Source organism: Pipistrellus kuhlii, unplaced genomic scaffold (assembly GCF_014108245.1).
Source record: "Pipistrellus kuhlii isolate mPipKuh1 unplaced genomic scaffold, mPipKuh1.p scaffold_m20_p_7, whole genome shotgun sequence".
Taxonomy (NCBI): domain Eukaryota; kingdom Metazoa; phylum Chordata; class Mammalia; order Chiroptera; family Vespertilionidae; genus Pipistrellus; species Pipistrellus kuhlii.
The window spans coordinates 6532724-6676902 of NW_023425573.1; the positions used below are offsets into that span (position 1 = coordinate 6532724).

Consider the following 144179-nt stretch of genomic DNA (forward strand, 5'->3'; position numbering starts at 1 on the left):
GGGTGTCATCCAGTGCACTGGGAGGTTGCTGATTCGATTCCCGGTCAAGGGCACACGCCCAGGTTGTTGGCTTGATCCCTGATGGGGGGCATACAGGAGGCAGCCGATCAATGTTGCGCTCTCACATTGATTCTCTCTCAAAATCAATCAACTAGTCTTTAAAAAGGGGGAGAGGGCATATACTAAACCTGACAAGCTCAGGGGAGGGGAAAATGGTGGGCCTTACCAACTTAGAGACCGAAGGTAACCATAAAATGGTCTGAGCACAAAAATTCCTAACTAAAAGCAATTCATGGCGGTGGCCTGTAGCTTCCTAGACAAAGGTCAAACATTTTCCCCCTGCAAAGGGCAATCTTTACCGTAAGTGAGCCTGTCTACTGTCTTTCTGCGTCTAAGATATACACCTTGGAAATGTCCGTGTTTCTCCTTTCCCACACCCCTGCAGGCAGGCTCGCTGCACCAGAGCAGAACACAGACCCCCTCACTGCGATATTATTTCCTCCACACTGTCTCGCTGTGCTACAAATGTCCATTATTAACCATCCCATACCCACCGATGTAAGAGAAATGTCTCTCCATCTTACTCTTTAAAAGATATGTAGACATTTTTTATTGATTTCAGAGAGGAAGGGAGCGGGAGAGAGAGAGTCATTGATCGACTGCCTCCAGCAAGCTCCTTCCTAAGGATCGAGCCTGCAACCTGGCCTGTGCCCAGCCTGGGAATCGAATCGTGACCTCCTGGTCCATAGGTTGATGCTCAACCATTGAGCAACACTGACCTGGCTTTCCATTTTGTTCTTCTTTTTTTTTTTTAATCAATCTTTATTGTTCATATTATTACAAAAGTTCCTCATTTCTTCCCCCCTCCACCAGGTTCCCACCCCACCCTCCGCCCCCTTCCTCTCCCCCATTGTCTTCATCCATAGGTGCACAGTTTATGTTCAGTCTCTTCCTCCCTCCCTTTCCCTGATAGTAAATCCCTTTTCAGATAGTAAATCAGTTACTTAGCATTTTCTCATATCAATAATACCTCCACATGCCCAATGATACACTTCACACAAAAGACATTTCCAAATAGGCCAACCAACCTCATCCAGGCCTTGCACAAGGCACTCACAGATCAACACCCCAGCGCTATACTAACTCAACACATCCAGATCTAAGCCTTCATCACTTGATTCAGTAGACCCTCAAGTTCCCGCAAAAGTTTCCAGCCATGTCTGAGAGGCAGCCGTGGGGCAGGGGCAGGCGAGGAGCGAGCTGTCCTGGGCTTGGCTGCTACGGGCCTGGCCTCTGTTGCTTTGGTCCGTTCCACAACCAGCTGCTCTGTGTCTGGCCACTGCCGCTCCCAACCTGGCCGCTCCCAGCCTGGCAGCCGCTGCTCGGGGCCTGGCCTCACCCGACCCGGATGCTTTGGGCCTGGCTGCTCCGGGCCCAGCCGCTCCGGGCCCGGCCGCTCCCAGCCTGGCAGTTGCTGCTCCGGGCCTGGCTGCTCCCAGCCTGGCAGCTGCTGCTCCGGGCCTGGGTGTTTTGTTTTTTTTTAATATATTTTATTTATTTTTTATAGAGAGGAAGGGAGAGGGATAGAGAGCTAGAAACATCGATGAGAGAGAAACATTGACCAGCTGCCTCTTGCACACCCCCTACCGGGGATGTGCCCGCAACCAATGTACATGCCCTTGACCGGGATCGAACCTGGGACCCTTCAGTCCGCAGACCAGTGCTCTATCCACTGAGCCAAACCGGTTTCGGCTCCATTTTGTTCTTGATCCAGTCCTACCGATTCTCTGTTTTGCTTTCTTCTGCCTCCATTGTGGGCATTTAGACTCACTTTCCCCAGATATTTCAACATTTCAAGAAAAGCCAGGTATCTTGATTTTTATCTGACATCTTTCTACTTTTTAAAAGTTGACAATAAGCCCTGACTGGTTTGGCTCAGTGGATAGAGCATTGACCTGCAGACTGAAGAGTCCCAGGTTGATTCCGGTCAAGGAATGTACCTTGGTTGTGGGCACATCCCCAGCAGGGGTTGTGCAGGAGGCAGCTGATCGATGTTTCTCTCTCATTGATGTTTCTAACTCTCTATCCCTCTCCCTTCCCTTCTTTAAAAAAATTAATTAAAATATTTATAAAAAATAAATCAAAATAAAAGTTGACACTAAAACTAAACAAACAAAACGCAATTAGGGCCAAGTTGATGTGGAACTAACAAAATATATCCCTAGGTCAAAGCTGTCTGCCTGGCCCCTCAGTGCTGCATCCTCCTGGTCTCACCAGCATACCGTGTTTCCCCGAAAATAAGACCTACTTACAGGTTTCCTTCTGAGTGAAATAGAAGGAATCCCCCCGAAAATAAGGCCCCCCTAGGCTCTGTCTCAGAATGAAAATTAATTTACCATAAACTGGTCGCTAGGGCCGCCCCGGCTGGCCTCTAGCAACCAGTGACGTTACACTGAGTCCTGACGTCACTTCTGTGTGGAGACGGAGCAGACAGTTGCATTGCAAATGCACTGCGAGCAGGCTACCTTGACAAGAAGCACTCATTTAAAGACAGTGCTATTGCTAAACATGAGAGATTTGGTCCACTGATTCTGAAAGAAATGGAGTCACAAGAAATTCACCAGGAAATTCAGGAATTGGATCGTTATGATGATGTTCCAGAAGATGATGACATGATTGTCATTGAATAAATGAGTAAATTCTTGATACTGCAGGATTCACAGTTTGTCTGCTTTGTATTGACAACTACCGTACTACTGTATCGTATACAGGTAATAAATTTCCTTTATTTTCATTTAACAATAAATGTGTACCGTATTCTTCTTCATGGAAAAATAAGACATCCCCTGAAAATAAGACCTAGCACATCTTTGGGAGCAAATATTAATATAAGACTGTCTTATTTTCAGGGAAACAGGGTAGGCATCCACCCCCGTCATCTCATCGGAAAAGCCGACCTCCAAATGCCCTGTGTCATGTGAGGAGGGCCCTGCTGTACATACATGAGTTGTTTTAGAATTAAAAGCGTGTATTTTTAATGGATAATTTACTGCTCTCTTTACTTAACATGGAACACACTTTTCTAGTTACACACAAATTAACATGCAAAGTATGAAAAGGCAAATGGCTCTGAGGCAATGAAATGCTTGGACTCTGATTTTGTTGGAAGCCTGCTTGGCTCCCATGGCCTTAAGGCTCATGGCTTCCACTCAGTCTCAAGTACAGACAGGCTAAACATTAGAGGAATTCTGCTTGTAGCTCGAGGAGATGAAGGAAGTATGAACTGGTTAGCAAGGTTTACAGGAACTTGTTCTGACTCACATCGATTAGGACAATCTTCCTCAGACCCCGGGGCCTCCCAGATGTCAGCCATGGTCAGTCACCGCTTACCACCCCCACTTCTCTTCCCCACGGCATAGAAGAAGCCTGCAGTCTGTACTTTCTGGAGATGAATGTGAGGTACCGCGAGGGCTCCCATCTTCTTGGTTGGCGCCTTGAGAATCAATAACCCTTTTCCCTACTTTGACATTTGGGGTTTTGGCCTTTTGCAGCACCAGGCACATGGACTTTGAACAGGGTACAACTCCATCCCTTTTCTTGGCAGCATCAAAATTTGAGCAGTCAGTAGCTTCTTGCACAAATGGATAGCACACCTGTGGATTTTGCTGACACCCCCCGCCCAGCTTACTGAAACATGTACAAAAAAATGCAAGTGGCCACTGATTCTTCAGCATCGTTGACTCGAAGGCATCTAACACGTGGAATTTGAACTAAAAAATTCTTACAGTGCGGTGGGCAGTAGTTTGGTGTGATGGTACTGAATCTCACATTTGGGGAGGAGGAACAAACTCTCCTCTACCCTCAAGGCTCTTCTGGCTGGTCCGATAATTTATATGAGAGGAGAGAGACTAGCAAGAGAAAATAACCCAGTTTATCACATACATATGTATGGGAAACGCACATACGTGAGAGTCAGAGACCCCACATGCAGCGACAAAAAAGGAACATGGGCATATAAGACATCCTGAGCTAGGAGGCTCCAAAGGGTCATTGTAGAAAGAAAAGCAGAGGCTGGCTGACTAAGCAGAGCTTTGTCCTGCCCTACAGCGAGGCCAAAACAAGTTATCTCTGCTCATCTCTCTTTTCTTTTTTTTAATACGATATATATATATATATATTTATATATATATTTATATATATATATTTTTAAATATATATTTTATTGATTTTTTACAGGGAGGAAGGGAGAGAGATAGAGAGCTAGAAACGTTGATGAGAGAGAAACATCGACCAGCTGCCTCTTGCATACCCCCTACCGGAGATGTGCCCGCAACCAATGTACATGCCCCTGACTGGAATCGAACCTGGGACCTTTCAGTCTGCAGACCGACACTCTACCACTGAACCAAACCGGTTTCTGCTCTGCTCAGCTCTTATTGTGGGCAAAGCACCAAAGTTCTTCTAGGTGGTCAGAGAAAGGGAGGGAGCAGACAATTATCTAACGTTTGAAGCTAAAATTGCCCTTAGCTCGGAGTAATGTGTATACCACTGAGGCACATCTTGGGGTGCCTGCTTCTGAACCCCCACACATTCATCAACAACTGTTTATTCAGCATTTCTCTGAAGAGCACAGCTGTGATTGCAAACCCAAGCCTGGAAGCTCCTGCCCACGCTGCTGCTTCTGCGGTGCTGCTGAGCGAGGGCCTGGGCAGCAGCTGCCATGCAGCTGCTGGAGCCTGGTGGCGCTGGCCGGACAGGGAGTCCCAACGCTGCTGTTCCTGCCGCACAGTCCCTCAGAGCCGATCCGGGCAGCTCTGTCCTGTCCTCCAGGCAGGGCGGTCTGGCAGAGCTTTGACATTGAGAAGCTAGAGGAGAACTTAGGAAAATGGTGGGGAATGGTTATGCCAGGAGGCAATATATGGTTACCTTTCTGTGGCACCAACTGGGCCTTATTGCTTAAGCTTCTTCAATATCCGGAGGGCAGTCACTCTTTGGCTGCACATTAGTGTCAGCAAGGGCAGCCAGCCTCACCTCCGGGATTCCCTAGGTTTCCTGGCCTCGCACAGAAGACTTGGTAGTGATAATGCAGAAATGGCTACTTCAAACGTTCCCGTCCTGGATGTGATTTCCCCGGGCTCACACTGCTCTCCGGATGGGTTCTCTCTTCTGCCTGCAGGTATTTGCATTCTCTGTTCCCTTGTTTGGACTGCCTAACCCTCTCCGCCCTACCCTAACCCTTTTAATCTTTTAAATGTCTAATCTTTCCAATGCCTCTCCCTGAGAGCCCTCTCCTTCCACTGTATTCAGAGGACCTGCCCTTAGAAAGGAAAAATAAATGAGGACAACATTTTAATGAAAATATCTTTAAAACAAACAAACAACAACAACAAACACTATGGCTTTGCTTTATAACCATTTTAAAGTGGAAACCAGAGTAGGATAGTGGTTGTTGGAAGCATGGGACACTGAATCATATAGCACATGAGTTTAAATCTTGCAAAGATCTCAGTGGCTTACTTCAGTGATGGGGTATTTCTTGTTCATGTCACAGTCCAGTGACTCGGGCTGAATTATGTCCCCTGACACAGTACGTTGAAGTCCTAACACCTGGTACCTGTGAATGCGACCTCACTTGGAAATCGGGTCTTTGTGGATGTGATGAAGTAGAGAAGAGGTCATACTGGATTGGGAGGGACCCTGAATCCAATGACTGGCGTCCCAGTAAAGAGCGGGAGGTTGGAGACGCAGACACGCAGGGAGAAGGCTGCCATGTGAGGATGGAGGCCGAGCTGGGTTACGTTGCCGCAAGCCAAGTGCCAAGGACAGCCAGAGCTGGAAGAGGCAAGGACGGGTTCTTCCCTCGAATCTTTGCAGGCAGGCTGGCCCTGCCTACGCCCTGGCTGTCACCCCAAGATGTGCCTCAGTGGTATACACATTACTCCGAGCTAAGGGCAATTTTAGCTTCAAACGTTAGATAATTGTCTGCCCCCTCCCTTTCTCTGACCACCTAGATATTATATCTATCAATATATTATATTATATCTAGGCGTCCAGGTTTTTCCACAACTGTGAGCGGGCGTGTTTTATAGGCCACTCGGTTTGTGGCTCTTTCTACGGCAGCCCTAGGCCACACATGCGCTGACCTCATAGGCTGAGCAGCGATGAAAGTCCTTCACAGCATCCTGTGGCCTGAGGCAGGCCCCAGGGCAAGCGGCCTGGGCTGCGGAGGAGTCGAGGAGAAGGCTGAGGAGGGGGACAATCGAGACCCTTCCAGGGGACGGGGAGATGAGTACCAAGGCCGGTCCCTTGAAGACACTTTGGTCACCAAAGCTACCTGAGCAGTGAGCCAACAGATTGAAAAATATGGTCCTAAGCCCTGGCCGGGTGGTTCCATTTGTGGAGCGGCGTCCCATGCACAAAAAAAAGGTGGCAGGTTCGATTCCCAGTCAGGGCATATACTTAGGTTGAGAGTTTGATTCCCCGGGTTGGGGCACGCTTGGAAGGCAATTGACTCCTCTCTCTCCCTCTGTCTCTCTGTCTCTCTGTCTCTCTCTCTCCATCTCCCCCCCCCCCCTTTCTCTAAAAATCAATAAAAACATCTTTGGGTGAGAATTAAGAGAAATTATTTTTAAAAAGAAAAATATAGGCACTGAAACGTAGGGAGGTTACAAGTCTTGCTGACAAGGAAAAGCTAGAGCAGCAGACAACAATGAGGAATGAAGCAACAGCAATGATTTAGTAAGTGCTTCTTGGTCTAAGCCTGAGCTTGTCTCAACCTCTCTCCTCCTGACATTGAGCCGGGCAGGGTCATGTGTGGATAAAGGGGCCACGTACCAAACCTGACAGGCGCAGGGGAGGTCTGCATGGCAGCCTTATTAACTCAGAGGGCGAAGGTAACCACAGGTGATGGTCTGAACATAGGAATTCCTAACCAAGCACGAGGCAGGACGGGAAGTCACGTCCGAGGCCCATCGCTTTCTTGACGAAGGTCAGTCTCTACCTTCAGTGAGCCGGTCTGGTGCCTTTTTGCATCTAAGATAACATCACCACTGAAATGTCGGAGGAATCTGCTCTTCCAGACCCCTCAGAGCACACGTCACCGGACTGGAGCACCGGAGTCTGGGTCACACAGACCCCTCATTGTTCTCTGGTTCGCCGCATACCACCTGCCTGTGCCGTGAATGAACTATCCTGTACCCGCCATTTCACTCTTTACCCAGTTCCAGAGAGTCCCGGTTCTCCTTCCTCTCTGAATCTGCCACCGATAGATTCCATGCAACCCTTCTCCTTTTGTTCTGCCGTTTTTGGGAGTGCTTTCTCAGTCCGTTGAGATTTTGCTTCCTGGCTATCAATAAATTCATAAAGTTCGTTTGGCTCCAATAAATTCATAAAAATCCTCTGCAGGTTTGAACACTTCTTACGGTGACAGCGGTAAGACCCCTGTTTTGCAGAGGACGACAGTGAGGCGCGGAAATAAGCACAGAACCCACTAGTCCTGGTCACTTAGGCAGGAAGGAAGTAGACGGGGTGGAATCAGTGCTCTGACTCCCATTTACGGATGAGGAAACAGATACGGTGAAGGAGTGGCAGTGACTTGCCCAGGGTTTCCTGATTAGGGCCTAGCAGAAGTGTGGGGCTGGGGGTCAAGTTGTGTAATCTCAAATTCCTCTCTTTCCCTGCAGCCCTGTGGCTGCTCAGCAGAGCCCTGGGCTTGTGTGGAAGTGATAGTTTTTTTTGTTTTTTAAATTCTCACCAGAAGACATACTTATTGTGTTTAGAGGGGCAGGGAGAGAGAGAGAGAGAGAGAGAGAGAGAGAGAGAGAGAGAGAGAGAAACATTGATGAGAGAAACCTTAATCAATTGCCTTCCTATAGATGCTTTGATGGGATTGAACCTACAATTTAGGTTTGTTCCTGACTGGGAGTCAATCGGAAAACACAGATATTTACATTATGATTCATTAACAGTAGCAAAATTACAGTTATGAAGTAGCAACGAAAATAATGTTATGGTTGGGGGTCACCACAACATGAGGAACTGTATTAAAGGGTCTCGGCATTAGAAAGGTTGAGAACCACTGACTTAGAAGAACTTAAATTAGGAGCCGTGACGAATCTATACGGCACGAAAACGTCTATTCACTAAGCATCTGTTCTTGTCATCCTGCAATGATCCTTGAGGTCCTTAAAGCACCCAACCTCATCTCTAACTCGAGATGTCTTCTACACCTCAGTCCCCCTTGCTGTCTCTGAACCTCTTTTGCATGTGGGGTCTCTGACTCATGTATGTAAGGTTCCCGTACATATGCATGTATTAAGCTTGGTGAATTTCTCTTGCTGATCTGTCTCATGTGGCTGTGATTATTAGACCAACCAGGAGAACCTTGAGGGTGAAAAGGCTGTTCCTCTCCCACAAACCCAAAGGCAGTAAGCAGGCACCACTCTTAAAACCCTGCATTTCGAGATAACAGGGACTCTTGTTCTTTGGCAAAAAGAAGTCACCGGAGGAACAGGTGGGGGACAGCCTCTTCAGGACTGGAGAGGGGACAGAACTCCCAGGCTGGGTGTGTGGAGGTGCTGGGGGGACGAGCAGGGGCTGCTTCCTCCTTCTAGAACGGACAGGAAAGGTGTAGCCAGAGATCATGCTTCCATTTCACCAGCTGGAGTTATCTGCTGTGTTAACGCAAGTTATCTGCTGACAGTGAGTATGAAGAGGAGACGTTCGTCTTTCAAACACAGGCCCATCTCTCAGGATCAAAGCTGCCGTTTGGCAAATACGCTAGAAATTCGCCATCACCAAATTATATACACGGGCCTTACGGAACATTTGTATGTGTCTACATTACGTCCTAAAGACAAACAACAGAAGTCATACTGGCCGTTAGAATTCTGGCTGCCTAAACCAGGCACTCAAACCAGCTTAAGCAGGAAAGGGAAACGTAGGATCAGGTTACCTAGGTGACCCATGGGTGCTGGGAGCCCAGGTGCAGCCACAAAAGACTTGGGCCAGGAGAGCCACCTGGAGCCTGGCCCCCTGCCTCCGGCGGCTCGGTCCCATGCTCACTCAGTCCATGGAAGAACTCACACACAGCGACTTCCCACCCCCTTTGTCCAGGGACCGGCCCAGACGGAAGGAATCAGAATGGTCTTCTGCAGGAGACACTGAGAGCAGCTCAGGCCGGCGTAAGCTAATGAGGGGATTTAACGGTTCAGATAACGGAACATCCTCAGCCAGCTGGGCCCAGGTGTCCACAAGGCCCCAGGAGGCCGCGGCTCCCTCCGCTGGCACCTGTGCCCGCTCCGCCCGCTGCCGGCTCAGCCCTCCTGGGACAAGATGACCTGCAGAAACTCTGGCTTCTGTCCGTGCCGGACGCTCCGGTTCTCTGAGAGTCCCAGCGAGTCTCTGGATGGGTGGTGGGTAAGACAGCTTTGGTCACACTGCCGGCTTCTGAGCCAGCCAGCCCAGGTCAGAGACAAGGAAATGGTCGTTGGCCAGGCTTGCGACATGGACCTGGACGGGAGCCAGGGCTGAGGGCAGCCCCACCCAAACACCCAACAGGAAGAGCTGGCGCTGCCTGGCGTTCCCTGTTGGCTGGGCACCGTCCTAAGCACTTTAGACAAATTAGCTCCTGTTGACCTCGGGTTACTATCTGTTTACTAATTTAGTCAGCACGTACCCCCTTCTTATTTAGTCATTTAAATATATATTTTATTGGTTTCAGAGAGGAAGGGAGAGGGAGAGAAACATCAGTGATGAGAATCATTGATCGGCTGCCTCCTGCACGCCCCCTACTGGGGATCGAGCCCATGCATGTGTCCTTGTCAGGAATTGAACCTGGGACTCTTGAGTCCACAAGCTGACACTATCCACGGAGCAAACCAGCTAAGGCACATTATCTCCATCTCATAGATGGGGAAATGGAGCACAGGTGTGAGCATGTGGTACCCACCAGGCCTCACAGCTAGGGAGCTGCAGAGCTGGGATTTGAGTGGCACAGACCCTTGGGCCCCAGATACTGAGCTTTTGACCTTTAAGGAATTACAGAGTAGCCCTCGCCGGTTTGGCTCAGTGGATGGAGCATCGGTCTGTGGAGTGAAGGACCTGGGGTTTGATTCCAATTAAGGGCAAATGCCTGGGCTGCGGGCGGGATCCCCAGTAGGGGGATTGCAGGAGGCAGCCAATCCATGATTCTCATCATTGATGTTTCTCTCTCTCTCTCCCTCTCCCGTCCTCTCTGAAATCAATAAAAATATATTAAAACAAAAAAAACAAAAACAGCAATGAAATGTCACTATAGCCCTAGGAAGGTGGCCCAAATCTGAAACACTGACACCACCAAACGCTGGTGAGGCTGAGGAGGGGCGGGGACTCTCATTCATTGCCGGCGGGAATGCCACGTGGCCTGAGCACGTGGGGAAACAGTTTGGCAGTCTCTTAGAAAACTGGAAATACTCTGCGATCCAGCAGTCATGCTCCCTCGTGGCTCCCCGAGGGAGTAACCAAACTTGGGTGCACACCAAAGCCTGTGCACGGGTGCTCACAGCAGCCTTATTCGCCATCGCCGGAACCTGGAGGCAGCCAGCACGCCCTTTATTTGGTAAGGGGACAAACCGCGGTGCAGCCACACAATGAGATGCTACTCAGCACCAAAAAGCAATGAGCCGCCAAGCAATGAAAAAGACTTAGAGCACATGTGTCAAACACAAGGCCCGCGGGCCAAATCTTTGATAGCATGTGAGTTGGTTAATAGCACTGTTAAGGAAAAGATTGTTCCACTCATTTTAAATTCACATTTCTGGTTAACATTGTCAGTTTATGACTGTTCAGTAAACCATTCGGTCCGCGATTTAGGCTGGATTTTAGATTTTGGCCCCTTCTCTGATTGAGTTCGACACCCCTAACTTAGAGGAACCTTGAAGGCACACTGCTGCGTTCACGAAGCCGATTGGAAAAGGCTGTGTGCTCCGTGATTACAACTGTATGGCATCCTGGGAAAGGCAAAACTGCGGAAAGAGCGAGGAGATCAGTGGTCGCCAGGAGTAGCGGAGGCGGGAGAGCTGGACAGGCAGAGCCCAGAGGGTGTTTAGGGCAGCGAGACCACGGTGCGCGGTAACATAATGGTGGGTAGACCTCATCACACAGTTGTCCAAGCCCATAAGATGTACACCACCAAGCATGAACCCTAAGGCAAACTGGTTTTTGCGTGTTCATGTGTCTTTTAGGTCCATGGATTGTAACACACGTACCTCTCTGGTGGGCATGTTGGTCACGGGAGGCTGTGCACGTGTGGGGGCGGGGCGGGGAGGTAAGGGAAATCTCTGCACCGTCTCTCCAGCTTTTAATTATTTATTTATTTTTTAAAGAAATTTTAAATACATTTTTATTGATTTTACACAGAGAGGAATTGAGAGGGACAGAGAGTTAGAAATGTCGATGAGAGAGAAACATCGACCAGCTACCCCTTGCACACCCCCTACCGGAGATGTGCCCGCAACCAAGGTACATGCCCTTGACTGGAATCGAACCCGGGACCTTCCAGTCCGCAGGCCAACGCTCTATCCACTGAGCCAAACCAGTCCCGGACCGTCTCTCCAGTTTTACTGTGAACTTAAAGCAGCTCTCAAAAAATATCCTTAAAATATTAAAAATAAATAAAAATAAACCCAGCAAATAATTAATAATAATAATAATAATAATAATAATAATAATAATAATAATATTAACCTTCACTGCAGACCTTCAAAGTTCAATTGCGCCCCCAGGCCCAGCCTCCTGCTGGACCGTTAGGGAAACGGGGAGAGGCCTGGCGCGCCCCCTGCGGGATGGGAGCGGGGGTGCGCCAGGGAATCCCCGGGAAAGCTCTCCATACTCCGCGCCGGTCCCAGCGCACCCGCACCCGCACCCTCGGGCGGCCCTCCGGAGCCGGTGCCGGGGCGAAAGCACTCGCGTGCACTCACGCACCGTGCAGCCCGGGGGAGGCTCCTGAGGGCGGGGCGGGTGGGCTGACGGAGCCGGGGTCAGGGTCCGAGCAGAAAAGGAAAGCTGGCATCTCTCCCCTCTCCCGGGTGCTCACACCCTGGGGTGCTCGCTGCAGCCTCCGCCGGGCCAGGTGGGGCCGGGTCCCCGCGGCGCCCCGCTCTACAGCCCGGGCCGGGCGCCCGGGGTCGGCTGGCGTCTGCGCTCTGACCGCACCGGGTGCCGCGGGCTCGAGCGGGTGACCCCGACCCTGCGGAGCGAACTTCCCCCGCCCCTGCCAGCGGCCAGGGCTCCGGGGAGGCCGCAGCACCGAGACACGAGAGCGCGGAAGCCGCGCGCGGCGCAGCCAGGGCCACGCTGGCGCTCCCTCCCCGGCGCCCGCGCGCCCCCAGCCCCGGTCACCGCGCTCTCCCAGCGCTGCCCCGGCGGAGACTGACTGCGCGGCCCAATACCCTGGCCCCGGGGTGCGGCCGACCGCCCCAGGGCGGCGTCCCAGGTCCCCGCTTCCCGGCCCGCGCGCCGGCCCCGCCCCCGGCGACCGCCGGCACCGTCCCAGCCGCCCGGAGCCCAGGACGCGTGCGGCCGGGCCCCGCCCCCGCCCGGCGGCCCCGCCCCCGCCCGGCGGCCCCGCCCCCGCCCGGCGGCCCCGCCCCCGCCCGGCGGCCCCGCCCCCGCCCGGCGGCCCCGCCCCGCCCGGCGGCCCCGCCCCCGCCCGGCGGCCCCGCCCCGCCCGGCGGCCCCGCCCCCGCCCGGCGGCCCCGCCCCCGCCCGGCGGCCCCGCCCCCGCCCGGCGGCCCCGCCCCCGCCCGGCGGCCCCGCCCCCGCCCGGCGGCCCCGCCCCCGCCCGGCGGCCCCGCCCCCGCCCGGCGGCCCCGCCCCCGCCCGGCGGCCCCGCCCTCCAGCGCCTCCGCAGCCACAGGGGGCGGGGCGCAGCGCGCACCACGTGGCCTCTGGGAGGTGAGTAGCGGCCGGGCCGCGCCTCGGCACCCGGTGTGTCCGGTTCCGCTCCGGGCGGCCCCGCGCCCCTGGGCCCTTCCCCAGGCAGCTCCTGGCGCCCCGGGTGGGTGGGCGCCCCGCTTGGCCTGGGGTCCCCAAGGGCCGTGGACCGCTCCGCCGCCTCTCATCTCCCCCTCCCATCTCCACCCGGATCCCGGGAGCTGCGGGCCCGGGGGAGCGAAGTGGCGCCTGCGGGCGCCGTGGAGGGGCGGGCGGGCAGGTTTGGGGGACCCGGGAGGCCTCCTCGCCGCGGAGGACCCGGTCTGTGCAGGACCCTCACGGCCAGGCTCCGTCCTCCAGAAGGAGGTCCATCAGCCGGCCTGGGTCTCCGCGCCGGCGCGGCCCGTGGCTGCACGGTGAGCGCCACCGGGGAGGGCGGAGGCCGGACGGAAACCGAAGGCGGGAACACCGTCCCCGCGGCCTGGGCGGGGCGGAGAGCGCCACCTTCTGCCGGGTCCTGGGCCGGCACCGCCGCCCGCTCACGCTCCAGCCCCAGTCCTGACAGCGCAGTGTGCAGGGCGTCCTGCAGGAGCTGTGCCGGTCTGGGTGCTTTTGCCCAAAGACCCCCTTTGGGATGAATTCAGAGCCACATCTCACTTCCCACGAGACTGGGAGAACCATGTAGGAGGAATTGGACAAAAGCTTTCCACATCTGTGCATTCCTTTGAATCCACAAAAGGACCTTAAAGAAAGCACTGGGACCGCCGGAGAGAGAAGGCGCTCTGGCCGGAGCACGCAGGATCCTTTGCCCAGCAGGTTGGAGGAGGCGGAGAGCGGGCAGTGCACATGGCCCTGGTGCCCTACGAGGAGTCGGCGGAAATGGGGCTGCAGAAATTCCACAAGCCTCTAGCCACCTTCTCCTTCGCAAACCACACCGTCCAGATCCGCCAGGACTGGAGGCAGCTGGGAGTCGCAGCCGTGGTCTGGGACGCGGTAAGCAAATCACTGATTTTTTAAAGTAAAATCACCATGCTCAATTTTTAAATATTTTCACAACCCCATCCCCTCCAAAAATACTCTACCCGCTTTCCTGATCGTCTTCCCCAAAAGAGACTGCATTGTAAAGGTGGGTAAAGGAAAGTTGAGGGAAGTTAAAATAAAGCACAAAGGATATTGCAAAATGATAAAGCCCAAAGTGAAGGTCATGTGTTTTCTTTTTTTAAAATATTTTTTTTATTGATTTCAGAGAGGAAGGGAGAGGGAGAGAGAGAGAGAGAAAAACATCAATGATGAGAATCACTGATCAGCTGCCTCCTGCACACCCCCTGCTGGGGATCGAGCCCGCAACCCAGGCATGTACCCCTGACTGGAATTGAACCAGGGACCCTTCAGTCCACAGGCCAATGCTCTCTCCTTTAAGCTTGCAGGCCTGGTCCCCCCAACTGCTCTCCCCTGCAGGCCTGGGTCCTCCCCCACACCCCCAGCTGCCCTTCTTTGCAGGCCTGGTCCCCCCAACTGCTCTCCTCTGCAGGCCTGGGTCCCCCCTTCCCTGCAGGAAGTATTAAGGAAGTTAGAGGCACATTTAGGAATAAAAATCAGTATGTGTAACTGAGTAATACTTCCAGGAACCTAGTCTAAGGTAACTACATGGGAAGTATTCCTAGGCCAAGCAGTAAGGACAGACAGTAGCGAGGAGTGGGTGGGCCTCCTCAGTGCTCACCGAGAAGAGCGAGTGCTCAGGAGACCAGCAGTGAGTGGCCAGGAGAACAGACGTTTAAAACCGTGCCAGCAGTGCCCAGTGCGCCTGTGGGATTGTATGCGGGCGCTCGCTCACAGGCCAAGTGTCCAGAAGGCGGCTAACACTCCCCTTTGATGCCCAGTGATGCGGCCTAGGGCTCCTGCCGGGTGGTGACAGAGGGAGGCACGCGGCCCGGGGGCCTCGGCTGCTGCTCCGCTTGTCTGAGAAACTGGCTTAGACACTGGACATTCCCTGAAGCAGAATCACAGAGCCCGTCGGTGCCAGGGAGTCTGGGGAGCCCGCGTGTGAGCAGTGACACATAAGAAACGAGTCTTCCCGGATTCAGCGGGACCCCGTGTCCTGTGGGCAGCGTCGTGGACCACTGCCGTCCCCGTGGGGCCTGTGGGACGCTGGGCCGCGCTTGCTCTGTGCGGTCACCTTGGTCTCCTCCCGCAGCACCTGCGTCCGTGCGTGCTGATCGCCTGGGTGTGGACCCTGGCAGCGGGAGAGGGGTGCCAGGATGTCTCCTGCCGGCGCCCCTGACGATGACGTCAACCCCAGCACTGGTTGACGTCATCACCCCCCCCCCCCCCCTGTGTTTGGACGCAGGCCGTCGTCCTCGCCACGTACCTGGAGATGGGAGCCGTGGAGCTCCGGGGCCGCTCCGCCGTGGAGCTGGGTGCCGGCACGGGGCTGGTGGGCATCGTGGCTGCCCTGCTGGGTGAGTGTGGCGCGCGGGCCATCCTGGGGGGATATTTTGTTTTTAAAGCCTGTTATTGTCTATTTCCTCACTTGCGTGCAGGCTCTGGGAGGTGGGCGTTTTTGTCCAGTGGCCACTCGAATGTTTGTGGAGCTGACAGATGTTCTGGGGGAATGAATGGTCAGCCGTCGTCAGGATCCTATTTCAGAAGCAGAGGAGGCCCACGTCGGAGAACTATTGAAATGGCGGGCACAGTGCTCTCTGACTGTTAAAAATCCAGAGCCCTAACCGGTTTGGCTCAGTGGATAAGAGCGTCGGCCTGAGGACTGAAAGGTCTCAGAGGTTCGATTCCGGTCAAGGGCATGTACCTTGGTTGTGGGCACATCCCCAGTGGGAGGTGTGCAGGAGGCAGCTGATCGATGTTTCTCTCTCATTGATGTTTCTAGCTCTCTCTCCCTCTCCCTTCCTCTCTGTAAAAAATCAAAAGAAATATGTATTTCCAGAGATAGCACTAGCCAGCTTGGCTCAGAGGATAGAGCATCAGCCTGCGGACTGAAGGGTTGTGGTCAAGGGCATATGCCTGGGTTGCAGGCTCGATCCCCAGTAGGGGGCATGCAAGAGGCAGCTGGTCAATGATTGTCTCATTATTGATGTTTCTCTCTCCCTCTATCTTCCTTTTGAAATCAATCAACATATATACTGCATCTAAGAAATCAGAGGTAAAATTCTGAGTCGAGCTGGGAAAGGCTGTCTGATTTCGGGAGAGATGAAGGATCACCGCCTCCCCTCCCAGGCAGCACACTGCCTAGCAATGGACAGACAAAGCGGGAGGTCCGGGCTTGTCACATCTGACAACTGGAACATGCTCACAGCCCCACACTCAGGACGGTAAATGTCCGAGTGAATTATTGAATACATGCCGTCCTCACCTAGTGTTGTAGCTCAAGATAAGAAACCTTGGGTACAGCTGCCTCTGATACAGCAGCTCCGGAAGCCGGGGGAGTGGAGGCGAAGATAACGGACTGAAGAAGGGGCCAATGGGAACTTTAGGGAGAGAATGAAACAGAATTTCAAATTCCAGAGCTGATAGGGCCAAAATTCAACAGGATCGATTACACATGCCATGTTATTCTAATGTAGACGAACAGGGTCGGTTCAGGGCTGAATTTACGTGGAGCTTTATTTTAAGGATTCAGCCTCTCTCACATATCTTAGTTCAAAGAATTGGTGGGTCTTTTGTTCACAGTCAAAACCCACAAGGAAGAGATTAGTAAAATACCGCCTCACTAATTTTATACACTGCACGTGGAAACCTAGCACTTAGAGGACATGCTCCCACGGTTTAACCCACAGCACTTTAGTACAGCCTAGTAATTTCTTCTCAGATTACGAGAGAATGATCATTGAGAAAGTCACAGAGGTAGCGGGAGTGAGCCAGCTGGGCTGCCTGGGCTCAGGAGACAAGTTGTAGAGGCAGGAGAAGGGCCCTTGGATCTTAGGAGAGAGAGAGGCAAAAGTAGAAGGCCTGGAGGCCCGGGGGGTGCGGGCAGGGAGAGGAGGAAGGGGAAGGCAGGGGCATGCTTCTGAGAGCCAGAGAGTACACCACCACCTAGCAACTTCTAAGTTTACCATTTTTCAATAACCGCTCGCGCGCACGCTCTCTCTCTCTGTCTCTCTCTCGTAACATAAATACATATAAATTGGCTGCTTTCTAACAACATAAGGAGAAGTAGACTAGGATTTCCTTTTTTTTTTTTAATATATTTTATTGATTTTGTTCAGAGAGGAAGGGAGATAGAGTTAGAAACATCGACGAGAGAGAGTCATCCATCAGCTGCCTTTTGCACACCCCCTACTGGGGATATGCCTGCAACCAAGATACTTGCCCTTGACCTGAATCGAACCCGGGACCCTTCAGTCCCCAAGCCGACGCTCTATCCATTGAGCCAAACCGGTTTCGGCGGACTAGGGTTTCTTAGTAGCCAGTTAATCTCCTCCTTGGTTCATTTTAAAGCTTTAATCCCAGAAAGTAGCCCTCCCCTTGTTTCTGCTATCTTGACATCTTCATAATCATTTGCTCCCAGATTTTTCATTGTGGGATTCCGTTTTACCCAGAAGCCTCCTGACTCACAAGATTGCAACCTAATGAATGACATGTAGAGGTAGACACCTCTGGAGGGAGGCCCAGCTCTGCCTGCAGAACGGAGAAGCCCCCGCTTGCTGTCACTGGGGACCCTGCACTTTCTAAGGTTCGCGTTTACAGTAGGCTGTGCAGGAGGAGCCACCCTGAGAGGCATGACCTGCACATCAGGGGGAATGTCAGGCGCCCACACTGCCCTTTAACTTGACCCGAGACCTGTTAGTTGTACTGATGGGACATTACTCTCTCTCTGTCCCACGTTCTAGGTGCTCAGGTGACTATCACGGATCGAAAAGTAGCACTAGAATTTCTTAAGTCAAATGTTGAAGCCAACTTACCTCTGCATGTCCAGCCCAGAGCCGTGGTGAAGGAGCTGACCTGGGGGCAGGATCTGGGGAGCTTTTCACCCGGAGAGTTTGACTTGATACTGGGAGCTGATATCATCTACTTAGAAGAAACGTTCGCAGACCTTCTTCAGACTCTGGTGCATCTCTGCGGCAGCCAGTCCGTGATTCTCTTAGCCTGCCGGATCCGCTACGAACGGGACAGCAACTTCCTAGCGATGCTGGAGACGCAGTTTACCGTGAGTAAGGTGCACTATGATCCTGAGAAAGACGTCCATGTTTACAAAGCACAGAAGAGGAGCCAGAGGGAGGGCTTGTAGTTGGCTGCAATTTATAGGAATGTTGTCATTAAGTGTTGTCAACGAAGGTCTTAGCTGGGGGAATCTAACCATGAAATGGCTTACTGAACAGAGTCTAATGAAAGGTTCTTGAGGAACAAACTGCTGTGAGTTTGTAGTCACTCTCCCCCTCACTCTGAAACCCAGTTAACATTCCGAAGGGTGAGCTCTGGTCCCTGTTGTTCCTGTATCCCATGTGCTCCCTCCTGGTAAGCGGTTTTCACTGGTACCGTGAAGGGCTGGCCTAACAGCATCTTCAAAGCAGTGAGCCCGTTTTCTTTAGTGAGATCCTACATCGTGCAAATCACTTCGAACACATTCTGAGATACATGTTGAGCTCATTTTCCTAATTTTCTGAATATAAGACAAGGTTTAACGTACATTCCCTGAGCTGTTAGTGCTGTTGAAACATTTTGTCTGCCCGTTTCGGTCTTACTTTCAGTTGTTTGAAGATTGGGACACAAGTTCCCTACAGTCTCATAGCATGCTTTTTGGATTAATTTCAGCTGTAGGTATATGAACAAAGGGAATCAGGAAAAATAACGTGTCAGCTACTTTTGAAAGCATGTGAAACCTTGGACCTCCATGGGCTCTGACTAGGTTATCATCTTCAGATCAAAAGCCGCTTTTCCCTTCACCTCTCCCCTTCCTCAGATGTTTTTGTAGTTCTTTCCTGGGCTTTCCCTGCCTCCTCGGAGTGCACAGGATGGCATTGAACAAGTTTTAAATCTCACCCCTCCGTGAGGTTCCTCTCCAAGAAGTTGTTCCTCCCGGAGGGCACTTATCACTGCTGGTTTGGGTCCCTCAGGTCACTGAGCTCCTGAGCACCACCAATGCTCTGCCTTTATTTTGCCTCCCCAGTGTTTGGTAGTAAATTTGTTGAGTGAAAAAGATGCATTCCATTTAGACAAATTTATCTTTGGGTTAAATGATTGCTACATTGTTTCATGATTATCTTTGTGATAGACCTGATGAATGAACCAACATTCCCCCATCCTTTTTTTTTATGATGTAAAAGCTTAACATTTGTAGACCACAAAATCATCGTCTCCGTATGGTATTTGATGTTATAGATTTTCTTTGTAAAACATCAGAAACAAGGCCCCCTTTTAACCTTTGAAAGAGTATTTGGATATGAAAATACCTGCTACGTTATTTTCTGCATATTGTAAATAGAGGATTTAATAAAGGTGAATTAAAGCCTTAGCCGGTTTGGCTTAATGGATAGAGCGTTGGCCTGCAGGACTGAAGGGGCCCAGGTTCGATTGCTGGTCAGGGCACATGCCCAAATTATGGGCTTGATAACCAAGTGGGGGGCATGCAGGAGGCAGCCGATCAATGATTCTCATATTTGATGTTTCTGTCTCTCCCTTCCTCTCTAAAGTCAATAAAAATATATTTAAAAATAAAGGTGAATTAAAAGTTTTGAGTATTCTGTGATGTTATCAGTTCAACACAATTCTGATGCCCAAGAAATAAAAATACCCAGTTTACCAAATCCATAAAATGCCAGTATTGTGCATGAATGTGGTCTTTTAAAACAAGTAACAAGAGCCCTGCAATATCAGCACTAACAAAAGGCCAATCACATTCAGGCATGCTATTAGAAATCATTGTATTCACCTCCTTTGCTTTAAAATCCCTAAACTTTGGCCTGGCCGGCATGGCTCAGGTTGAGCATCGACCTAGGAACCAGAAGGTGACGGTTCAATTCCTAGTCAAGGTATATGCCCACAGGCAGCTGATCAATGATTAATGATTCTCATCACTGATGTTTCTCCCCCTTTCTGAAGTTAATAAAATAATATATACATATCCACACACACACACACACTTTGAATGAAATATGTAAAATGATTTGGGGTGGAGAGCTCTACCAAGAAAGCACTGATAGGGTTGTTTTACATTTTCATAAAGCATTATAAGCCCTGGCCAGGTAGCTCAGTTCATTCATGTCTGTTGTCCCTATTAAAATCCCCCCTTCACTCTCAAAAATGTCTGTATAATAAATTATGTGGTGCCCACTCTTCACAAATAAAAAAAATAAAGTCAGAAAATTCCTTTAATACAATGGCAGGTGTAACAGGCTTCATAAACACATCGTGTACTTAAGAATAAGTGCAACTGCTGTTTTCAGAAACTGAGTCAATAGTATGAATCTTTTATTCATATGCTTTAAGCAAGGAGCAGATTAACACATTCCCTCCTTTTATAGGATCACAGAACTTCAGAATCATAAGGGGACCTGAGAAGTTAGCAATTATTGTTCTTCCAATGCAAACATGCGTTTTATGACATCAGAGAGAGTTGGTCACATGTCTCCCATGGGTGGTCTCAATAGAGCAGTAACATCTCCGAATCTTCAAATAGGCACTGATCAATCTTACTGCACAAAGAAATCTTGTGCTAAAAATTAGGAAGACAGGAAAATTAACTGAAGATATGTTCTTGTTGCTTGAATTAGTTTCCTGTTGCTCTGCAACACAAGCTTGTGATATATTCTAACATAACGTTTGCTCATTTAACAAAAGTAATAAATGTAAGTCCAAGAAAATATAGCTTAACACGACTGGCAAAAAACTAGAGACCCCATCCCCAAAAAAGAGACTTTGAGTTTTTAAAAGCATGTTTTATGTGACTGCACATAAATGTGTGTAAAAGGGCAATGACAGTTTTTACCACAAAGATTACAGTAAGAAAAAGCACTTTATGACAATATTTCACAAATTCACAAGGATCACTTTAATATACAAAGCAATGCTACCATTCTGAACACAAACCAGCTATGTACATAGTGTTAATAAAATGCTTTATAATTCAGTACATTTTATTTCTTTACACAGATAAAGCACAAAAAGATTTAAGTAAAAAAATTAAAACAGGGATGTTTCTAGAATGTAGGAAATTGTATTAGAAATGTATTTTCCTCATTATAGTTCTTTATTTAGTATTCAACTCCAATAGCAACATCAGAGTTGAAAATCAATACCCTGTTTTGTGCTGATAATTTTTGGGGGAGGTATTTGTTACCCCAGTCCTCAAAGGAAAACCAAAAAAAGCAAACACCTTTCTCTCTAGAAACTTCCCTGATTATTGTTTCTAAAAATTTTCAAGTGATACATCCAGGTTAGGATAATTCCTTTTTGGGGTGGGGATGATAACCAACATGTGGACAAATCGGTTAGGAACAACTTTACATTGGAAAACTGCTAACTAGCACTCTTGTTTGCCACCCCTAATAAATCTATACTCACAGAAAAATGCTGACAAATTATTTCCCACTTTTAATATAAATAATTTTATTACACACACAAATTGGAGTGGCACCTGGATAAAAATACATCTATAAAGCATTTACCGATTCAGTTTTAAAAACATAAGAAAATAAAACCTCCCAAACACAATGCTAGATCATTTCACTTGGCCAACTAAGCTAAGTTGCAGGGATTTTCTCCCATCCTTACCAATTTTTCAACTATCTCTGATTTACTTTCACATCTCTGAAATGCTTCTCAGACAGAAGCTTGGAAATACTATACTTCTGTAGGCAAATATTAAATAATGCCTGTATAAAGTAGGTAACATTTGAATTCCCTACTGCTTGACCCTTTCAAAGACATTTTCTGAAGACTGTTCCTTTTCCTTGCTGGTGAGAATTAAAAATGTATCGTTATACCAAGCTAGGACCTGCACCCACAGTACCAGAATGCAGACAGGTCAATATTTTCTCTGTGCTAAACAACTCTGCCTGTTTTATATTATCAATTTTGCTTCACAGGCTTTGTTCTATCCCCCCTCCCCCCATTTTTATTTTTAAAAATAAATTTCAAGCTAAAACACCTGAAATATAATCCCTCCATTTAAACGTTATCTGGTCCCTCTTGAAGTCTGCCCCTGAGGACACATACAAAGGCTTAAGCTACATTCACTAATCAGTAAGAACTTACCATGAGCATGAGACAGATGGAACTGCAGCACCCTGTTTGATTTATTTGAAATTCTTCCATACTGACTCAGCTTCAGGGTATGTTCAACCCCGCAGGGATTAGTGCCTCTCTTAGCCAATGATTCTAGAAAGTCAAGGAAACCAGTTCCTAGTACATACAGTGACTGTGCAGTCAACTTAAAAAAGTCAACACATCAACATTAAAAGTATTCAAGATGTATGAAGTCACTTCAAGTAAGCCACTCACAAGTCTGGTTGTGCTTTGTACAACGGAGTGAGCAAATTTTATCCCACCTCTCTCCACCCAGAGGCTTACTAAGCACGCTTCTTTCTCCCTCCGCATCTGAAATCAGTCAAATTTAGGCAGCATCTCTTTGACGTTAACCAGGCCAATTTTAAGTGAAGTAAATTTAGTCAAATGATTACATGTGGCCTCCACTATGACAATAATTGCCTTGAAAATTCTTTTACCATTCTGGACAAATCCATGGATATCTTGGCATTCTATAGACAGTGTTAATGAGGATAAGACACTCATTTAAAATCGGAAATATTTATTCACTTGAGTTGCTTTTCTTCCCATCTTTATCCAAGATGAAAAAGAAAAGGGCCTCATTTCTAGTTAATGGGGCTAGACAAATCTAATTTACTGGTATTTTTCTTTTACAACTATAAGGCTAGACTGTAGGTGCTAAAGTATTTTAACCAATGAAAAGTTTTCATTTTTAAAAAGTCCCATTATTTGAAGGAGAAAGACATAAAAAGTCAGTTGACAATTAATTGATGAGGGAATTTCTCAAGTTGATACCCAAACCGGGTAATTTTTAAAAGTGCAAGTTATACCAAACATTTACAAAGAATATAATGTCAATATAATCCAAACAAATATACAACTTTTGTATTAAGTCAATGGGAAACAATATACCAACAGTCTTCAGGGCTACAAAGGCAATAAAATAAAGCCTCTTGAAAATAACCAAAAATGTATATAGTCACTGTTTCTAAAACACACTTTAATGAAAAATAAATCTTAACTTTAAGATATAAGCTTTATTTAATCCTGCAAAATGAAGCAGCTTTTTTTTTTAATCTTCAAAATAAAGAGACAAATTTATGCTGACTGTATCTGATCACAGAATTTAAAACATATTAAAAATGAAAAGAAGGAATCTAGATTGAAGTCACTTCAAGTAAGTAAAAGCATCCTGGTTTAAACAAACTTATTTCTTCCTAAGCCTTTGTATGATTCCACATGTCACCCGAATGGTCCGAATGATACTAGGGATTAGGCCTGAGAGACAGAGATAAACTTCTGCCAGGTGACTTCTGATTGGACAGCCTGCTGGCTGGCACTGTGCTTTCAGATACTAGCACTGCTGCTGACCTTCCACAAAACACATTTTCTGACAAAATCCCTGCTCAAACGAAAAGACCAAAATTCCTGCCCCAGGATGATTTCTGAAATGAGTGGTACCTTCTAGAAGCTATCTTTAAATGTTCTTACCACGGTTATAGCTGCCAGAGACAAAGCATAAAAACCAAATACTCTGGGGTGGAGGGAGTTTTCAAGTGACTAGTAACATGTTTAAAAACATCAAACCAAAGAAAACAAACAATAATGATAATTTAAAAAAAACACTTGGAAGAAAATTAGAAGACAAAAATCAATCATGAGTGCTGGAGTAACGCAGTCCAAGAAACTATCAAAAGGTATGCAATAGAAAACGCAAAAATGTAAAATTTCACCTAACCTCAATATACTATAATACTCGGCATTCCTGACTTAAGAGCTCTCAGAGCTTCAGATTATATACTATACTGTATGTATATATATATATGTATATATGTACACATTTATCATACAAATGCCATTCCCCCCCGAGAATATCTAAAGAACAGAGCACCTATGACAGTATTATGGTTGCCAATATGGTACTTCAGTTTAAGAGAATGAACTTAAAATTACATCTGATATCAATTTTTTAATGTGAACACATTGGATCTAGCCCTTTCTAAACCACTTTTCAGTTACACACTATCAAAGCTTGAAAACTAATAAGAGTAATATCAAAAATAAACCCCTCCCACTTCATTTTTATTAGTTATTCTGTCCTATAGATAAAAGTGCCACATGGCCCTATGTTTGCAAAGTGATACCAAACTATTTTCTAGGCAAATCAGTAGCATATGTACAAATTCCTATGATAACATTTCCATTCCCTTTTGGCCAACATAAGAGAAAAAAAAACAATTATTACTAGTAAGATTGCCATTTATGTTCTTGGCTACAATATTTTTTTCATTATGTCATTTTCTTAATAAAAATTCTCAAAGTTGCATGCATAAAAACTAACTTTTCCCCCCAATTCTTGTTTAAAAAAAAAAAAATCTGCACAAAAGATGCTTAATTTCTATAAACTGAAATCTTCAAGTCTCTCCAAAGGTCTAAAGCAGATTTAGCAACAGAATACATTTGTTATCTCACCATTTAAGTAACTGACTTCAAACCAGTGCAATCATCCTCAGGTATAAAGGACTGGTCTTTCTACAATAACTTACAAATCCAACCATATAATATGGAAGTGATTGCCTTGATTCATCAGGGATTAAGAGGACCACCAAATTTCTAATTAAATAGAGAGCCTAACTTTTAAAAAAGAAATATCTTCCATTTACAACTTGCTAAATACTAGACAGTTTTCATTTATAAAGCTTATGACATTCAAAATGTTCACTCTGACTAATTACAAAAGAATTCTAGTTGGTGAACAAATTTGTGATTTTGATTCGTTTCTGTTAACCAATTTTGGAAAATGACATCTCTATACTGGTATACAAGTAATTTTTACATTCCCCATTAGCTCAGCAGGATAAACATCAATCTTTACAACTGTTTGAAAGCCTTCTTGAGAATATGGTATATTGTCAAAATACACTACATCACTCAATTCTTAGAATGATGCTTCTTCATAAACTCTGTTCATCCTTGAAAAAAGACAGTGGTTTGTTAAAAACAAAAATATACCTTTTACAACTATTAATTAAAAATTTCACTTTTAAAAATGGACCTAATAATTAATTCCGATCTGCATACTTTAACACATTAACAAAGTAAACTTTAAAAAATAATCCATAACTAAACATAAAATATTAATTTTCTTGACTCTCTTCTAAAAGAAACCTTCTCAAATGAGAAATGATATCTAACATTATGTCAGTCTCCAATTTTTTAAATTTACCTTAGTTTTATTTTTCTTTTATTAGTCTTATTTTTCTATTAAAGAATAATTTTTAGATTTACCAGGCTTAGTGATCAAATGAATAATTAACAAAAAGTAGTATTGGAAACAATGTATGATACATACAAGCACAGACTGTTCTAGTCAGGAGTTAAAAAAGATATCTCCTTTATAGAATGACAAAGACCATACTAGTATAGCTACTGGAAACTGAAAGCATAATTATCTTTTTTAGGATACTTTGCAAGAATAATAATCTAAATGTTGTAGAATACAGCAGTCATTCAAACATGTCTAAAGAAAATTACTTCCCTTGTCACATCTAATAGTGTACTTTTCAGAGCTATATTCTTACAACTTTGTTAAAAAAATTCAGTAGAGATATTCTGTTAAAGAATGTTAATACGGAAAAGATTTAAAATAAGTATTTTCCTACACATTTTATAAACAAACATATCACTTTGCTTTACTTAACATTTTGAAGGCTTTCCTATTGGTGGTATAATGTAAGTGCAAATGGGAACAGTTTAATTAGAAATTGTTTTTAAGTAAATGAGTGACAATATAAATATTTTTGAAGGCGATGACAAAAACATTTATTTAAAAACCTTGCTATATAACTCGGAGGGCTGGTTTTGAGTAAAGCATCTTTTTTCCTAAGAATTTTGAACTAAAACAAAATTTGTACTTACATTTATTTCAATTTAATTTAAAATTAAAATACCATGCCTTTTCATTCAGTTGGTTACTTCTCTTAATGTATTCAAAAATGTTGAACACATATACAACTAAATTAAGAAGCAACAACTGCCCTACAGAAGAGCTGTAGTTAATACAGAATGTTTTTAAGAATCAAGGATGTTTTCAGTATTGAAGAGATTGTACATAGAAAGCACTCCAAATTCATTCTTACTTTCTTCAACACCATTCTTTAGAGGGTATTTCTTTTAATGAGTTTACATAATTCACAATGAAACTGTAGAAGCATCAATTTGGCAATCACTTCTTCATTGCACCTTACTTACTTTATGCATGTGGCCCACACATTACTTCAGCGTTAAGAGGCTGGGGTAATTCTGTCCCTAAGGCAATCAAGGCGCTCAGCACAAATCTTGAAATTAAAAAATGTTTTCTTTTCCTCATTTCCCCCATCAATTTACAAAGTCAATCAATTATTACTTCTTGAGGAGGATGGGGGATGAACTGCAGAAGTCTCTTCATGATTCCTGGTGCTGAAAACTTCTTGAAGGAAAAAGTGGAGGCAGGTGTAGGAACATTCACAGTTTAATGCAAAAGCACAAACGAATGAAATTCTGTAGTTGCTTTCAGGCAGTTTTGCGCATAGAAAAAAAGAAATGTTTAGAAAATAAAACGTTTATTTTGTCTTTCTGGTTGTGGCCAAGCCAGTTCTTTGTCCAATGTAACAGGTGAGATTTAAATCCCAAATTAATCTGATTTGTGGCAGTAAAGGTCCTTAAGTGCTTTTAGCTCCTCAATCAGTGTCTTGTTTTGGTTTTCAAGCACTGCCACTCTGTTTTCTAAACACTTCACATATTCTTTCTTCTTTCTACGGCACTCCCGTGCTGCTTCCCTATAAGCAACAAAAAGGAAATATTTTGTAACATTTCTAAATCATTTATTGTGAGTTGGAATAGATTTCTTTTTTTAGAAAGTTAGCTCATGTTATTTTAATATATTATAAATTTAGCATTTGAAAGAAATACAGAATGAATTGGAAGTTGCCTTATATAAAACATTTAATTTTAATATACCACAGAAATTTGATTCAAAACACCCCAAATGTGAAAACTCCACAACCAAAAGGGCTGGACAGTCACTTAAAAATCGTATTTTTAAATGTTTATTAAAATGTTCTGCATCATAAGTATAAAACTTGAAATTCTATCAATATCAGTAATTAATAAGTGATGAAGGCAAATTTTAGTGTGAAAAATCATCCTTTAAATCAGGGGTGGGGAACCTTTTTCTGCCAAGGGCTATTTAGATAATTTGTAACATCATTTGCAGGCCACACAAATTATCAACTTGAAAATTAGCCTGCTATATTTGGTCAAATAATTAATTAACTCACCCTTAATGCATTGGCAGGGCCAGACCAAATGATTTCATGGGCCTTATATGGCCCGCAGGCTGGACATTCCCCATCCCTGCTTTGAATAGAAAGATCTCACAAACTCATTATTTCAAAGCATTTTAAAAAATCTAACACAAGTCTCTTCAACAAATGATGTTGAGAAAATATACAAAAGAAGACAGTTGAACCCTTATCTTATACCCTATACTAAATTTAAATAAAAATGGATTAAAGACCTAAAGCTGTAAAACATCTAGAAGAAAACAGTGGAAAAGCTTTAAAACAACTCAGTTAGGCAGCGATTTCTTGGCTATGTCACCAAAAGGACAGGCAACAAAGTAAAAGTAAACATGAAAGCAAATATGAAAATGTGACTACATCAAACTTAAAAACCTCTGCACATCAAAGAATACAATGAACAGCGTAAAAGAGCTACCTATAAAATAGGAGAATATTTGCAAATCATACGGAGTTAATATTCACAATATACAAAGGACACCTACAACTCAACAACAAAATAACTGGATTAAAAAACGGGCAAAGGATTTGAATAAACATTTATCCAAAGATATACAGATGGCCAAAGATATACAGATGGCCAACAAGCATATAAAAAGAATGCTCAATATCAATCTAATCATTAGAGAAATGCAGATCAAACTACAATGAGGAATACCCTCACAGCCATTAGGACTACTATAAAACAACAACGACGACAAACAAAAGCAAATAACAAGTGTTGATGGGGAAGTGAAGAAATTTAAAAACTTGTACGTTGTTGGTAAGAAGGTAAGATAGTGCAGCCAGTATAGAAAACACTATAGCAAGTCCTCAAAAAATTAAAAAGAGAATTTCATGTGGCTCAGCAATCCCACTTTGGGGGATATATCCAAAAGAATTGAGAAGGATACTGCAGAGACATTTGCACACCCATGTTTCTAATAGCATTGTTCACCATAGTCAAGAGACAGAAGGAAAGCAACCCAAGTATTGATTCATAGATGAACACATTTTAAAAATGTGGTGTATATATAAACAATGGAATATTATTCAGCCTTAAAAATGAAGGAAATCCTGTCACACGCTACAACATGGATGTATTCTGAGGACATTATGCTAAGTAAAATAAGCAGTCACAGACAAATACTTTATGACTGCACTTCTATGAAGTATCTAAAGTAGTCAAATTCATAAAAACAGAAAGGAGAATGGTGACTGCCAAGGACTAGAGAAGGAGGGGGAAATAAGGGAAGTTGTTTATTATGAAGTATAAGTTTTGCCAGATGAAACAGTTCTGTAAGTCTGTCGCACAATAATGTGAATATACTTAACACTATTGAGCCTGTATACTTAAAAATGGCTAAGATGGCAAACTTCATGTTTTCTTACCAAGATTAAAAATAAGTTTTTAAAAAATCTAAGATATTAAAAGTAATAAATATTTTTTAGCAAGCTATTAAGTCACTAGCCGGTGAATATGTTACTGACATGGTAAAGGAGGAGTATGGCTGCAAGCAGAATTAAGGTTGTTAATCAGCTGATCTTAAAATAAGAAAATTATCCTGGATTATTATCTGAGTGGGGCCAATGTATCAGAAGGGTCTCTAAAAGTGGCAGAGAGCCAGAAGATCCTATGTAATAGAAGAATAATATGCAAATTGACTGCCCCCATGTGGACACAAGATGGCTGCCACAAGATGGCCAGCAGGGGAGGGCAGTAGGGAGGGACCAGGCCTGCAAGGGAGGGCAATTACGGGCTATCAAGCCTGCAGAGGAGGGCAGTTAGGGTGATCAGGCCTGAAGAGGAGGGAAGTTGGGGCAATTGGGCCTGCAGGGAAGGGCAGTTGGGGAGGACCCAGGCATACAGGGGAGACCAGCCCTGCAGGGGAGGGCAGTTATGGGTGATCAGGCCTGCAAGGGAGGGCAGTTAGGGGCAATCAGGCTGGCAGGGGAGTGGTTAGGGGGTGATCAGGCTGGCAGACAGAAGCGGTTAGAGGCAATCAGGAAGGCAGGCAGGCGAGCAGTTGGGAGTCAGCAGTCTTGGATTGTGAGAGCGATGTTCCAGAGTGGAGAAGGTGCAGGCTGGGCTGAGGGACACCCTCCCTCCCACCAATGCACAAATTCTGTGCACTGGGCCTCTAGTATGACTATAAAAGGAAGACACAGCAAGATGTTACACTGATGACTTTGAAGATGGAGAAGGAGCCATGAGCCAAGGAATGTTAGGTAGCCACTAGACGTTGGAAGGGCAAGGAGACACTCTCTCCTGGAATCTCCAGAAAGGAGCGAAGTCCTGTATGCTGGAAAATGGAGTACATATTGTGTTCACAGAATGAAAGCATCAGTATTGTTAAGATGCTCCTCAATTTGGCCTATAAACTCAACACAATCCTAATAAAAATCTCAGCAAACTTTCTCATAGACATCAACAAACTGATTCTAAAATTTATCTGAAAATGCAAAGGAACCAGAATGGCTAAAACAATTCTAGAAAAGAACAAAGTTGGAGGACTCACATTATCCAATTAAAAACTTACTAATAGTAAACTAGACAGAATGATATTGACAAAAGGGAGACAGACCACAAAGCAGATAACACCTTGTGCATTGTTGGTAAGAAGGTAAGATAGTGCAGCCAGTATAGAAAACACTATAGCAAATCCTCAAAAAATTAAAAAGAGGATTTTAATCACTTTCCCATCAACACTTGTCCAGAAACAGACCCACACAAATAGAGTTGGTTAATTTTCTATTGTACAAAAGTGCAATGGCAATAGAGAAAGGACAGTCTTTGTAACAAATAATGCAGGAAAATGAGTGTCCATATACAGAAAATGAAACTTGACACACCTCACACTTTATACAAAAGTTAACTCCAGAGGGATCATAGGCCTAAATGTAAAACAATTTCACATTTGATATAGAACAATTGGATCTCATATGTTGTTGGTGGGAGGGCAAATAGTACAACCATTCTGAAAAAACAGTTTGGCTGTTTTCTTATAAAGTTAAATATATACTAGTATTCCTCTCAGTAACTTTATTCATAATCCTCCAAAGCTGGAAAGAACTAATATGAACTTCAGGGTAAACCAGAGTACATATATACAATGAAACATCAGAGATAAAACCAATTATTGATTCATGCAACACTACTTAGTGAATCTTGAATGCATTTTGCTATGAAAAAAGCCAGATCCAAAAGACTATATACTGTATGATTCCATTTATGTTAGATTCTGGAATATGCAACCCTGGATGGGCTGTGGGTTCCTGTTTTATGAGAGAAAACTGAGGTTTAAAAGGTTAATATGTTCTTCTAAAATCACAGTAAAAGGGGTAAATACAGGACTTGAATTCAGATCTTTGATGTTCAATCTCTGTTTCTTTCGATTTATTCATAGTGTTTGAAGACTCTTGGGGTTAATAGCAGAGGCATATTTTCACCAATTTATAACTTGTTATATCTTTATATACCTCATTTTCATTTTATTAATATTAAAATCCTAAGGTAAATATAAGCAAATAAAAATATTGTTTTTAAATGTCAAAATTATTTATAGCTATGAACTTACTTTATGATATGTAGCATTTTTATTGTTGATGACTAATTCTATTTTAAAATTTTGTCAATTACAAGGTATTCTTAGACAATCTATTTTCAAAGAATATTTAAGTATTAAACTATTACAATTTTGAGTAAAGGTAATAGTCATTAAGCCATGGATTAGCTATCATACATTTACTATTTTACAAAAAAATTTAACATTTAATTTTAATAATATACATGAAACTATTGATCTTGAAACATACTGCTCATGAAAAGAAACAAATTTAAAAATACGTATATATATTTCCAGCCCTAGCCGGTTTGGCTCAGCGAATAGAGCGTCTGCCTGTAAACTGAAAGATCCCAGGTTCGATTCTGGTCAAGGGCACATGCCTGGGTTGTGGGCTCAATCCCCAGTGGGGGACTTGCAGGGGCAGCTGATCCATGATTCTCTCTCATCATGGATGTTTCTATCTCTCCTTCTCCCTCCCTTCCTTTCTAAAATCAATAGGGACTTAGGGACACACACACACACACACACACACACACACACACACATATACACATACATACATATATAATACACACACACACACACACACACATATATATATATATATTTTTTTTTAATTGATTTCAGAGAGGAAGGAAAAGGATGAGACAGAAACATCCATGATGAGAGAGAATCATGGATCAGTGGCCTTTTGCACACCCCCTGTTGGGGATCAAGCTATAACCCAAGCATGTGCCCTTGACCAGAATTGAACCCTGGACCCTTCAGTCCCCAGGCTGATGCTCTATCCACTGAGCCAAACCATCTAAGGCAAAAACAAACAATTTTTTTTTTTTTTAAACAAACTAGCCAGTTGGTTAAAGCATAATGAATATATAGCAAATTGTGCACTAAACCTTTCATGGGGAAATTGCAGAAAAAGAATACTACTTTATGATCAAAGATTAATCTATAATACTGTTAGCCATTTCCTAAGTGTAGTTTATTAAATAAAGAAGTTTTAGCAAGATCCATCAATTCTACCAGAAAAAATTCAGCACCAATATCCTATTGTCAGCAGATGTAAAAGACACACATCTGGAAGAATGTGAAGACGTAGCCGACTTACAACCATCTCAGTAAACAATGTAAGTACCTGTTCTTCATTAGCCGAACCTCTCTCTTCCGTGCGGCTTCTTCAGCAGGCTGTGTGGGGAGCGCGGGAGAGGAAGCCATAACAACGCCAGGGGCGATGGTGCTAGTGGGCGCTGTGCGAATCTGGTATGTCTGCACATCTCCAGAGGCCGCTGGAAAGAAAACGGTGAATGTGCTGTAAGACATGGAAGCACTGTGCCCTGTGAAACTAGGTATGCAATCATCAATCTAAACATACATTTTGGATTAAAGGAGGGTTCGGGGGGAGAGAAACATGATTCTGACTAAAATGGTGAAAGAATCAGCATTACTGAGAAGTAATTACTGAGAAATAATTCCCAACTTAATGTATTTATTAGTATAGAGCCTGGGGGGAGAGGTCTTAACCTACATCTGGTGGATTTTTAATTTATATTTCATTGGAATGCAGTTCTATTCTGCTGTTAACATGCTTACCAACCTTAAGTCTAAAAGGTAAGCAGGGCACAGCTTGGTTCATCTTCCTAGATATAGTCCTCAATGTCTTCCTTTGATATTGGTAAATTCATATTAAAAAATTTCAAGTAGACTCTTGCCACGACATAAAAACGACCATGATTTTTTCATCAAATAGCAAAATAGAAGAAAAAATAAAGCATTATGGTCAACTATTATAAATTTCTAATTGACACAAAACCAAGTATGAAAAAATATACCAAATGATGACAATTATATCATCTGTAAACATTGTTTAATGTATTAGTTATTCTTCTAACTAAATGATCTATTATTTGTGAAAAGAAATATAATCACTACTGGTCAAACTGCTTCTAAAAACAGCTTAGTAATATGCCCTCGTAAGAATTAGGAACCTAACTTTATCTGAGAGAATTTGAAGGACTTTATAAAATTATCCATATTTGTTAATATCAATTAAAATGTGTAGTTTGAGTGGAAAAGATTTATATACTAAACATGTTACCATCTTCAAACTGACGTTCAGAATTCAAATTCACTGACATCCTGCTTTACAATTTTTGAGTACCTGCATGTAAAGTGAAAAGGTGTTTTACTCCCATTAACAAGCAAAGTATTATCTTCTTCAACTATTATTTTTTAGTAACAGAATATATTCTGTAAATACATTTGGGCCCTTTAAGTAAATTATGACTCTCTCTAATTGATGTTTTAGAATTATTTAAAAATTATCTTCCATGATGAGGGGATGGGGCACAACTGTCATTATCTAACAGAGGCAAAACATATTAATAAAAACATTTTCAGAAACATTTTTTATTTCCTCAATATGCAAATTTCCAATCTGATATAAACCATGTATTAAAATATTAAAATAGTTTAAAAGAAAAATGATCAACTCTTATCCATAAAAGATAATCCTGAAACAAATCGGAAAAACAAAACTAAATTAAATTAAATAGAAAAAAAAGCTATTACTATAATTCATCAAGGACTTAACTACTACTTTTCTACATAGACCAGCAGAGTTACATACCGGTATAAGCTTTTTCAGAATACAATGCTTTCATTAGAAACAAAAAGCGATAATCTTAGATGATGATGATATAAATTTCTTTTGAGTAAAACAGCAGAGAAACAGAAATTTGAATCTCCAGTTTCTTATCAGTACAACTCTCTCATTTGACACATGAAAAAAAATGAGTCCAGGGAAGCTGAGTCTTATTCCAGGTCACATAGCAAATCTATGCAGAATATAAGCTAGAATCTAGCTTCCCTAACTCCTGGTTTTATTGTCTTTCCATTTAACCTACCCCATTTCTCCTATCCCCAAATTCTAGAGGTGTTAAAAATAGAAGTTATATTTTTAAAACTGAAAATAGTTGTTTTTATGCCATGACATTTTGGTCTAACTAGAATAATGGAAGATTTAGTGGAAAATTTATTTATAATGAAGAAAAATTTACATTTCAACAGTGTCTTACAGTATTATACTTACTTTTTCTGAGCTTACAAACTTTCAGCCTCTCAAAGAATGGACCATACCTGTGAAACCTGAATTCACTTACCTTGAACAACAACTTGGTTGCTGGGCACTAAGATCTGCTGTCCGTCAGTGGTCTGCGCGTACTGCAGAATGGTGGTGCCCGGCTGTGTGGCGGCTGCGTTGGTCATGGTTAATGTTTGCAGGCCCTGCACCCCATCGGTACCATTGTTAGCCAGTTGTATTGCTCCTCCCTGGGTAATGGCAACTAAAACCCAATGAATTTTATTGTTACAAGTTTAATTAATACCATATAGGACTTTTCCAACACACTAAATTCAAAGTAATTTGTGAGACATAAACTCGGAGAAACTATAACAGCAAATAACACCGGTAAGAAGGATTTGGTACTCGGAAGTACCTTTCTGCTCAGGAAACCCACAATCAATTTCTGTAATATAAATGCACTCTATGTACCACATTATAATTTATAATAATGTCTGTTAATTTTTTAAAAAGTAGTTAAATGAGAAAACATAAGAATTCCTTTGGAAGTTTTTTTGGTTTAGAGGAGGTACCATACTTGCTTTATTCTAGCACTACCTACCTAATATTCTGCTTAGTATTGGCTATCTCACTCAATTTCCTGAGGATAGGAAATGTGGTTTTTCTTCTCTACTTACATATTCTTATTGCAATAATGGGCATGTAATAGGCACCCAGTAAATAGTTGTCTTAATACATAATTAATAAAGTAGCTCAGTAGTACCTTCTTTTCTCTAACCTGCTAGCAATACACAACCATAACAAAAGTCCACTCAATGAAACAACTGAAATGTCCCATGGAACTTAATTATCAGTCTCTCATGGATTTTAAAATCAGAGCTTAAGATCATCATCTAGAGAAAAATAACATGATTGCTATTTCTAAGTTACTTATCCACACATTATCATATAGGATTTTTAAAAATATTATTTAGCCGAAACCGGTTTGGCTCAATGGATAGAGCGTCGGCTTGGGGACTGAAGGGACCCGGGTTCGATTCCGGTCAAGAGCATGTACCTTGGTTGCGGGCATATCCCCAGTAGGGGGTGTGCAAGAGGCAGCTGATCGATGACTCTCTCTCATCGATGTTTCTAACTCTCTATCTCTCTCCCTTCCTCTCTGTACAAAATCAATAAAATATATTTAAAATAAATAAAAAAATAAAAAATAAAAATATTATTTACTAACTAACCACAAATCATTCATCTGTTACAAAGTAATCAACTTTAGCTCATGCTATTAGATATTTCACTTTATAAAGAAAACTAGAGGTTCGAGGCACAAAATTCGTGCTAGGGGAAAGGCTCCCTCCCTCTCCCCGCCTCTGTGGTGGCCACCAGCCTCTGTCTTAGCGGCTTCATCTGGTCTAATTAACATATTATGCTTTTATTATTATAGAATTATTATAGATGAATTCACCTTTATGGTAGAGTGCATAAAGTTAATGAAAAGAAATAGATCATTATTTTATTTGGAAGGAGTAATCCTTTGGATGCAAGCATTGAGATAGTTGGATCCTTTTCTAGACTCTCTTCCTGTTTGAGTTCAAGTTTTCCAAAGAGACTAAAAATTACAATATTACATATAAAATTGCGTAACAGATTTTTAACTAAACAAGTCAACATGTCTGATTTAAGCATGCTACTTTTTGTGTGTTAGAAAGGAATTAATTTTTTAAAAATATATTTTATTCATTTTCCCCCCCTCCCTAAGGAATTAATTTGGGATTAACTCTCAGCTAGCTCTAGTAACTAATATCCTGAGTCATCCGAATATGGAAAATTGATTATCTATTGTTCAGTCAAGAAATAATAAAAGTTAATGGCTTTCATCTGGTTTACAAATAATAGCTGTGGAAATTAAGATACTGGCAAATACAGCCCCTTCACTTTAGCTAATCTTGTAAGTTTTACTAATTTCTGACAATGATAAAAAAAATCTGAGATTAATATTGCAAGATAGCTTGAAAGAATCAGAAGGTTAAGAGAACCAAGCCACAATTTTTCATGTATAGAGTTTATTAATAAGCAAATTCAATTGTATTTAACACATACAGCTTTCTTGGCTACCTACCCATGAACTCAAGGTGGGAGAAAGAAGTAGAAAACTAGATATCAGGAGATCTGGGGTCTAGTCCAACTTCCATCACTAAACTGTTATTTGAATCTGTTATCTCTTCTGTAAAAATAAAAATATCTGGTTCTAGCCACTAAAGTAAAATCAAATGAGATAATGTATATGAAAGTACTCTGAAAACTGAAGTCTGATTCTACCAAACATGGTTTTTCTCAATATTTATTATACAATAATTATTTCTTAATTATTCCAAAAGGATTTCAGATAGCTTTCAATAAAACTAAATTCATTAAAACAAGAAGAAAAAGATAAAAGTTAAGTGACTGATGTGTCTCTAGGTGTAAATAATAACCCTACCAGAAAATCTAGATGGAAAGAATGTAATTAAACATACACTTAGCTGAGATTCTCAGTAGCCAAAATAAAGAGGAAAACAATCTGTTATAGTTTTGTTCAGTGAAACAAAAAATTCAAGTTCAAAATGATAAACACGTTTTCTAACTAAAAATGGAATCTTTCAAGACTTTATTACCAGAGACAGTGAACCAAGTATGAAATTAGTAACAGTATTAATAAAAACCATAACCAATTTATGGAAGGAACGAAAATTGGCGCAGCCACTGGGAAAGGCAACTGGGAAGGATTCAACAATTCTACTCCTTGGATGCTACTTCACCAAGACATTACAACATATATAAGAATGTTCATATAGCATTATTTTAAACACTAGAGATGTTCTGTATGTTCATCAGTATGTATGTGTGGGAGACTGTTTAAATAAATACTATATTTATACAATAAAACACAATATAGCTGTTAAAGACACAATACACATAACTAGTGTATATAATGTCTATATAAACAATGCAGTTCTCACTTGTATAAAAATACATGATAACATGTGTCTGTATAAATAGAAAGAAAAAGAATGAAATAATATATACCAAATTTTTACTACCGGGAAGGGGTGAAAAAGAATTTTACTTCTTATTAATACTCTGAACCTATACCACTTGATTTTCACAACCATGTGTTCGTTTTATAAGTTAAGAAATACAAATAAATATTGTGTATGTAAGTAGGCATTATATTGGTTCTTAATTACAATCAAGAACATAACATATCAGTTCCATCAAGGCCATGTGTGCATATATACATATATACTCAGAATAAGAAAGTTAATGATTAAGATTTAAAAACCTCAAAGCATTAACCTTTAAAAACTAGTAATCTCAGTTGCTGGAGGAGAGCAGTTTGTCCAATTAAACATAAACATTGACTTTTCTGAACTTTGCTTTCCTATTTGAGATTCTGATGTCCCTTCTTCCTAAAGAGCATGCTTCCCAGTTCAAGTCGGACTTGCTTCACTAAGCAAATCACCATTACTAAGAGGGGCATGCTATCTCCCCCAGGCATGCTCAAGCAGGAAAAAAATAAAGGTCATGGCCGAGACCGGTTTGGCTCAAGGGATAGAGCATCGGTCTGCAGATTGAAAGGTCCCAGGTTCGATTCCGGTCAAGGGCATGTACAATACATTGGTTGCGGGCACAACCCCAGTGGAGAGTGTGCAGGAGGCAGCTGGTCGATGTTTCTCTCTCATCGACGTTTCTAGCTCTCTATCCCTCCCCCTTCCTCTCTGTGGAAAATCAATAAAAGTATACTTAAAAAAAAAAAAAATTTTTTTTAAATAAAGGTCATGTTTCTATGTCTTAGAACACATATCTTAAATAACACAAATTATCTGGTTATAAGGTTAAGAAATACACACATACATGTACATAGATAGTACCTGTTTATCTCTGCCAACAAAGAACTTAGAAAGAAAAAAGATAACTGAACTCTCATTAAATTTACAGAGTGGATAATAAACTTAGTAAAAAATGCCTTCCTTCTACTTACTATGAAAAGTTTCAGCTTTGAGAGAGCTAAAAAGTCTGCTACTTGCAAATTTGTTGTTAATCCAGCTGAAATGCAAACCAAGTTTGAGTTATAACTGGAAAACTATTAACTTGGAGTCAAACTTTTATACATATTCCTGACATAGGTTTCCCCAGGGCATTAGGAAACTAATGCAGGAAAGGAATTTCAAGGTGTACATTAAATTTATAATTAAGGAAGGTATTGGAAAAAAAACAACAGGCAGTACTGAAGTTAATGAACAAATCAAAAGGAAAATATTGTATAATCAATATGAGGCACATTAGGAGACAAAAAGATACGAGGGGGAAAAAAAGAACAAAAAAGTACCACCCACACAAATGCCTTTGATCAAACAAAAGCAGAACTCAAAAAATTACTTTATACTATCATACTATTTAGGTAAAAGATAAGTATTATAACAGAAATGGAAACTTTGAATTTTGCAAAAGAAACTTTTGCTTTTTATAAGCCAAAAGGATGTAATTCAGCAACCCTTATGCTTCCATTATCATACTTCACTACACTTCCTTTCACATTAAAAGAAATAATATCCCCACCGCGGTGTCTCAGTGGTCGAGCGCCAACCTATGAACCAGGAGGTCACAATTTAGTTCGATTTCATTCAGGGCACAAGCCTGGGTGTGGGCTCGATCCCTGTAAGGGGCACGCAGGAGGCAGTTGATCAGTGATTCTCTCTAACCACTGATGTTTCTATCTCTCCCTCTTCCTTCCTCTCAGAAATGAATAATAAAGTGTATTTAAAAAAAATTTAAAAACCTGAAGTAGTGGTTCAAAAAACTTCTAAGACTCTCCATGCATCGGCATCAAACATAAGGCCATCTAAAGGGCTTACATACTTGAACAATCCAAATTAAAACCCTGAAGAAAAGAAAATACTGCCGTTACAGAACTTAGCATATTAAACAGTAAAGGAAATATAATGACGAGATTGAGAAAAGAATTGGCATTTTTATTTTTATAATTCCTTAAAGGAGAATGCAGACATTAGTTTTTCATCTCACTTTCCAAAACAGAAATATCTGTTACTCACTATACTGTCCACTGCTAGTTTGGTAGATCGGCGTTGGCACCGTTACGGTGGTGATGGCGGGAGCTGAAGTCTCCTCTTCAGACTTCTCTTCCTCAATTCTTGGCACTCCTGGTGCATCAGAAGATAAGTCATTCAAAATTTTCCTAGAAAAACAGAATTCTATTAATTAAAATAAAAGTGACACTTAGTAGTATTAGCTAAATACATTAACAGGAAAAGGTCAGAAAACTGGGAAGAAGCAACTAGTGCAGTGGTTCTCAACCATTCTAATGCTGCGACCCTTTAATACAGTTCCTCATATTGTGGGACCCCCAACCATATGTGGGGTTGTGGCATTAGAATGGTTGAGAACCATTTTTTAAAATAAAAATATAAAAATTTATAAGAATAAACTAAAGCCCCGGTTTGTCCCAGTGGATAGAGTGTCGGCCTGTGGACTGAAGAATCCCAGGTTCGATTCCAGTCGGGGGGCACATGCTTGGATTACAGGCTCGATCCCCAATGGGGGACATACAAGAGGCAGCTGATCGATGATTCTCATCATTGATGTTTCTGTCCCTCTCTCTCTCTCCCTCCCTCTGTATAAATAAAAAAAAATTATTCTTTTTAAAAATATATTTAAAAATGTATTTAAAAAAAGAATAAACTAAAAAAGGATCAGGGATCTATATGTCAAAATGAAACCATATAAGGACCAGATAAACACAGATGAATTTTTCTTTTTTCCCCCCTCAATATATTTTTATTTATTTCAGAGAGGAAGGGAAAGAGAGATAGAAACATCAACGATGAGAGAGAATCATGATGAACAAGAATCATGGATTGGCTGCCTCCTGCATGCCCCCCACTGGGGATGGAGCCTGCAACTTGGGCATGTGCCCTTAACTGGAATTTAACCTTTAGTCCACAGGCAGATGCTCTATCCACTGAGAAAAACCAGCTAGGGCCAGATTAATTTTTCTTAAACCTGAATGTAAACATTGTGATTCAAAAATCTGGGTATAAAAAGAGATTAATAAAAATAATTAATGAAATTAAAAATCATTTTGTGTGACAAAGAATATAAAAAATTAAGTCAAGAGATATCATCAATACTAGTAGAAAATGTTTACATATATCACATACAAAAGGGCCAATTAAACATTGATGGGGGTGAAATATCAAAGCCATGAGAAAACAGACACTCATACACTAATGCTGGGAGTATAAAATCAGATTAACCATTATGGAAGGAATTTGGTAACATCTAACAAAACTGCATGTTTACATAGCAGTCTCCAAGGGATTTACCCTTAAGATATACTTCCAACAGCATGAAAATCTGTATGCATAGGGTATTCATGGTAGTACTGTTTGTAGCAGCATAAACTAGAAACAATCTGTATGTCCACACATAGGAGAATAGTTGAATAATTATGGTTCATCCCAATAATGGATACACATGGTATTTTAGTATATGAAAGTGAAATATGAAAATATACATGTTATCTCCCTGTCTGTTCGAGAAAGAGAGAAAAGGGGGGGGGGCAGAGTTTGATGAAATTAGCATCAACTGGAGATGGTTGAGGAAAAAAGTGTAGAAGAAATGAGTGAGCAGGGACACTTCTGAGTATATGTATATATTTTTTGGTACAATTCTAACTTTCAGAATCATGCTAATGTTTCACATATTCAAAACAAATGAAAATAATATCAACAAGGATGGCGAAAGTCTAAAAATGGAATATAAACAAAAACAAATGAATTTTACCATGTTTCAAATTAATGACATAATGACAAAAGAGAGGAAAAAACCTAACCCAAGTAATTTTTGCCATCTTAAATTTCCAATAAATCAGTCTGCATTAATCCCAGTTTGGAGAGGGTGCAGGCTGGCCTGTGGGACACCCGCCCTCCCGGGCACGAATTCCGTGCACCGGGCCTCTAGTCCGGTTTGGTCCATTGTGGAGGCAAGGCATGGCCCAGGTACCTTCTCTAACTGATTATTAAAACTACTATAAGGTGCCCCTAAAATTAGGGGTTATCAGCAAAGCATCACCTTGAAACAACTATTAACAGTTATCTGCCAAGTACCATCGCACATGCATTGCTAAGTACAATAGATGAATAGTACAGTGTCAGAAGTGATATGTAACTAAAAAATACTATAACCTTATTAAGTATATTTCCAACTTTTAAACAGAAAAGCAGTAGCCAACATAATCTACAAAAACAGAAGCAGAAAAAAAAATCAGTGTTTATCCGGGGCTGTTCAGAGTAAGAAGTGCACTTATTCTGTACGATAAACTTCCAATTTCTTTTACTCAAGATGAAGGAAAGTAAGCTCCTGGGTCCTGAGTGAGCAGCTAATTGTTTTCCTGATATCTGATTTTAAGTTCTTTTGACTATTAAATCCCATACCTGTAGGAAGGCCTCCTTGAAAGAATCTCTCTTCGTTTTTGGGAATCAGTTACACTATCCACTGACTCCTGTGAATCTTCACTTTCTGCAATAGTTGAAATCTGAAAATAAAGAACTTTATCTTGATAATCAAATTTCATTCCCATAAAATATTTATGAATTTCAAGAAAAAGTCAAATAAAAAAGGATATACATAAGCCTATACATGCTTCAGTAGATTAATAAAATCCCTTTTTATGAGAGACCTACACCGATCACTTTCCCCTCCCATTTACTTATTCTATAGAAGTCGGAGGACCTAAAAAAATCGTCAAAACCACACTTTTGTGATATCCAAATTCAGTTTAATCTCTTCCAGGACTTCATGTAATCAATCCTGAATGCATCGATAGTACCTGTCAGTTTTTTTCTTACAGTCGTTAGAAACAGTTTACCGAGTAAAATAAAGTGTCTGACATGAAGGTAAGCAAAAGTGACTAAATATTTGGTCATATAAGTCTATATAGTGACTTTACCAATACTTTCCTTTAACTACTGTGTAAATACTTATAAATATATTTGTAAGTGTACAAATAAGATTGGTGATGCCCCAATAAATTCCAGATGGCTAAGTAGTAAATTAGGAAGAAGCTCTGTTACATATAGATATGGTTCAAAATTGGTAATCTACAATTTTTATTAAGCAAACTCAAAATTAAAGAACTGTGCATTTCTGGAAAGTATCCCTGAACTGAAAAGTAATGAAATTGAATAAAGATTTTACATGGGATTTAAAGTAGCAACTAGTATTTCTTACTATGTGCCAAGTGCTAAATACATATATTATTTAATACTCACTAAAACAGTAACATTGGGTACTGGATAAGGATGATTATTATATGTATTTTATAAACAGAAAAGCTAAGGCACAAAGAAGTAACTCACCCAGCCACAAAGCTAGGAAGGAGTGGAGTCACTGTCAGTACCTGTCCTCTCAGTTTTAGACATCCTTACTGGCACCCAAATCCTATTGGTTCCAATCTCAAACCAGTTTTTTTCAGAAGCAGTAACCCAGGGGTGTTTTGAGACCACTTTCAGACTAGAAGTTCATTCACCTCGGCAAGCTTTCTGTCAGATTTATGCTGCCAAGTTTCCCTGTCTGCTCCAACAGGAGCCTCCTGCTCTCTCCTGAACTAGGTGTGCATGATGCTGTCAGAGTGAGATTGAGATTTAAACAGGGCAAAAGGGTCCACGTGGGTTAGCTCTCGGTCAAAATTTATGGCAATAACAGTAAGAAAAAACATATTCAAAGGAACCAGAGAAATCCCTAAGGTACTATGTACATCAAGCATGTCAAACTCAAAGGCTAACACGGACCAAATAAACAAGGTTTAAGTTTATATGGGCCACAAAAAACAAAAGCTTCAATTTTCATAAAAATGAAGGTTTATTTTGATAGAGATATGCTCAATACAAAGGGCTGAAATGAGTTATCGTTGACATAAAATAGAACATTTAATAAAAGTTAATATTTTTTCTTGAACATTAATTTACCAGACACTGAATAACAGCACAAATCAATAAGTGTATCTCAAATAGGCCTATTTTTCTTGTTCTCCAAAAGCAAAATAGTTCCTGGTGTGCACTCCAAACTAGTCAGTCCAAGACTAATGATGTAACAATCGGCTGCTAAAATGTTCGCTGCTAGTATTAGTGGAGAGAAATGGTGCGCCTATGCGTAAAGCGTGTAAGGGAAATGAATGCAACACTACACAGCAATCAGTCATTAGCATACGTTGTACTTTATTACTAATAATTATGTATAACAGGATATTGTGAAAATTAAGTTACAAAATTTTTATTAAAATGTTTCTTACATACCGTTATATTGGCTAGGCTGCAAAAATATTCGTTGTGGGCTGCGAGTTTAACATGCTTTCTGTACAAGGTCTGAGCCTAAGAGTTAGAGTGCAGGCACTCATTTTGACAGGGCTTTGTGATATGCACTCACTTTAAAATGTCAGTATAGTCCTTAAGACTTAAAATATAACAGGAACATCTAAGGAATCCAGAAATGACAGACAAAAAGATGGGCAAGGCTGAATTTACTGTGATTCTCTGTGGAGTAATAACACTACAGTTACTGCCAAAGGAGCACACAGAACAATTTCTCACTAATCTGGACCTGCTGTAACTAGCCCACTCAGTGTAGTCTGCACAGACTTTCTCACAGAGGTAGAGCAGATGAGGAGCTGTGAAAAGCCTTAACAGATCAGAGTTTCAAGGAATTACCTTCATTAATATTTCTCAGAATCTTAGGTCCTCTATTATTCTTTCTGCCTTGTTTGACTCTCATCCTTACAACCTTTTCTTAAGGATATACAGTGACTTAGGCACACTCTCCCAGGTTGAATGTCATGAAAACAACTTCAAAACATGTTATGTAAGCCACCCACATGACAAGTTTCAAAATGAAATAAATTAATGTTATTTTTTTATGTAGCCTTTAATTTTTCAAACTCAGGGGATCTACTGCTCTTAGTAGGAGGAAAAAACAACTCCTCCTCTGATCTAAAACATTTTGTAAATTCAGACAAAAGGAATTAACTTACCATATTGTAATTATTTGGAACTATGAGGCCAATTTCTATGAATTATCTACCCAAAAATAAACAAACAAACAAAAACAAAAACATCCAGTGGACCCACTTTCTGAGACTAATAAAAATCATGTCAAAAAGTCCTTTTTAACCCTGGCTGGCTTGGCTCAGTGGATAGAGCATCAGCCTGCTGATTCAAGGGTCCTAGGTTCGATTCCAGCCAAGGGCACATGCCTGGGTTGTGGGCTCAGTCCCCAGTGGGGGTCATGCAGGAGGCAGCTGATCAATGATTCTCTCTCATCATTGATGTTTCTCTCTCTCTCCTCCCTTCCTCTCTGAAATCAATAAATATTTTTTTTAAAAAGTCCTTTTTATGTGCCCTGGCTGGTGTAGTCAGTTGTTTGGCACTGTCCCATGTCCCTTAAGGTTCATTTCCCAGTCAGAACACATGCCCAGGTTGTGGGCTCAATCCCTGGTGGGGGGACATGCAGGAGGGAGCCGATTGATGTTCTGCATTCACATTGATGTTTCTTTCTCTCTCCCTTCCTATCTCCCTAGAAATAAATAAAAATAGTTTTAAAAATCCTTTTTATAAATAAAAACTTGAGGCTGAGTGCACGAAATTCAGGCAGGGGGTGGTGATGGTGGTGTATGTGTCCCTCACCCATCCTGTACCCTCTCCAATCTGGGACATCCCTCTTACAATCCAGGATTGCTGGCTCCCAACCGCTTGCTTGCCTGCTTCTTGATTGCCCTTAACTATCCTCCCCTGCAGGCCATCTTGTGGTGGCTATCTTGTGTCCACATGGGGGCAGCCATCTTGTGTGTTGGAGTGATGGTCAATTTGCATATTACCCTTTTATTAGATAGTATTAGTAATTATAGTTTTAATATACTTAATAGGCTATTAAAAATAACCATGAAAAATTACATCCCAATTTTAAATACAAACTACTTCATTCCAATGATAGACCACCTCCTTTGAGCCTCACCCTCTGTCATCCCACTTGTAAACCCCTTCTGGAGCTCCTTAAATAAATTTTTAACCTTTGCCACTTAAAAGTCCTAATATGTTATTCTCACACCTGAGAAATGTGCCTTGTATATTTTGGAAATGCTGTTCTAGAATAATACTATTCTCCCATTAGAAGTTTGAGAAACCATTTCTCTACTGTTGGATCACCTCTTTTGATGTAAACTACTTCCTAGTTATTAATACTACTTACTGTTAACCAGCTGAAGTGACCATTAAAATGTAATAGATTCTCCATGGTTTAGGCCCTTTTTAAAAAAACTATATTTATGTCCCTGTTCCTAGAATTCAGGCTTTCAATTATAGGCATAACTCACCTTATGGAAAAAAAAAACGTGTTCTCGGAAAGATGAATCCATTTCCACAGTTAATGGCCTATGACTCCCAGGCCTAAACTATTGTTATTGTTGTTGTCACAAAGTAAAGATTAAAAATAAGAATAAACAAATATCGCATATTATTACCAAAACTGTAATTTTAACAATTTTGTGGGTATAAATTTGGTAATTTTTTGATGTTCTTTATAGAAAGATCTCCTACTATTAAGTGAAAAAGAAAAGTATTAATGTGAGCCTTGGAATCTTTCTACTATTATCAAGAAGATATGAGCAGGGAATTGGTAATGGCATAGTATGGAGAATGTAAGATAATATTAATGAAATAAAAACAGAGGCAAAGTATAAGAGACTGTAATCAGTCTTCTGTGATTCCATAGAAATATCAAATTCTTCCATTTTTAACTGGGCAATACTGAGTCCTACTTGGTAAAAAATTCCCTTCCAGGTACCTTTCAGGATGGAAATTCCCAGAATTTAATGATTTCACAGGAAAACATCCTTTTTCCCCACTAAGTGTTCCAGCAAGCCAAAAACACAAGGATATAATGAAGCGGGGTTGGGGACTGGGAGGTGGGGGGATTAATAGCAGCTCAATACACAAAAGTATAATAAGGCAGACAAGATCTAACAAGTCCTTTCAGCATTAACAGAATGCCATCAGTCTGGCTACCATGCCCAAGGAAAACCCAGAGCTCACCCACAAGAAGACAACCAGGATAGTAATGAGGAATCAAAGCTACACCATATAATAATGACTGAAGAAAAATAGGCAATTGGTCTGATTTTTTTTTTTTTTTTTAATGGGAAGGGGGTAGGAGATGAGGAATAGGAAGCAGTCTAACAGAAAGGAGTTAAAACTTGCTTAAAAGGCCTTAACCGGTTTGGCTCAGTGGATAGAGCATCAGCCTGTGGACTTAAGGGTCCCAGGTTCAATTCCAGTCAAGGGCATGTACCTCGGTTGTGGCACAACCAGTATGGAGTGTGTAGGAGGCAGCTGATTGATGTTTCTCTCTCACCGCTGTTTCTAGCTCTCTATCCCTCTCCCTTCCTCTCTGTAAAAAAATCAATAAAATATATATTTTTAAAAAAAACACCAAAAACTTGCTTAACTGGCTGGGATCACCTGATAAAAGGCATACCTAGTCTCTGTCTGAAAATCAATGGAAAAAATATCCTCAGTGAGGATTAAAAGAAGAAAAAAAGAGAAAAAAAGTAAGGCATACCTAGTTCATCACATGGAACAATATTTTAGCAATTATCCCTAATTATAAATTGGTTACTTCAGGAGATAATAAGACCTTCCTTCCTTTGAAAACAATGCTGGGTTACAATTTGGAGGAAGGCAGAAAAGACATAGAGGGAAATTAAGCTACAGACTAAGAGTTGGATAGGTAACAAGTTTGGCCTAGACTTAGAAGATCTCTAAGATTTTTATTCCAAGCTGAACCCCATGTTTACAGAGAAGGACAAAGACAAAGAAAAATTTCTCACCTTCCTTTCTAAAAATAGTTCTCTCCAAATCTAGGACCTAGGACTCACCTGAGTTCCGGAGAAAAGTCTTTTTAAGTCCTTACAGGAAGACTGTGAAGCAAAAAATATGAAATGGGAGGCTGGGGTTATGGCCTACTTGAATGAACAAGTTTTTTTTTTTGTTTTTTTCCTTCAATAACTCACCGCAAAGATTGTATACTGCTCTAAGTTTTCCCTACAATTGAGTAGTCACCTTCAGAGGTCTACATGCCTCTATTTCCTTTGGATCCAACTCAAAGGAACAATCTCTCTAAAGAAGGAGATAATGTGTAGTATAATCCCTGATTCTTAAGGTGCACTTTCTGAAATATCATTATTTCAAAGTTATATTCTGTAACTTAGAACCCTAAACATAGCTGGTATTACAAATGCTTTATGTAATCTCTAAATTAAAATAATATCTTAGGTAAGGTTAGTAGTTAATTTTAGGTGAGGGTTTATTTTTTTAGTTGCATGTTTAGAAAATACAGTCTCTCCAAAACATTTTCATTTTATCCCACGTACTTATTAAAGGTTTCCCCCAATCAATTCTCTTTCTTCTATAGCTTAAGAAAGTCTTTTTCTTCTATGTCTATTCTTGGGTATATGCAGCATATTCCTTTCTTGTGAAGTGAAATAAATTCTGAACTACATAATGCCCCTATTTTCATAACTAAAAGAAGAGAGATATGACTATAAATCACAGTTATAAAAATAGATGCAGAACTTTTTATACACATACCTGAACTGTCTGGACTTGTGGAGACTGAATAACTGATGGCTGGGCCGCCTGAATAACGCCATGGACTTGAACTGTCTGCCCATTGGGCAGCTGTACTAACGTTACGGTGGGAGCAGATGATGTCGCGTGAGCTGCTGGCATAGATACCTATTGTGTTGAACATGGAAAAAAATTACCATCACAGATACCTTCTTGGGAGTACTCATGTTCAATATAAAGCAAAATTTAGCAGCAAAATGATGACCTTTTTGCAAGGTATTTCACTGGTATGAAAGAAACTAATGATTAAATTTAATATTATTAAAAAATAAAGACTTCAAATACCACCCCCAGCCCCACTTTTTAACTCCTCCCAAATGACAAAAACCAAAATACTATTTTAATGTAATATCAAAATATATAATAGACTTCCTTTAAAAACTAAATACGGTACTACTTTATTTGTATGGGGCTTTACATTTTCCCACTTGCTTTCATACCCAATTTCTCATTTTACTCTTGAAAAATATCAAGCCTGGGTGATCAGGATTATATCTATTTTAGAAACAGATCAAGCGCTCAAAGATTAAGTAATTTACCGAAAGTCAAGCAATATGTTAGACTTAAACATAAAAGTCTTCTTAATATCACGTATTAAATAAACCACATTCTCAAGTATAATTGCTTTCAAGCTTGGGTAAAACTTAGCTACTAGTCTATAATAAATACACATTTTATAATACACAGCATAGTTTTACCTTAAACTAATTACAAGTATGCCTTTCATTAATGAGAAAGTAGTAATAGTAATAATAATCTAAAAATTTCTACTACCCTCCCAAATAAATCACTAAACTGGTAATAGATATTTTAAGGATTTATTTTCTTCTTGTAGGAATTAATGAGCAGAGTTTAGAAAATATAAGAGAAACCATTTCCCCCCTTGAGGCACAAAAGAAGGCACTATTAATCAGTCAATATGTAGGAACAAAGGGCTCTTATGCGATGTCTATCAGATGGTACTTAAGTATTCATATGCTAGCTCAAATTTGGGGGTAGGAATTTTACTTGCTCATTTGGTAAACAGTTACTGGGGGTCTGTCTATATGCCAAGAACAATGTTAGAACTGAAAGTACAAAAATGAGAAAGATATAGATTGGGGCATGTGTGTGAAGAAATGGGGAAAAGGACACAAATAAATATAATTCAGTGAAATAATGAGGTTTGCAAAGATAAAAATCAACACATCGAGAGCTACCCTATCCCACCTGAGAGGAGGCTGCCAGGGAAGAATATAAATTTGAAACAAAGAAAACAAGTTAGGCATGTTGCTATAAGCACAGAATTCCAGGCAGAGAGACTAGCCTTGGCGAAAGCAGAGAAACGGCACGATCTATAGATAGCAGAGAGGGATGACAAGCAGTCAGTACCATTGGAGACGTGTTTTACTCTAAAATGTAGGAAGTAAGGAGATTAAATAACAGAGGCAGGCAGGAGTGAATATGCTAGTCATGAACTCTTATATATGTCATATTAAAGAACTTGCACTTAATCTTGAGGAGATTGGGAAAGATAATTGAAGGGTTTTGAACTCCTGAACATATGGTGAGGTTTGCTAAATTTTAGATAGATCTCTCTTGTGTGGTGTGAAAAATATTTACGTCACAGGAAGAAAAAGTGGAGGCTAGGAGACCAATTGAGAAAGCCTAAGTAGTTTCAGTGAGATGATGAAGGCAGAAATAAGGAACTAGATGTGGTAGGGATGGGAATGAGAAAAGCAATTTAATAAAAATTCAGGAGGCAGACCAGTAAGGGCTTTATGAATGAGGTTGATCCATATGAAATGAATGAAAGATAATCCATATATTTCATGTTTGGGTAAGAAATGATAGACTCTGCTATCAACTGAACCAGAGAACACAAAAAGTAAGGAGAAACTTTTGGGTGGTTGGGGTGGTGGTGGAAGATGGAAGAATTGATCTGATATTTGACTGTGACACTTGTGGAGATCTCTATTGAAGGTAGACATTAAACCCATATTTGGACAGTTAGAAGTCCTTGCTAATTAGTCATTTTTCTCTCTTTTTCAGTTTTATCTGGTTCTCAAAATGTGGTCCATGGACTACCCCTCCATTAGCTACATAGGGACGTGTTTATAAACACTCGTGGACCCAAAGATACTTTTCCCTATACTGAACCACAGTCTTGTTATTCGTAATAATTCAATTCCATATGAAAGCTCTTCTAATATTTGAATTATGTTTTCTTCTGACTATTCTCTAGGGCGAATATAACATGCTAAGTAACTCAGTGAATAATTTCTTTTCTACCTTGACCATTCTACATAATGGCTCCTCTCATTTTAAGTTTATAAAATACAGACACACAAAAATTTAAGGCACTTATATTCCTACCACTCAGAGCTAACCACTTTTTATAATTTTGCTGTAGATCTAGGTGATTTTAAGGAACATATACACTCAATTTTTATAATACATTATCATGGAATCTACTTTATCATATGAATCCACTATAAATATTTTTCCATTCCATTAACAGTCTCCTTTGTTTTAATCGCTGCATAATAGTTAAAGCATATAATTTATTCAATAAATTACTTATTATTACATATTTAGGTTATATATATTATTGATTTCAGAGAGGAAGGGAGAGGGAAAAATAGAAACATCAATTCTGAGAGAAAAATCTCTGATTGGCTATTGGCTGCCTCCTGCACATCCCCTAATGGAGATCAAGCCCACAACCCCAGTCACGTGCCCTTGACCAGAATCAAAACCAGGATCCTTAAGTCCGCAGGCTGATGCTCTATCCACTGAGCAAAACCAGCTAGGGACATATTTAGGTTTTCAAATTTGTTTATTTCAAAAAGCTACAACAATTACCCTTTTATCCAACTCTTAAGTTCATAAAAATTTACATTCTCATAATAAAAACCAACGATATATCCCTTTTCAAATTCTAAAAATAAAATAAGACATCTTATTATTGTTTTAGATCTTCTCCCTTCATTAGTTAGGCTGAAATGTTTTTTCCTGTTCACTGATCTTGGATTTCACTATTTTATTATATTTTTCTAGTATTAAAGACTGACAATAAGTACTGACTCAGTTGGTTTGGAGTCGTCCCGTGCACAGAAAGGTTGCTGGTTCCATTCAGGGCACACACCTAGGTTGTGGCTCAGTCCTCAGCAGGGAATGTGCAGAAGGCAGCAGATCAATGTTTTGTTCTCACATCAGTGTTTCTCTCTCTCCCTCTCTCTTCCGCTCTCTCTCAAACTCAATTTAAAAATCTTAAAAAAAAATAAAATAAAGCACCTAACAATGGAAACAAAAGCAGATATTAGAATGACAAGAGGAAATTATATTGACAATGTATGATGCATGTACAGACTTGGATGAGCAAGTGAAAACAACTGTAATTAGGGATAAAAAGAACAAAAATATATATAAATGGGAATTAGCTTTTCTAAAACTCAAATATCATGCCACTCTGTTTTCAAAAGTCTTAAGTGCTAGAGGACTGTTTGGTAAGAATGACATATTGAACAGGTGTGTAATAATTTTGCTCCTTCCTGAATCTCCAATTAAATCTCGTTAAACTGATTTTGTTTTTACAGGCATAATCATGCAAGCATGACAATGGAAAAGAATAAGAAATCTGGAGACTGGCCCTAGCTGGTTTGGCTCAGCGGTTGGAGCATCGGTCTGCGGACTGAAGGGTGGCAGGTACATACATCATTTGCAAGCTGGATCTCCAGCCCAGTCGGGTGGGGTGGGGATGGGCAACCAATCAATGTGTCTCTCACACATCAATGTTTCTCTCTCTCTGTCTCTCCTCTCCCTTCCACTCTCTCTAAAAATCAATGGAAAAAAATACCCTCAGATGAGGATTTAAAAAAAAAGAAATTTTAAGGCTGGAAAGCAGATGGATGAATGGTATTACACTTAGAAGGCCTCAGAAAGCCAACTCATAGGGTGGAGATAGGGAAAGCATAGTCTGCTCCATAAAATCCTTAAGGACTCGGGATCTAAGACACCCTGGAAGGTGGAGTGAAAGGAGAGGCTGAGGATAAAGAAGGCTGTTTCAGAAGCAACTGAATCCCCTCCTCCCCCTGTGGAGAGAACTAAGGTACCCCATGCTGCCAGCGAAGCGGAGATTTCCTGGATAGAGTGTCTCTAGACTTGACTGCCTAACACCAGGCACTGCTGAAGGTGGAGGACTAAACCTCAGTCTTCTCTCACTGGGCTCCTAGACCTTCAGCATACAAGCAAAGTATTAGTGAAGCTTTCTCTGGGGAATCTGACCAATGTCAGGGGCAGAAAAAAGACCTAAAGTATACTGCCCGTCACCCTACGGGAAGCTCACAACTTACCATGATAAGCCCCAAACATACCCCAGAGCTTCCGATGGAGCTTTTTGGTTCCTGCTTTTAAATCTGAACAGAAAACCACCAAACACATCCTAACATAAAAGACGAAGAGCAGAACAAATGGAAGGGAGAAAAAGCTATAAAGGAAAATCTAAGTGCAGAGATGAAAACTTAAAATAAAATTAATTAATATTCTGATATAAGAAAAAATATTGCCTCTGTGAAACATAAACAGAATGCTATTAAAACACAAAAGGACTATTCAGAGAACAAAAGGAACTCTTAGAAACATGACAGAAGAAATTAAAAAATTCAACAGATGGGTTAAGAATGTGTGTTTGAGGAAATCTCTCAGAAAACAGAACAAAGCGATATAAAACAGGAAAGAGATGAGAAAATTAGAAAAACAGTTCTATAGGTATAACATCTGTAATACAAGGATCCTAGAGAGAAAAAGCCATCAACCAAATAATTTAAAAAATTGAAAGCACGAATTCCCACTACAAAAGGGCCCACTGAATACATAGGACAATGGATGAAAAATTGTCCAAGTCAAGGTCCTAATAACCAATTAATGAAATAATGAAGCACTAGGAACAGAGATGAGATTTTTTAAGATACCAGAGTTATAAAATAAGAAATGCATTTAGTCTTTCAAACAGCAACACTAGAAGTTGACTTGTTTTCAAAATTTGAAAGAAAAATGATTTCTTTACCAAAAATTCTTTACCCAAACTTGCTTAAGAAACCACTGGAAATCATGTTTTACTATCTTATTAGTAAGAACATGAACTTCTCAAGAAAGTCAGTAGGGAAAAGGAATTTCCAGAATGACATCAGGCCAGAAAGAATAGTGTGATGTGAGAGAGAGACATGTTAAGCGCTGTCACCATCAAGATCCCCAGTGGCATTGTATCTTCTTACTAGAGAGCCAAATGCTTGGATGAGCCCAGATTGTTGTGTGTGCATGTTTTCCAACCATGTACTGATAAAGCCCTGGTACTCCTGGTTTGTACCTGCACCTGCCTCAGATGAGTACATTTACTTCATCCTCAAGTGTCTTCTATTCCTAAAGGCTGGAAGTGGGCCTGGGTGCTTTCAGGAGAAGACAGATCAACCCAATTATATTCCTGCTGGAAGTCCAATTTTTGGCCCACATTTTAACTCAGTGTGGTAACCATCTATGGTTAGCCCTCTATCTCCCAAGACACTATTCCTGCTCAGTGAGTCCTCTGGGAAAGCGTGAGGATTCTTTGGGAAGCTGAGGTAGGATATCCCGGAGCCTCTGCCAGGATTGTTTTCTTCCGGAGACTTCACATATCATCCTCTTACCTAGCATATTTATTTTCGCTATTTAGTGTTTATATTAGCAACCTTTCTCATATATGTTCAAACAGTTAATAAAATAAACTATTTAAGAAAAAACATCTAAGAACAAAAAATAAGAATGAGAGAATACAACCTGAGACAGACTTTCAGACAAAGATAAAATGAAAGAATCATGGCCCTGACTGGTTTGGCTCAGTAGATAGAGAGTCAGTCTGCGGACTGAAGGGTTCCAGGTTTGAATTAGGTCAAGGGGTCAAGGGCATGTACCTTGGTTGCAGGCACATGGAGGGGGCGGGGGGGTTTTGCAGGAAGCAGCTGATTGATGTTTCTCTCTCATCAATGTTTCTAACTTTCTATCCCTCTCCCTTCAACTTTCTATCCTTCTCCCTTTCTCTGTAAAAAATCAATAATATATATATATATTTTTAAGAAGAATCATGAATTATATTTAAAATATACAAGAAACAGCCGAAACCGGTTTGGCTCAGTGGATAGAGCGTTGGCCTGCGGACTGAAAGGTCCCAGGTTCAATTCCAGTCAGGGGCATGTACCTTGGTTGCGGTCACATTCCCGGTGGGGGGTGTGCAGGAGGCAGCTGATTGATGATTCTCTCTCATCGATGTTTCTGACTCTCTATCCCTCTCTCTTCCTCTCTGTAAAAAATCAATAAAATATATATTTAAAAAAAATAAAAATATACAGCAAAAAACTATCATCCTTGAAATTTACTTGTGTGTCAATTTATTTACTTATCCTATATTTTTAGTTTAAGCACATATAAACTTAGCCTTTCAGATTATCTGTGTACCTATGTCCCAAAATAAATTTGCGTGATATGAAAAAAAAAAGTTATGTTTTCTTCCCTTGTTTAAGAGAGACAATCTGCCCACTAGTTAAAATGTGATTTTCTGAATCATGTTGTTACAAACAAAGAATCAGTGTTTAACAAATCACTTTTTTTTCCTGATACGGAACTGAATTAATACTATCATTTCTAAAATTAGTCTAATACTAAAATGGGAATTGTGATATTCTAAGAATACCTGTGCTCATTCTATGCATATCTCTAATAAAAACGAAATTCTCTTGTCTGAAACATATTCCTCTCAGACGAGAAGCAACTTGGAATCTCTCCATCTATTTAATACCTGGGCTAATGTGGCAATCTGTGGCTGGGCTTGAACGGTCATTTGCTGGTTTTCAGCTTCTGTTACGGCGGCATCTCCACTCTGCTGGTTCTCTGCTCCAGATTCCATGGTCATTTAGCCACCTACAATAACATGGAGGAGTGTTACAAGCACTACAGCGCTTTGTGCTTCTGTGACTTCAAAGGCAAATTTCAAGATAATCGGTATTATGTGGTGGTTAGGTTAGCACATACACTCACAAATCCAGTTAAAATATAATGTAGCTTAGTTATTATAAAACTTGTCCACATTTGCTGAGCTGTAAATGTTTCAGTACCTTCAAAAAAGAAAAACACTTTTTCCTTGCCATTTCTTCCCGATGAGATTACTGTAACTAGATTATTCCTTCTTCCATGAATCTCCCCTACTGAGAAGGGGAGGGAAGGAGCAAAGCTGTAACTTTTCAAACTGTACCAATCAGGTATGAAGAGAGAGCAGAGAAGTGAGCTGATGATAGGGTCTATGAGATACTGCCTTCATGATACCTCCTAGAAGAGTATTCCCTCCTATTATAGGCGGGGGGAGACAGAAAAATTATAAGCTACTTGGAGAGGGTCTTTTACTCATTACATAGCTCTCATTGTAACTGCTATTATAGTTGTTAAACAGTTTAATAGTCCCTTCTCTTAATTTTCAGGGAAGATAAAGCAGTTTTTCCTTTCCATCTTAGAAGCCTTCAAGAAATGTATGAATAGGGCTGTGTCACTTTACACGGTAACGATAGTAGATATTTAGAAGTTTAAAATGTAGTTTGGTAAACATCCCAATAAATGCCAAACAAGCACTTCCATGACATTTAAAATAAGAGAATGTGCTCTGCAATATAGTTCTGATAACTGTTGGGGGAAAGGATAACTTTTCTAATAAGAAAACTGGTAGGAGCAAAGTTTTATTTTTGAAATACCTTTGATTGTTGATAGTATTACAGATATCTCCCATTTCCCCCCCTTTTACCCTCCTCTCCCCACTCCTCCCCCAGGTCTTCACTTCCCTATTGCCCGTGTCCATGGGCTATGCATATAAGTATACGTTCTTTGATGATCTCTTCCCCCACTACCACATCAAGGTGTGTCAGTCTGTTCCATGCCTCCATGCTTCGGGTCCTATTTTGTTGGTCAATTCATTCTGTTCGTTAGATTCCATAAAAAAGTGAAATCATGTGATATTTGTCTTTCTCTGATTGGCTCGTTTCACTTAGCGTAATACATTCCAGATCCATCCATGCTGTCCCAAAGGGTGGGTGAGATCCCTCTTTTTTACAGCTGCATAATATTCCACAGTGTACTAGTGCGTTCCTCCTGAACTCTTACCAATCCAAAAGTCCAGGATTTAAGGAAGTCATATAAGCATTAGTTTAGAGTCTCCAGAGGAACCATAGCAAAAGGCACATTTGGGCATATAACTTTAAAACTTAAACAACTATTTTGTCATTTTCAAATGTAGTACTAAAAATATTTTGCAGAAGTACACGTAGAAACATCTATGAGCAACACATAATACTCTCTACAGTTATTTGGTACTTATTAGTTTTTAGGATATCAAAACTGTTTGAAAGCTTTGCTAACACATTTTTAACACCTTCAACATGTCCTTATTAATTTTCTAAAGTGTTAAGATTAACTTACTAAAGAAAGCGGTAAAACATTGAGGTGCTAAACAACAGACTTCAGCTTTCCACTAATCAATAACTATTATATGTTGCACTGCCTTTGCCTTTACTTTTTTCCTTGTACAATTTTTCTTTTGGTTGTTAACCTTAAATACTTGTCATTTACCTTCATCACTAGAGGCCTGGTGCATGGATTCATGCACTGGGGGAAGAGGACCCCCTCAGCCTCGCCTGCACGCTCTCATAGTCCAGGATCCCTCAGGGGCTGTCCACCTGCCTGCAGCAGAGGCAGGAGAGGCTCCTGCCACAGCTCGCAGCTGTGCTTGCCAGCCATGATCCCAGCTTCTGGCTGAGCGGCACTCCCATGGGAGTGCACTGACCACCAGGGGCAGCTCCTGCATTAAGCATATGCCCCTTGGTGGTCAGTGCATGTCATAGTGACCAGTCATTCCTCAATTCTGGTGAAGTACATATTAGGATTTTATTATATATAAAATAGTATACTAGAGGCCAGTGCACAAAATTCCTTCTGGGGGCGGATAGGGGAGGAGTCCCTCAGCCCAGCCTGCACCCTCTTGAACCTGAACCCTTGGGGGATGTCCAACTGCCTCTCACAATCTGGGACCACTGGTTCCTAACCACTCGCCTGCCTGATTACCCCAATTCCACTGCCTGCCTGCCTGATGGCCCCTAACTGCTCCCCTGCTGATCTGATTGTCCGTAACTGCCTCTGCCTAGCCCTGCATCAGGGACCCAGGATTTCCTCCTCTGGCTGGTCATAGGCACCTGGGACGCAGGTTGGCTACATTCGGGCTAGCCACAGCTGTAGGGGGCCATGGGCAGATGGCTTCACCCAGGCCACAGGCACTGGCGCCCAGGACTACAGGTCAGGTGGCTTGTGCCTCTCCTGGACCGCAGGTGCAGCCACTGGCACCTGGAATTTTGGGGTTGATGGCTTGTTCCTCTCCTGGGCTACAGCCTGGCTGGTCCCCATTCCTCTCTCCTCAGTGTTGAGTGTCTGAGCCATTATGGTGCGACAACCATTTGCAGATTAGCTCTTTATTATATAGGATGTCCAATCTAGCACAATGAGATTTATAAAATCAATACTGGAGATTTAATAATGCTCTAGGTTTGTGATGCTAATAGTCTTCTGGTATTAAATACAAGGTATCTTCACTGAAACCAGGTAGTTATACCACAAATTCAAATATATGTGTACACATAGATATCAGTATGCATATAATGTACACACACTCAATACACATATCAACTTCAACTATAAAAACTTTATTAGATTATACTGATCACACCTTAACAAAATGAGGTTATATACATTTTTAGGAAAACAGTAAAAGAACAGACAATGTAATAAATAAAATAAAATAAACTGGTGTCTTTATCAAGTTAAGTATTCTTACATAATTTTCAGAAATAATTTTCTGTCCTCTTACCAAGGTCTTTCTCCTTTAATTGAAGAACAAACCCATACCTCAGTCTCTAGTCTAGATATTAAAGCAAGCATGTCAAACTCAAAGGCTAACACGGGCCAAATAAACAAGATTTAAGTTTATATGGGCCACAAAAAACAAAAGCTTTAATGTTTATAGAAATGTAGGTTTATTTCAATAGAGACATGCTGAATACAAAGGGCTGAATGAGTAATCGTTAACATAAAATAGAATATTTTAATAAAAATACTTTTTCCTGGACATTAACTTACCAGACACTGAATAAATGCACAAATTAATAAGCGTAACACAAATAAACCTATTTTTCTTGATTTCCAGAAGCAAAATATTTCCTGTGGCACACACCTAACAAGTCAGTACAAGACTAATGACGTTGCAATTGCCTGTTGAAATATTCACTGCTAGTATTGGTGGAGAGAAATGGCTCGCCTGCACATAAGGCGAGAAAGGGAAATGAATTGCAACACGATTATAGTAATCAGTCATTAGTGAACACTGTAATTTGTTTGTTATTAATAATTATGTGTAACAGGATATTGTAAAAATTAAGTCACAAAATTTTAAAAAATATATATTTTATTGATTTTTTTTTACAGAGAGGAAAGGAGAGGGATAGAGAGCTAGAATCATCGATGTGAGAGAAACATCGACCAGCTACCTCCTGCACACCCTCCACCAGGGATGTGCCCGCAACCAATGTTCATGCCCTTGTCCGGAATCAAACCTGGGACTTCTCAGTCTGCAGTCCAATGCTCTGTCCACTGACTGAGCCAAACCGGTTTCGGAAAGTCACGAAATTTTTATTAAAACATTTCTTACATACCATTATATTGCCTGGGCAGCAAAAACATTCATTGTGGGCTGCAAGTTTGACATGCTTGTATTAAAGGAAGGCAAGAAAAGTTATATATGAAGTTAATTCTCTAGTTACTTGAATTGGTAAGATTTAATCATTTCGAAGACAAATAAAATCTGAAAATGTGTTTATATATTTTTATGAATTCTTAGTATTAATAGAAAATGCCGCCCTAACTGGTTTGGCTCAGTGGATAGAACGCTGGCCGGCAGACTCACGGGTCCCAGGATCAATTCCAGTCAAGGTCATGTACTTTGATCGCAGGAACATCCCCAGTAAGGGGTGTGTGGGAGGCAGCTGATTGATAGTTCTCTCTCATTGAGGTTTCTAGCTCTCTATTCCTCTCCCTTACTCTCTGTAAAAAAATCAATAATATATATATATATACATATACATACATACATATATATACATATATATATATATATATATATATATATATATATATATATATATATATATATTTAAAAATGCCTGTACCAATGCTATCAAAAAAGAAGGCAGCATACAGCAGGGGAATCTTTTCAGTGTTATTTAATAATATTAATTACCTCTGTACATTTACTGAATTGAACTCAGAGAAACTGCTTTAAGTTCATTGTTTATATTTTCTAATTTATTGCAATTTTGTGAATACCAAATTATTTGAACGTTATTTTTAATAAACCAAGTTATTTTTAAATATATAGCATGCACTATAGGAAAGATTCTGTCCCTTCAAAGAAAGTATTTAATATAAGTGAATTAGAAAAATGTTATTTGATTTATAGAAATGTTCTGCATGATTTATGACAACTATCCTTGAATATGTGGCTAATTAATTCATCTATAGTACCTTTCAATAAGAAAACTTTAGTACTTTCTTAAAACAAAGTTGTTATTTTTTAAGTATTGGCAAAATGTATATGCTTTGTTTTCCTGCAGGTAAGACTACTGCAACTATGACTATGCATTATTTCAGATAACCTTTTATCCCATTTCTTCCCATTCTCCTTTCTTTACAAAACACCCATCTGAAACTATGTTTCCAGATTTTTACACCATAAGCCTTTCAAAGAAGTGATCCTATATATACTTCTACATATAAAATTCTACTAAGTGGATTTTTGGAGCTGAACTGTTTTCCAAGGAAAGATACACCTCCTACATAGTTACTTTTAGAAAAGCAATTTTTGTGTTTACTAAAGAGTGAAACTGTCTTCGAATTTTAAATTCTGCTTCATAAACTACCTCAATGCTGAAACTGTAAAGACCCACAGAAGTTGTGACCTATTCCACTTACTCAACAAAACCAGAGGGACTTTGTGAAAATCATGATTCAAATGGGAACAGTGTCCAAGTGCTTTTGAAAAATAAGTTTATAAAATCAACAATTTATTATTTTAATAGTTCTGTTTTAAACTAATTTAAAATGTTATATTCTTGACTAATTATTTACAAATCAGGCATGGAAGATTGAAAATTCAGTTCTCCTGAAGTGAGTCAGCACATTATAGTAGGAATCGTAAGACAAGAATTTTGATTTTAGCACTGATTTAGATAAAGAACTAGAGATTTGTAAGGAATTTACAATACTATTCAGGGCTATACCACATAGTCTCCAATACTAAAATAGGTTAAGAGTTCTTTGCACTTAGCAATGGAACTGCATGGACTATTAAGCAACATACTAATCATTTTAACTATGTCTTTCTTACTAAAAAAAGCCCAAGCATTCATGGAACCAAGGACATATTGGGACTATACTTAAAAATTAGCCATGGTTCAACAAAACAACAAGAAAGCCCACGGTGTGGGAGAACATATTTGCAAATAACACCACTGATAAAGGTTTAATCTCCAACATCTACAGACAGCTGATACAACTAAATAAAAGGAAGGTGAATGATTCAATTAAGAAATGGGCAATGGACCTAAATAGAATATTTTCAAAAGAAGACAGAAGGAAGGCCAAAAGGCACTTGAAAACATGCTCAAAGTCACTAATTATCCGAGAGATGCAAATCAAAACAACAATGCGGTACCATCTCACACCTGTCAGAATGGCCAACATCAACAAATCAACAAACGACAAGTGTTGGCGAGGTTGCAGAGAAAAAGGAACCCTCATGCACTGCTGGTGGGAATGCAGACTGGTGCAACCACTGTGGAGAACAGTGTGGAGTTTCCTCAAAAAACTGAAAATGGAACTCCCATTTGATCCAGTAATCCCACTCCTAGGAATATATCCCAAGAAACTAGAAACACCAATCAGAAAGGATATATGCACCCCTATGTTCATAGCAGCACAATCTACAATAGCCAGAATTTGGAAACAGCCTAGGTGCCCGTCAGCAGATGATTGGATCCAAAAACTATGGTACTAGGCTGCCATAAAAAAGAAGGAATTCTCATCATTTGCAGCAACCTGAATGGAATTGGAGAACATCATGCTGAGTGAAATAAGCCAATCAATGAAAGAGAAACACCACATGACCTCACTTATTTGTGGATAATAAAGATCATTATAAACTGATGAACCAAAAGATATAGAGACAGTAAAGCAACAAGCAGATTGTCAAATTTCAGCGGGGAGGGGAGGAGGATCTGGGGGAGATAATACATCAACCGAAGGACTTGTATACATGCATATAAGTACAACCAATGGACATAAAACTCTGGGGAGGGAGGGGATGTGTGGGAGAGAGGGAGGGGGGCAAAAAAAATCAATAAAATATGTAAAAATAAATAAATTAAAAAAATTAGCCATGGTTAATATATAAAGACGATAGATGGCATGCAGACAATAGCAAAGAGTTTATGTACAGTTTTGATTAAAAGGCTAACTTCAAACTCAGGTACTTTATTTTTAATGCTAAAAGAATCAGCATCAAGTCTAAACTTTCAAGTAGGTGTACCATTTTTACCAGCCTAGTAATGATTTCTGGTAAAGTCATTTTAATTAGTACAATCTCATGTTATTTCTCATGTCTCATAGATGGGACAGGATGAGTTAATAAAGCATCAGGGTTAATAAAAATCCATACTATGAAATCTTTTTAAGCAATGAAAAGTGAACCTAACTTCCTTGGCTTAAAAAAATAAATCTGTAAATTGAATACATTTTAATTATATGAAATTTATATTTCTACTTCCTTTAAACTGTGCAACTCTAAAGGGGCACTGTTTTTAACCCTTTTAAATTTGTGACTCTGCAAGAGGGAGTCATTCATTAAACAAATACGTGTTCTGTGCCTATTACATATGTAAGTGTTCTGCTAAAACCTATGGGAACTAAAAAGAAGCAAACAGGAATCTTTTTCTCATTGAGCTTACAAGCTAACAATGGATAAAATATAGAGTGAAACAACAGTAGGTTTACAGTTTTGAGGATGGAGAAACAGTTTATTCTGGTATTATTTTATTTTTATTTTTTTGTTAACCTTCACCCAAAGATATTTTTCCATCAAGCCTGCAACTGAGGTATGTGCCCTTGACCAAAATCGAACCCACATGCCGAAACCGGTTTGGCTCAGTGGATAGAGCGTCAGCCTGCGGACTGAAAGGTCCCGGGTTCGATTCCGGTCAACAAGCCAGGGCAGCAATACATTATTAAAATTCTCCAGGGCTCAATTTAGCTATTGTATAAACAAAGGAGTTACTACCCTCTTCATGGTAAAAGTTTGTAAAGAATGAATTCCCCAAACGCAGTAGAAGTTATGAGTCATACAGCACACCCACACAAGTGTCATAATAAATTCTCTCATAACAAATAATTCTCAAATGTAGCACATAAAATGTTTCACTTAAAGTTGTCATTTCTTGACTTTTTCTGATGAAAAGAAACATCATCAGTTACTCCAACTAAGGAAGCTGCACACAGAATAAATGGAAGTCCAGAGGAGACATGGTATAAGTCCAACTATGCATTAGTAGTGGAGGCGAAGATGGCTGCCAACGGGAAGTCAGACTGCAAGATAGTGTGTGAGTGAGAGAACGAAAAGAGAATGTGTGGTCACAGGGGGAGTATTTATTTGTGAGTTGAGGGATAGCTATAGTTCAAGGGACTGTTAGGACAAATATGCATTAGTGGTTTTTGTTATTTTTCATCAAATAATGTTGTCCTATTTGTCTGGATTTTCAGGGATATTTAGAAAATCTACACTAATAAAAAAGTGCAAATTGACTGTACCTTCACAATGCCCACCAGCCAATCAGAAATGGATATGCAAATTACCCAACAAAGATGGTGGGTTGATTTGCATTTGCAGGAGCCAAGTGGCTGGGGCGGGACGACATAGGCGGCCAGCACTGCCCCAGCTGCTTGGGACCTCTGGGCAGTGTGGGAAGGTGGAAGGCAGCTCCGGGCCACAGCGAAGGCGGTGCCAGCAGCCAGGAGAAGGAAGGCCCATCCCTGCACGAATCTTCGTGCATCAGGCTTCTAGTGCTGTAGTAATTAAATAAGAATTTATGATGTCTCGAGATAGGGACACCATAAGCACAAGCAAAACAAGGAAAAATATATGAACTGGAAATCATTAACATTACAGAGTTTTGTGCCTCAAAGGGCATCATCTAGAAAGTAAAGACCTGGTCAGAGCCTTGGCCTGTGCACTGAAAGGTCCTGGTTTCAATTCTTGGTCAAGGGCATGTACCTGGGTGGCAGGTTTGATGACTGGCCTGGTTAGGGCACGTGCAAGAAGCAACCAATAGATATCTCTCTCTCTCTCTCTCTCTCTCCTGGTTAGGGCACGTGCAGGAAGCAACCAATAGATCTCTCTCTCTCTCTCTCTCTCTCTCTCTCTCTCTCACACACACACACACACACACACACACACACACACACCAATGTTTTACTTCCCCCTCCCTCCTCCACTCTCTAAAAATCAACAGAAAACATATCCATTGAGGATTAACAAACAAACAAAAAAAGAAAGTGACAAGACTGACCAATCAATAGTGTGATAGTGTGTGACCCCAATCAGGACCCTAACTCTTTTAGTCCCCTATATCACCCATCACATGGAAGCCACCAGGAAGCCAGGTGTTGGAGCATGAGCGCACCTGTCTCTGGGTGTGGCAGCATTTCCTTAATTGATAAACCTTTACTTTCCTGGCTGGGAAAAAAAAGTAAGACGACAATCCACAGAATGAAAGAATACTTTGTAAATCATGTATCTTGTTTCTAGAATAGTAAGAACTACAACTCAATAAAAAGACAACTAACCCAATTTAAAAATGAGCTAAGGATCTGAATAGATATTTCTTCAAAAGTATATAAATAGCCATTAAGTACATGAAAAGATTCTAGACATCATGTCATTAGAGAAATCCAAACTATTGTACACCCACCAAGATGACTATAATGAGAAAGAATAACAAGTGTTGGCGTGGATGTGAACTTAGACCCTCACAGCCGATAAAAATGTAAAAAGGTATAGTAGCTTTGGCAAAGTGCCAGTTCCTCAAATGGTTCAACAGTCACCATATATTTTTTAAAATATATATTTTATTGATTTTTTACAGAGAGGAAAGGAGATAGTTAGAAACATCGATGAGGGATAAAAGCTGCCTCCTGAACATCTCCCACTGAGGATGTGCCTGCAACCAAGGTTGCAGAATCAAACCCAGGACCTTTCAGTCCGCAGGCTGACGCTTTATCCACTGAGTCAAACTGGTTTCGGCAACAGCCACCATATAATTCAACAACAACTCCTAAGAAAATACAAGTATCCAGGAGAAATAAAAACATCATAATATAGAGGAAATATGCAAATTGACCATTACACCATCACAAAGATGGCAGTGCCCAAAGTCACAAGATGGCGGCGCCCAGTCCCCTCAGAGTTGGGGGGCAGTGGTGGCAGGCAGGTGCCCTTAGCCCCCCAACCACCCAAGCCAGCCCTAAGTGCAGGTAAGCCGCGATGGCAGCTGCCCCGCCGAGGCTTGAGGCTTGCGCTGCCGGCAGTGGCAGCAAAGGTGTGATGGGGGCGTCGCCTTCCCCTGATGGCTGGGTCTCCTCCTGCTCTTGAGGGCTCTTGGACTGTGAGAAGGGGCATGCCAGGCTGAGGGACTCCCTACCCCCCAGTGAATGAATTTTCATGCACCAGGCCTCTAAGACGCAATAAATGAATATTCATGGCAGTTTTATTCATCAATAGCCCCAAAGTCCAAATGTCATGAATTTATTGATAAAATGTGCATCCATAAAATGGAATCTTTAGCAATATCAAGAAATGAAGTACTAATATAAATTACAACTTGGATGAACTTTGAAAGCATATGCTAAGTGAAAACGGTTATCACAATGAAAAACTTACTGTATAAGTCCATTTATACGCAAAGTCCAGAATAAGTAAATCTATAGACAGAAAATAGACTTAATGGCTGCCTGATGCTGGGGGTATGCAGAGATTGAGGGGTGATGGCTATGAGATGCTAGGTTTCTTTTGGGAATAATGAAAATAACCTAAAACTAACTGTGGTGGTAGATGCACGGCTTTTTGAACATGCTAAAAACCAATACATTGTACATTTGAAATTGGTAGATTGTATGGTACGTGAATATTTAAATAAAACTACTAATACCTATGATGTGCAGTGTTTACACTGCAATATAATCTACCATGAAGGAGAGTGAATTATGAGTCAGGAAATTCATGTTGTAGCCCAATTTATCATGTCATTCCTGTTTATACTGTTCCTCCTCTTATATGAAATTTAAAGCTTCCTGCCTCACACTCAGGGTTTCCCATGAGAGATTTATAGTAATGTAATACTTTCTTCACCAACTTGTGAGCAGATTAGGTTTATTCTACTTCCATGTCTTCATTTTTGTTGTCCTTGCCACAGCCTAGAATACACACCCTTTTATCTCTATTTATCTAAGTTCTTCAGTATTGTTTAAATTCTTTCTCACAAAACTTTCCCTCACTAAACTGTTTCTCTTTTAAGCTCCTATAGCCCTTCAGCACAGTAGTGAAAACTGATATTCTGACCTGTATAAATCATTCCCTCTTACCGTGTGACCCCATCTCCATCATTTCCACTACACCATAAGTTCCTTGAGGATGGGAGCCAAATAATCCAGGCTTTAGTATTTAATACCAACTAGAGCAATCCTTCATTTAATATCTATAAAAATACTTAACTGAATAAATTTTCTTGTCATTATTTCATCAACTACAAAAAGTTTTTTAATAAATATTCTTTGAGCCCTAACCAGTTTGGCTCAGTGGATAGAGCGTCAGCCTGCGGACTCAAGGGTCCCAGGTTTGATTCCGATCAAGGGCAGGTACTTTGGTTGTGGGCACATACCCACTAAACAGGGTGCAGGAGGCAACTGATCGATGTTTTTCTCATCGATTTTTCTAACTCTCTACCCCTCTTCCTTCTTCTCTGTAAAAAAATCAATTAAAAAAATGTTCATTGAATAAAGGACTAGATTGATAAAGTCAGTAAGTATCGATAATACCAAAGTATTACTATTACTGGTCAGAGCAAACAATAAAGCTGCTGACATTATATTTTTTTAAAAATACCCATTTAAGAATACAAAGTGAGAACAAGCAATATTTTTTGCTTCAGTGATTTTTAAAAAAAACACAAGATACTTCTCAATCTCCTACTGTCAATCACTTATACAAACAGAGATGACGACCTTAAAAGATAATGTTTTTGCCGAAAGTGGTTTGGTTTAGTGGATAGAGCATCGGCCTGCGGACTCAAGGGCCCCGGGTTTGATTCCGGTCAAGGGCATGTACCTTGGTTGTGGGCACATCCCTGGTAGGGGGTGTGCAAGAGGCGACTGATCGATGTTTGTGACTTTCTATCCCTCTCCCTTCCTCTCTGTAAAAAAAGCAATAAAGTATATTTTAGAAAAAAATAAAAATTAAAAAATTAAAAAAAGATAATGTTTATTCAGCTTTGGCTAAACTACAAATATTTTTAGCTATATCTAATATTGTCATATAGTTCTAACTAGAAACTCACATGCAGATAACTAGTTCATTAGGAATACACTTAAAATTAAAGAACTAAATCTTAGTTTTAGAAAAGATTCATTAATATTTGCGCAAAACAATTTCTTTTACTACTGGCAGAAGTCAACTTTCAGGATCACAGCCTACTTCTATCCAGGTCACTACTTAGCTATTTTAACTTCTGCTAAATCTTCTCTTCTCCAACCAAATGTCAGCCTTTACTTCTTTCCTTTTGGGAAAACACATACACACCCTCAACATCCAACTCTTACACTCCAAGTCTTTGCCCCTTGTTAGATTCTTCAGAGATCCTAGATAAATTCGGCAGCACAAAGAAAACTCTTAATGTGCTTTTTTCATCTTGATTCAGGCAGCTCATCTCCTTTATGGTAAACTCCTTTATTACCTTACCTCAACCCTGAGAAAAAGCAACTCAGGCATTTAAAACTTTTTCAAGGAGTACTACAATGGTGTTTTTTGTCTTTTTTCTTTTAAAGTTGATATTCATGTAACTAGCTCCAAGAATAACTATATAAAGGTAATTTTTCTTCACTGGACAACTGTCTTCTCCTTCTCCGTTAGGATAAACATCAGAATATGAATGATTAATTTTGTCCCCTCTTCCTGTTGGTAACTTAGTAGACAAGTGAACAAAACTCTGGGTAAATTATAACAACACATCTGTACAGGGCCATGTCTAGCAAATCTCAAAGAATGCAAAACAAAGCAAACAGGACGAAAGACATGAGTTATTTCTCTCGGGCATATATACACTGAGTGGCCAGATTATTATGATCTCTGAACGCATAATAATCTGGTCAAGGGTGTATATCCTGTATAATAAAAGGCTAATATGCAAATTGTTACCTTAATCAGGAGTTCAACCATCAGGCAGGCCAGTGTGACCCCATCTATGCACAAATTCATGCACTGGGCCTCTAATACATGCACATACACAGACACACACACACACACGCACAGGCACACGCACACACACACACTGAGTGGCCCTATGATTATTTGTTCAGATTGTATACTAAGAGGAGAAAAGCATTCTGAATAAGAAAAATAAATGCCCCTAACCTGTTTGGCTCAGTGGATAGAGCATCAACCTGCGGACTCAAAGAGACCCAGGTTTGATTCTGGTCAAGGGCATGTACCTTGGTTGCAGGCACATATCGAGTGGGGAGTATGCAGGAGGCAGCTGATGGATGTTTCTCTGTCATAGATGTTTCTAACTCTCTATCCCTCTCTCCCTTACTCTCTGTAAAAAAAAAAAATAATAAAATAAAATAAAAATAAAAATAAAATATATATATTTTTAAAAAGAAAATAAATGGCTCTTCTTATCTAAGTTTCAAATGTCTCAGAAACCTACATTTATAAATATGATTGTACAGATTAAGTTTAAAACCATACTTCCTTCTTTTTTTTTTTTTAATATATTTTATTGATTTTATAGAGAGGAATTGAGAGGGACAGAGAGTTAGAAACGTCGATGAGAGAGAAACACCAACCAGCTGCCTCTTGCACACCCTCCACTGGGGATGTGCCCGCAACCAAGGTACATGCCCTTAACCGGATTCGAACCCGGGATCTTGCAGTCCGCAGGCCGACGCTCTATCCACTGAGCCAAACCGGTCCCGGCATAAAACCATACTTCCTTCTTAAGACTTCAGAAAGTTGACCAGGGCAACCACTATACAATGACTGATTTAGCATATATATCAAATAGCAGAGGAAAACAGCCATTTTCTTCTTATCAGTTTGTTACTTTAATTCATTATCTTTACCTCCTCTCCAAAAGGCAATTCGATTCCATATTCTGAGGAATTATTTAATTCCCTGGCAACACAGACATATGTTCCAGAAGAAAAATATTTTGCCTTTACAAACTTTAATTAGCCCCCCAAATATTTAAAAGTGCTTTGTAAATGTTTCAGATAAAAACAACACATATTAGCCCTAGGCAGCTTGGCTCAGTGGATAGAGCTTTGGCATACACACTGAAGGTTCCCAGGTTTAATTCCAGCCTAGGACACATGCCCGGGTTGCCGGCTCGATCCTCAGTAGGAGGAATGCAGGAGGCAGCCAATCAGTGATTCTCACTCATCATTGATGTGTCTCTTTCCCCCTTCCTCTCTGAAATCAATAAGAAAATAAACTTAAAAAAAAAAAGCACATATTAGTATTTTACATAAAACACCAACAAATCCTCAAAATAATAGTAAGGCAATATTTTTACATTAAAAACTTCAGCACGTGTAACTGTCAACTTGAGTGCACAAAGAATAAGATGCAACGAGACAGCATCAATGAATGATTTGTTTGTTGGAAGACAGGGAGCTTATCTATGTCCCTTCTGCTAGATTATTAGTTATCATTTTCTTTTTAACTTTAATCAACTAAAAAAATATATAGCATATATAAATATAAATAAGCAGCATGTTTATTTACAATGTTCTATGGTTAAATGCTGCTTAGAAGAGCAAAAAAATAAAAAAAAAAGGATAGAGATGCTGAAACCTAATTTTTATGCTCTACTTGGAAGTATTTCTTGGTGTAACTGGTTGACCAAAGACTTCTGGGGGTGAGGTGGGATCATCTAAACAGCAAAATCAGCCGGGACCGGTTTAGCTCAATGGATAGAGCGTCAGCTTGGGGACTGAAGGGACCCGGGTTCGATTCCGGTCAAGGGCATGTACCTTGGTTGCGGGCATATCCCCGGTAGGGGGTGTGCAAGAGGCAACTGATCGATGACTCTCTCTCATCGATGTTTCTAACTCTCTATCTCTCTCCCTTCCTCTCTGTACAAAATCAATAAAATATATTTTAAAAAAAATAAACAGCAAAATCAGTACAGAATCATAGAGGTGAAACTATTTATTTAGGATCTATATTCTATAGAATAAGTGTAATATGCTAATTAGACCGGTGTCCTTCCAGACGACCTTCTGGACGAAGCTGGGCTGTGAGGGAAGCCTGGTCCTGGGTGCCAGAGGGGAGCTGGTGCTGGCAGCCGGGGAAAGAAGGCCTACTCCTGTACAAATTCCATGCATTGGGCCTCTAGTCAAATATAAAACTGACAATTACACTAAAAAACTTTAGAAAATCGTCGAAGAGTAAGTTAATGACTATGTAAAAAATAAGAACAGGAAGAGAGCTAGTATCCTAATCGACATTACTGGGCCAAAATTTCCCATGAAAACAGTCTGCTTAAAAAAAAAGACTGCCCAGCTGAGCCGGCTGGTGTGGCTCAGCAGCTGAGCATCAGCCCAGGAACCGAGGCCACAGGTTCCATTCCATCAGAGCACACACCGGAGTGAGGCTCCATCCCCAACAGGCAGCCGGTCAATGTTTCTTTCTCACTGAGCTTCTTTCTGTCCATCCCCTTTAAAAAAATCACTAAAAACACTTTTTAAAGGACTGAACTACATGAGATGTTCTTCCTCATTCTGAGAGAAAACTATCGAGAGAATATTTTGGCTGAAATAGCAACAGGAGGGAGTATAAAGAGCCTCAACAAGAGTTAAATTCAGACTAACTCCACTTTCATAGTTAACCCTTACACAGCCTACTTGCCTTTTCATGCACTAACAGCTAACAAGGCAATAAAGTTCAAATGACAATTTCCTGTCAGAAACTGTTATTTATCAGTCAAATGAATCTCTTTCATTTAAATAAATAAATGCATAATGATAGATCCTTTGGTTTAAACTTTAAAGGGTCAGGTAAGACCTAAAAATAAAATCAGCTCACTAACCGGTTAATAAATGCAGGTACATTCATATGATAAGATGCCTCATTGTTAAAAAACAAAAATGAAGCTTTTTTGCTAAGCAATATTAAGTGGAAAAAAGCAAGATATGATAGTGTTTATAGTAGACTATCATTTGTATAAAAGGGGGGAAGAGTATGTATTTATTTGCTTGTGTATGAATATATACATCTGAGAGAATTAGCAATACTCGAATGACTTGGTTGGGGGTGACAGACACACACACACTTTTTCTATAAATTTTCTTTTGAATTATGAATTATCTGAATGACATTGAAAAATAAAACTGAAAATATAAAACTGTAATATTCCCCTTTTCCATTATTTCACCAAGTATGATCCCTCCTTTTGATATTCTGCCTTAGTCATCATGTCCTCAAAGTTCCTTTGGGGTTGCAAGACAGTGCAATTCATCTTTGGATTTGCTGTAGCTTCTACTCCAGTGTATTAAACATAGTAATATTAATAATGAGTAATTTAAAAGTAGAAAACATTTGTTGGGCACATGTGAAATGCCTGGCATTTAATAAGTACTAACTTTATTTAACTTAAACAGTTTACCTGTATTACTTTATTTAATTCCCACTTTTCTATGGGGTGGGTATGGTACCTTTATGACCAAGCAAACTGAGGTATGGAGAAGAAACCAGCTCAATGTCCCACAGCTAGGAAGTTAAAATAAAGTTTAAAAATGAGTATCACTGAGTCCCTAAGGAGGTACTTTATCTCATGACCCTATTAAAAAGGTGGTATTATTCTAATTTAACAAATAAGAAAACTGAGGCTGAGGAAGATCAAAAAATTTCCGGGCAAGTCACAAATTCCCTTGAGGGTAGGCACATGACAATAGTGTCATCAGGGATTCCAACACCTAATGCTCTTTCCACTAACTACATTCTGTCACAGTGAATGCTAGCTAAATACTTGAATTACCACCAACTGTTGTCTCCAGTGAACTGCAGTAGAAATGAGTTCACACAAGAAAATGAAAACCCTTGCCTTTTTTCTATTTCCTATCTACTATATTCTTACATTCAGATTTGAGCTCTTAGCTATTCAATTAAAAAGCTGTCACTGTGAGTGACACTGTACTTCAAGAAAGATATGCTTATGAGACTGTTACAGGCTGATATAAACAAGTGCATATAACTGAATCTAGTAAGGTATTTATAGAATAAATGAAATGATAAATTTCAGTGATACACTGTAAGCATTAAGTTACAAGAACATTTCTTCTGTAGAAGAGGAAAATATTTTTAAACTGACATGAAGTGGGGCATACATACATGTGGGACAAAAGTAGGTTGCTATTCATATGGAAAATGACATAATACCATAATTAATAAATTATAATACAAGAATAAACTCTTGTACTCACAACTGTAAACCTATTTTTGCCCAACTGCAAGCCTATTTTCCCCACCCTGTACTCGGTTTTAATATAACCATATTATATTCCAAAATGTCTCCAAATGTGACAAACTAAAGCTACTTTGAAGAAAATGTTCTGTTTATCAGCTCTAATCAAGAATATAAGTTTTAGAAAGCAGAAAAAGGAAGTTGCCATTTTATAGATGAGGTTTGTAAGTTTCCTCAGGCTCTTAAGTGAAAAAAAAAAAAAAAATTCAAAAGAGGTATTAGCTTTAAATCCCATAAGTGCCTTTTAACATTTTTCAGTCAAGGTGTCAAAGATTCATTCATTTTCTGAATATATGTCCATTAATAAATTAATCAAACTTAACTGAGATTTTTTTTTTTTTTTTACTGGTCCGGGAGAGGGGGTAGAAGTATGTTTTAGTACCATGCTCCATGTGAAGTTTCACATATTTAATTAATATAAAAGTTTGAAAAGTTTCACCTGGAATTGCTAAGGATTAACAGATTATGAATTTATAGATAAAGTTTAAATTGTCACAGAGAAAGGGTTGTTATCCTATAGTCTCTGTAGGAGAAAAACATTACTCAACGGATGCTGGGTTTCAGAAGATCTTTCTTAAGGAAAAACAGTAATCTATAACATCATCAATATGTAATTTCCTCAGTGTTTGTCAAATAAAATCATCTCAGTCCTTATGAAAAAAGTCTTTATTGCATTTTCTTAATTTTTTCAACAATGACAAATTGCTAACGTGTTTTATTTATTTATTTATTTATTTATTTATTTTTTGAAGACTTGCAATACAGCAAAGTAGGTTTTGAAAAAGTACTTGGCAACAAGAAGGCTTCTATTACCAATCAGTTTTTATTCCTAACAAGAAACCCTGAACAGTAACTACAGGGCTAGTGAAATGTGGCAGACCAAGTGTTTTTAAAACAAATGATTCGTTCATCTTTTGCAACACTTAACAATAACCGTTTTTGTTTTTGTTGTGTGTGTTTTTTTTTTTTTTTTTAATCTGGAAATAAGCAGTGAATGTGAAAGATTTCAATAGCTGGCAACCAAAAGTATCTTTTAAACGAAACCTTCAGGAGGCAGAGCTGATGGGAGCGAAGGCCAGAGTGAAATTCTAACTTCTCACAGAGGGTACGACACACCTAAACGGGTCGTACGGCAGGTCCTCTAAAAACTAGCTTTTAATCTCCTCTGTGTCAGTGACTTTCCGGCCGTGCCTTTTGCTAACGAAGAAAAAAAATAACAATAAGCCTTGTGGCTTCAATGGTCAAGTCTCCGGTTGGGGTTGCCCACCGCCTGGGAGACAGAATAATGGATATTTTTAAAACACCCATTTTTAGAATTAGCGTCCATCAATGCGTTTGTTTGGCCAGAAACGTGTGGGAAACATGGCAGAAAGGAGGCGGGGTGGAGGGATCCAGAGGACCCACACCAGTTGGCACTGTTGGCAAAAAACCATACACACACACACACACACACACAGTGATGTAAAGCAAAAGCACCCCGACTCGACACCCAGTGTTTCACCAGGATGGATCTCAAGTGATCACCTTCTTGAAAAAAAGGGTTAAAAGCGAAACTGCTTTTCAAACGCCAGCTTCCCTTTTGCAAGATCCCAACTGCTGCAAACTTGGGAGAAATGTGTTATTTTCTTAGCAACCCGTTGCTCCCCAAAAAGAATGCATTTCCATGACTACTGCCTTAAAAAAGAGGGAGAGAGAGAGAGGTGAAGGGGAAAGAGTGAAAGCTGCCTAAAACCCTGCCCCAGCCCCCCAGGGCTCCCCGGGGCAGCGGGAACAGGGTCCCCCCGGACGGCGCGGAGCGGAGCGGAGCGGGGGGAACGGGCACGAAGAAGAAAACGCAGACGAGGACCAGCCTTGGGATGCGAACTTTATTGCACCAAGAGCGCGGGCAGCGCGGGGCCGGGCAGGGCCGCGCTCCGGGGCGCTGGCAGCGGGCACGGCGGGCGCCCTCGGCGGCCGTCACCTCCGCCACCTCCCGCGGCCCCGGCAGCGCGGCCCGGAGCGCGGCGGGCCGGGGGCGAGGCGGGCGGGCGGGCGGGCGGCAGCGGCGGCGCCAGCCCCGATCGGGCCGGTCGGCCGAGCGCGCGGCCTCCCCCTGGGGCGGCTCCGGCTCCGCGCCCGGCCCGGCCCGGCCCGGCGGCTGGCGGCGGCGGGAACGCGGCGCCCGCTCCGGAGGCCGCCCGCCCGCCCGCCCGCAGCCCGTCCCCGGCCGCCACCCCGCCCGCCGCCGCCGCCCCCCGCCATGAGCGCCGCCGCTGGCTGCAGGCAGAGTCGCTGCCGCCCGGCGGCCGCCGCTGGCTCCGGTCCGCCGCCATTATTCTTTGTTCGCTGCGAGCCGCGGCGAGGCGGTGGGGCTCGGGCGGAGGCTCCATCTTTGCCGCGGCCCCTCCTGCGAGGGGAAGGCCTCGGCGCGCGGCCGGCCGGCGCCTCCCCGTTCCCCCCGCGGGCCCCCCGGCTCTCTCGCGGGCTCCTGCCTCCTCCTCCTGCTCCTCTTACCGGTGGTACAAGCTCCTCCGTCACTGCTTTCGTTCGCCGCCCGGATCTCGCTGGAGTTTTATTCTCTCCCCCACGTAACACACCGCGTCAAACTACACCTCCGCCGCGTCACTCACCAGCACTCGGCTTCTCCCAGCGCCCGGGCCACAGGCAGCAGCAGCCGCCGCGGACGGAGGAGCCGCAGCCAGGGAGCAGCCAGCGCCGCCCAGCGCCGAGTGCGCAGCGGCCGCGCCCGGAAACTGCCGAGGCCGCCCGGAGGCGCTCGGCCGGCCCCGCCCTCCCCCGCGCGGAAGGCGGAACTTGCCGAAGGCGTTCGGCTCCCCTTCGGGCGGACGCGGCGCAGGGGCTTCTCCCGCCGGGAGTGGGAAGCCGAAGGGTGGGCTGGGACCCGCGTGGGGCGGTCGGGGGAGGAGAGGGAAGGAGGGTTCGAAGCCCCATCGCCGCGTTTCGGTGGATAAAAACCCGCCGGCGGAAACGTGCAGGAGGAAGTGGGGCTGGGGTGTGCGGCCGGCGGGGAACCCCAGGGGGGTGTGGACGGCGGGATGGAAACTCCCGCGGCGGTAAGCGGCGGGCGGGCCGGCGGGCGGGCGGGCTCCGGGGCGGCGGCGGGCGCGAACTTTCAAACGCCGGGCGGACGCGGGAGGCGCACCGCGGGGTCTGGGCTGCACCCGAGGGCGGGAGGCTGGCGAGGCCGGGGAGGAAGGCGGCTGCCCACGCCCCCGGGGGTGCCCGGGGCAGGGCCTGGCTGGGGCGCGGCGCGGCCCGGGAGCCCCGGGGGAGGGCTTTCCGTCTCCCCGGGCAGCCGGGCTCCGAGCACCCGCGGAGAAAGCTGGCGGCGGCCGGCCGCTCTGTTCTATTGCGGGGGCGGGAGGGTGCCTGGGGCTGCGGAGGCTCTGGGACCTGGGGCACCTCGCGGGGTTCAGCCGGGCTGCGCGGGCAGCCAGGGTCGCCCAGGGCCTCTGAGCAATCACCTGCCCTGACCCAGGTTGCTCTTCCACAATTTTTCGAAATGTCTTCTCTTACCCCCCTCCCCCCACACACACACCTGCCTGCCCTTTCTTTCTTTCTTTCTTTCTTTTTTTCTGGCACCTTCCTGTGTCGCTTTCTTTCCGCAGCCGGTTTCTGCCGCGTGGTGTGCACCCGCTGCGCCCTGTCCTGCCGCGCCCCAAGCCCGCCGGGGTGGCTTCCGCTGCCTCAAAGCTCCTGAGATCGCGCTTTCCGAGGGCACCCAAGGCCGCGATCCTGATCTCTCAGTCTCCTTTGCATTGAGCTCTGCAGCCCTCTCTTTCATAAGCGTCTTTCTGCCCTTCAGAAAGCAAACCTGCCTTTAGGAAGCAAAACCCACATGGTGCAAGTCTGAGCTCCGCCCTTACTGGCTTCCTGTTAGAGACAGTTGCCCTTCTCGGTTCTCTTGATCGATCTCAGGCTGCTTTCTCAGGGACTTAGGGCCAAAGAATAGCCACCTTTCTTTCCGTTATTCAATCTTTTCTAGTCTCCCGGCTTCCCCACCTTACGTATATCAGCATGCTCGCCTGGCCGGCCTGGCTGAGTGGTTGAGCATCCACCTATGAACCAGAAGGTCACGGGTTGGATTCCTGGTTAGGGCACATGCCCTGGTTGTAGGCTCCATCATCCCCCGTATGGAACATGTAGAAGGCAGCCAATGGATGATTCTCTCTCATCGTTGGTGTTTCTGTGTGTGCCTCTGTCCCTTTCTAAAATCAGTAAAAATGTATTTGAAAAATAAATCAATAAACATGCTTAAGTCTCTCATTTCTTTGAAAAGATATATGCATAACCTTGCACACAGACAATGGGGTGGTGAGGGCCTTGAGGGGCAAGAGGGGGCTGGAAGAGATTAATGGGAGCGGGGAGGGGGAGGACCTATGTAACAGTTTCAACAATAAAGATTTCTAAAAGTAAATAAGACTTATCTCCTTAAATCCCTCTCCAGTGGCTAATTCCAATGGTCTCTTACCCTGTGGACATTGTCTCACGTCCACTACTTAACCCTTTCCTGTCTAGTGTCTATTCCAGTCATTCACCTGAAGCAACTCTAATTTGTCGCAGACAATCTTCAGTCCCCATATTTCAAGACTTGATTCTAGCATTTGGCACTACTGACTACACCTTCAACCGAATATGCTCTTCTCTCTCTGCTTCGCCTCCTTTATCCAACTCTTAAACATTGGCATTCTGCTGAGCAGAGTCCTCTTCCTGAGTCCCACCCTGAACACTCTCCTAGGTGATCTCCAGCAGCTTTACATACCCTCTGCCAAAGGCTGTCCATCTCGTAACGCAAATCTAGATCTTGCTCTTGAACTCTAGGTTCATATTTCTAACTGCCATTGCTACAGTTTCATTTGGATGAATGGGGCATGTCAAACTCAACCTGTATGTTACAGTCGCTCCAAAACCTTCCTCCCTGAGCCCTGGGATCAGTAAAGGGCATCCTGTTCATCTACTGAGCTCAAGCCAGAAACCTAGCATGCCTCCGACACACATCAGGATCCCCTAGACCCCTGTGCCTTAAAAAGCGGGGTTGTGGCCACTCTCCATTCCTGCGGTCACTTTCCCACACCCGCTCCAGTCCTGCCGCCTGCATCTCTTGCTCGAAGTGCTGCACATAACTACCACGCAGGTCCTACTAACCTTCTTTCACTCCCATTCAGTTCCCATACTGCAGCCGCGGTAATTTTAAAAATACAAATCTGATCACGTCACTACCCCGCTGGAATCCCTTCGGTGGCTTCCCTTTTGCTTACTGAACAGTCTGAGCTTCTTATCATGGAGACCAGCCCTCCAGCTTGTCATTCTCTCCAGCTTCCCTATCTGCACTCCAATCATATTAATCTTTTTTATATTAGTCTTTTTTCTTTTTTTGGGGGGGGGCCTCTTTTTTTCTCTCTCTTTCCCTTCCTTCCTTCCTTCCTTCCTTCCTTCCTTCCTTCCTTCCTTCCTTCCTTCCTTCTTTCCTTCCTTCCTTCCTTCCTTCCTTCCTTCCTTCCTTCCTTTTTTCTTTTTTTCCCTAGTGTAGGCTCTCACCTCAAGTCATTGAGGCACACCATCCATTCCCTTCCCCTGGAATTCAGTCACCTACTCCTACCTAATTGCAACAACATTTTCTTTTCTGATACATCATATTGTAACTACTTGTTTAATGCCCATGTAAGGTCTGTGCAGGTGGGGACCATGTCTGTCATATTTACCTCCTTCCCTAGCACCAGCACAATGTCTAGAATGCAGTGGTACTTGTTCAATATTTAATGAATAAATATTGAATATGTGTGTGGTCCCAGGATAAGTTCCTTAATATTTTTGAAATCAAATCCTGGCTCATCCACTTAATAGCTATGTGAGTTTGGTCAAAGATGATAATAGCACCTACATCATAGGTGATAATTATTGTGATAATTAAATTCACTCATGGAAAGCATGCTTGACACAATGTTTGGCACATACTAAGTGTTACTAGCTTTTACATGTATATCTCATCCTTGTGTCAAATACATTTCAAAATTGAGTTTACCATTTCCCTGTTCTTATGCTATCCCTATACATGATACCAAAATCTTGGAATTATTTACTCAGAGCCTATATTTATCACCCACCAAATATGGTCATTTTTTAGTTTAAAACTTCCTCATATCCTGCTTTTCTACTCATACTGACCTTTATTTAGGTCCCATCTCTTCATATCTTGGTGACTTTGCTAACTTCCTAGGAGCTTTCTGACTGCAGACCCACTTCCCGCATTCACCTGTGCCCCCGCTGTCAGACCAGCGGGCCTCAGTTATCTCTCCTGGCTCACTTTGTTCATTCACTCGTTCATTTAATCATCCAGGCACTCAAATGCAATTGATCTTAGTAAATATTTTGTATATGCTTCAGATTTGAAATCTAGTCTCCCAATTTCATTTATTCTACTCTAGCATCTCTATAAACCATAGAAACATCAAACTTGTAGCATCTATTTTTTGTCTCTGGGACTTAGAAATTACCTTAGTTTTTTACTGTTTTTCAGTCGGAAAATATGGTCAATATTGGGGAGATGAAGGCAGAGAACACCACGTGGATATAACTTGACATGGTATAAGATAAGTGCCTGAGAGAGGTCCAGAAAAGGTGGCGGTCTCATGAGACGATTATAAAAGGCTTCAAGGAGAAAGTGGCGTTTGAGAACTTTCTTCTAACCATGGCTTCCTTTTCCTGTTATTTTTCTCTCTTGCTTCCACAGTTGAACCTAATTCTCATTCTCACTGCAATCTCAAGTTCCACATACCCTGCCTACTCTGGTGCATCACCTCTCATGACTCAGTTTGCTTTCCTATCTAACCCCAAAGCCATGGTGACCTTTCTCTCCAATTCTAAAAGTATCTGTTGAGCACTTGCTTTGTGCCATGTACTCTCAGAAACGGATTCAGTGCTATCAGTGTTATCAATGCTCATGAAATAACCTTGTGATTTGAATTGTACTTTCTGAATCGTTTTTTCAAAGCAGAAGAGGGAGCACCGATTTGTTACAACCATTCCTGATCTGTTTACCAGTTACAGTTCCCACGTAGATTAATATACACTGAGTGGCCAGATTATTATGATCTCTGAATGCATAATAATCTGGCCACTCAGTGCATATCCTATATTATAAAAGGCTAATATGCAAATTGTCCCCTCGACCAGGAGTTCAACCAGCAGGCAGGCTGGACAACTGCCCATGTCCCTTCCTCCTGGCTGGCTGGCCAGACCCCACCCATGCACAAATTCATGCACCGGGCCTCTAATATAGATATAGATATAGATATAGATATAGATATAGATATAGATATAGATAGATATATAGATATATAATGATCTGGCCATTCAATGTATTTGCTTCTTAAAGTTAATCCTACACATAAGAACCACAACAAAACCCATCTTTACTTCCACTTCCTCTTCTAGCTACTGTCCCATTAATTTTTGCTCTCTTTATAATAAATATCTTTGAAAGAGTACTCTATTTACTTCCCCAATTTCTTTTATTTTATCTTCTAACTAGCTCTTGCCCCAGCATCCCACCATATCTCTCCTCGTTACTTAATCCAATGGCCTGATCTCAGTCTTCATCTCACTGGACCTGTGAGCAGCATTTGACACAGTTAATCACTCCCTTCCCCCTGGAAGGCTTCCTTCACTTGTTACATTTGTTTCTTCTGTGTTTCAGGACACTCCTGGTCTTTGTCCTCCACTCCTGTCACTGTTCTCAATCTCCTTTGCTCACTGACCTCTTAACATTGCGTGTCCCCGGATTCCTGGTACCTGTTCTGTACTCTCTCCCTTAGTGATCTCATTCAGTCAATGGCACTCAGTCAAGGGCATTCGATAGGATAAATACGCTCACAAGTCCCTAGTCTCAGATCCACACTTATATATCCAAGTACCTCAGCATCTCTACTTGGATGTTGAGTAGACCTCTGATTCTATTATGTCCAAAACTAAACTCCTAATTGCCCTCCCCTCAAAAACCTTCAACCTACAACCTACAACCTGGTCTGTCTCAGTTATGGCAACTTCATCATTTCCACTGCAGAGGCCAGCTACTCTTACTCCCCACACCCAATCTGCCGTCAAATCCTGTTCTTCCCTTCTCCACTCACACCACCTTGGTCCCAGCCACTGTCCCCTTTGACTAGGATTTTATATCAGCCACCCCTTCCCCTTCATTCTGTTCTCAGCACAGCGGTTAGCGCGATCCTTTCAACACGTAAAGCCACCCACCCCATGATTCTGTTCAAAACCTCTAGACACTCCCTATCTCATTTAGAAAAAGCCACAATTCTTACGTTATGCCTGCGAGACCCCATCTCCTCTCTGATCTCCTGGCGCTTGGTTAGCTTAAACAGACAGGACTTGCCAGTGTTCAAGTAACCTTTGTTTTACTTACTGCCACATCCACATAACTTAATACATTGCCGTGTATGGTTATAATTGTTTCACTTTATTATTATTTGTTGTTGTTCATCTCTTTTTCCTGCCTATTTTATAAACTAAACTTTATCATAGGTATTTATGTACAGGAAAAAACAAAACAAAACAGTACACACGGGGTTTGGTACTCTCTGTGGTTTGAGGCCTCCCCTGGGGGTCTTGGCATACACCTCCAGGAGAGAAGGGGGGCTAATGTAACCTGAAAGAAACGGGGACTTCTTTGAAGCTTTCATATCTCCCCACTCAAAGTGAGAATTGAAGAACCAATCAGCAAGATTCTGGTTGCTTTTCATTCCTATCTTGATGAAGACCAAGTGGTAAGCTCAGCCTCATCTTTCCTGTGACTGAAAGCAATGCCATGTAAACGAAGCTGGCCTCTTCTCCATCTAGAAATTTCAGAGAGACCCGTGGTTGGCAGTAAATCCAGCTGCAGGAACCAGTGAAGATTGACTGGGTGCTTGCTTTGTGCCGTGTACTGTTCTAAACATTTCCCATGTGTTAACTGATTTAATCCTCATAACTCAGTGAGGAAAATAGTCCTTTTAGAAGCATTTTGTAGGTGAGCAGGCTGAAGCACAGCGGGTGGAGAAGTGTGGCAGGCAGTCTGGCCCCAGAGCCTGCATTCTTAGCCATGGTGCTCCACTGCCTGGCTGTGGAATATGAAGGTGGGGGAGGGGGGAGGGCTTTGCATTGAAAAGAAAGCAAAATAATTATAATTCCATCCATGCAACTCTGTCCTGCTGAAAGCACCATAGTAACCCAAGTACTGTTTCCTGCATCAGCCTTACTGCCATTGTCATGCATGACACAGGAATCAGGCTAAGTCACTTCCAAGATACCTTTTCACTCTCCCCAGGCGAAGGAGGAGGCTCCTTGAAACACTGCCAAACCGCTCCCCTTCATCTCTGCTTGCCTGGCTCCTGTTCTCTAGCTGAGCTCTGAATGCTATGGCATTGCTCCTGAGCGCCTTGCCTAAGCCCCTTCTCTCCCCTCGGCCCTCCCACCACCACCACCACCACCACCACCACCACCACCACCACCACCACCACCCCCTCGCCTCCCCCTTCCCCCCCCTCCCCCGTTTCCCTTCCCCAGGTCCCTAACAACACCCTAGTCTGGTTTAGGTGCTTGAACTCATGTTTTTTGTTCCATCAAAGTGCCTATCACAACTTCCTGCTATTTGTTTAATGTCTAGTTCTCCACTAGATGGTAATCTTTGTGAGGGCACAGTTCAGTACAGTTGTTTCGCACGAATAAAAGCTGCATTTCTATAGACTATCTTCAATCAAAACCATGCATGAAGGTGATTTTTCTTGTATCCAGGCTAGTCCATTTTTTTTTTTTTAGAAATGGAAAGGGTAGCTTGCCTTTCATTTGCCTCCCAGTTGTTGAGTTTTCATGTTATCACTGCCTACGCCCCAATGCTGGTTTCCAATTAGTGCTGCTCTTGGCTTCCGATTCAGCCGACATTCATCTGCTATGTGATGTTTCCCTAGAGTCTTCTATCTATATCTGCTCCTTTAAAGTGAGATACCTTCTCAGGGTTTCAGTTTCCTCAGCCACACAGCCAACCGGATTGACTTGTGGGAGATCAAGCTGTAAATCTGAGAATTGGGTTTGAATTTAGAACTTCCGAGTCTATATATATATATATATATATATATATATATATAGACTCGGAAATTCTAAATTGGTTATTACTCACTAATATGTGTGATAGCCATGAACTCGTAGCCAAGATCAGAGATGGGAATTCTTGGCTACGAGTTCATGGCTATCACACATATTACTGAGTAATAACCATATTTCATAACTGCATTATATGCACCTCCTTCAAAATCTTTTTTTCTTCTTCCTTTGTTCTGTTTTCCACTTTTATTCATTTTCTTTCCATTTTCACTCTGCCATTTTTTATCCCAAACAGTGGCACTCAGGGCTTTTGAAAACATTTTGGGGGCCTATCCTAATCCTGTGTATGGATTGAAGGCTTTTGTAATATTTGTTTATTTCTATTATTCCCACACTATCATTATATTTATTTCAGAAATAGATATACAAGTCCCAGGGATCCCTGGCTGGTTTTGCTCAGTGGTTAGAGCGTTGGCCTGCAAACTGAAGGGTCTTGGGCTCAGTTCTGGTCAAGGGCACATACCTGGGTTTCAGGCTCTTCCCCGGCTCCAGTCCCCGGTCATAGGGTGTGCAGGAGGCAACCAATCAATATACCCCCCTCTCTCTCTTGTTTCTTCCTCCCTTCTACTCTCTAAAAATCAATGGGAAAAAATATCCCTGGGAGAGGATTAACAACAACAACAACAAAAACCCCAGGGATTGGAAGCAGGACACATACTATTGGGGCTTCTGGTTAAGCAAGGTGGTTGAACACATGCTTTGGCTTTGCTCATTCCTGACCCCTCACAGTAAAGGAATAAGACAAATATAAACCCCTTTGGTAGATAGAGTATGGTTCCCCCATAGATACTCCTGTCCTAATTCCTGCAAATATGTTATTTTACTTGGTAAAAGGGACTTTGCAGATATAATTAAGATAAAGATTTTGAGATAGCCTATTATCCTGGATTATTTTGGTGGGTTCAATGTCATCACAAAGATTCTTATAAGGGGAAGAGGGAGGCAGGAGAGAGAGAAATCGGAAGATGCTCCAGTGTTGGCTTTGAAGAGAGAACATGAGGTCAGGAGCCAAGGGCTGCAGATGGCCTCAAGGAGCTCACATAGGCAAAGAAGCGGTGTCTTCCCTGGAATGGCCTCACGTGCTGCATTCCTGCCAACGGCTTGATTCTAGCCCCCTGGACTGATGTTGAACTTCAGTCCTCCAGAACTGTAAGATAATATAAACTGTGGTTGTCTTCAGCTTTGAAGTCTGTGGTAATTTGTTACAGTGGCAATAAGATTCTACTACAGCCCCTCAGGGAGCAAAATGGGAAAGGAGATAAAATAGTTGAGAGAATTCAATGCATGTTTGGAAGTTCGGATGGTTGGAGAAAAGGCAGCTGACTCGGCAGGAGGAGGAAGTGGATACCTATGCGCCCGCAGGAGGGCTATCACTAATAAGGAAGTCAGTTAGCCCAGAGCAGTTTGGGGAGTTAGGGGCCATGCTTCCCTCTCTAAAAATCAATGAATATGCCAAAACCGGTTTGGCTCAGGGGATAGAGTGTAGGCCAACAGACTGAAAAGTCCTGGGTTCGATTCTGGTCAAGGGCATGTACCTTGGTTGCGGGCACATCCCCAGTGGGGAATGTGCAGGAGGCAGCTGATCCATATTTCTCTCTCATTGATGTTTCTCACTCTCCATCCCTCTCCTTTTCTCTCTGTAAAAGATAAAAAAATATATTTAAAAAAGTAAAAATCAATGAATATCCTCTGTTGAGGATTTTAACAATGGTCCTTTGCCACAGATAATTTTAGAAGCATTGATCTGGGATATAAAAGTAAGGCTTTGGGCTGAATATATTTGGGAAATTACTGTGCTAGAACCATCAACAAATAACCCATGCAACATTTCCCTCCACAGTTATATTTTGAGAATTTTATATAGAACAAACAGAAGCATATTGAGGCCAGCATTCCCCATGTTCATAACATTCTCCTCATCCTCCATGTTGCTTGCCCTCTCAATACCATATCTGGAAAGAACCCAAAGGAAATATTAGCATTTTCTGAGGAGCCGTGGGAAAACAGCATCACTAACCCTGGGAAGGTGGAGACATTTGACTTTGTAAGGTTAACAAGCTTTCAGTCCTGTCCAAATTCTTATTTTTTTGACTGCATTACTCTCAGGTGAGTGTTGCTAGTCAAATAGTAACAATAATATACAAAGATGGGAATTCTCTCGCCTTTTAAACTGTCTCACTAGTTTCTGACTCCTTTTCCTTCAGGTTTTATACCCTGTACTTACTCAAAGGAAACAAAACATTTATACTGAATGTCTTTGGGGCTTAAAAACTGATGCTTTCGTGTGATAAAGTGGAATACAGTTTGCCAGGGGAGGTATTTCAGAAGCACCCAAGCCCAGTTCTTCTCCAGAAGAGTGACATTTCTTGCAACGTATGAGTGAAAAGGAGGAAGTCGTCATTAACGGTCAATCCCAAGGCTGAAGTTCACATGCATCTTTTTTTTTATTTAAAAAAATATGTTTTTATTAATCTTTGAGAGAGAGAGAGAGAGAGAGAGAGAGAGAGAGAGAGAGAGAGAGAGAGAGAGAGATTGGATTGGCTGCCTTCTGTACAGCCCCTATTGGGGATTGAACCTGCAACCGGGTATGTGCCCGGACTGGGAACCGAACCAGTGACTTTTCGGTGCATGGACGAAGCTCAGCCAATGGAGCCACAGCGGCCAGGACTCGCATGCATCTTGATTAAACTTTCCCGGTCTCTGTTTGGTTGTTCAGTCGTGTGCGTTGTCTTGGTGATGCTGGAAACAGCAGCGCTGACTCACGGCCTTCGTGTGGCGGCAGGATGCAGCGGCGCCAACCCCGTCCCAGGAAGCACCCCCGTGTCTGTGTCACGGAAGGCTCGCCGCACCTGCGTGGGGTCTGAGATCAGAGTCACTGCAGCTCCTACAACGGACACATTTATTACACATTCCTAACACCCAAAGACGGCGCGGGGTAAGGACCCTGTCTGTTTTCAAAAGCTCCTTCCACCCGGACTTTTATCCCCTCCTCGTCCTCCTCCTACAAGGAATTGAGAAAGAGGCGACTTGTCGGGAGATGGGGAAGGAGAGAAGAAATATTTTTAAAAGATATGTCTTACTGATTTTTCACAGAGAGGAAGAGAGAGGGATAGAGAGCTAGAAACGTCGATGAGAGAGAAACATCGACCAGCTGCTTCCTGCACCGCCCCCTATCGGGGATGTGCCCTTGACCGGAATCGAACCTGGGACCCTTCAGTCCGCCGGCCGACGCTCTACCACTGAGCCAAACCGGTTTCGGACAGGACGGAATCATTTTTAGGGCTTATGGTCTGTTGTCTTCAGTCCGGTAGCATAATGCCCCTGTGGCCCGTTGTGCCTCAAGGTATGAAAAGGCTGTAATAAAAGCCCTGCCTACGTGGCTCGCTGCAGCTCAAGAATGTTTTCTGGAGCTGCCCCGAAGCCAGAGGGTTTAACAAACATCCTCTCTTCCTTCCCGTCAGGGCTTGTCCTGCGCTGTGGGTTCCCTGTCGGCGCTTGCTGCCCCCGCGGGCAGGGCAGCCGTCGCGTGTTAGGAAATATATCGCCCGTTCATGTACTTGTCCAGCCCTTAAGACTCCAGGTGCCTCAAGGCCAGATAAAGTTTTACTCATCCCATGGTAAGGATTCCCTTCTTAAAATTCTTACAGGCGAGGAATTACTCAATAAGAGGCCCATCGTGACTTCCCAGGGGGAACAAAATAGCAACGTGCAAAAAGTTTTGGGGACGCGCAGAAGACACAAGGGTTTTCTGTGCTGTTTTGAGCTTTCTCTAGAAAAGGGACGGAGGGGGGTGGGGGAGAATGCGTGGGAGCTATGTCATAGGATTGCTACGGGGACAAGATGGAAAGTTTCCTATATGGGACCTAGCACTGCCCCTGGCTGAGGGTAAGCGATTAGTAAGTATTTGATATTTTTATTGTATTTCATTACATCCAATAGGTGACAATTTCGTGTCGCTAAGAAAAAACGGTCTAGTAAACTATTGCACAATGATTTCTTATCATCAAAATTATTATTATTATTATTATTATTATTATTATTATTTTTGCCAAAACTGGTTTGGCTCAGTGGTAGAGCATTGGTCTGCGGACTGAAAGGTCCCAGGTTCGATTCCGGTCAAAGGCATGTACCTTGGTTGCGGGCACATCTCCTGTAGGGGGTGTGCAAGAGGCAGCTGGTCGATGTTTCTCTCTCATCGACATTTCTAGCTCTCTATCTCTCTCCCTTCCTCTCTGTAAAAAATCAATAAAATATATATATTTTTAATTTTTTTTTTTAAATTTCACTTTTAATCCTCACCCAAGGATATTTTCCCTTTTTTCCTTTAGAGTAGAAGAGAGAGGGAAATATCCGTGTGAGAGAAACACATCGATCTGTTGCCTCCTGCAGGAGCCCCAATCACGACCTAGGCCGGGGAGGAGCCTGCAGCTGAGGTACGTGCATGCCCTTGACTGGATTCGAACCCAAACCTGGGACCTTTGGGTCCTCAGGCCCACGCTGTATCCACTGAGCCAAACTGACTAGGGCCAAAATTATTTTTATTTATCGAAGAACGTTTAGACTTTTTTAGATGGCTTTTTAAAAATCACTGAGTCTAGTTCTTCAGAATCACTTTTTTGATTTCTGTGTGGCTTTTCCCCCTTCCTAATGTCGCCTGTGATATCAATTGCGAGAAATGAGAAACGCAGCACTTTTAAAATGTCTTCTGCTAAATCCCAGATTTTCTTCCAAACCGCCGACACCCACTCTCCTCATGGTCCTCCCTTCTCCCCAGGAGGTGCCAGCAGAGTATTTTCAGACCACAGCCACATCCATATTCTGTTCTGAATCCCTGCTCCTCGTCCCTAGCCTGCTCCTTCCAGAGCCGTCCCCACGTTAGGTCATGACACGGCCATGGCAGCCGTTTCTCGGGGCAGCATCCCTGGAGTCCTCGGCTCCGCTCCGTCTGTTCCACCCACAGCCCCTCAGACTGCGACTCTGGAATCCGGCTCCATCTGCCCTCCTCTACTGCCACTTCTCTAGCCTGAGGCCTCCTCAGACCTCACCTGTAATTACCTCCTGACAGGTTTTTCTGCTTCTGTCTTGGCCCCCTGCAATCCTATTCTCAGCACAGTGGCCCCAATGAATCTCAAAAGTAAGTCTCCTCTATCCAAAACCCGGCAGAGCTTCCAGGAGCAAAAGGCAGAGTCTTTGTACCGGCCCTCTCCCTCCTCTGCCCTCAGCAGCGTTCTGCTCCCCTCTCACTGGCTTCCAGGCTGGGTCTGCCTCACTAGGCCTGCTCCTGCCTGAGAGCCTGGTCTTCCCTCTGCCTGGGAGCCTCCTTCTTCGGGATTGATAGAGGTAACCCTCTCACCTCTCTCAAGTCTTTGCTGAAACCTATTTTGGCCTCTAATTAATACAGCCACCTGAACCTCCTCTGCAGCTCAGTCCATTCAATCCCCCTTAATCCACTCCACGCTTTCTTTTTCCATAGCACTTATCAGTACTGTTTAACTATGATAGTATAAAATGTACTTATTTATTATAGTTTATTATCTGCTTTTCCTCACAAGGGTAGGCATTTAAAAAAGAATCCTCACCCAAGGATATATTTATATTGAATTTTTAGAGAGAGAGAGGAAATGGGAGGGGGGGGGGAGAGAGAGAGAGAGAGAGAGAGAGAGAGAGAGAGAGAGAGAGAGAGAGAAACATCAATGTGAGAGAGAAACATCAATCAGATGCCTCCTGTACCTGCCCCAACAGGGGGTTGAACCCTCTGGCAATCTCGGACCCTTCGGGGGATGTTGGAGAACTGGTTTCTGTCCAATCCCCACAGGCCAGGCCAAGAGACCCCACGGGTGCACAAATCCATGCACAGGGCCTCTAGTCTTCCTATAAAAAAGGTCAGCTGAACTTTTAAGGATAAGTAGTGAGGCAGCTGAAGGAACCATAGGGTATTGTTTCCGGTAGCTTATTAAGTGGAGCCTGATTGCTGTTCAGGGTATGGAAGTCAAACCCCATTGATAATGGGGTTTATCAATGGGGTTTGACTGCCATACCCTGAACACTCTGCAAAAGAAATTTTCATGGCTTATGTATGTCCAGGTATACCACATTATCAGTGATCGCTCATAACATTCCGTGATCAGATTGCATGGGCCAGGAATGTCAGCTTGACCAGCCCAGGGGCCACATCTTTGCCAACATAGTGGTCAATAAGGGAAATGTCCAGGCCTGCTAGCCAAAATAGTGGCTAAGGAAGTTTACAGTATTTATCTTTAGAAAGGAATGCAGTGACATAGAGATCTTTCTCCTTCGAAGTGTTCTTTCAGTTTGGACCAGGGGTTACCCTCAGAGATAGAGTCTTAGCTATTTTGGTACCTGGGATCAGACACAAATCCACTCTCGAATCAGCTGTGTCACTTAGGAAGTATGATTTATGTGTCCTTAACAACATGTGCCATCTGGTGGCTTCATATTTAAATAACTGTTCTTGGTAATTAGATGTCAAGCTTAGTTGTTTATAGCCGTTGGAGGGATGTATGTGCTGTCAATATATAAATATAACACATTTTAGAGTTGTGTACTCTACAATGTTTGCCTGTACCCTTTAAATTTCGGTAGGCAGATACACACCCCTATCTGCCTTTCCAGTTTTGATTCTTTTCATAGAATCTCCTAAGCTCAGTCTTTGGATGGCACAGTAACCAATACACATTATTTAAATGACTGAATCAAATGAATTTTGATCCAGGAAAAAAACAAACTCTAAGCCTCAGGACTTGGGGAAACTGAACTTTGTATACTCTTTATGTCTGTAAAAAAGGGCTCATAATGGCATCTATCTTAGTCTTTATGAGTATGTATGTAATAGAAGTTAATATATGTAAGTCTTTGGCATATTTATTTTATTAATAGACTTTGTTCTTCAGAACAGAGTTAGATTTAGAGGAAAAATGAGTAGGTGGTACAGAGAACATATACTACTTATATCTTCTACCCCACCCCTGCCCGGTTTTGTTTGTTTTTTTAAAGATATTTTATTGATTTTTTACAGAGAGGGAGGGAGAGGGATATACACCTAGAAACATGGATGAGAGAGAAACATCGATCAGCTGCCTCCTGCATACCCCCCGCTGGGGATGTGCCCACAACCACAGTACGTGCCCTTGACTGGAATCGAACCCGGGACCCTTCAGTCTGCAGGCCGACGCTCTATCCACTGAGCCAAACCGGTTTCGGCACCCCATGCCCAGTTTCCCTATTATTAACATCTTACATTAATATGGTACATTCGTTACAAGTAATGAACCAATATTGACTTATTACTGCTGACTCAAGTCTGTAGTTTATTTGGGTTTCCTTAGTTTCAACCTTGTGTCCTTTTCTGTTCTAGGATCCCATCCAGGATACTACGTTATATTTAGTATCTTGTCTTCTTAGGCTTCCTTGGCTGTGATAGTTTCTAAGACTTCCCTATTTTTGATGACCTTGACAGTTTTGAGGAGTACTGGTTAGGTATATTTTAAGATGCCCCATTGGAATTTGTATGTGACGCATGTTAAGGCATATAAAACTATTGGTTATTATTGTTATTGCTTTATATGCAGATTAAAAGAGGGAGGGATAGTTTTGCTGCATGTTGAATATTTAAAAGAAAGATTTATTTTGAGGCTTGGTTGAGTTATCAGTGCTGAAAGACTGTCTGGACAAAATTTTGTTTGCTTACATTTCTCTTTCCACCTGTCCATTTGACTCAGTAAATATTCACCAAAGCTGTACTGTGAGGGCACAAGTATGTTGGATGCTGGGGACTGAATGATAAAGCAAAACCACCCTCATGGAGCTTCCAGTCAAATAGGGAGAGAGTTAAAAGAATTAACTAGGAAATAATCTAAAAGATATCTTGTGACAAGCAAAGAAAATAAATTTATTCTTAATTTTTAAAATATCTCAGGAGAAGGGAAGGGGGACTACTTTGTTAGGATGGTGTAGAAGTTAGGATCATTTTTAACAGTGAGGGGCAGGACTTTAAAAATCAGGGGTTTAAACAAATACAAGTTTCTCTCCCATGTTCGGGAAGTTAGGGAGTCAGACTAGAGCTAATGTAGCATGTCCATAGTGTCCCAGGCTCCTTCCATCTTGTTGCTCAGCTATGCACACATTTACTTCCCAGATCATTTCATGATCTCAGACAATTTCTGGAGTTCTAGCCAGAATTCTAGTGAAAGGGACAGGGAAAGGAGCAACTATTCTCCCATTTCTGCTTCTAAGTGGCTAGAACTCAGTCATGGCCTTTACTGGCCACCTTCGCTAGTCTTTATGCAGGTGGCCAGGTTCGCCAGTTAAACATCAGAACTCGGATTGCTTTAGAGCAGTGGTTCTCAAACTTCAGCACGCACCACAATCATCTGCAAGACTCGTTGAAATACCTATTGCTGGGCTCCACCACTAGAGTTTCTCATTCAGTAGTGGGCCAAGAATTTGCATTGTAAACAAGTTCCCATGTTTTGTTGACAGTGTTGGTCCAGGACCACATCACAGAAGAAGGGGAGATGGCTATTCAGAGCAGTCTGATTCAGAGCATGATTTAGACTTTAATCATTTACATTTTTGTATTGAGACACATTGTGCTTTCCGGGGTCAAGTATCTCACCTTTTATGTGTCAAATCTGGATACTTGTACACCATTCAGTAATTTTTGTAGGAGGTCAGTGTTTTGGTTATCTGCTGCTGGATAGCAAATAACCCCCAAACAAAGTAGCTGAAAGCAGTCATTTGCTCATGATCCTATAGATGTGCAATTTGGGCAGGACTCAGTGGAGAAGGCCTGCCTGTGCTCTACCTGTGCTGCCTGGTCGTGACTAGGACTGGAGGATGCAGGATGGCCTCACACGTCTGGGGCTGTCAGCAGGGGCATCTCTTTGCTCCACCACCTGGACTTGCTTACGTGAAGTCTTGGGGCCCCATGAGAGCTAATGGGAAGTTCAAAGGCCTCTTAAGACCTAAGCCTAGAAGCCACACTCAGTCCCTTCTGCTAGATTCTCTTGGTCAAACTGAGTCACAAAGCCAGCTCCGATTCCAGGGGGGAGGAAGTGGATCCCAGCTATTGATGGGAGGAATGGCACAGCCACATGGAAAAAGCAGCACACAGTTGTATCGTGCTGTCTCTGGCAGTATCTACCACAGTCAGGAGTGAGGATGCCGGTATCCCAGTAACAGCCCCTTATCATTGTAAGTGTGGACACAAGATCTGTTATTCAGGGGGTTTTACCCCTATGAGGACCGGAGTGTGGTTTGGGTAAAACATTTCCCACCCAGTAGAAAAGATGCATGGCAAGATCAAACAGGGTTTTAGAAAGGCTTTCTCATACCTTTATTGGTAAAAAAGTTCAAACACGAGGAGGAGAACACAGATTCAAGAACAAATTCATCCACATTTTTATGCTGGCCTTCTTTAGACGTGTGGCTATTTTGATTGAAAAGTTGCGACCTCAACTTTGGAAAGTCAGCATTTTAAAAATAATGGTCTCACACAGATACAATGTGGTTTAATGCTCTAAAAGAGGCCAAGTTGATAGAATATTTTTATAAGTGGTATCATTTAGGGCGTGGCTAAGAGACTCACCCCTTGCCCCCAAGGAAATCTCTACAAGTGCCTGAAGTTTTACCAGGAGTGAGTTTTCATTGGATTCTTACATAGCAGATACTTCTGGGAAGGGACGGGTGGGAAGTCAGTTGCACTGTACTATGAATAATTTAGAGGAACACTCTTCTCTCAGAGATGCCTGAGAGTCCTGGATGAGTATGGAGGAAGGGGGTGCTGAAGCCAGGAGCTGGTGAGATGGGAGGGGGTGGATGAAGGGTGGTGGACAGAGTCAGGTACTGAGCCAACATTTTATTTTATTTTATTTTATTTTTTTATTGATGTCAGAGAGGAAGGGAGAGGGAGGGAGAGTTAGAAACATTAATGATGAGAGAGAATCATTGATTGGCTGCCACCTGCACACCCCACACTGGGGACTGAGCCAAAACCTGGCAGGTGTCCTGATGGAGAATGGAACCATGACCTCCTGGTTCATCGGTTGGTGCTGAACCACCGAGTCATGCCAGCTGCGCCTGAGCCCACATTTTTTTATATCACACACGGACTGCTGCTTAGGTGGCATGCATTAGGCTTACGTGATGTTGAAACAATCAATTTCATAACGGCTTTTTGTCTTGAAGAGAACATTCTGTTCCTATCCTATGATACTCATGCACTCTTTGTGTTTGTTTTTTCCTTAAACATTTCTCCACAAAGAGTATTTCTTTACCCTTAAAATAGCTCCAACCACCTGCTTTGAGGTCCTTCTCTCTCCTTATTTTATTTTATTTATTTATTTTTTAAAATATATTTTATTGATTTTTTACAGAGAGGAAGAGAGAGGGATAGAGAGTTAGAAACATCGATGAGAGAGAATCATTGATCGGCTACCTCCTGCACACCCCCTACTGGGGACGTGCCCACAACCAAGGTACATGCCCTTGACTGGAATCGAACCTGGAACCTTTCAGACCGCAGACCAAAGCTCTATCCTGAGCCAAACCGGTTTCAGATCTCTCCTTTTTTTAAATTTCATTATTATCATTAAATATATTTTTATTGATTTCAGAGAGGAAGGTAGAGGGAGATAGAAACATCAGTGACGAGAGAGAATTATTGGTTGGCTGCCTCCTGCACACCCTCCCACTGGGGATTGAGCCCACAGCCTGGGCGTGTGCCCTTGACCATGGCCTCCTGGTTGACCCTCAACCACTGAGTCACACCAGCTGGGCGGTCTTTTATTTTATTTTGTTTTGTTTTATCTGAGGTCCTTCTCTCATAATAATTTTTAACTTCTGTGATTCTTTTTCTGCAGTAAGTATCTCTCCTCACCCCCTTTCCCAAGGCCCCCTGTGGGAAAGTTCCGCCTGGGCGGAGGTACTGTTTGTTCAGCAGGTGTGAATCAGCTGAGGGACTGCCCACTGGCCTGGGCTTTCCTCTTGTGAATAGAAGCTATTTACTCCGTTGGCTGGCTTAAGGCCACTCTCTCTCTCCTTTGAATGTGCGCCTTTCCCCAGCGAACACCAAGCCCAGCTCACACATTCCCAAGAGCTACATTCCGGGAAGCTGCTTTTGTTTGAGGAGCCAATATAGTGCAGAGACTCGATTTTATTCTTCTCGGAGAGCAAGAGCCTGCTCTGCGGTTCAGATGAAAAGCTCTGTGACTAATAGGATTCTTTCTTCCTTTTTGTGTGTGTGTGTGTGTGTGTGTGTGTGTGTGTGTGTGTGTGTTGGGGAGGGGAGGGGTGTGTATCACGGTCCTCCCATTAGCAGCCTGGTCCTTTCATGACACACCTGGCCGAAGTGATCTACATACTTATAGAGCGAAGAAGTGGGGACTGCCTGTGCCCTGTAACCCCCCAATGAGGGGCTTCCAGGCCTGCAGTCAGGGCCGGCCAGTGGCTGGCTGTTCAGGTGGTGTGAGCTGAGGCCGGGAGGCTTGACTCACGCCCATGGTAGTTCTGGAGAAGTCCCGGACGTGGGGCAGCGAGCCAGGGTGCAGTCCTCCCTGGTCCTCCTTCCTAAAGCCTCAGGCTCTTGGAAGACAAGACAGCTGTGTAGCCCACCTGGAGGTGGGCGTCCTCCTGCGGTCGTCCTGGGCCTACTCCATGTGCTTTCACAGCCAGCAGAGCCTGCTGCACACTGCACTGACAGCGGACCAGGCACTTTGCCTCTTTTCAGCCTCTGCAGTTGCGTGCTCCTTGAGCCCAGCTGATTGGCAGCATGCCAGGGGTGCCCGCAAGCTGCTGACGTTTCCTCAGTGTCGGAGTGCCCCGTCGTGCCCTCCTCGGTCCCTGGTTTCTCCCCAACCCCCTCATTTGGACAAACATGTTTTTAAAAATATATATATATTTTTAAATTTTTTACAGAGAGGAAGAGAGAGGGATAGAGAGTTAGAAATATCAACCAGCTGCCTCTTGCACACCCCCTACTGGGGATGTGCCCGCAACCAAGGTACGTGCCCTTGACTGGAATCGAACCCGGGACCCTTCAGTCCACAGACCAACGCTCTATCCACTGAGCCAAACTGGTTTCGGCTGGACAAATACGTTTTTTGAAAATACGTGGCAATTGGATAGATTCAATTCGCAGCTTAGTGTCGTGATATTAGCTGAAGAATCGTGTGCTAATAGCATCTCTAGTCTTGACAGCTTTCAGAGGTCCCCCTGAAAACCAGGTGAGTCCCTGAAAACCAGGGGAGTCCCTGAAAACCAGGTGAACCCCTGAAAACCAGGTGAGCCCCTGAAAACCAGGTGAACCCCTGAAAACCAGGTGAGTCCCTGAAAACCAGGTGAGCCCCTGAAAACCAGGTGAACCCCTGAAAACCAGGTGAACCCCTGAAAACCTGGTGAGCCATGGGCAATGCGTGAACTGGAGGAGAGTACTGACTTGCTAGCAAGATGGGCCACCCAAAGGCCAACAGGGTGTGGAGAACAACCGTTATGTGAGCTCACATCCTCTTGGAGAAATCTCTGTCTCCGAGCCTGCCACCTCCCAGCCTCTGTGAGGAACCCCCTCCAATCCCGGGACCCCCCAATCCCGGGACTCCCCCCCCGCCCAGTCCTGACCAGTGGGCAGATATCAGTGCACTATGAAAGTGTGGCCAGGTAGAGAGACATCTGGCTGAATAGTTGAAATGGGGAATCTAATGCAAATAACTGTTGATGCAGGAGCTGGAAGAGCTGGGAAGCCAGTGGACGGCGAGATGACCTAAAGAACAGCAGCAGCAGGAGGACGAAGCTGCTTCTAAACTGGAGGCACACAGAGAGGCAGTGCTTTCTGACAAAGTGGAGGCGGGCTGGCGCAGGCGGGAGCCGGTGTGGGGGTGCGGGGCAGATAGCGCCTAATCTAGGCTGTGTCTTCGGGGCCAGGGTGGCTCCGCGGCCTTACCTCCTGCCAGCACATGGCCTGGCAGAGGGCAGTGGGTAGGAGTACCCTATCGTTCTTGCCAGGAACGTGGGTCACATATAGATGCATGCGTTTATTCAAACCTTATTGAACTTTAAAATTTAAACTTTGCCTCAGTGAAATAGAAAAATATACACGCAAAAAGATTTAGGCTCTGCCGTAAACAGAAGGATCTCTTACCCTTTGAGACAGCGTGGAGGGACCTGGAGAGCGTTATGCTGAACGAAATAAGCCAGTCAGAGAAAGGCAGGTATCACGTGACCTCTCTCATACGTGGAACCTAATGAACAAAATAAACTGAGAACAAAATATATAGATCCAGAGACATGGAAGCATAGAACAGACTGCGGAGTCTCAGAGGGAAGGCAGGGGAGGGTGGGTGGGAAGAGATCAACCAAAGAACTTGTGTGCTTTTATGCATAACCCGTGGACACACAATAGGGTGGGCTAGTATGGGTTAATGGGGGGAAAAGGGGACATATGTAATACTTTCAACAATCAAGATTTAACAAAAAATTAAATTAAAAAAAAGAGGCTCTGGAGTCATACTGCCTGTGTTTGCTACCTACTAGCTTTTAGGGACTGAGCCCTGTTTCTACCCCCGCCCCCCATTCATATTCATAGGTGGAAGCCCTCACTCCCAATGTGCTGCGTTTGGAGATAAGGCCTCTAAGAAGGTAAAAGGTCAAGTGAATAAGGGTGGTGCCTTAATCCAATTTGATTGGTATTCTCACAAGAATAAGGGAAACCGGCCAAAACCAGTTTGGCTCAGTGGATAAAGCACCGGCCTGAGGACTGAAAGGCAAGGTGGGTGAAGCAGCTTTTTTATTTTTTATTTTAATTTTTTAAATATAGCCGAGACCCGTTTGGCTCAATGGATAGAGCGTCGGCTTGGGGACTGAAGAGTCCCAGGTTCGATTCGGGTCAAGGGCATGTACCTTGGTTGCAGGCACATTCCCAGTAGGGGGTGTGCAAGAGGCAGCTGATCGATGACTCTCATCGATGTTTCTAACTCTCTATCTCTCTCCATTCCTCTCTGTACAAAATCAATAAAATATATTAAAATAAATAAATAAATATATTTTATTGATTTTTTACAGAGAGGAAGGGAAAGGGATAGAGAGCTAGAAACATCGACCAGCTGCCTCTTGCACAACCCCTACTGGGGATGTGCCCGCAACCAATGTATAATACATGCCCTTGACGGGAATCGAACCTGTGACCTTTCAGTACGCAGGCCGACGCTCTATCCATTGAGCCAAACCGGTTTTGGCGAGGGGGGGGTGCAGCAGCTTTAAATACCATTTTCTCTCTCAACAGTGTCGTCAGGTGGCTTCTGTCAAAGGCAAAGCCTGGGACCCAGGCTTGTGTCAGCAACTTGGGGAAGTGATCACAGGGAGCAGAAGAAAGGACTGAGGAGGAAGGAGAGAGAGAGAGAGAGAGAGAGAGAGAGAGAGAGAGAGAGAGAGAGAGAGAGAGAGGGAGAGAGATATGACGCTCATAGAAAACATCAGGAGTGGGGCAGTGCTAGGTGATGAGCTAGGTCCTGCTGGCATTGCCTGAGGGATCTTGTGACATATACCTCAGAACTGTCCCCTGGGGGCAAGGAGAACAGCATTGAAAGAACATTCAGTGTACTTCCCCCACAACAATGAACGTATTTTCCAGTTAGTGTATGCGTGGTATACTCAGCTCATAGCTGCATGGTTTTCCATCAGCAGACAAGCCATCCTTTGTATGGTCTGTTAATGCGCCTGCAGCCCTGTTTTCATATCAAATTGCCCTAAGCATTGGAAGGGCGTCCTTTTCCTCTTCCTCCGGTCCCTGGACTGAGGAACGTTTATCCCTTTTCAAACCTCCGGCAAATTGGAAAAATACAGCAGTAGTCCATCTTGCCAAAACAACTGTTTCACACTAACCTATTCAGAGCAAAAATAGAAGCGAGGTAAAAATAGCTCCCAAGTAGCCAAAGAGATGTCAAACTGTCACACATTCCAGATGGAACCGGAGGTCCTGTGTGCAGTCACTCGGGTTTTGTCTTAAATCTCACACGCTTGTGAGAGGGAGCTTACTAGGGGCCTTTTTAACCTCATTGTCACTTAAACTCACTAGCTTGGTATCCTAGTTACTGTTTCCACAGCAAATGAGAAAGGGAAGGAAGCTTTGAAAGGAAGCCACACTGGCCAACTCAAAGTCAAGACGTGACCACGGACAGCAACAGAGGAGGAGAGAGACCAAAACAACTGCAGTAACAAAAAACACCCTCTTTGCCTTTAAAAAAGGAATATTGGTATTCTGTCTGCTCTGCGGAACAGTTAAAGAACTGAGACTCACAGCCAGAAAGCGTTGTTAACATTGCCTTTAGAGTACTCTTCACAAGCAAGGAAATGAATAATTTATTTCATGCTATTATGTCCTCTTATGCAGTATTAACTCGGTATGGTTATTCTTTTTGTGTAATATATTTTAGAGAATTTCCCAATACATAGGTTTAAAATAACGAGAGAAGTAGCTTCTGAAAGCCCCGGGGAACCTCACTCTCAACAACTGTTCTCCAAAGTCAAGGAATTCCTTCCGGGTGGGGTAGCCACAGGGGACGGTTTCTCCGCTTCCCGACACCAGGGGGCGATGTGGCCCAGCCTCCCCTCTGACTCAGCCAGCGTGCTGCATCTCGGCAGGGCGCTGGGACAGTCCCTAGCTGTCCTACAGGGACAGGCTAAGCAGGGCAGACAAATGCTGAGGCTTTTATCCAGCCTCCTAGACATTTTCCAGAAATACTTAGAGGCACGCTAGAGTGGAAGGGGCAAGAAATTAATCTTCCTTCAGGAAGAAAGGAATTTGAGAACATTTGCTACTAACATGACAGTCATTTCTTGTTTAGTTTGTCTGATTAGTTTGACAATCATGTTTGACATGACAGTATTATCCCAGCTGTGGCATCAGCTAACCAGGATATTACTGTGTGTGTGTATGTGTGCACTTAAATTTAGCTGATCACTTTGAATAGAAATTTTTTTTTTTTGCTTTGTTCCAAAATGTTATAGTCTAATGTGCCAACCCTTATACTCTCTAATCTTCTTACTGTTATTAATATTACCACCTCATTCTGCCCATTCATTGTCATTTCTCCCTCTATTCTTCTTCCTTTCTGTTTGCTTTCCATGCTGTGGTAGGCAGAATAAGCTCCCCGTCCCCCCAACCTGTGACTATGTTATGTTACGTGACAAAGGGAATTAAAGTCATTCGTCAGCCGGCTTTAAAATATGGAGATTATCTTGGAATATTCAGTCAGTCACATGTAATCACAAGGGTCCTTAAATGAGCAAGGCAGAGACAAGCAAGTTAGACAAGGAGAAATGGCCTTGTGAGAAAGACCTGCCGTCGACGGCTCTGAAGATGGAAAGGAGCCGTGGTAACCTTTCGAGGCTGGAAAAGACAAGGCCACGGGTTCTCTCCCCGAGCCCCCAGAACCGGGAACAGCCCTGCCAGCACCTCGCCTAGCCCAGGGAGACCCACTTTGAACTTCTGGCTTACGGGACTCTGGGATGGTACATTTGCATTGTTTCAAGTCACTGAGTTTGTGATAATTTGGTCTAGTTGCGGTAGGAAACTTAATACACGTGGTCATAAGTTACATTTAAGGCGTATTTATGAAGTGTTTATTATAGACTCAACATTGTACATGGGGAAAAGATACAAAAGTAGTATTAATGACGTCACACCTCACAACCACTGATATTTCAGAACATACAAACTAGGGTTTGATTTCTATTACACAGACCTTTAGCCAGCAACATGTGATGCTCATAGTTGCATAGGTAACTTCCGATTTCATCTACTCATCCACATGTATTAGTGGCTTCTCACTGCCAGGCATCGTGCGTACAAAGATAAGTGAGGTACAGAGATGAAAAAGGTGCACTTACCTAATACGACCAAGCAGAATTCTTCATCTCCACTGTGCCCCATCTGCTGCCCCTGCAATTTTTTCCCACCCTCCCAATTCCTCAGACTTCAAATACACAAAATAGAGGAGCCGAGGTTTCCAACCAGTGATGTAAGTGAAAGTCTTCACTGTGGGTGTGAAGGGGCAGGTAAAGCTACAATGCCTGGACCTGCCCCCGAGAACTCTGACTCAGTCGTCTGTAGAAGCGTTTGGCTGAGTTTCTTTGGTAAAAGCTCCTTAGGTTACTAGAGAGTAAGATAAATATAGAAGGGAATAAACAGGCCAAAAAAATTTCGACAAGTTAAACATTAAAAAAAAAAAAAAAAAAAAAATATATATATATATATATATATATATATATATATATATATATTTTTATTGATTTCAGAGAGGAAGAGAGAGAGAGAGAGAGAGAGAAACATCAGTGATGAGAGAGAATCACTGATTGGCTGCCTCCTGCATACCCCCGCATTGGGGATCGAGCCTGCAACCCAGGCACGAGCCCTCTCGGTGTGAAATGATGGAGTTGGATGTGTTGGGGCCCTGCCAGCGAGTTCTGGAGCTCTCGGGGGCTTGGCTGCTGGGCTGGGAGGACTCAGGCTCCCGGTCTCCCAGGGGAGAAGCCCGGGGAGCTGGATGGAGCAGTGTTTGGTCTGATGTCGGGGGACTCCCCATGCATCTGTGGGACCTTCCTGGAGGCCTCTTCCGACCGGTTAGTCAGCCACGTGCCGGGATGGGAGAGGGCTGAGGGCTTTTGGCAGCTGGTGGAAGCTGGGAGGGTGGACGCCAGCCTCTGGCGGAGCCTGACAGCAGACGCGGGCAAGGTCAGCGCCATAGCTGCAGAGACCAAGGCGGGAGTGAGCCCCCGATACCTGTGGTTGCTGCATTACTTCAATCTATTTTTGTGAATATGTTTGTTTGGTTTTTTTTGCTTACACAGTGCTTTCACATTGAGTAGAAAAACTGTCTTTCCCCCGCTGTGTCTTTCCTTTACTCTCACAAGACTATCGCATGCACAGCACCTCTGGTACTCTGGCCACCGGTGTGAGGTTGTACTTCTCCCCCTGCCCCCAGCCCCACCCAGCCAGGGAAAAAAAGTCCTATAATTCAACTCAGTTCTGACACTCTCTACGTGAAGATAGTGTCAGATCCCACAGGTGAAGGGCTCAATCCTGGGAGACTACCCTCACGTCACCAGGTTCCCCACAACGTCTGTCCCACTGGGCTATCAAGTGGGGGTAGCAATAAAATTTCTAAAAAAATGCTGCTGGGCTGCATTCCTTTGTGGAACTGGGCTCTTCTCCCAGCTCACATGGTGTTGGCAGGACTTGGTTCCTCGTGGTTACGGGACTGAAGGCTCCCTGAGGGATGTTCGGTTCCTGCCACCGGGCCCCCTCTGTAGGCAGGTCACATCATAGCCACGTGCTTCTTCGAGGCCAGCCACGGATTTCCTCTCTCGCGTCTCTAAGATGCAGTGTGGTATGACATTTTGAGATTTCACCTGGAAATCTAGATCTTTCAGGGAATCTGGGCCCACTTTCTCCCTGGGAAAGAGCTAGTGGGAGCTGAGGAACAGCAGCAGCTGAGCAGCTTGGACAGGGAGGGACTCCAGGTTTCCAGAGTCCTCCCCTGGGACTGCACATGCATGGCCTTCCCCCCCCCCCTCCCCCACACCGAGTCAGCCACTTACCGTGCCCTTCTGTATGCCACGGATATTGGAGTCTGTAACCCAGGATTGCTTCCTTTTCTTTTCTTTTCTTTTCTTTTCTTTTCTTTTCTTTTCTTTTCTTTTCTTTTCTTTTCTTCTGTTCTCTTCTCTTCTCTTCTCTTCTCTTTTCTTCTCTTTTCTTTTTTAAATATATTTCTATTGATTTTTTACAGAGAGGAAGGGAGAGAGATAGAGAACTAGAAATGTCGATGAGAGAGAAACATCGACCAGCTGCCTCTTGCACACCCCCTACCAGGGATGTGCCCGCAACCAAGGTATATATCCTTGACCGGAATCGAACCCGGGACCTTTCAGTTTGCAGATCGACGCTCTACCACTGAGCCAAACCGGTTTCGGCCAGGATTGCTTTCTTGAAGAAACTGAGACACGGAACAAGAGGCTGTGATTGAAGATAGGGGTGGGGTGGAATATGACCTCAAATATGACCTCATACCCTCTCATTTGTCTAATTATAACACAGAAGAAGGTGGGATTGAGTAGATATGTGTTCTGCACCCGGCTCTCACACACGTGAGGCTTTCTGAGCCTCAGAATTAATTTAATTCCTCTCCCCACAGAATTAAACAGGTTGGGGTCAGGGCCTAGGAATCTGGAATTTTGGAAAGCACCCATGGTGATTCTTCACTTAGCATCAGGCACTTTTCATGATGAGTCCATTCCCAACTGGACATTAGCCAGCAGCTATGGGCTCAGGAAATAAGAGCCTGTTCTTGGGGAAAGGCATTGACGATCGGACTCATGTAAGCATGCTAAAATTCAGGGAAATATTTCAGTTCCAGAGGAAATATTCTCAGGGAGAAAATATTAGGAAGTTAGGAAGAACCTGGGAAATCAAGTCAGAAACCAAACCATACAGACCGGGCTGCCATGGCAGAGTAGGGGAGAATGTTATCTAGTATTCTGGGTCCCCCACACCACCACCACCACCACCACCACCACCACCATCCTCCCGCTTCCTTCCCAGCCCCCAGAAGCTGGATCCTAGATTGTAAGCTGTGGATGGGACAGAGCCACCCAGGCCAGCATAGCAGGGGCTCAGTGAGTGTTGGTTGAGGAAGTCAATGAATGAGAGGTGAACAGGGTCTGGTGCTTGGTGCCACCTCGTGCACTCTCCTCCTCGTAGCCCTCCCTGAGAGCATGGAGAGCAGCTTCTCTGTCTCTCAGCACTCCCTCCTGGGCCCCGTGCACTCTGCAGAGGTATTATCATTTATTTAGAGAAAATCTTTTATTACCAGCCAGAAGCAAACTAAATGCCTCTGATGTATTAACATGCAAGGCTTTATTTATTTATTTATTTATCCATTCATTCGTTCGCTTGTCTGACCATCCATTTGTTTGTTTATTTGGAGAGCTAACTGGCTTTATCGATTTGTGAGTCAGACAGCATCCCATCTAGCAACTAGGACACTGGCCCATCTTTTATTAAAAATAGAAATTCTTTTGGTTTCTGAATCTCAAGTTCTGGAACACATTTCCCAGAAATTTCCCAACCAAGGGGAATTTCTAGTAAGTTACAGGTGTGGAAAGCCTCATTGTAGACAAACTTGGATTTTATCATTACACTATCATTTCTTTTTTAATCCTCACCCAGGGATATATTTTCCATTGATTATTTATTTTTAAATCTTTATTATTGAAAGTCCATTGACTTTTTTTTTTTTTTTGAGAGGGAGTGGAAAGGAGGGAGGGAGGAGAGAGAGAGAGAGAGAGAGAGAGAGAGAGAGAGAGAGAGAGAGAGAGAAACATCATTGTCTGAGAGATACATTGATTGATTGCCTCCCTCATGCTCTCTGTCCAGGGCTGGGTATTGAACCTGCAACCCAGGTACACACCCTTGACCAGAATTGAACCTGTGACCCTTTGGTGCAAGGGCCTACGCCCTAACCACAACACCACACTGGCTAGGGCTGCACCATCATGTCTGAACATGGAAGAGAATTTTAAGTAGTCCAATATAAGTGTTAATTATTATAAAGCTTTGTAGTTTAAGGAAAGCTGCACAAACACAGGGACATAAAGCACAGGACACATGTGCTTTGTGAAGTCCCGCTCCGGGTGAGACTTTGCTTCCCCTAAGACATAGTTTGGTCAATTGGTTCATATATTTTTTGGTCCTATCTCTTCTTTTTAAATATATATCTTTTATTTCAGAGAGGAAGGGAGAGGAGGATGGAGAGAGAGATAGAAATATCAATGATGAGAGAGAGAGACATTGATGGGCTGCCTCCTGCACGCCCCACACTAGAGATGGAGCCCGAAATCCTGACATGTGCCCTGACTGGGAATCGGACCCTGACCTCCTGGTTCATAGGTTGATGCTCAACCACTCAGTCACATCGGCCGGGCGGTCCTATTTCTTTCTAATACACAACATTGGTTTGCTTTAACAACCCAAGAGAGCCTTTAAATATTTCATGGCTGATTGTCCCGATGAGACGTACCTCGCACCAAAGCTATTTTTTATTGATGGGCTTCTGGGCGTCCGCGGTGCTCCATGAAGCTCGGAGAAGACAAGTTTATGCTCTAGCTAGACCTTCTTAGTGAGTGCTTAGCATTTAGATGGCAGCGACAGGGCCGAGCATGAGCGGCTGTGTGAGTTATTCGGGATGATAGCCTCCGGGTGGGAATGACATGATGTCCTGCTTGGGGGAATGATTACACCGGGGATGGTCACCAGTCACTGCGTCAGGAGTCATTTTTCTACAAGACGTGATGAGCACTTAAGGGACAGGCGGATGGGGGAGGATGGATAGGGAAAGAAAGGCATTTGCAAGGAGGGAAACAGCATGACCAAGACTCCAAGGTACCAGACCTGGTGTATTTATGGGACGTACGTGGGGGAATAGAATGAAGTGAGATCGAGCAGTGAGGGAGTCCCGGATTATGAGGGCTGTGGAGAGGCCGGCCTTGGGATTCTATCAGATGGAAATGGAAGGGTTTCCTTCAGCACCTGCCAAATACCCTAAGCCCCCAATTCCTAAGTCCCTAGGTCCCTAATCACCAATCAGCGAGTGCTGAGTGCCCTGAGCCCCGGCCACATCCTTAAAGGTGCTCGCTCTCTCTGGAAGCAGCCGGGAGGGGTACTCTTCCCTCCAGTAAAGCCTGTGTGTCCTGCCATCCCGGTCTCTGGCTACCTTCTCTATTTAATCTATCAATAGTAATTGTTGTTGAAGTATCACCGCACAGAGGTAATGATACGAGTGCTCTTACATACTTGGGCTCCCATCCTGAGTTGCAGGTCCAATCCCCTGTAACTATTTTCAGTATCTCATTTTTTATTAATTTAATTTAACTTTATTATTTTTTAAAGATCTTGTTTCATATATATTGATTTTTTTTACAGAGAGGAAGGGAGAGGGATAGAGAGTTAGAAACGATGAGATACATCAATCAGCTGCCTCCTGCATGACCCCTACTGGGATCGAGTCTGCAACCAAGGGACATGCCCTCGACTGGACTGGAATTGAACCCGGGACCTTTCAGTCCACGGCCAGACAGTCTATCCACTGAGCCAAATCAGTCAGGGCAGTGCCTCATTTTTTAGATACAGAAAAGGGCACAGTAAAGTCGCTGAGGTAGGATTTGAACCCAGGCAGTTCAGCTCAAGCCAAAACACTTAATCAGCCATCTATCTAGTAATCCTCAACGTGCTGAGTGGTATTGAAGCAAGTCAGTCTGGCCCTCGCCGGCTTGGCTCAGTGGATAGAGCATAGGCCTGCGGACTGAAGAGTCCCAGGTTCAAATCTGATCAGGGGCGCATGCCTGGGTTGGGGGCTTGATCCCCAGTAGGGGGCATGCAGGAGGAAGCTAATCAATGACTCTCTTTCTCATCATTGATGTTTCTATCTCCCTCTCTCCCTTCCTCTATGAAATCGATAAAAGTATATTTTTAAAAAAATAAAGGAAGGTTAGTCTGGTGGCATTGCTCAGGGTTGATTAGAAGGAAACAAGCCTTGGTGATGAGAAATCTGGTGAGGAGGCTGTGGCAGTAGTTCTGGACATGCCAGAGACCGTTTTAATCTCGCTTCCTGCCTTCCCACCACTGGGTTTCATCCATCCCTTCTTGCTCTTTGCTAATCCCAGGCCCCGTTATTTCCTGCCTCCTGTCTTGTTCCCTTGTAACCCATCCTCCTCTCTGCGGCCAGAGGGTCTTTATGAAGAACAAGTGGGAGCATGTCACTCTCTGGATTAAATCTCCACGTAAAAGCCAAGCTCAGGTTCAAGGCCCTTCCTGCTCGCGTCCTCTCAGCCCCATCTCTAGGCGTCTGAGCCCTTTCACACCAGTAAACGTTGGCTGTTGTTATTACCTCGTCACAACCGGCTTATTAAACCACTGAACGAAGAACGAAGAACGTCAGCGAGCAGGAAGAGAGATTCAGCGATGGATGCGATTAATAAGCAGATGTTTGGTTTTAACACTTCCTCCCCACCTATAGGCCCGAGGCAAAGAACCCCATTCCTGGGCCTGGCAGTCTTTCCTTCTAGAACCTGTCTGGCAGATATTCCTCCTCTCAGCTGCTGCCCTTTGGAGGGTCAGTGTCCAGGCCTCCATCCTGTGCATCTTCATCGCCTCCCAGCCCTGCTGCCCCCTGGGCCTGGTCACTTCACTGCAGTCCCAGCCTCAGAGACCTCCCGTGTCGTGTCTCTCCCCCCCCCTCCCCCCCTCAGTCTGCAGCCTTGGGAAGAGAGTTCAAGTCATTTCAAGGAAAAAGGACGGAGTGATTCAAAGATGAGTAGATGGTTTCAAGGTGACTGACTCAGAGGATGACGAAGAGAAGAAATCTGGAGGGAGGACAATGCCTGGACCTTGAAGGGCAGGAGGACTCTGGAGGCAGCAAGGCCAGACTTCAGTCCCAGTGCTTGACCTTGGCACCATCAATCCCTCTCCCTTGCTCCCCCCCCCCCCCCCTGCTGCAGCCCTGCTCACTCCTGTAAAGCAGGTACTGCTGTGATTGCCCCCTTCTTCCCCCCCCCCCCCCCCCAGCCCCAGCCTCAGCCCACTCCCCTCCGGTGGGGCCGATCACAGCAGTGCCTGCTTTGCAGGAGTATTCTGAGGGCCAAAGGGAAAGTGGCCTCAGGCCCTGAGCACAATGCCCAGTGCCGGAAGCACCTGGAAAAGCCAGCTGTCATTCATTTGAGTGAGAAGTGACCACAGGAAGGTATGCCCTCCACCAGAGATGTCCACGTTTTTTGGTGTCAGGAGGGCTCCTTTACACTCAAATTATTGAGTTCCCCAAAGAACTTTTCATGTTTATCTGGTGATAGTTACCACGTTGTAAATTAAAACTCAATATTTAAAAATATCTATTAATTCACAGCAGAACAATAAAAGCCCATTGACACATTTTCTAATTGTAGTATTCTATTACGTAAACATTCCAATTCTCCTGAGGAGTGGGAGAGCTGGGTGGTAGAGTATGGAAAAGTTTTTAAACTATTTTAAAAATATTTTTATTGCTTTTGAGAGAGAGGAAGGAAGAGGGACAGAGGGATAGAAACATCCTGCACGCCCCCTACTGGGGATAGACCTGACCGGGAATTGAACCAATGACCTCTTGGTTCCTGGGCTGATGCTCAACCGCTGAGCCACACCAGCCAGGCTGGACATTTTTAATTTTAAAGAGACGTTTGGTCATGTCTAATAAAGTGGTTGCACCATAAAATGAAAAAGTAATCAGGTTTTTCCAAAAGTGTTTGGAAGAGCGGCAGGGCTTGGCGTTTGCTGTAGATCGCCTGAATGTCTGCTTCCCTGGAGGCGGCCTGTGGCAGCATCACGCTGAGCAGCCTCCGAAAAGCGCCACCGCACACGGTGAGAGAAGGAGAGTCACACAGGCAGAGGGTGTCTGGGTGCCGCTGTGAAGCAGCCGGGGCCTCCGAGGCCGCCTGCAGGGTTCCCCGGACCACACTTAGAGAACCATCCGCCTGTACGGTCCTCTTGAGAAACACAAAAACAAAGCCTTTTCAACCCGTGAATGAGGACCAGGCCCAAAACGAGGCCCATCCCAGGAGCAGGACTGAGTCTGACTCCATCCAGTGTGTCTGAGGGTGCGGTCACGGAGGGGCTGTGGTGAAAAAGACACTCCGGTCATGGAGGACACGCCAGCGGCTGAGGTGGCCTCGGTGGCAGTGGAGGTGGCTGTCATGGATTTGGTAATCGGGGAAGCGATGCTGGAGGCGGCAGAGGCTGCAGTGAATTTGGCAATTGCAACCCACGCTCTTCAAGTTTGGGGCCCACGAAAGGAGGGCCCTTTGGAGGCAGAGGCGCTGGCCCATGGTGGTGGAGGCCAATACTTTGCCAAACCACGAAACCAAGGTGGGTGTGGCTGTTCCAGCAGCAGCAGCAGCGGTGGCAGTGGCAGCAGGTTTCAGTTGCCGCCAGGAAATGTTCGGCAGGAGAGGAGAACCACAGAAGGACAGCTGCAGGTTACGGCAGATGTGTGACCCCAGCCAAGCTCCGTGGTGGCAGGGCCTCGCTGCTGCAAAGACATGTCTCAGACAACACTCATGTGAATGAGCAGAAACCCTCCAGGGCTGTATTTGTGACTAATTGTATTGTAAAACAGGTTATTTTGGTTTCTGTTCTGTGGAAAGTGTAAAGCAGTCCAACAAAGGGTTTTAGTGTAGATTTTTTTTTTTTTTTTTTTTTTTGGCACCCATGCTGTGGATTCTAAATGTTATAGTCTGATCATGACGCTGAATAAATGTGCCTTCAGGAAAAAAAAAAAAAGAAAAAAAAAAGAAAAAAGAAAGAAAGGAAGGAAGGAAGAAGGAAAGAAACACGTTCAATAACTTAAAAGGACATTTTAAGTTATATTACAAGTTTTTAAAAAAATGTATTTTTATTGACTTCAGAGAGAAAGGGAGAAGGAGAGAGAGATAAAGCCTCAATGATGAGAGAGATTCATGGATCAGCTGCCTCCTGCATGCCTTCTAGTAGGGATCGAAACTGCAACCCCGCATGTGCCCTGACCGGGAATTGAACTGATAAAAAAGACTCTACTCATCATTTCAACCCAAATGCTCTCCTTTTTGGACCTTCCTTCTCAAGCTTTCTTACACTGGCATGTTTATTTTTATTTATTTATTTATTTATTTATTTATTTATTTATTTATTTATTTATTTTAATATTTTATTTTGTACAGAGAAAAAGGGAGAGAGATAGAGAGTTAGAAACATCGATGAGAGAGAGTCATCAATCAGCTGCCTCCTGCACACCCCCCACTGGGGATCTGCCCGCAACCAAGGCACATGCCCTTAACCGGAATCGAACCCGGGACCCTTAAGTCCCCAAGCCGATGCTCTATCCATTGAGCCAAACCGGTTCTGGCTACATTGGCATGTTTATATGGCTGTAGATGATCAGGGCATAAGCTTTTTATCTCACTATTCTCACTCCGCATTTCTCGATGCTCCTTCCTAGTCCTCGTACTTATTTTTTTTCTTTTGGAAGCTGCTCTGTTTTTTCCAGTTTTATTGAGATATTATTGACATATAACATTGTGTAAGTTTCAGGCAGATCACATAATAACATTTTATATATACTATTGCAATAATCAGTTTAGTTAATGGCCATCATCTCACAGAGTTACAATATTTTTCTTGTGATGAAAACTTTTAACAATTATTCTCTTAGCAACTTTCAAACATATAATACAGTATTGTTAACTATAGTTACCAGGCTGTAGCTTATATCCCCAGAACTTATTCATTGTATAACTGGAAAATTATACTTTTTGACCACCTCCATTTAACCCCCACATCTTCTGCCTCTGGTAGCTACCAATGTGGTCTCTGTTTCTATGAGTTGTTTTTTTTTTTTTTTTTAATCCTCACTGGAAGATTATTTTAGAGTGGAAGGAAGAGGAGACTAAGGAGAGGGAGAGAAGAAAGAGAGAGAGAGAAACATTGGTGTGAGAGAGCCACATCAATTGGTTGCCTTCAGAATGCTCCCTAACTGGTGCAGAAAACCTGCAACCCAGGTATATGCCTTTGACCGTAATCGAACCCGAGACCCTTGGGTTTGTGGGCTGACGCTCTAACCATTTAGCCACGCAGGCTAGGGGGAGTTTTGTTTTTTTTATATTCTACACACATTTCCTAATGCATGGCAATAGTCTGCTGAGTGCATATTAATGAGTTAGAGAAAGTGTTCTTTGTTCTAATTCAGGGAGACCATGAAGACCTCTTGGAGTTGAGTCAAGAATTAAAAGTTACACTAGTTATAGCATAGTTGTAACAGTATCTAGACAGACTAAAGGCTGACTGAGTGTTGGCTGTTATTATCTATAGCCATATCTTCACGTGTGTTCTTTTAGGAAACCCCACCCCTGTACTGAAAGTCCGAAAGTCTGGGCCTCTCCAGTGACAGCTGCCGCTGCTTCTTATCCACTGGGAGACAAAGGTGAGCATAGTTGATAACTCTGGATCTCAGTAACTCAATTATCTTCATCTTCCTTCTTCCACTAAAGAATAACTTTCAATGGGTCAGTGGGGCTAGAGCAGACAGGCATTTGTAGAGGTCCTGGGGCCATTCATTCTCATTTATTAGTGCTACAACAGATATTTTTCCAGCAACACCTTTTTTTCCTTTTCCCCTGAGCCATTCACCAAGCAAGGCTGCTAGGGCCTGAACATACAAAGGAAAGACGTTTTCTGCTCTCCAGTTGCGGAGAGGGAGATGTTAAATTCAGGGGGGAGATGCACATCCTAGGAGCTCGGGGAGGGGCCTAACACATGCTGGGCTGGTGCTCAAGCTGAGCTGCAAGGCTCTTAGGAATAGTCCACTTGTTAGACATTAGGAAAGATACTCAGGAGCCAGATCCCGGGGGACCTCGTGTGCTGTGATAGGAAGCTCTCTCACCCCCACAGGTGATGTAGGAAGTTGTAAGGGACAGAAGGAATGGATGATGAAGGTTTACTCTTTTCTCCCTCACCTCTTCTTTTGTTTCCTCCTCTACGGCCCCTCCAGAGATTCCTGCAATAGCCTACAAGGGTCATAGTTGGGGAAGTGAGGAGGAAAGAAGAGACAGAAGAAAGAAACCAAGTAATGACAGCGGAGAGGAGAGGAGAAGGAAGTACTTGGAGCTACCTGGCTGGCACTGTCATTTATATTTAAGACATGCATGTAATTTAGGCATCTGAAAGCCAGAAACTGTCCTAGAAAATAAATTTCCCATGCTGCACAGCAATTCATCAACCCCGAGCCTCATCTCCTGGTTATTTATGAGTTTATATAACTCAAATAAACACCAGGCAAGTTGTTTTTTTTTTTTGAGTTTGGGTCTTCATTTAGTAAGTTTATTTTGGAACATTTTTTCCCCCATGACCAAGTTAAAAGTTAGGTCCACACATTAAACGGTGAAGAGTTTGGGCAAATAAGGCCATGATTATGATAACTCTTAATCTCAAACCTTTTTTTTTTTTCTTCTTCTCAATAATGAAGCGATTAAAAGTGAGCTGGTGTTTTTACTTGAGATATACGAATAACTGTCACTAGGTTTAGCAGATGATATGATATATTGACATGTCAACTTTGTAAGGTCTTTAAAAACAGCTCTTTAACCTTCTAACGTTTTAAACTCTGTTAAGAAATGTATAAAGTTTTTTGGTGTTTTTTTTTTTTTTTTGTGTGTGTGTGTGTGTGTGTGTGTGTGTGTATTTTTTAAAATAGAGGTTGTTTTAGCCCAGCTGGTGTGGCTTCGTGGTTTAGCGACCAATGAACCAGGAGTTCAACACTGGATTTCCGGTCCGGGAATATGCCCTGGTTTTGGGCTTGATCCTCAGTAGGGGGCGTGTAGGAGGCAGCCAATCAATGATTCTCTCTCATCATTGATTCTCTCTCTCTCTCTCCCCCCTTTTCTTTCTGAAATCAATAAAAAAAATATATAAAGTAGTGGAGCTTGATTTAAATACTTTTGATTCTACAATATGAATCTAAGCCTATGTAAGTGATGCCTAGGGCACTATTTGAACATCTGAAAGAATGTGTTGATTCCTTTAGCAATACTTTTTAAGTGATCATGTCAATGAATTCCTTAGAAGTTATATGAAACTTTTTTGGTGCTGTAATTTAGGAGTGATAAAAGTTTTCAACTGTAAGAATAAACTACATAATCTTTCATATTCATTGTGGTCCAAAATACCTAGATGTCATGATAGAGTTCAATTATGGAGCAAGAAATAGTAATTAACACCGACTGGAAAAGTCCATTGGGAGATCATTCAAAAACCTCCGATTAAACAAACGGTGGGAGGAAAAGAACATGAAAAGTGATTTCATCAAAATGTGGTGTCAAAATAAACAGAAGGAGGACATTGCAGGAAAAAATGGGATCACATATCAACTGTTTTCTTTCTAAATAGTTTCCAAAAATAATAAACTTGTAAGAGTTACATAATGTGCAATTAATAATGTTTTATTGAACCTCTTTTAGTTTTTCTTCCCCCCCTTTCCTCCTCATATCTCTGCCTGTGGCCATAGAGGCAGAATGAGAAGACACGTGCTTCTCAAAACCAGTAAGAGGAGAGAAAGGACAGACCCAGCAAGCAGGGACCCTCAGTCGGGGTATGTTCAGCTGCAAGGCTGAGCGGCCTCGCTCCTCTGGCTCTGAGAAGGAAGGGGATGTTTTCTTCTTGTGTCCAGGGTCTGGGCTAGGCAGTCCAGAGCAGGTGTCACCGGGGACCTGGGCTCCTTCCTGCTGCTGTCCCGTTATCTTGGCTCACTTCCAGGCATTCTGTGTATGCTCCAGGCAAGAAAACAGGGTCATCCTGGTGCGCAGGTGAACGGCAGAGGCCTGTGGAATTGGTTTCCTGGACTCTCCACCCTGTGGCTTCTGTTTCCATTTGTAGGAATCAGCCAGCAGCGATTCCCACGGCCCCCGCTAACCATAAGACATCTCAGAGAAGGGTGGGTTTCTAACCAAGTACTGTTAGCCCAAATAGAGTCAAGTTCTCTTGATAAGAAAGAAGGGGAGAATGCTTTCATTCTTGATTTAAAAAAATATATATTTTATTGATTTTTTTACAGAGGGATAGAGAGTTGGAAACATAGACGAGAGAGTATCAACGATCAGCTGCCTCTTGCACGCCCCCTATTGGGGATGTGCCCGCAACCAAGGTACATGTTCCAGTGCCACGTGAGGGCAATATTCTGAATGTCCAGCTCCCTCTCTCTGTTGCACCAAAGCCGAAGAGTGAGGGTAGGGGTTCGAGGCTTAACTCCGCTTGTTCATCAACAAAGCAAGGAGGCTCTTTGGTGTTCTTTCTCTTCCTCCATTTCCTCCTGCACCAGGATTAGAAATTAGATGCTCTGTGATGTAGGGGTCCAAAAGGAAATAATTGGGTAAATGAATTTTATTATAATGACTATTTTGAACATAATATATTAATAACAAATATCAAGGATTCAGCTCAAAAACAATAAAGGCGAAGTCTCCATGAGCCTCCTCTCCCTCCATTTTCCAGTTCTGATTTCATAACTTATCTCTAGAGAGAATGGGGATAGGCTTTTTTTAATCGAGGAAAATTTTTTTACCCCTAAAAACAGCTTGCTAATTTTGATCCTGAAAAATTCCCTGACTGATGAAGTCCCATTTTGTGCTGTTTGCAAACAAAAAACAGAACACTAATCCACACTATCAAATAAACAAATCTGAGAATGCATTTAAATTCCATTTATTTTCCTAATTACAGACATTTCTGGAGAGTGATTTTCAAAGGAAAACCATTACAGCATTTGTGTCTAAATATATCTTCCTGTTTTTGTTCTACCTCAACCTGAGAGTTTTTGAAATCCTTGTGTAGAGTTGACCTTCCTTTGTTAGAAACACTGATTTTGCTAAATTCCTTTTTTATTTGTACAACCTTGAGGTTCCACATTTCTCCATGAGAGTATTTTTCACTCTGAATGTGAAGAAAGCGATGTCTTGTCAGCGTATCTGCTGCTGTGGCTGTGGGCTTTGTTTTATTCCAGCAAAGCATTTAACAGCTCATTCTCTCGCTCATCTCCCTGGCTGGAGAGAGAGAGATGTCAGCAGTGACAAAGAAAGCTCTTCCCAACTCTTCCCCTGAGTTTTCCTGGTGGGGTCACCTTCCACAGAGTTCAAATGCATGCGATTTTAGGAAGAAAGGACCTCATTTGTTAGTAAGCAGTGACTATAATGAGAAGTGGACTGGCGAGTACTTTTTTATTTATTTTATTTTATTATATATATATATATATATATATATATATATATATATCTTTATTAAGTTATTATTATTTTTTTAAATACCAAATTACCATATAATTTAAATTTGCTAGATGGTGCCCCTCCCCTTAAGACCCCCCTCTTCCCCGTTTTGATTCTTAGCCACAGCGCTGATAACCTTTACCCCTATGATTCCAGCAAGACCATTGCTATATTTACTATATATGAGCTTAGAGCATTTTTCATTTAACAAGACTTTCACCCCTTTACTCGGAATTCTTTCTGTCCTGTGGACACCTGGACAGGGAGCAGCATCCTTGGTCTCTAACCACTAGATGCCAGTAGCATCCTCCTCCAGTGTGATAACCCAAAGTATGTCCAGACGTGGCCAGGTGTGCCCTGGGGAGCAATGGCACCTTTAGGTAAGCATCTCAGTGATCTTCCATCTGGGGGTAGAGTGACATCACTGAGGTTGTTAGGGATAAGAACCCCTCATTCCTGATGTGGAAACACAGGCACAGAAGTTTACGCACATCTCATCTGCGGTAAACGGGGAATTGGAAAGTTTGACTCCCTGCAGTGCTTGGGCCGGTCTGCCCCATTGATTCTGATCAGGTGAGTACCAGAAGCGGGAGGCACAAAGCATCCAATCAGGCTGCACTCTGACGTGGCCAGTTACTCGTTAGCCAGCAGTGGGTTTCCCAGGGTTTTCTAACCTTCAGTTTTCTAACTGTAAAAAGGAATTTTAGAAACGGTTGCAGTAAAAATCAGTGACCATTTGAGTCTATTAACATGGAAAATGTAGAAGTTGTCTTTTCTTTCTCCCAATCTCTGCCTTTTTGTTTTGTTTTTAAATATATTTTATTGATTTTTTACAGAGAGGAAGAGAGAGGGATAGAGATTAAAAACATCAATGAGAGGAACATCGATCAGCTGCCTCCTGCATATCCCCCACTGGGGATGTGCCCACAACCAAGGGACATGCCCTTGACTGGAATCGAACCTGGGACACTTCATTCCACTTGTTATTTTTTTATAACACAGCTAGCACATGTTCATTGGGGCGGGGGTGGGGGAGAAGGAAGAGAAAAAAATAGATATAAACCAAAAAGGGGAATCATCCCAAATCCCATTAGCTGGATATAACTATTAACATTTTTATGTATATTTTTAAAAGATATGATTACATAGCAACAGCTTTTTTTTTTTTTTCAGAAAGTACACTTCGAATAATACTCTAATATTTACTTTAAATCTAATACTACATCATGGTAATGCTGTCTTAGTCTTTATAGGATACATTTTTTTCTTGTAGACTCAGGTGCCTTCTGATTTACGGTTATTGTTACAATATCCCAGTGAGGTAGAAGGAACAAGTATTATTATTATCTCTTATTTATGGAGTATTAAAAGGTAAAGAGAGTTTAAGTGGATTATTTAATGCCATAGAGTTTATCAGGGGAAAAGGATTGAATAAGATTCCAGGTTTTCTGCTTCCTAATTCAATGTGCTTTCCATTAGTCTGTTTTAATTATTTTAAATATATATATATATATATATATATATATATATATATATATATATATATGTATTTCCTTTATCAAAACTTTAGGTGCTTTAACTCAAATAATCCCTAAGATCCTTATGGAAAGTTATTAATGATGGAGACAAAGGAGGAAGAGTATAAGCAACACAAAAAGAGATAAATCAGAATCAGTGCTTTGCAAACTTTGCCCTCCCTCTCCTTAAGCTGAAGTGCTATTTAAATGTGCTGAGGTCTGTGATTTCTAAAGTATTAATGCGTGCATCGCAATTCTCTGCACTAGAATTGCAGAGAAAGATATGTGACTTAAAGGCCTACGAAGCTTAGACAAGTATTGTACATCAATGAAATGGGCTGGGTGTGTGTTAGGGAGTGGTAGGGACCGTGGTAAACCAGAGTGTGCATGCTCCATGTAAAGCAAGCATGTCAAGCCCGGGGCCCCTGGGCCACATGCAGCCCACAACGAATATCTTTGCAGCCCAGCCAATATAACGGTGTGTAAGAAATGTTTTAATAAAAATGTCGTGACCTAATTTTCACAATATCCTGTTATACATAGTTATTAGTAATGAACTACAACGTCGCTAATGACTGCTGACTATAATCCTGTTGCATTCATTTCCCTGATGCGCAGGCACACCATTCCTCTCCACTAATACCAGCAGTGAATATTTTAGCAGCCAATTTCCATGTCATGAGTCTTGGACTGACTTGTTTGGTGTGCGCCACAGGAAATATTTTGCTTTCAGAGAACAAGAAAAATAGGTTTATTTGCATGACGCTTATTAATTTGCACTGTTATTCAGTGTCTGGTAAGTTAATGTTCAAGAAAAAAAATACTAGTTTGTATTAAAATGTCCTATTATTTTATGTTAACAATGACTCATTTATTTCAGCCCTTTGTATTCAACATGTCTCTCAAAATAAGCCCATGTTTCTATGAAAATTGAAACTTTTGCTTTTTTGTGGCCTACATCAACTGAAACCTGTTTATTTGGCCTGTTAGCCTTTGGGTTTGACATGAATGGGGACAGCCACTCCTCAACTCCTGTGAAAAAATGGGTCCAGGAGTGCCAGGCTTATGATGTTACTGAAACACCAAAAATTAGAATATTCTGTAAAAGTTTTGATAAAAAAAAAAAAGTGGAAGTGACACAAATCTATTAGCAAGTGAAATATGTCTTTGAGGGCTCAGTCTTCTCTTGGCATATTTGATTTTTGACTTTCAGATTTAGAGTTCCAAAAGGAATAGCAATTGGATGTGTGTGGGTGGAGGGAATGGGGGAAAGGGGGGGCATCTGTAATACTTATAACAATAAAGATAAATTAAAAACAAACAAAAAGTATAGCAATTGATCTGGCAGGTGAAAAATTTCCTTATTCAGAGGAACCTCGATGGTGCCTGATTCCTTCCACTTCACAAAATGCTCCCCAACTTTGTTTCCCTAAAAGGCATATCCCCTTCTTAGGGTGGCCAACCCCATCGTAGCTCCTGCGTCTCTGTGTCCTCTCATAGGACAAGGACTCATGGCATATTCTGGGTGGCCGCAGTTGACCCGTTTCTTAACCTGTAAATCTTCTCTGACCACCTTCCTGGTGCAGTCTCTCTAATTACAGATGATGTGTCCTTGCCGGAACCAGAGGTGACTTTGTAGTCACGACCTTGAGCAGTTGTTTTCACTGAAAGGTATACTTCTGAACTGATCTGTTGTTTCCTTCAATTGTAACAAACCCTTTTCTTTAGAATGGAGGGGAACAGTCCTTTTTGTCAGATCGTGCTCAGACTGGAGACATTCAAACAGCCTCTGTCCCAGCACTCTTCTAAGCTTCTTGTCCCGAGGGAGACATCTCTTCCCCGAAGAACTGAATTCTGAAAGCTCAGGAGCCCAGGAGCACCCTGGTTTATTGTCCATTTATTTCCCACAGTGCCCTAGAAAACACACGGAAAATGGCCCAAGCCCAAGCCCAGGTGAGAGGTAAACACTGGAGAGGGTATTGTGCTATGCTCATAATATGTTACATGCACATATCATGATGCTAAGTCAGTGGTCGGCAAATTGCGGCTCGTGAGCCACATGCGGCTCTTTGGCCCCTTGAGTGTGGCTCTTCCACAAAATACCTGGGCGAGTTTATTTTGAAGAAGTGGCGTTAGAAGAAGTTTAAGTTTAAAAAATTGGCTCTAAAAAGAAATTTCAATTGTTGTGCTGTTGATATTTGGTTCTGTTAACGAATGAGTTTGCCGGCCACTGTTAAGTGGATGTAAAATTCTTCAGAGCACTTGGGAAGAAAAAGGAACTAGCAGTGTTCCAATTTTAAACAGAATTATGTTATGAAGAAGTTGGCCATGGGAGGGCAGCATTGCCTACATAAATCACAGAATGGCGGCGAAAGCGCTGGAACCTCAGCTATCCTGAGGTTGGTTCTTCCACCATTTGGATTCAAACACAGGAGTGATTCTAGAAGCAGCATTATTTATGCGTAAAATGTGCATTTCCCCCCCAACAAAACATCTTTACCTCTTGGTTTAGGAGGCTGTTATCGCCTAACAATGTCACACACACACACACACACACACACACACACACACATATTGACATTAATATTAATATTTCTTTCTCTTTCCTTTTCCAGCATGTCTCTTTCACATTCTACTCTTGGTTTCTGTAGTTTGATGATTTATTTAAAAACAAACAAACACAACGACACTCTGCTCTTTTCCTGGTCACATGCTGACCAGGGAGTTGGATGAGGCTTCTTTATCTATAAAACTCCCAGGCAGTTATGCAGTGGATGAAACATGGCCTTAGCTGTGGACAGGTGATGGTTCTCCCACTTAGAGACTTGCTTTTCCCATTGGCGAATGGAAGGTAAGAACATTTAAAAGTCTGGAGCAGTGCTATCATATTTCTCATGCATGATGCTTGCCTGGCTTCTGTGGGCACGGGGATTGACATCCCTCCCCAAGTCCTCCCGTCTCCCACTGTCTAGGCATTGTCTTCAGGTGACAATACACACTGCGCCGGGCCAGCAAGGTCAGCGAGGGGAGGACAACTTGTATCCCCCATCTCCCCCCCACTCATCTCCACACACAGATGATTTGCTCAGCCCTAACGCCTCTACAGGCTCTTTAGTCTGAGCAATCCGTAGTCCTTAGTGCTGCAGTTCAATCTGGTTTGTTCCTTTTGTCAGTTTTCATTTTGAGGTTGAAGCCTTTGAGAGACTAGGAAAGGGCATTCCTTATGGGAAATTTAGCTCCATTCATTTTAGGTCTCAGGTTGGGGGAAAGAAGGGGGAGTCAGGATTGTCAAGCTGGGGAGGACATCTGGGGCCCGATGGCAGAACAAAAAAGTCACCAGGGAGAGACTTAGGGCAGTTACGCTGTCATGTCCTTTCTCCTTCCCCCTCCCCCCTTTACTTTCCTTTTCTTAATTTTAGTCTTAAATTTAGAGAAGAAAAGAAATTTGTAATTTATAAAATATGATTTAAAAGATCATTTCCTCAAAGCATTGGGCTAGGGATGGAGCTTCCCCAGGAGCATGGGCCCCTCCTCTGGCTTCCAGAATGGGGCTCAGTTACCAAAGAAACCCCCTCATTCATCCGCCCCCTGGCAGGTGCATATTCAGAGGTGGGTGTGCTTGTTGGAACTGCTCTCGGGGTGGCAGCAGACACTCAGAATGGTGTTTCCACGTGGAGGACTGCGGTCCAGCTCATTGGGATACGGAGCACATCGGAGGGCTGCGCGAGAACACTTTTCAGACTGTAAATTGGGGCTGGAGGAGATGCTTAATTAAATCAGGCCGCAGTTACAGGAAGGAAGAGCAAGCCTCTCCCTCCCAGACTTGACCTGGTTCAAGCCACGTGGCAGCGAGGGGATGTGGCAGCACGTTGGCAGGGCTCATGCAGATAAACCAGAGCCGGGCGCTTCTCTGCCAGCCCAGCAAGCGAGAAGTCAGACTTGGAGATGGACAGGGGCCCTGACCTTCCGGCCTCATGCTGTGCGCGAGGAACGCGCATACGAAGATGGCCTGGGAGGCAGAATGGCTGTGTTTCAGGTGACAGTGCCAAGGACAGACTCTCCTAAAAGAACTTATTGCTGCAGAATCTTGCTGTGTGCCAGCAGGACGTGGGCAGACTGAATTTGGGCTCTGTTGGAAAGGGTAAACCATTAACTGAAACCCACCACCAGTTCATGAAGGGAGAACCCTGAGTAGAACCCTAGACATTGGCGTAGGCAACAAAGAAAGCACATCTAGACAGCGGGGAGGATAGCAGGCATTAGTAAGTCTGGGGCACTGAGCATGTCACCCCCAGCGTGCCACCCTCAGGAAGGCCCCTGCGGCCCAGATGGTCCCTCCTCTCTCACTGATCTCTCTTCGGGGTTCATGGTTAACATGACCCCTGTCCATGTGACATCTCTCAATAGCCCTGCCACTCAACGCCTCCCCAAAGGTAAAGGTAGGATCGCATGACTGAAAGAAAGAGACCAGAACACGAACATAAAATCACAGCATTGGGCTAGCCAGAAGGCAAGAAGACGAAGACATAACTAATTCCGTCAGCCAGTCAGCGAAGGTGCTGGAACCCTGGCCACCGTGGTAGGGCCCTATCCAGAGCACACAGGGGGAGGAATGGAAGGGAGGGAAACATTTCCCTGCAGCCTCACAGGGTCTCTGGCTGGGCCAGAGCATTTAACTGACCAGGAAAGTCAAACAGGAGAAGAGCACTCATGTGTATTTACTCTCAGCGTTAGGTGACCTGGGAGCCTTCGTAAGGAAATGAAGACCCGAAGAGATGGTTAAACCTGAATGTGTTCATGCCGGGTTTGATGGAGAGCAGAGGCTCATGGGAAAATGAGGACAGAGCGTCTGAGCTAAGGGTGGTAATCCCGGCTACACTTAGCAAGGCCTGTTGGTCCAGATCCTTCCATCTTGGAGGGGGAAGGTCAGAGGGGACTTGCTGCACCTGCTCCTTCAGCTTAAATTCTCAATACACCAAGGTCAGTGTGTCCCAACCCCCCCTCCTCCCCCCCTTCTCCCCAATGTGAAACAAAGGACTCGGTGCCTGGGGATTGCTACCAACCTCCTCACATTGTAGTCATGTATCGATCACACTTGCTTTTCATTCATAATTTCCTATGACTCATTATTTCCGAGGATACATCCGTATCAACCCCGTTAGCCCCTTCGGATCTGTCTGTTAGTTGGATCCATTCTTGCTAGGACTGTAGGTGAGCCGTCAGGGCAGGAGGGGAGGAGAGCTTCCGGGGAGGCATCTATCCACACCCGCTGTGTCAGAGTCCCCCCTCCCCACCTTCTCTGATCCCGTCCTCTCTCAGACTTGTTTGCCCTTCACCCCTCTTCTTCACGTTCTCATACTCACAGATGACAAGGAGGATCTAAGCAGCAGGGCCAGCATTTATGATAGAGGTCCCATTTGCCTCCCTGTACGCCGTTGTCCCGTCCCCCTACACCTGTGGCAGGCAAACTGTGGCTCTAAAGCCACATGCGTCTCTTTGGCCCCTTGAGTGTGGCTCTTCCACAAAATACCACAACTTGAGGGAGTCTATTTTGAAGAAGTGGCGTTAGAAGAAGTTTAAGTTTAAAAAATTTGGCTCTCAAAAGAAATTTCAATCCTTGTACAGTTGATATTTGGCTCTGTTGAATCATGAGTTTGCTGACCACTGTCCCATCCTCTTTATTGAACAGCCAAGAAATGAAGGGATGAATGATTAGAAGTGGAGAAGTACGAAGAGCAAGAAAGGAAGTGTGGGTGGGGCAGGCCTCAGAGCAGGGGACTGAGGTAGGTGCTAAGACCCAGTGCTGAGATGGCCAGATGTGTGACTTGAGCCGTCACTCGCTTCTTGGGCCTCAGCTCAGAAATTGGGGGGCCAGGCTGGATGTGCCCTAAATCTGGCTTTGCTGTTCAGACACTAAGAAGCAGCAGTGTGCAGGGTGAAAACCCTGCAGCACACTTGTAAAGTTAATTTGTTAAGACGGGAATTTCCTCCGATCTGTATATGTAAACCTCATTGGCCAGGCAGTCATATCTGAAGAACTTATTAAAGCCGATTTCAGAAAAGCACCCAGAAGGCGGAGTTAGGAAGCAGGTGATGATGCCGGGCGTATTCTGGCGAGCAATTGTTTATTTCCTGTGTCCTGGGGGTTGCCACTCAATCCTGACTGGAGAAACCAGTAAATATTTTCACTGTGACATGAACATCAAAGCATTCTGCGCACTGCACACTGTTGTCACTACAGGTTTTATCTCTCTTTTTTAAAATTTATTATCAGCCATAACGTTTTGTGCCCGATCTCGTATGAGAGCCCGGTGCAGTCCCCAGGGGGGCGGGAGGCCCCTGGAGCTGTCGCCAAGTGCTGGGCTTGACCGTGGCCAAGGCCCTTTTGACACGGTGCAGAGAGCCGACTTGTGGCACAAGCCAAGAGCATGTGTTTTTGTTGTGGTGTTACCATATAAATCTTAGGCCAGCAATCCAGAGGCTTCAAACCTCTTTGGATCCGTCCACATTTCCCACCCAGCTCTTGCCATTCTCATTGCCTGTCTCCATCCATCCACTAGCAGGTTTATTCTCTTCTCTCTCCAGTATATTAAGTAAAGGAAACACACACCCACACCCACACACACACCCACACTCACACACACACACACACACACACACACACACCATCTACCTAGCCTTGGGCAAACCTAATAAAAATAATAGCAAAGAGAGGCAGGCTTTATTCAGTTTGCTATGGACCTGGGAAACATTAATGCTCCTGTCTTAAGACTGCCCATCTCTTCCAGGAGTTTCCTATGAACCCTGTTCGGCCAGGGCACAAGTCAAGCTGGCGAAGTCCACTGTCTGACTCCTTCCCCCTGGTGCGGAGAGAGTTAACCTGACAGAGATTTGAAATGCAATCCCGGCTCATGTTACCCATTAGCTGGACATATTGACCAAACTTATAGTCAGATAATGCAAACAATAACAAAGTTATTGATTGAGGAGATGTTGGGCAAATAGGTACTTATCATGATGCTGCTGATAAGCTTGGGGTCTCTCTCAAGTGGCAGCGACAGAGGCCTATTGATTCCGCACTTGGTCATCGGTGGCCTCCAGCCGACCTGCGCTCTGCAGGCTGATCCACCGCAGGGGCTGGGGGTGCGGGGGGGATAGCTGCAGTCACGGAAAAGAACGCTGTGGGCAAAGGAAGGGCTGGTTCCACATGAACAAGAGGAGGCTGTGAGCGGAGCGGTCAGGGCCACTGGGTCACAGACGCTGTGGGCTGTGTCCTCCTCAGGGCCCACTTCTTCCCCCGTGGCGGGGGGACACGCACCAGAGCAGGCCCCTAAGCAGCTGGCGTTAGCGCCGAGCTCTGAGCTGACCAGTGGGGGTGCGGGAGACAGATGAGACCCACAGGCCTTCCCCGCTGAACACCAAATGTGTCACCTCCATGGCACATCTGCTCCCCACGCTGGGCCTTCCAGTTGGCAGGGAAATCTGGCCAGACGTATTATTATTGCTTCTCCCAGCGTGGGATCGGCCCGAGGCATTCATGGTTGATTGTCTAAATGTTATATGCGAACCAGCAAAACGCCATCTCTCCTGGTGCGCTTAGTATTAGCCGATTACAGGGCCATGGAAGGGATGCAGAAATAATACTCATTATATGTTGGACGGCCTTGCAAGAAAGGGAGGCTTGGTGTCTGCCAGACAGAGGTGGCGATTGCTTTGACACTTGACTTGGTGTGAGAGAGAGGGGGACGCTGACACGGGGGTGTGGTGGAGAGGAGGAGAGGAGTAGGGGCTTATTTCCTTTCCCGCATACCTACAGATGATTCTATAGGTGAGTTGCTGGCCTCATATGTGAGGGAACAAAACACTTTATATTTATTCATCGTTGTCAGTTCTTCTTTATGGAGAACGACACCAAAAGGTATGGGGTATTTACATAAAGGTTATGCTCTAGGAAGAGAGAGAAATTTCTTTCTTTTAAAAAAAAATATTGATTTTTTTTGTAAAAAAAAAAAAAGCCTGGGGTTCATCTGTGGGGAAGCAGCTGCTGGTTTGAAAGGCATCAGTTTCTGAATCTTTTTAAAAATATATATATATTTTATTGATATTTATTTATTTATTTATTTTTTACAAATAAATATTTGTAAAAATCAATATATTATTGATTTTTTTCAGAGAGAAAGAGAGATGGATACAAAGTTAGAAACATCGATGAGAGAGAATCATCGATCAGCTGCCTCTTGCACACCCCCTACTGGGGATGTACCTGCAACCAAGGTACATGCTCTTGACCGGAATCGAACCCGGGACCTTTTGGTCCACAGGCTGACGCTCTGTCCACTGAGCCAAACCGGTTTCAGCAGAGAGAGGAATTTCATTCATTTATTCATTCATTCATTCATTCATCAGGTACCTGCTGAGGGTCTATGTGGTACCGGGCTGGGTGCACAGGCTGGGTGAGGAGTTGGGAAGGACAGCCAGTCCTGCCCCCAGGTTGGTCTCCACCGGACAAAGGGCAGGGTGAGGTGGAGGCAGGCAGCACACATACACATTATTTACTAGTTGCCCTATTTTTGGAGATTTGGGCTGTTTCCAATTTCCTTGCTCCTATAGATAAGCCAGGGGCCCCTTTTGGAAGCCTGGGGTTCATCTGTGGGGAAGCAGCTGCTGGTTTGAAAGGCATCAGTTTCTGAGTCTTTTTTTTTAAATATATATTTTATTGATATTTATTTATTTATTTATTTATTTTTTACAGAGAGGAAGTGAGAGGAATAGAGAGTTAGAAACATCGATGAGAGAGAAACATGAATCAGCTGCCGCAAGCACACTCCCTACTGGGTATGTGCCTGCAACCACAGAATCGAACGTGGGACCCTGCAGTCTGCAGGCTGACGCTCTCGATCCCTCTCCCTTCCTCTCTGTAAAAAAATCAATAAAGTATATTAAAATAAATAAAATAAAATGTGTGACTCTAAAGTTATGCGACTGGTTTCGGGAGGGTGGAGGCTCCTAAAAGTACAGTAAAGGCAGCGCTGAGGAGGCTTCCCAGGTGTGTGAACAACGGCAGAATCCCTGCTACAGGGAAGCCGGACAGAGGGGAGCACGTGGGCTGTGACAGAGAGCTCCCCGTGAGGCCTCCACTCCTGTGCTTCCTCCCCAGGTAACGGGAAGCCCGGTACTGGGCCCCTCTAAGCCTCAAGTCGAGCATTTACCAAATGAAGTTAATTTCATCTACGACACAGTTATTATGAGGATTAAGTTACATAAAATAACTAAGAGTAAAGCATCTGGTTCCGTGCCTGACATATGGCAGTTGTTATCAATAATACATGAAGCACTTCCCACAAGAAATAAATGGAAGGGAACTACTTTTTTCTTCTTCTTCTTCTTAAAACTGTAACTCCCCACCTGTTTATTAAAGATACCAAATCAGCTTGGGTAGTTGGACGGATGTGATCTGTTTGCCGCCCCAGCTCTGCTCTCCACGCTCCTCCAAGCTGCTCTGTGTCCTTTGCTGATTGCACTGGGAGGACCCTGGTTTCCTGGCTTCTGGCTGGATTCAGACCTAGGTGATCGGAAGGTTGGAGAAGCCAGTGGTTGGCGAGTCTGTTCTCTCTGCTTGCTTTTCGAGAGGATGCAGCCCCGTCTGGAGGCCACAGCTCTCAGGTTCCAGCAGGTACTTCTGCTCCCCTGCTGCTCCCTTCACCTAGGGCTGGTGACAGCTCTGCTGTGGCTAGCCTCAGGGTGCTTCCCCATGCTTGCTGGTTTCTTTGAATCCTACCCACACTCACAAATGAACTCTTCTGTAAGTCTCTTCTAGCTAGATTCCTCACTATAATCTTTCAGTGTTGATCTCTTGCCCTAAGGCTGAGATAAAAAATGATTTGATTGTGTTGATTGCATCCAGAAAGAATAGGATCTTCTAAATTTTGAGTCATGCAAAAAGCAGAATTTAACAGGTTTGCTTTCTAGCAAGCCGTGGGACTTGGTTCTCTCCTTCCTCCCCCTCAGCGTTACCTGTCTTCATGGGAAGAGCCTGCGTTGTCACAGGAGCACTCAGAATAAGTAATGCTACTCAGTGAGTCACAAATGGAATCCATGTCAGCCGGTGTCGTGAAATGGATCTGTAACTGGCTTTTTGTCCCTCAATTTGAGATGATCTAATTCAATTTCCATGATTTATGGCTTGAGAGAAGACACTTTCTGCCTCCCCCCTGAACGTTCATTCTGTGTCTCTCTTACCCCCAAGTTTCCTGGGATCTGAAGGAAATTCATTTCTGAAGACAAACTTGAGCCTACTGCTGAGTAATTAGCATTACAATCACATCATTTTATTATTGCCGCTAATACAGGGGATAAGAAGTATCACCAAAACCAATCTGTACCTTCAGTATTAAGATGAGATTTCTGTTTGTTTGTTTTTAACAACAGGTTGAACTTTAATAGGAGACTAGTGTTTCCTTGTCATAAATGGCAAAGATGTTTTTTCAATTACAGTTAACACACAAAATTATATTAGTTTCAGACATACAACATAGTGATTATATAACTTTTGTATTTTTTTTGTAACTTACAAAGTGACCACCCTGATAAATCTAGTACCCACCTTACATAGTAAGATGAAGTTTCTTTTGTAGGAAAACCAAATGGTTTTTTTAGATCTTGGCTGTGAAAATCATGAGGACCATGTGAAGGTAATGGGCTGGTCTAACTGTGGTGGACTCTGTCCAGTTTAGATTCTCCATGAGGCTGGCACACATCCCTGCTCCTGTTGGTACACATGTGGGAGGCAACCAATCGATGTGTCTCGCATTGATGTTTCTCTTTCTTTGTCTCTCCCCCTCCCTTCCACTCTCTTGAAAAACGAATGAAAAAAAAAAAAAATCCTCAGGTGAGGATTAACAAAAACAAAAACAAAAACAAAAACAAAAAAGGAAAGAAAGAAATTTTATCCTTGAACTTTTGTTGTAGTTGTAGGTTTGTGGTATTTTTTTTAAAAAAATCTTTATTGTTGAAAGTATTACATATGTCCCATTTACACACACACACACACACACACACACACACACACACACACACCCGCCGTTGACCTTTTCTAGCCTGCCCTGGCCTGGGGTGTTTTTAATGACGTGGGAAGATGGTTTTAGACTATCTGGGAAGCTCCTGCTATTCCTTTGAGGGGAATGTCCTCTCCCTTCCTCTTTGCCAAATCAAGTCCCTCACGGCACAGAAACCATACTCCTAGGACATTCTCTGAGGGACCCTGCCCCAACTTGAACCACTCCAGTCACTCCTGTGCCTCTCTGACATCCACTTGCTCTAATTCCACAGAGCTATACTCAATCAACCTATGTATGTGGTATAACACACATAAAGGGCAGGCATCATAAGTGTACACTTTGATGAATTTTTACTTACGTATCTTCCCCAGAAACCAACATCTTGATTAGGATACTTTCAGCACCCATGGTCTTTCATAGTTCATCATTATCCACACAGTAAGAGGCAACCGCTGTTCTGACTTTTAACAACAGAATAGTCATCCCCATTCTTGAGCTTCACAAAAATAGAATCATACAGTAGGTTTGTGTATTTGGCCTCTTCCACTCATTGTCAGTGAGCTCATCTACATTGTTCTTTTGTTGATAGCATTTCTTGTTATGTTTTTATGTCTTATTCTGTATGTTTGTGTCCTTCCTTCCCTTTCACCTTACACACCTCTTAAAGTGCAAGCTGTCTTTTATACATTACACCTATTAGGATACTGTGGGCATTTAAAACTATTACATGGGCGAATGCTGACTAGATGCAAGTTCATATTGCTACTTAATGAAAGCGATCTTTGTCTTCTCTCCCTGGTTGCATTGCATGTGTAGTCAAAATAGTTGTGTCTGGGCTGAAGCATGCTTTACTGAAATAATAACAACAGTAGTAAATATTTATAGAACCTTTATCCAAGGGATTCAGTGCAACCTGCAGTTTCTAGTTCCTTTTTTCATTTTCTCTTAGAAGCTGACAAGAAAGCCATGGATGTTCTTTTGACGATGGATGAGCAAAGATGCTCTGAGGTTAAGCCACTGACCCCAAGTCCTAGAGAACATTGGTGGCACAACTGAAGGTGTAATCCAGTTCTAGCTCACTGGCTCTCTTGGATTCAATTCCAGGCTTCTCTCACCATGGGGACTGTTTTAGGACTATTCCCATGGAAGGTGACGCATTAGTACAACCACGGATATCAGCAGAGAGTTAAAGTTTTGGAGTTGTATTATTATTATATGAGTTCTTATTATGCTGTTTCATTCTGTGTGTTCGAGGGTTGATGGCCTATCTTTCAATTTATTTTGTCCTCTGCCTTTCGTGGTACTTTTAAATAAACCGGATGTAGGAAGATACCAATTTATAGACATGATAAGAGGACGTGTTAATCAATGCCTTTCCACTCTAAAAGTATAAGATGTTCTTATTTTCTGGGGAGTTCAATACATTGAGGCCCACAATTCAGGAGAGGCCACAGTGCTGATCACCTTCTTGTCATATCTTTTTGTGGTTTTTTTTTTTTTTTTTTTTTGGCCATAAGCTCTCTCTTGTTGTTTCATGTGGGACTATATTTTCTATTTACAATAGAAATGAATGGGAACAAGTATTTATTTGATAGAATAAGAAGTGATGCCCAGCTTGGCCAGATATCTGAAGTCTTTTAAGACATACAAATACTTTCTATTAGATTCACAAATATATGCAATTGGAACTATTTCATGTAGATAACACACAGTAGGCACTTTTCAAAATTTTTTTCAATTACAGTTTCAGGTGTACACCCAAGTGATTAGACATTACATAACTTACAAAACAATCATCCCGATAAATCTCATACCCATCTGACTTGATACATAGCTATTATAATATTATTGACTATACTCCCTATCTGCATAATTTTAAGACATGGGGGCAAGAGAAGCGTATTGACAAATATTGAGAGAATTCATAAAACAATCTATCTTCTCTTTTCTTGTCCTAAGTTTGGATTTTGTTTTTTAGTCATGTTGCTTGATCTTTGCTTTGTTGTGTGGGAAAGAAAAATACCTTTTTTTCTTCTAGGTTTTCGGCTGGGGCCCCTATAACAAAAGACAGATGAACAAGAGGAAAGCATACATATTTGTTTAATATTGTAATATAAGTTTTATGTGACACAGGAGCCTTCATGAGTAAATGAAGATCTGAAGAAATAGTTAAACCTGAGTGTTTATACTAGATTTGATGAAAAGTGGAAAGTTGTGGGCACATGTGCTAGAACAAGGGCTAAGGGTGTGACCTGAGGGAAAGTTAGCAAGGCCTATTCATTCAGATTCCACTTAGCATCCTTCTGTCTTCAGAGATAAGGGTGCTTCTTTCCTCTGGAAATAGGGAGGGCACCTCTCAGTTTGAAACAAGACAACCAACCAATGGGCCCAGGCTGCCCGTCACTATTTGAGCCAATTAAGCAGAGACAGGTTGAATTATATATGAGCATTTTTTCCAATAATGCCAGCAGCATGGGAGAGCAGCAAGTCATCCATGAATCCTCTCTCTCCTTCATAACCAGCTGCTTATATTGGGCAGAAGGACAAAGTGGGCAGAAGGAATAAGAACGGGTTTAATGGCTGCAGGTTACAGCAGAAGGGTTACTGCTCACTCTCTTGTAGGGGTCTGAAACCGAATCCACAGTCTCTTTGAGGGATACCTGTGTTCAACACAACAAGGTGGCCTATTTTTGAGTAGTGTACTCTGATCCCTGTCATTTGTTATCATGAAAGCTCTTGATATCAACAGCATTTCTTTCTTTTAAAAAAATATTTTATTGATTTTTTACAGAGAGGAAGAGAGAAGGATAGAGAGTTAGAAACATCAATGAGAGAGAAACATAGATCAGCTGCCTCCTATGCACCCCCTACTGGGGATGTGCCCACAACCAAGGTACATGCACTTGACCGGAATCGAACCTGGGACCTGTCAGTCTGCAGGCCAATGCTCTGTCCACTGGTTAGGGCTATCATCAGCATTTCATTGCTTCTTTATAAATGGACTGAATGGGAGTTTCTCCCAGTTTTTAGCTTCTTTCCACTTTTCTTAATCCAAATTCATGACTAGGATAATTGTAATTTTCTTAATTCCTGGGGTGGTTTAACAAGACATTTTAAGAACAATTATACACACACACTCACACACACACACACACACACACACACGTATATATTAATGGCAATTGGTTTCCCAATTTTGAGATCTGTGTGTTGTTGACCTCAAACAAAAAGCCATGTGTTCTTTAAGCAAAACACACACACACACACACACACACACACACACACACACACACATTTATTTGTGAAAAATGAAAGAATTGCAAACTGGTAGGTACAGTCAGGGTGAGCCAGTGAAGTCCCTCTGAAAATAAAGGAAAGGAAGTTCTTTTCTAAAGAGAATGGGAAGTTGGGGGCAGAGGACTGTTATGACCATAGAGTTCTTCCTGTAGGGCTTTCTAGAGAAAAACAGTGCACAAGAGCTCCTCCTACAGGTCTCTGCCAGTCCTATCTTGGTTAGAGTCTGCCATTAAATTTTAAAGTGTTTTTGATTCCTCAAGATCAAATCATGAACTAATAAATAACTATTCTTGGAAAATCACATAATAGTAAATATTAATAATGTGCTGGTAATAGCACATATTAAAACTGAGGTAATTATGTCTTACTGTCATAAAAGCTCAATATGCCATGTAGATGCTCAGTCCAGGAAGGAAAGGGCTTTACAATCTACTTTGTTCATGAGATGCTATAACAATAAACAAAACTGCTATTCTAGAAGCATCTGTTAAACCAATTACCTGGCTAATTTTCAAGTTCTAGAATGGTTGGACTTGTAATTGGTGAAGAATTTGAAAACCAAGAGACAACAGAATCTAGAGGAGAGGGCAAATGATGAGCAGAGAGTGTGTGAGCAGGATCTTGAGGGTGTCTATATTTTCTTGCAACCTGGAGATTAGACACTTTTACATGCAATTCAACCCCTCCCCCTCCACCCCACACACACACCACACACATAACAGTTCCCAAATAAACAGTTAGAGTGGTTTTAGGTGATTAAAGCAATATAGAAGATTAGTTTTGTTATGGATAATCACCTTTGCTTCTCCTTTATTGATGAAAAGAGCTTTTCTCAGCGGGTTGTGTTATCTATTTTAGATGTTGCCTGATCTTGTTTTTTACATGTAAATCAGCTTTTTAATCTTTTTTTATGTAAATTTGATAGCCGGTACCAGCAATTATTCTGCTTTGTTGCAACTCCCTCTTTAGAACTGTCTCTGTTTTATATTTAATTGTCCTAATTGTCCAGATTTGAATAAACCTGGAGCACAGCAATGGAGATCATTACTTGTTTTTAAATTCACAAAAAGGTTTAAGTACTCCTTCCTGAACTTCCCTTTAATTCTTCACACTGTTAATTATGATCTGGGAGATTGGAAAACCTTGTTATTGTCCCCGGAGCTGCTGCTCCAAATTATAGGTTTGTTTGTTCTTGTTTTACTACTTTATATCAGACTTCTCCTTCTTATGAACATGATAAAAAGCTCAGCAGAGACAATTTGCATTCACTTTTTAATCAGTGCAGGATTTTAACAAGTGAGCAGCTACATTATGTACTCTGAGAGGTTAGAGCCAGTAACCATAGTCCATTTAATCTATTCATCTATCATCCATCCATTATCCACTATCCATTCATCCTCCCACCTATCCATCTATCTACCCATCTAGCTGTCTATCTAGCCACCAATTTTTGGAAAGCTTGGACTGGGTGACACAGCAATTCAAGGAAATTATGTTCTTATTTAATAGTTTTCAGAAAATGAGTATATTAGATTCTAAGTCAAATTTGACTGAATTTTAAAGTTGATTTAGTGTGTAATTTAATTGGGGAAAACAAACAAAAGAAGAAAACCAATGGGAGAATTATCTCTGTTTATTGAGGTTCTTAGCAGCGTGGGTTTTATGTTTTGATTCAGATAAAGGCTATTAGGCCCCTAGAGCTGATGGGCCAGCTACAGAAACTCACCAGGGCAGAAAGCCCCAATGCCTAGCAAGGGAAAACAAGAACCTCCCCCCTAGGGTAGTCTATCCTCCCCTAGCATGTTACTGGTCATGCACTTTATACCCCCTGACCTTTTCCTTCCTAAAGGTAAGATCTAGGCCTCCGTGTATTTCAGCTCCAGGCCCAGAAAGGCAGCAAAACCAGACAATGGCTGCCTCAGGACCAGCTACATTGACTAATGACCCCCTGCCCTGGCACTGACCATGACCAGTGGAGACCATGACCTTGAAAGAGCACACCTGGAAAGCTGGTGAATATTCTATTAAGACTTCCCATGAGACCTCCCCTACGTTTCCTACTTGCAAGAGAGAGATAAATATGGTCAGGACAAAGGACCCAGTGCGTGCTCTCCTGCCGAGCAGCACACACACCGGCACCATTCCCCCACAGGCACATATCCCCCAACCTTTCAGGGACCCCACGGATCTGGCAACTAGGGGAGCAATGGGGGGCGGCAGCTTGTCCTGGGCTAACCTCCTGAACCTGTCTCCAAAACCCCCTTTTCTCTGTGTAGCCCTTCCCTTTGGATATCCCCATCTTCCATCCTGTTTTTCTTAAATAAATTCAAATTTTATTTATCTGCTGACTGAGATGGCTATTTAGCCTGCCTGTGCACCCCAGAGGCTAACCTTTCAAAGGCCTTGGTCAGGAGACACAGTCCTTGATTTAGCAGTTGAACATAGGCTTACCTATGTTTAGCACACCTAGACACAGCGTCTCTCTTGTGTCCCCTTGTTCAAGAAAAGCCATCATCACAGTTTCACTCAGCAGCTGGAGACACTTGGAATGAACAAGGAAGTATGTTAGCTGCCAGTCAATCTGACATTCTGGCTGGGTGGGCTCTGATATCAGTGAGAGAAATCCTTCATATAATATAGGCAATCACATATAGATACATAGGTAGCTAACTTGACTGGTGCCTGTGATAAGATCTGTTCAGGATTGCCTAATGAGACAGAACTTCTGATGACTTAGGCAAGTCATTGACACCCTCTCTCCCAACTCCATGGGGCCAGGGTAAGTTAATTCTCAGGGGTGCAATATAAGGAGGACAGACAAGCATCAGTGTTTAAAGAAGCTCCATTATCATACACAAGGTCAGATCATCTTGTAGCATCTCTGAGTTTCAGAAAGTGAATTCTAATCATGCTTTGTGTTCACAGACAGGAAATGTCTATTCAGAAGGAATGAATAATAGATAACTACTTTCTTTGCTTTATACCTAGTTATAATTCCACAACTAACGTAATATTAAATGAGTTCTCTTCCTCCCCGTGATGTTTCATATTCGAGTTACATACTGTAACCTCAAAACTCAACAGCATGAAAAATCAAACAGCTGGGGAAAATGTATCTTTAATTTTCCCACCAATTTACCACCCCCTGCCCTGTGGCTCCAGATTATCTGCCCAGTTGTTAGGCAAATGGTGTCTTCTAAGTCCCTCTGCTCTCATAAAGATGATGGACCCAGCCAATCTTAGCTCCCATTTTCAGATCCAGTTTCTATTTGCTGGTTTTTAAAACCAACATTCACTCTCACAGAGGTATGTGACATACCTCATTTATGGAATCATAGCCCAAATAAATGGAACCAAATTGTTTTTGAAATTGCACAGAACACAGCTTTTAGTGTTACATAGCTCATGAATAGTAATTCATGTTTAGTAATAAATAGTAGTAGAAACTTAGCCTGGTTTATAAAAATTGTAGGCTGTGTTGTTATATACAATATATGGTTTACGTTAATAGCAAGAAAAAAAGGGAATCAATGCCAAAGGATGGCATTGCTTTGACTGGAAAGAAATCATGGACACAATATTGTTAACTGTTCATTAAAGGGGACAACAGTTCTGAGATGAAATGACTTGTTCAAGGTCACACAGCTGGTTAGCTCCAAGCTGGCCCTAAACCTCCCAGCTTTTGGCATCTAGTCCAGCACACTTCGCATCACCACAGGAAGCCTCTTCATGTGTTAGTTTGGGGTCAGAAATATAATTAACAGGGGCAGGAAGCCTAGATTAAGAAAAACTTGGAGGCGAATCTAATGAAAATCAAGCTTTGATGAAAGGCCTGGGCATTGACCTTCTAGGATGTGTTCATGGGTCCAGCTGCAGCTGAGGTTTGGTGACTGATTCTTCTTTCCTTGTTTTTTTATTTTTTTAAATACATTTTATTGATTTTTTACAGAGAGGAAGGGAGAGGGAGAGAGAATTAGAAACGTCGATGAGAGAGAAACATCGACCAGCTGCCTCCTGCATATCCCCCACTGGGGATGTGCCCGCAACCAATGTACATGCCCTTGACTGGAATCGAACCTGGGACCTTTCAGTCCGCAGACCGACACTCTACCACTGAGCCAAACCTGGTTCGGCTCTTCTTTCTTTGTTGACCTCCTGCTTCTCTTCCTAATCTGCTGATATAAGAATCTACACAGAGGGCACAAATTTTAGCAGAGTGACAAAAGTAACAAGTAATAAATAGCCATAAACAAACAAACAGAAAAGGGAAGGAAAAAAAGAGAAGAAATAATACCATAATAAAAGTATCACAATTCCAACACTTCTGATAGGAGGAGAAGAAGCAGTGGCTGGGGAATACCCATTGCAGAAATTTCGCAGTGATAAGTAAGAAAAAGTAGTGTTTGGCATTGAAGGGGAGCTGGCTAGGCCGTCCCTAAATGTGCCAGTTTGCATGTGGATTACTTTGCATTGAAGGCAATCAAGTTCCAATAGACTCCTTGAACTGCCTAAAAGAATCCTAAATTCTTCTAGGGGACTGGCCCAGAAAGAGAGCTATTACCACAGGTAACCTTATCTGAAACACTTACCTGCATGACAGGGAAGCATATCATTACCAGACATCTGCTCTTCTTGTTCTGTGAATTGCCCTCCTCCCCCTTTGAAGCTCCTTAGCTAAGGATAGCACCTAAGCCTCAATTGCCCAATGTCTTTGAGTCTCATATTTTGGAGGCTCTTATACAAAAGAAATTACATTTTTTTTTTCTGTTCATCTATTTTATGTTGATATAATTATTAGACCAGCCAAAGAACCTAGAAGGTAAGAAGGGGACATTCTGGAGTCCCTACAATGTCAAATGATAATGTCAAAAGTATGGCTGCTTGAAAACCAAGATAGTATAGATAGAAAAGGGCAGGATTTAGGTCTCTGGATGACGTAAGTGCTCCTAGACATAATCCTTCTTTGGGTTATTGACTCATATTACCAATTCCAGTTGGCATCATAGTGCCATCATCTAAATTTATATTTAATTTATCTTAATAGGTATTTATAACTTACATTTAAATATTACTTTATACTTATATTTAATAGGTATTTTAATTTCTATTGACTTAATTATTTGTATTCTCTATCCTGAGAAGTCCCTTCCTGATATCAAATTCCCTGGGAGATTAATTTTAATCAGAATGCTGATTGGTGAGCAGAGAGTAAAAATTGCCTTGGAGGATGTTTTATGTTAAACATCTGGGAAAACCTGATGAAATCTTTCCACTTCATAACCAAATACACTGCTTGGTGACCAAATCAAAGAATCCCCAAATTCATTAGTAGTATTCATTCATACTTTTACCATCGAAAGTATGAATTATTTTGGATTGGAGAAAGTGATGAGGAACAAAATTGAGAAGCTATACGTGGTCCCATAAATGTCCAAGCCCCGAAACCTGGAACCTGGGAATGTGTTTCCTTACATGGCAAAAGGGACTTTGCAGATGCGATTAAGGTTATAGATGCAGATTATCCAATGGGTGGGCCCAATCTAATCACATGAACCCTTAGAAATAGTAAATTGTATTTATTTTTTTCCCATTTCAACATTAAAAAATTAATTCTTTATGATTAGAAAAAATGTTGTGAATTTAGATGTAAAAAAAAATGGGGGGGAGGGCAGATAGAAAATAATTTCCCAAACTATAGGACCTGAAAGTGGAGCAGGATGGTTATAGGTAGGCAGAGAGGAGATGGCGGAAACTTTATTTATCAAGACTATTTAGGCCACAAGTGACAGCAACTAACTTGGGTCATGTGCCCATCCCTGGGCCAATTATAATTTCCGGGAGGGTGGTGCCCCGACTCAGAGTGGAAGAGCCACCAAATCCATGTGGAGTATGGGAGAGGCTAATACCCAAAGGAGAGGAGCGGCTGCTAACAGACGGAGGAGTAAGGAAATGCTTACTACTCAAAACAGGTTTTCTCACCATGTCTCCAACCCTGGGTCACAATGAGCTCAGTTTTATTTATTTATTTATTTATTAAAAATATTCTTATTGATTTATTACAGAGAGGAAGAGAAGGGGATAGAGAGAGAGAAGCATTGATCAGCTGCCTCTTGCACACTCCCTACTGGGGATGTGCCCGAAACCAAAGTACATGCCCTTGGCCAGAATTGAACCTGGGACCTTTCAGTCTGCAGGCTGATGCTCTATCCACTGAGCCAAACGGGTTTTGGCTGAGCTCAGTTTTAAACACATGCAAGCCGTGGTGTGAGAAGTTGTCTCCAGGTTAGATGCTCTTAAGGCAACTGGATTTTTATCTTTCTCTGACTGGCTTATATCAAGTAAGCCAGTCAGAAAAAGGTAAGTACAGTATCACATAATCTCACTCATAGTGGAATCTAATGAACAACAACAACAAAAAGTAAATGGATGAACAAAATAGATCCAGATAATAGAAGCATGGAACAGATTGTTAAATCACAGAGGGTAGAGGGGTAGGAAGAAATCAACCAAAGAACTTGTATGCATAGATGCATAACCCATGACACAGACAATAGGGTGGTGAAGGCCTGGAATAGGGGGCAAAAAGACGCCAGCATTCAGCTAAGTGACTCCAGCAGAAAGAGATCAGCACCGCTGCACTGTCCCAGAAAAAGTCCTGGTGCTCTTTGGTCTGTGTCATGACCACATCTTGAACCAAGTGAGGAAAAGATACATGGGTGAGCCAGACCTGGATCATATGCCCAACCCTGGAGCCAAGAGTGAGGGCCAGCAAAAACGGGTCAACAGAAGGTGAGTGATGAGCATAAAAAGTGGGCCCAGAGAGAAGTCCTCTCTCTGTTCTCTTTCTTTGGACTTCACTTCGGTTCCCACCCGGTATGTTGACTGAGGTGGCCTGTGCCTTCTTCTGGGCACCCCATGACGGCTCACTTACTCACCCAAATTAAATCTGTAACTCCACCTCCTTGTCCTTAGAAGGTGGGGAATGATGCAGTGTCCTAGTGTGACACCTGCATAGTTCTTCCCTGGTGAAAATCCTAATGCAGTTGGTTTTCCTCCATATGTATGCAAAACATATTATGCTCCTTTGATCAAAATTATGCAAAGAGCCAGCTGTTTACATTTCATTACATCTTACAGATAACAGTTGGTATTTGAGTGACCTTCCTGGAGCTTCTCTGTCCTTGTCCTTTGAATTCTGTGGTGGGTGTGTGCGCACAGGCACAGCTGTGTGTTTTTTCTTGGATTATTTTCTTAGATAACTTTCTCCTCTCCAGTCTGACTTTTCAGACCTTTATAACCTAATCAGAACTCACCCCTTTCTCTCCTGAGTTTGCTCCCTCTCAGTATTTATGTACATAGAAATTTAAGTTTTCTAATAAAATAGCATGAATGATAACAACCCCTTACTTAATGTTTACTGCAAGCCTGCTTGTCACGGGACTAAGTCTTTTGCATTCATTAGCTCATCTTTACATAGAGGTCTATATATTCTCTCCAATTTTGGATATGCTTATTCAGTACGGTCTGACTCTCCTGTAGACTTCACACCTTCTGACTCTGTGGGACATATCATCCTTTTTTTTTTTTTTAATATTTTTTATTGATTTTTTACAGAGAGGAAGAGAGAGGGATAAAGAGTTAGAAACATCCATGAGAGAGAATCATCGACCAGCTGCCTCCTGCACCCCCCCCACTGGGGATGTGCCCACAACCAAGGCACGTGTCCCTGACCGGAACCGAACCTGGGACCCTTCAGTCCACAGGCTGACGCTCTATCCACCGAGCCAAACTAGTTTCGGTGACATATCATCCTTATTCATCTGTATTCTCACCGGAACTATGCACATGGTGAGGTGCCAGGGCTCAGAGCCTGTTACCAATTGACTGACAAAATATTAATAAAAGCTGAAAGTATAAAATATTACACTTCTTTCATCAACAGATATTTATTTATTTATTTATTTATTTATTTATTTATTTATTTATTTTTTTTTTCAGCTAGCTGCATCCTAGGAAGACTTTGCTGGCCTGAAGACTTTTAAAACTGATCTGCACCATAACTAGAAGTAATTGTTCTTGTGATTGAAACTAACAACTATATAATGCCTCCTAGGCATAATGCCAAGACATGATTTGATTTCAGGTTAAATTTGCAGCTAAGTTGATTTTGCAAAATGTGCCCACATGTGCTCAGGCAGTATGGATGCTCTCCCTCCCTCAATTCACCCTAAAAATGCACTTGTCTACAGAGTTGGATATCCGTCACTTGTTGGAATCCGATCCTGTGCATTTAAGGCTGAGGCTTCCAAGACTAATAGAAAAAATTGTTGTTGATCAGTGTCTGCAAAATATAAAATGCCATACTCAGATGCCTTTAGGACATCTATAAAACCAGCTAGAAATGGGGCCATGGTATTTGTCAAGTCGAGAGAGGCTCATGCCTCCTAACAGTAAGTTGTTTTATGCTATTAAGAAATGAGCAGATCTGTCAGGAGAATGTTCAACATAAGCTAATGTCAAACTTGCTGGAATAACTTACTCATAGCAGGGTTCCCATCTGTGAAGTCACTGGGGACATGACTGCCTCCCTGTGATTCTTTAGATTTGTCAGTTAAATTAGACACCCAAGGGCAAAACCAACTGACAGGGGCATTATGGGACATTCCTGAAGGATCCAGAATCCCAGGGGTATGTCCCATTCACAATTGTGTTCATGCTGATACTAGGGGTCATGTCATTTTTATAAGGAAGCAACGGATACAAAGAAAGCCTGCGGGTCAGTCCACTTGAGACTGTCAGTGGCAACATGCCTATGTGCATATTTTGTAAGATTGAGGAAAAGGGAATGGCCTTGTTTCCCAGCAGGAGAGTCCCAGAATACTATCTTGAGAGAAGATTTTGTAGATTTTTAGGAATTTGCCTCTATATCAAGGCAAGCTAATGTCAGAAAAATGATATTGATGGCATACTGCTTGAAGCTTTATTAATGTTTCCCCATGACATACCAATTTGATGGTAAAAATAGACACAACAACAACAAAACCAGAGCAAGTTTCTGTTTTGATCTCTTTTAGCAGCTGTAAGGAGAGCAACCATTTCATTTATTCTAGTTTATTTTGTTCTATCTTTTTAATGCTCTCCTTCACCCCTACTATTCTCCACGAGAGGGCCTTCAGAAGATCATGGGTGTGGAGTAAGGATAGAGATATACTGAGTAAGAGAATGTAGAGGGTATATGAACATACTACTCAAAACTGTCCCAACCCACTTCATCTTTACCCACTAATACTGGATCAAGTTGGTAGGTCTCAGCTTTCTCTTCCTTTGGGGTAAGTTATTTCCCCCAAAAAATCTCTTGAACCTTAATGAAAACATGTTCCTGATGGGTTTATTCCATTAGTCTCCAGATCCAACCAGATATGTCTAGGTTGCAGAGTAAACATTCTACTGAGAAAGCTCTGCCCCACCACAGTAAGCTAGTTGTCTCAATGATCCAACGATTTAAAAGTCAGATTGTAAAAGTCAAAGATGGACCAGATCACAGTAAGTATTTTACTTTAGGTTCCTTGGAAGTAGACCTTGAGACAAGGAGTTGAGGGAAAGTGATGTATTGGGGAGATGACCCTAGATAACTTTTGAAGAGGAGTGAGGAAGTGAGATAGGTAAGGGAGAGGCCAATAAAGTGTTTACTATCTAGCCAGTCATCATTTAAAGCTTAATCTGCCAAGGAATTTAGGGAGAGAGTATAAAATATTTCTTAGAGTTGTCCCAACAGCGAAGCGTGGAGACTGGGGTATTTATCCTCTAAATCTCCTCTGTCATTGGTTGATTCCAGGGGCATCAACACCCCAACATTTTCAGTTTGCCCAGTAGGAGTGCTGACCCATCTCTTAAAACCAAAACACATAAGCAGAGAATTGTAATTATTCACAGTTAGCATCCTTTGTTGTGCAGAGGTGAGTGGATACGGATGGGATACTGACTGAGCCTGTTATAGCAACAGTGAGGAAAGGAGAGGAAGGTAGAGTAGTTATAGTAATCATCTGAGCCTAGTAATAATCAGGATCAGCAGAAAAGCCATCTTTTGGTGCTTTCCTATCAGTGCATTAACAAAAATTCATCTCAGACAAAGAAACCGGGGCACTGGCAAATGAAAACTTTAAAATAATTAGAGTTTATATAATTTCTGCAAGGTAAAAAACACTCATTTGCTAAAAAACATAGGTGTGCAGGAAGTTTTAGCGAGAAAAGAGGAATTTGATCGACAGACAGGCTCGAAGAAATCTGATTGTAGAATACACTTGGAAATTATCCATTGTGGACTTAATCTCTCTGCACAAACCCAAGAGTCCTTTAGCTAATTCCTTTCCCAATGAAGGAGCCAATCAATGTGCTTTCATGGGAGAAATTACTGGAGAGCCTAGTATGTGTTTTGATGCCCTAATGAGGCACTATGAATTACCCAACCCAAACCAATTAAGTCTTAGCCAGATAGAGGGCTACCGAGGAGATGAGGACACAGCATGCATTTAGGGCAGAATTAACTGCTTCCATAGCCTGGAAACATGCTTGGGGGGAAGCCAAACCTTGCAGGCTTTCTGCCGTCCTCAGAGCTGGCAGTCAAAATGTGATCCGGCCCAATGTTAGCTTTTGACGCTTTTGCTTCTTTGGCCTCAAATTTTTAAAATGTCTGTAAAACATAAAGTATGTTTGGAGCATTACATAAGGCTATTAAAAGAGGGTGAATCATGAAAACATGGTATGTCAGAGACAATAAAGTAAGTGAAATGAGCTGCTGCTGACTAGCTGCTTGACCTTGGACCAGTTGCTCAGTCCTTTCTTGTCAATCAACTAGGAAATTACAGCCCAATAATGTGGTTTTGGATTGCAGCTCAATAAGCAAGCTCTAATCTCTTGGTTATGCCGTACTGTACCATGGGAAACCGAACACTTATTTCCATTTTAATGTGATCTCTTCCAGCGGACTGTGACTTCCGAAAGCACCCAACACAATGCCAGGCTTGGCTTGGGGACTCGGGAGCTATGCGTTGAGTAACTGTGAAATGAATAGTGAAAGAAGTTATTTCAAATATGATGGTGCACCTGGAAATATGCGAATAAACATACCATCAACACAGATAACTGTTTTAAAGAGAATGATGGGTATTGAATTTTGATATGGCTCATATACATTAGTGGTTTGGGGGAAAGCATAGCAGAGGGGTGAGTGAGTGAGGTGTGTTGTGTGGTAACTAAGACTAAGATACAGCCTTTCTAGTCAGGCAGCCCCGGGCTAGAACCTTTGTTCTGCTACTTGCTAGCTGTGTGTCCTTGGGCAAGTTACCTAACTTCTCTGGGCTTCAGTTTCTTCTGGACTTTATGGGTTACAATAAGGATCTTGTAATCCTGCAGCATCTAGAAGGACTTGAGAAACAGTATTTTACTTAAAAGAGCTCAGTCTAAGATGGCCACAAAGATACACAAAGTCCAAAGTGAACTTCAAAACTTCCTCCATTAGGTCGCCTTTTAGCATTCTGAGTCAGTCTTTGGTGGGTACCAAAGCATACTTTTTTCCTCCTTTGTTTTGCCTCTTTCATCTCCTCACCCCACCTCTGCCTCTCCCCAACCCCCAGGGTCCTAGCTCCATTCTCCTGGCACTAGGATTGCCCAAGGTTGGTGAATGCTTGTTCCTGTCTTCGTCTTTGGAAGGCAATGATGATGGATCGTTGGAAAAGGTGGTATGTTCTCAAGGTTCTCCACGTGTGGAGGTGTTCCCCAACCAGGATTCTTCAGAATAGACATCCTTTTGCTCATATTGACCACTTCTTGTGCTATCTCTTTGAATAACTATGCTGAAGGAAATGCATTTTTCCAATACTTGCCATGTAGTAGATGCTCAAAGCATAGTGGCTATGTTTAGTTTTCATGATGTTAGATTGGCGATCAGAGGACACTTCTTATTTCTACTTGTTTCACCTTTTTAAACTTGTGTTTTGAGCCCTCGTTCCTCCCCCTCCCCAGTTGTAAGCAATTCTCCAAATCCCATGAGGACCACAAAGAGGATGGTTGAAAATCACACTACTTGGGGCAGTGCCAACCCTCAGGCGAAGATGTCTAATCAATGGGTTAGATTTACACTGTACCTCCATCAATCTCCACATGAAGTTTGATATTTTGTCTGCCTTTCTGAAAATGGGGCCAATCATTGCTGTGTGAGGCCCTACCTCTGGGGGAAGTCCCTCTCTTTTTCCCACCCTGACCAAGCACCACGGGTCCCAGAAATCCTGGGACTTTCTGTGCTTAGGTCATTTTAAATAAAGGCTACCCACGGGAAAGCCTTTGAAAAAATGTCTATTTTATCTTTCATGAGAAAATAATTTACCACTCAGTTTGCTTTGTGTCTTTGTATTTCATTAATTTAAGCAGTACAAGGATCTTAAAGCAAATGTAGTCCAACTCTTCACTTTAAAGAAGAGAAAAGATAAAGTTGGCTTTGCTGCAAATCCTCCATATCTTCCACCCCACCCCTCTGTATTTCTAGATGCTAGGAGCTTTATCTTGGGATGGGGAGAAATCTAAAACTTACATACCTATAAACTATTTTTACACAGACTGATGCTTTTAAAAATTCCTTAAGAGAAGACAAAATGCACAGTTGAAGCCATGTCGCTGTTCGGCAAGGTGGTGACATGGCATAATGCTTAATATGGCTTTTATTTATTTATTTATTTATTTACTCCCCTGTAATAGCAAAAAAGACACGATGACACAGAGAACCATAAAGTCAAACAACTCGCCCATTTCATTTTACAGCACGAGGCGGGGAAAGGCACAATTTGGTATCCTGACCATTTTTATAGGGGTTGGGAGACAGGTTAGACATGCCTGAAATATGTCCTTCAATTCTTAGAGCTCTTTCAGGCCTTCCTGCTGAAGGATGCTCCTTGGAGAAACAGTCCTATAAATACAGGATGTTTTCATTACTGCATGTGGTTGATTCAGCCTGTTGGCTACATGACAGTGAGAAGAGTGCCTGAGAAACGACTTCATATAGGCCGCGTTCAAACAGTCCCTAGAGCTCCCGGATTAGAATGACTCTAGTGGGAGTGCTTGGAAATGAATGTTCATATATCACCGGGGTCTTTAAAAAAAGGTTTAAGGTTCTGTAGGCTGTCTCCCTTAGTACAGTGAAATGGAGATGAATTTCTGCCTATGAAAATTTTTGCTTCTCTTTATTGAGGCAAGAAATAAAATCAATGACTCGGGTAGCAAGACAACAAAACAAAACCCAAACCATAAAGACAAAAACAAAACCCTACCCAAGGAGATAGCAGAAGGATTTATTTGGGGTCAAATAGTAAACATGGGGGGTACATATTGTATGTTCAATGGGGCTTTAAAAAGTTGTATGTTATTTTAAATAACAAAAACAACAAGACTTTCATGCTTATCCAACTCCACAATTTTCAAATATTCTTACTTTTTTTTTTCCATTTGAATAACTGTAAGAGAGGTGATATTTTTTTTATAGCTCAGAAAGATAAAGTGATTTGCCCAAGGTTGCACAGCTAATAGGTCTCTGGAGCCTCTGACTCTTAATCTGATGCTTTTCTACCACCCCATACTGACAAATAAAATATTGCCTCTCCGTTTTTGTAATATTGCCAGTGTTGTAAAAATATTACAACCCCCACTCCCCTGATCAAAAATTAACTACCTTTTATTGAACAGAGATTTTATGGTGTGAGAGACTGAGGAATATAGGGCCCTTGATGCTGGGTGGGAAGGAATTGACTTGGGGATGCATCATTTTCAGAGAGATGCTGAACTGGTAATGAAACATGCAATCTTTGTAGTAGCTTATTGGAATAATATAGAAAATAATGGGCAGCTTAGAGAATAGCAGACTTGTGAATTGAGGAAATTATTTACTTTAATTAGATTGGTCTGTGGGTGGGATAAAATTTATGAAGAAGGGTAACCTTTGCCTGCCAAAACAAGCGTAATGCAATCTCATGTGCAGAATAAAGCTAATTATCATTAGAAAGGACTTTTTCTCTTTGCTTGTTGTTGCTCTGGGTATTATAAAAATGCCTATGCATCCATCTATCTTTATGTTTTATTATTGTAACACCCTAAACAATTTAGGAACTGTTGTCAATGAAGTTCAAGAAGACACAAATACAGATAAGGCTATGGAAGAATTGGATTCTGACTTGCTATAGAAAGCTCATCATTTATGAGCATGTGTGTCCTTTTAAAGAAAATTTATTTAGGACTGTGAATTGAAGAGTGATCTCTGGGTACTTAATAGATATAAAAGGCAGCCAGCTATAAAACAAACAAACAAAAACAACAACAACAAAAAAGCCCTGGCCAGTGTGGATCAGTGGTTGGAGCATCTCCCCATGCACTGAAGGGTGACAGGTTCGATTTTGAACAGACCTTCCTTCAGGGCCCAGACCTCCCTGTAGGTCTCAGACCTACATTCAGGCCTCAGACCTTAATGGAGGGTCCCAGAAATCCATCCAGCGGCCTAGACCTTAAACAGAGTATCCTGTCCTTTTTCAGGGTCCAGACTTCTACAGTGGTCCAGACCACCAATCCATGACCCAGAGGTCCACCCTCTGATACAGACCTCTACCCAGGGCCCAGAACACCCTCCAGTGCCTCGACCTCCCTTGCAGGAACTATACCCCCATCAGGTCCCTAACCACCATGCTGGGGCCCAGACCTCGAATCCAGTATCCAGTCTTTTAAAGGGGTCCAGACACCCACAGTGGTCCAGACCACCGTTCCATGATCCAGAGGTCCTGCCCCTGACCCAGGACTCCATCCCAGCCCCAAAACTGCCTCCAGTGGCCAGACCTCTGTCCCAGGACCCTGACCTATGTCCAGGCATCAGACCTACGTCCGGGTTTCAGATCTTCATGCCAGAGCACAGAAGACCATCCTGGGACCCAGTCCTCAAACTCAGTAACCAGTCCTTTATCAGAGTCCAGATATCCACAGTAGTCCAGACCACCATTTCATGACCTAGAGGTCCAGCCCTCGACCCAGATCTCCACCTGGGGCCCGGTCCAACCTCCAGTGCCCAGACCTCTCTCCCAGAACCCATACCTCCATCCAGAGCTCAGACCTACATCTGGGCCCAAGACCTTCAAGCAAGGACCCTGAAGACCATCCTGGGGCCCAGCCCTCGAATGCATTATCCAGTTCGTTATTGGGGTCCAGACTTCCATAGTAGTAGAGATCACCACTCCATGTCCCAGAGCCAGCCCTTAACCCAGACCTCCACCTTGGGCTCAGACTGCCCCCCAGTGCCCAGATCTTTCTGTAAGGACCCATACCTCCATCTGGGGCTCAGACCTCTATCAGGCCCCAGACCTTCAATCCAGGGCCTTGAAGGCCATCCCAGGGCCCAGGCTGCATACACAGAATTCAGTGTTGAATCAGGGGGCCAGATTTCCACCCATAGCCCAGACCACCATTCCATAACCAACAGATCCAGCCCATG

The 144179-nt window shown here is 42.7% G+C and overlaps 2 protein-coding genes and 1 long non-coding RNA gene across 17 annotated transcripts; 2 read left to right on the forward strand and 1 right to left on the reverse strand.

Moving 5' to 3' along the window:
- Positions 1–2321: 2321 nt before the first annotated feature.
- Positions 2322–9766, forward strand: LOC123651627. Its single transcript, XR_006740468.1, has 3 exons — positions 2322–2475; positions 3449–3454; positions 9736–9766. It is a non-coding gene; the product is annotated as an uncharacterized LOC123651627 (long non-coding RNA).
- A 3152-nt stretch (positions 9767–12918) lies between these two features.
- Positions 12919–34998, forward strand: METTL21A (methyltransferase 21A, HSPA lysine). Of its 4 annotated transcripts, none has more exons than XM_036420579.2 (4): positions 12919–12933; positions 13729–13905; positions 15260–15371; positions 17757–18785. In XM_036420579.2, exons 2-4 carry the CDS (start codon positions 13759–13761, stop codon positions 18152–18154), a joined length of 657 nt encoding a protein of 218 aa, XP_036276472.1. In that variant the 5' UTR covers positions 12919–12933; positions 13729–13758; the 3' UTR covers positions 18155–18785. The 4 variants fall into 4 exon arrangements, with proteins under 4 accessions (XP_036276472.1, XP_036276469.1, XP_045431548.1 ...); XM_036420576.2 differs by lacking the exon at positions 12919–12933 and adding an exon at positions 32188–34998 and having other exon boundaries at positions 12940–13905; positions 17757–18073; XM_045575592.1 differs by lacking the exons at positions 12919–12933; positions 17757–18785 and adding an exon at positions 17435–17696 and having other exon boundaries at positions 12940–13905.
- Positions 20320–74488, reverse strand: CREB1 (cAMP responsive element binding protein 1). 12 transcript variants are annotated; one of them, XR_004984786.1, is made up of 10 exons: positions 74257–74392; positions 54630–54751; positions 47783–47929; positions 47071–47112; positions 41582–41682; positions 39182–39324; positions 34174–34356; positions 32151–32301; positions 26537–26948; positions 20320–20578 (listed from the first exon to the last, which is right to left on the reverse strand). XR_004984786.1 is itself a non-coding variant. In XM_036420568.2 (9 exons), the coding sequence occupies exons 2-9, from the start codon at positions 54741–54743 to the stop codon at positions 26804–26806; spliced, it is 1026 nt and encodes a 341-aa protein (XP_036276461.1). In that variant the 5' UTR covers positions 54744–54751; positions 74257–74392; the 3' UTR covers positions 25927–26803. The 12 variants fall into 12 exon arrangements, 1 of the variants encoding a protein (XP_036276461.1); XR_006740510.1 differs by having other exon boundaries at positions 26383–26948; XR_006740511.1 differs by lacking the exon at positions 20320–20578 and adding an exon at positions 20891–25103 and having other exon boundaries at positions 26383–26948; positions 74373–74488.
- Positions 74489–144179: the final 69691 nt, after the last annotated feature.

Coding starts and splice junctions, on each gene's coding strand:
- CREB1 (XM_036420568.2), bottom strand. CDS start 54,743: ATGACCATGGAATCTGGAGCAGAGAACCAGCAGAGTGGAGATGCCGCC. Junction 34,357..39,181: donor AACTAGCAGTGGACAGTATA/GTGAGTAACAGA, acceptor ATTGGGTTTTAG/TTGCCATTACCCAGGGAGGA. Junction 26,949..32,150: donor GTTCGGCTAATGAAGAACAG/GTACTTACATTG, acceptor TGTTGCTTATAG/GGAAGCAGCACGGGAGTGCC.
- METTL21A (XM_036420579.2), top strand. CDS start 13,759: ATGGCCCTGGTGCCCTACGAGGAGTCGGCGGAAATGGGGCTGCAGAAA. Junction 13,906..15,259: donor CAGCCGTGGTCTGGGACGCG/GTAAGCAAATCA, acceptor GTTTGGACGCAG/GCCGTCGTCCTCGCCACGTA. Junction 15,372..17,756: donor CATCGTGGCTGCCCTGCTGG/GTGAGTGTGGCG, acceptor CCCACGTTCTAG/GTGCTCAGGTGACTATCACG.